At 53.6% G+C, this 116,847-nt stretch overlaps 28 protein-coding genes across 28 annotated transcripts in view; 17 read left to right on the top strand and 11 right to left on the bottom strand.

Annotated features, from left to right (window-relative positions):
* Positions 1-609: 609 nt before the first annotated feature.
* On the top strand, positions 610-4,218 carry REB1 (RNA polymerase I enhancer binding protein; the record flags this gene model as incomplete). The annotated part of the gene is made up of 1 exon (XM_053195801.2): positions 610-4,218. The coding sequence occupies one exon, from the start codon at positions 610-612 to the stop codon at positions 4,216-4,218; it is 3,609 nt and encodes a 1,202-aa protein (XP_053046836.2).
* Positions 4,219-10,672: 6,454 nt separating this feature from the next.
* Positions 10,673-12,432, top strand: HXT5_3 (hexose transporter hxt5; the record flags this gene model as incomplete). The annotated part of the gene is made up of 3 exons (XM_053195802.1): positions 10,673-10,845; positions 10,950-12,119; positions 12,174-12,432. 3 exons carry the CDS (start codon positions 10,673-10,675, stop codon positions 12,430-12,432), a joined length of 1,602 nt encoding a protein of 533 aa, XP_053046837.1.
* Positions 12,433-13,147: 715 nt separating this feature from the next.
* On the bottom strand, positions 13,148-14,468 carry N0V96_010902 (uncharacterized protein; the record flags this gene model as incomplete). Its single annotated transcript, XM_053195803.1, has 3 exons — positions 13,148-13,446; positions 13,616-13,850; positions 13,944-14,468. 3 exons carry the CDS (start codon positions 14,466-14,468, stop codon positions 13,148-13,150), a joined length of 1,059 nt encoding a protein of 352 aa, XP_053046838.1.
* Positions 14,469-16,397: 1,929 nt separating this feature from the next.
* On the bottom strand, positions 16,398-20,011 carry N0V96_010901 (uncharacterized protein; the record flags this gene model as incomplete). Its single annotated transcript, XM_065759098.1, has 3 exons — positions 16,398-16,711; positions 16,765-17,733; positions 19,120-20,011. The coding sequence occupies 3 exons, from the start codon at positions 20,009-20,011 to the stop codon at positions 16,398-16,400; spliced, it is 2,175 nt and encodes a 724-aa protein (XP_065612196.1).
* Positions 20,012-23,104: 3,093 nt separating this feature from the next.
* On the top strand, positions 23,105-24,627 carry N0V96_010900 (uncharacterized protein; the record flags this gene model as incomplete). Its single annotated transcript, XM_053195806.2, has 2 exons — positions 23,105-24,118; positions 24,202-24,627. 2 exons carry the CDS (start codon positions 23,105-23,107, stop codon positions 24,625-24,627), a joined length of 1,440 nt encoding a protein of 479 aa, XP_053046841.2.
* A 4,099-nt stretch (positions 24,628-28,726) lies between these two features.
* Positions 28,727-30,580, bottom strand: N0V96_010899 (uncharacterized protein; the record flags this gene model as incomplete). Its single annotated transcript, XM_065759097.1, has 4 exons — positions 28,727-28,942; positions 29,008-29,867; positions 29,923-30,009; positions 30,064-30,580. The coding sequence occupies 4 exons, from the start codon at positions 30,578-30,580 to the stop codon at positions 28,727-28,729; spliced, it is 1,680 nt and encodes a 559-aa protein (XP_065612195.1).
* A 12,962-nt stretch (positions 30,581-43,542) lies between these two features.
* Positions 43,543-45,273, bottom strand: N0V96_010898 (uncharacterized protein; the record flags this gene model as incomplete). The annotated part of the gene is made up of 1 exon (XM_053195808.2): positions 43,543-45,273. The coding sequence occupies one exon, from the start codon at positions 45,271-45,273 to the stop codon at positions 43,543-43,545; it is 1,731 nt and encodes a 576-aa protein (XP_053046843.2).
* Positions 45,274-46,131: 858 nt separating this feature from the next.
* N0V96_010897 (uncharacterized protein) lies at positions 46,132-50,228 on the bottom strand (the record flags this gene model as incomplete). Its single annotated transcript, XM_053195809.2, has 2 exons — positions 46,132-48,387; positions 48,438-50,228. The coding sequence occupies 2 exons, from the start codon at positions 50,226-50,228 to the stop codon at positions 46,132-46,134; spliced, it is 4,047 nt and encodes a 1,348-aa protein (XP_053046844.1).
* A 2,359-nt stretch (positions 50,229-52,587) lies between these two features.
* N0V96_010896 (uncharacterized protein) lies at positions 52,588-53,544 on the bottom strand (the record flags this gene model as incomplete). Its single annotated transcript, XM_053195810.1, has 1 exon — positions 52,588-53,544. One exon carries the CDS (start codon positions 53,542-53,544, stop codon positions 52,588-52,590), a length of 957 nt encoding a protein of 318 aa, XP_053046845.1.
* A 4,364-nt stretch (positions 53,545-57,908) lies between these two features.
* Positions 57,909-61,335, top strand: ENA2_2 (P-type ATPase; the record flags this gene model as incomplete). Its single annotated transcript, XM_053195811.2, has 4 exons — positions 57,909-58,163; positions 58,218-58,483; positions 58,543-60,226; positions 60,280-61,335. The coding sequence occupies 4 exons, from the start codon at positions 57,909-57,911 to the stop codon at positions 61,333-61,335; spliced, it is 3,261 nt and encodes a 1,086-aa protein (XP_053046846.2).
* A 502-nt stretch (positions 61,336-61,837) lies between these two features.
* Positions 61,838-63,417, top strand: N0V96_010894 (uncharacterized protein; the record flags this gene model as incomplete). Its single annotated transcript, XM_065759096.1, is given in 2 exon segments — positions 61,838-61,845; positions 61,857-63,417. The coding sequence occupies 2 exon segments, from the start codon at positions 61,838-61,840 to the stop codon at positions 63,415-63,417; spliced, it is 1,569 nt and encodes a 522-aa protein (XP_065612194.1).
* A 445-nt stretch (positions 63,418-63,862) lies between these two features.
* N0V96_010893 (uncharacterized protein) lies at positions 63,863-64,490 on the top strand (the record flags this gene model as incomplete). Its single annotated transcript, XM_053195813.2, has 3 exons — positions 63,863-63,867; positions 63,984-63,990; positions 64,122-64,490. The coding sequence occupies 3 exons, from the start codon at positions 63,863-63,865 to the stop codon at positions 64,488-64,490; spliced, it is 381 nt and encodes a 126-aa protein (XP_053046848.2).
* A 321-nt stretch (positions 64,491-64,811) lies between these two features.
* N0V96_010892 (uncharacterized protein) lies at positions 64,812-65,999 on the bottom strand (the record flags this gene model as incomplete). Its single annotated transcript, XM_053195814.1, has 2 exons — positions 64,812-65,702; positions 65,826-65,999. 2 exons carry the CDS (start codon positions 65,997-65,999, stop codon positions 64,812-64,814), a joined length of 1,065 nt encoding a protein of 354 aa, XP_053046849.1.
* Positions 66,000-67,840: 1,841 nt separating this feature from the next.
* Positions 67,841-68,691, top strand: N0V96_010891 (uncharacterized protein; the record flags this gene model as incomplete). The annotated part of the gene is made up of 2 exons (XM_053195815.1): positions 67,841-68,210; positions 68,282-68,691. The coding sequence occupies 2 exons, from the start codon at positions 67,841-67,843 to the stop codon at positions 68,689-68,691; spliced, it is 780 nt and encodes a 259-aa protein (XP_053046850.1).
* Positions 68,692-68,808: 117 nt separating this feature from the next.
* On the bottom strand, positions 68,809-69,729 carry N0V96_010890 (uncharacterized protein; the record flags this gene model as incomplete). The annotated part of the gene is made up of 1 exon (XM_053195816.1): positions 68,809-69,729. The coding sequence occupies one exon, from the start codon at positions 69,727-69,729 to the stop codon at positions 68,809-68,811; it is 921 nt and encodes a 306-aa protein (XP_053046851.1).
* Positions 69,730-70,245: 516 nt separating this feature from the next.
* Positions 70,246-72,519, top strand: N0V96_010889 (uncharacterized protein; the record flags this gene model as incomplete). The annotated part of the gene is made up of 3 exons (XM_065759095.1): positions 70,246-70,840; positions 70,869-71,598; positions 71,742-72,519. The coding sequence occupies 3 exons, from the start codon at positions 70,246-70,248 to the stop codon at positions 72,517-72,519; spliced, it is 2,103 nt and encodes a 700-aa protein (XP_065612193.1).
* A 3,415-nt stretch (positions 72,520-75,934) lies between these two features.
* N0V96_010888 (uncharacterized protein) lies at positions 75,935-77,721 on the top strand (the record flags this gene model as incomplete). Its single annotated transcript, XM_065759094.1, has 2 exons — positions 75,935-76,052; positions 76,118-77,721. 2 exons carry the CDS (start codon positions 75,935-75,937, stop codon positions 77,719-77,721), a joined length of 1,722 nt encoding a protein of 573 aa, XP_065612192.1.
* Positions 77,722-81,806: 4,085 nt separating this feature from the next.
* N0V96_010887 (uncharacterized protein) lies at positions 81,807-83,911 on the top strand (the record flags this gene model as incomplete). The annotated part of the gene is made up of 2 exons (XM_053195820.1): positions 81,807-82,716; positions 82,809-83,911. The coding sequence occupies 2 exons, from the start codon at positions 81,807-81,809 to the stop codon at positions 83,909-83,911; spliced, it is 2,013 nt and encodes a 670-aa protein (XP_053046855.1).
* Positions 83,912-86,708: 2,797 nt separating this feature from the next.
* Positions 86,709-87,893, top strand: CAR1 (Arginase, catabolizes arginine to ornithine and urea; the record flags this gene model as incomplete). Its single annotated transcript, XM_053195821.1, has 3 exons — positions 86,709-86,798; positions 86,886-87,469; positions 87,581-87,893. The coding sequence occupies 3 exons, from the start codon at positions 86,709-86,711 to the stop codon at positions 87,891-87,893; spliced, it is 987 nt and encodes a 328-aa protein (XP_053046856.1).
* Positions 87,894-89,346: 1,453 nt separating this feature from the next.
* Positions 89,347-90,219, top strand: N0V96_010885 (uncharacterized protein; the record flags this gene model as incomplete). The annotated part of the gene is made up of 3 exons (XM_053195822.1): positions 89,347-89,537; positions 89,724-89,998; positions 90,122-90,219. The coding sequence occupies 3 exons, from the start codon at positions 89,347-89,349 to the stop codon at positions 90,217-90,219; spliced, it is 564 nt and encodes a 187-aa protein (XP_053046857.1).
* Positions 90,220-92,065: 1,846 nt separating this feature from the next.
* On the top strand, positions 92,066-92,340 carry N0V96_010884 (uncharacterized protein; the record flags this gene model as incomplete). The annotated part of the gene is made up of 2 exons (XM_053195823.2): positions 92,066-92,153; positions 92,210-92,340. The coding sequence occupies 2 exons, from the start codon at positions 92,066-92,068 to the stop codon at positions 92,338-92,340; spliced, it is 219 nt and encodes a 72-aa protein (XP_053046858.1).
* Positions 92,341-93,858: 1,518 nt separating this feature from the next.
* Positions 93,859-98,447, top strand: N0V96_010883 (uncharacterized protein; the record flags this gene model as incomplete). The annotated part of the gene is made up of 2 exons (XM_053195824.2): positions 93,859-97,224; positions 97,275-98,447. The coding sequence occupies 2 exons, from the start codon at positions 93,859-93,861 to the stop codon at positions 98,445-98,447; spliced, it is 4,539 nt and encodes a 1,512-aa protein (XP_053046859.2).
* A 1,192-nt stretch (positions 98,448-99,639) lies between these two features.
* Positions 99,640-101,178, top strand: N0V96_010882 (uncharacterized protein; the record flags this gene model as incomplete). The annotated part of the gene is made up of 2 exons (XM_065759093.1): positions 99,640-100,018; positions 100,124-101,178. 2 exons carry the CDS (start codon positions 99,640-99,642, stop codon positions 101,176-101,178), a joined length of 1,434 nt encoding a protein of 477 aa, XP_065612191.1.
* Positions 101,179-101,322: 144 nt separating this feature from the next.
* On the bottom strand, positions 101,323-102,142 carry N0V96_010881 (uncharacterized protein; the record flags this gene model as incomplete). The annotated part of the gene is made up of 2 exons (XM_053195826.1): positions 101,323-101,775; positions 101,942-102,142. 2 exons carry the CDS (start codon positions 102,140-102,142, stop codon positions 101,323-101,325), a joined length of 654 nt encoding a protein of 217 aa, XP_053046861.1.
* Positions 102,143-102,813: 671 nt separating this feature from the next.
* Positions 102,814-103,350, bottom strand: N0V96_010880 (uncharacterized protein; the record flags this gene model as incomplete). The annotated part of the gene is made up of 1 exon (XM_053195827.1): positions 102,814-103,350. The coding sequence occupies one exon, from the start codon at positions 103,348-103,350 to the stop codon at positions 102,814-102,816; it is 537 nt and encodes a 178-aa protein (XP_053046862.1).
* A 1,809-nt stretch (positions 103,351-105,159) lies between these two features.
* N0V96_010879 (uncharacterized protein) lies at positions 105,160-107,025 on the bottom strand (the record flags this gene model as incomplete). The annotated part of the gene is made up of 3 exons (XM_065759092.1): positions 105,160-106,835; positions 106,922-106,936; positions 106,998-107,025. 3 exons carry the CDS (start codon positions 107,023-107,025, stop codon positions 105,160-105,162), a joined length of 1,719 nt encoding a protein of 572 aa, XP_065612190.1.
* Positions 107,026-109,324: 2,299 nt separating this feature from the next.
* Positions 109,325-112,744, top strand: N0V96_010878 (uncharacterized protein; the record flags this gene model as incomplete). The annotated part of the gene is made up of 6 exons (XM_053195829.2): positions 109,325-109,406; positions 109,466-109,704; positions 109,761-109,953; positions 110,011-112,076; positions 112,129-112,374; positions 112,436-112,744. 6 exons carry the CDS (start codon positions 109,325-109,327, stop codon positions 112,742-112,744), a joined length of 3,135 nt encoding a protein of 1,044 aa, XP_053046864.2.
* A 2,301-nt stretch (positions 112,745-115,045) lies between these two features.
* The window catches only part of N0V96_010877 (uncharacterized protein), a gene marked incomplete at both ends in the record, with an annotated part of 2,442 nt that continues 640 nt past the window's right edge, over positions 115,046-116,847 (top strand). The window contains one exon of the mRNA XM_053195830.2: positions 115,046-116,847. This exon is cut by the window's right edge and continues 640 nt beyond it. Coding sequence (XP_053046865.2) covers positions 115,046-116,847 — 1,802 coding nt within the window.

Here is a 116,847-nt window from a genome sequence, read left to right as displayed (position 1 = left end):
ATCGAGGGCCGACAGCGAGTCGAATTCCTAGCAGTGATTTGGCTTCGCAGGCGTAGCTTGCCATAAAAGAAATGACATGTGTAAATCGTTATGCTTCTTCGGTGTGCGGGCCGTATGTAACTCCAGTCTTTGTATTCGAAGACAATGGAATGGAAGCTGAGAAAGCCGCGGGGTTGAAATCTGCAACTGCGCCAATCCGTAATACCCTTGATCGGTGATGATGCAACCTTGAGTAGGTACGATAAGTACCCAAGGTACCGACCCAAAGATACGACTGGAAGGTAAGGTAGGTACCAAAGGCGGAAGAGATGGGGGGAGGCCCAAGCTTCCGATCAGTGGACCGTGTTCCTTCCTTCATCGCCATCCTACCGCAATTGTGGGCCCCACCTTCCACCCGCGTTTTTTTTTAACTTCGTCAACGGCACCTCGTACGCGACCTTATCTTGGCCGCGGAAGGCACCAACCTGGAAGGAGCAAGCACCTTCTCATAGAGGGAAGCTCCCCAGCGCACTTTCCTTGCGACGACCCTTCTCGGCACCTCCCGCCAGTCGTCCTTTCCCAATTGTTCTGCGTCCCCGCGCCGCCGGTCGCTCTGGTGGAAATTTCACCATGTTCAACTCCATCTCGAGAATCTTCAACCGATACACGCCCACCAAGAACTCCTCACCTGGACCTACCAGACCAACCCGCGACGACAGCGAAGATCGGATATTTCCTTCAACTGCGCCGGCCGAGTACCCTGACGGAATTGACGATAGACTGTTGGGTAAAATGGCGGACGAGGACGAGATCGGTCTCGACACATTTAACGACTACGTCGACCCATTTTCCTCCATGGTCCCTTTCTCGACCCAGGCGAACGATGGAGAAGGTGCTGCGGATCCCGCGTATCCTTCCGACGAGGACCATAGCGTGAAGAAACGAAAGTCCAAGAAGTCCAAGAAGGACAGAAAGGATCGCAGCAAGAAGGGCAAGAGCAAGGAAACAGACCCAGAACACTCGGATGCAGGCCCCTCATCTTCCATCTTCAGTGGCCAAATTGGACCTTCTAGCGACGCAATTGTGGCCGACGACGATATTCTTTCTTCGCCTCAGCTGAAGAAAAAGCGCAAGCGCGAACCGGATGATCCCAGTGCGCTGGGCGCGTCGCACTCGTCGGATCGGAAAAAGAGGAAGAAGAAGAAGAAGAAGAAGACGCGTCGTTCTCTCGAAGATGTCGACATGGAGGACGCTGAGCCCGAGGATGTTGTGCCTGAGTCGTCCGAGGACACCAGCATCGCCCAACCTATCGTTCACAGCCCTGCCTCCGAGGCCGATCCCCTCGAGATCAAGTACGAGTCACAGCAGTCGCAACTCCTCGGCGTCCCCAGGCCGTTCTTCACACAACCTTCCGGCACACCTGTGTTGCCGAGTCCAGATGATAACGAGTCCGACGATGGCCAGAATGGACCGGCGTCTTCACCCAGTGTTGCAGCGCAGAGGCGCAGGAGCATGTCACGGGGATCTCAGATTTCCCTCTTGAGACAGAGTCTTGCCAAAGAGGCTGCAGCTCAACCGCACGATACGGCAAAGGCGGTGGAGTCCACGGACGACGCAATGGAGGAGGACGTGGCGACTGCTTCAGAGGAGGAGGATTCGGTAGATGCCGCTCAACGAACCTCACCAATCGTCGAACAACCTGAAGATGACATATTCGATCGTGACAGCGTTGATAGCGACCAAGACGTGGATATGGACGAAACTGCGAACCGGGCCTCTTCGCCAGGACCACCCGTAGAGGATGATGATGACGCACAGTCTGGTCACGGGTCCTTGGCCGATGGCCTCCCCCCATCATCTCAAGCCCCGAGAGACAGCCCGGCTAGTACACGCAGCGAAGACATGGAGGAGGAGGTCGTCCCAACCCCTCAGCTGCCAATCAAAACTTTCCACGATGCACTCCGAGGCTCAGCTAAGAAGCTCACCACTTATTCCAAGAAGGATGCAGCTGCCGAGAAGCCCGCCACGACGCCTCGAGCTACTCGACGTCGCAATGGCCAACCAGACGAAGATCAGCCCTTTGATGTTGGCAACTTGCCTAGTTCGGCTCAGAAGTCCACCCGCTCCACGGCATCCAAGAAGCAGCGTTCAAAGCCGGACTTTTTCGAAAAGTCAACATCAGTCCAAGAGACACCGGAGTATCTCGAGGTGGAAGGAAGTGCGGCTCGTGAGATCCAGGAGGACGGCGAGGATCAGGAGCCGGAAACTGAAGAGGTCCCAGTCAAGAAGTCAGCATCGACTAAGGCTGCAAAGCCTCAGATGAAGCTCAAGAAGCCGAAACAGACAGCCGCCTCTCGCGCACCCGCAACCGCCACACCCAAGCCCGCAAAGGCGAAAACGCCAAAGAAGGCTCCACAGCCCAAGGGAGCACCTCAGGGACCACCCGAGTTCATCACCGGCCAATTCTCCCATGAAGAGATGCGCAAGCTCAGAGAAGTTGTCGAGAAGTATCGGGAGGAGAACGACCTGTCACAAGAGGAGATGAACAATCTTATCCAGATGAAGCAGCGCACAAAGCTGTCTAAAACGGCTATCCCATATGACAGCGAGAAATTCCTCGACCTGTGGAATTACATTTGTGCCGCTCTTCCTGACCGGCGCCGCCAAAAAACTATCGATGTTGCTCGCCAGAACTTCCACAACTTCAAAGCCCGCGGAGGAGGATGGACTGCCAAGGAGGATGTTAAGCTAGCGATGCTGTACGCCAAACATGGCAATTGCTGGATCAAGATTGCGGAAGAGCTGGGTCGCCATGAGAAGGATGTTCGCGACCGCTACCGGAACTATGTCATTTGTGGCCGCACAGAAGGCCGCAACTATTGGACCGAAGAGGAAGAAAAAGAATTGGTCCAGCACGTCATCACCTTGCTTAGACGGACGGACCGGTCACCTTCGAAGATTCAACAGCCTTACGAACCCATGATCAACTGGCAGACGGTCAGTGAGCTGATGGGCCGCAAGCGGACTCGCCTGCAATGTATGAGAAAGTTCAAGACCCTCAACGTGGAACTTACCCCCAGCGAAGTTCTGAGGTCTTCGCGTCCCGCTTCAAAGGTCACCTGGACATTGGAGAAGGCCCGCAAACAGATCCAAGAAATGCCTCCCGAAGATAAGCACAAAATGGTCCGGGCCATTTTGGCAGGAGGCGCCGGTCGCGATCGATTGATTCAGTGGACAAAGCTCGCCGACTTGGAGTTCCGCAGGAAGTGGCCTAAGAAGACTCTCCATTTGTTATGGTATCGTCTAAGGCAGCGTGTCCCGGATCAAAAGGAAAAGTCAGTTAGAGACTGCGCCCGTTGGCTGCTGGAGGACGCCAAGTCGAGCGCCCCCCGGGGTGCCAAAATTCTCGGCGGAGGGGATACCAACTATGATACCGAGACCGAGATGGCTGTTGTTGATCCTCCAAAGAGAACTAGTCGTCGAAAGAGCCAGAAGAATGAGCCACGCAGTGCTGAACTTGTGGTTGATAGCGACGACGCTTCCGACGATGAGAACAACAACAAAGACGATGACGACGACGACGTCTCTGAAGCCGATGAGGAAGACGAAACCCGGCTGACAGAAGGTGATTCTCCGTCTACACGGCAGTCATCAGCCCAATCGAATGGACTCATGGCCGATTCTATATCGAATGCTCTCTCTGCGTCTCCATCTCTCCAACCTGCCGGCATTTCCAGACTTCTCCCCGTCGAGGCGGAAGACGCCAGACCCAGCCCGGCTAAGAAGCGCGTCAGGCTTTCTGGGGGTACTTCATCTAGACAACGTTCTATGGAGAATGATGGCAGCTCACCAGAGCCAGTCGCCTCACAATATGCGGCCGAGAAGATTCCCGACCGCCTCAAAGAAAAGAGAGAAAAGGCCAAGAGGCGCATCTCCTCCGGGATCAGACTTCGAACAGCGGCATCACTGCAACCGGAGTCAGTGCAGAACAGTGATGTTGATGAAGACATGCCACCGATTCGCGTCCCGCCCTCGACAGCACCCGCATCTGTTAAGAGCAGAAAAGCGGACAGGCGGGTTGGCGACTGGGCGAGGAAGACAGGAGGCCCCGAGCCGCCAGGCTTGCCGGCACCAGTCAGCGACGAAAACGACGAAGACATGTCACCGGCTCCCGCCCCGCCCTCGACCGCACCCGCGGGGTCTAAGGGTCGGAAGAGAGCAAAGAGACTAAGGGACTGAACCACCCAGCGGACAGCTTGGGCCGTGATTTCACGCTGTGATGGATGTGGAAATCAGACTGTAGTACATTTTTCACAGCTTCTCAAGTCACGGGAGTAGTGTGATGATGTGGTGTGCGTGATGATACCCCGCGAGGCTGAGGTACGATCTGGACTTGAGAGTACGTTATTGATGGCCAAGTTTTAGTGGCTAAGGTGCCGCCGAGAATACTATCAGGGGCGGTCAAGATTCTGGACCACAAGCACTGGCAGCATGGGCAAAGCAGGTCTAGATCAGGTCACACAGCACTTGTTACAAGGGTTTGTTTTGGAAGTGGATATTGATAGTTCACGGATGGGAATCGTACATAGCTTGGTAGCTACAAAGCCCATCATTACCGAATGGTTCAAGATAAGTTGTGCTAAAGCATCTGTTTTCCTCAGTTGTCAAATTCCCACGTTCCATTGTACTTTGCGGAATCGTCAGTTGAGTTGTTTACCGTGAGGAATCTACGTCATTGGTCATGACTCGTCGTTGGTGGCCAGTCGAACCACTCAAACGATAACGAGGTTTGAATTTTTTTTTTTTTTTTCTTTTTTTTTCACCATGTTTTCTTGGGCCTAGGAGGAATGTCGTCATAGGCCGACTACCTACTTACTCATGAATCAGCTACCGTATCCGTAGGCTGTCGGTCTGGGCGGCCATCAGCAGAAATCCAGCTTTATCTCCGACCATCACGGATCTGCCCACTTTTGTGTCGGTGCCGCTGACGCCGCCACCGTAGGGCTGTGACGTTCCGTGGCGAGAGACGATGTGTGTGTACTCTATCCACCTTGTTATCGTGACAGCGTCAGGCTTTCCTGGGAAGCAACGGTCGATAAGGTGATGAAGGGGGGAGGGATGGATAATCGGTTCTGGCCCGAGAACGGGGGAACCCAGCGGGATGGGAACAGAACCTTGTCCCCATGTACGGAGTACGTGCGTGTCAACTGAAGAATGACAAAATGCGATGCGTGCTTTTGCAGGTTCGATGTACACGTGTACTGGAGAACCCGATGAAGATTGATGACAAAGTCGTGTTCCTCTGCGTATTCAAAGAGCGAGTCCCGGGGCACTGGGAGAACAAGTGTGACAACGCGACGTCATCCGGGGGGGGAGGCGATGCATAGAATTTCTAGAATGATTCAACGTGTGTGAATCTTCCGACATCTGGGGAAAGAAGAATGGGGGGGTTCCAGAAGACAGCACAGCATGCGTTTCTGTACCGCGGCCATTCCGTGCTGGGTCTATCCTTTTTTTTTTCCCGCCCTCGCGCGTTGTCGGATGTCATTGTCACGATGGCTTCACACTCCGGAGCAAGTTCCGCGCGACGCGCGCGCGGGCGGAATTTTCTCCAAGTGAAAAAGTGTGGCGTCATTGTTCCGTCGCGGAGCAAATCGGCGCTCGAAGGGTGTCTGCAAACGGTGAGGTGGCCCATCGGATCGGTGTTGAATTTTGGCCGAGTCAGTAGTGTACAACCTAAAGCACCTTGACCTGGAAGTCAGGCAGATCAGCAAACGCCGAGAGATTGGAGAAACATCTGAAGGCGATCGTCCCGGGCGTTTCGGAGAGGCGGGAACTTTGAGAAAGAAGGGACGACTTGTCACGGATGGGATTTCCCAAGCCATAGGAGGTTTGGCAAGAGGGAGCAGCAGTGGTATTAGTATCGGCGATCGGCGATAGCAGCATCAAGCATCGCGATTGTCATTGAACCACCCAAATCCGGGGAAATCCGCGTGTAAGAACAGTCTCGTTCGCAATAGGTAGACGGTAATCTATCAGGGGCAAGAGGTACGAAATACTTGAGAGGCTGAGAGCGGAAAGCACAAAACGGGAAAGACGAGCTTCCAACCTTCACTTTCACCTTCAGCAACCTAACAGTGTAAGAACCTGCAAAAGTTGAACGTCGAGCTCACGGAAAACATCCGATCAGACCACCGGATGAAAAGAGGGGGTTCCCTCAGGGACCGACCGCAGCGGCGTGGCCGCACTTCGGGCCCTTATGGTAGTTTTACGGGTCCCCGCCGCGATGGAAGCACACGGCACAGTGCACACGGTACACCCCCCCCCCTTGAGCGGATCCGCATTCAAGGCGTACGGCCGAGGTGAGGCGAGAATTTGCGCGCGCACTGGACCACATTTTGTCAGAAAAGATCCGAGTTAGTGCCTTGAGATCCAATTTGAGCCACAGTCTTTCCTAGGTTGTATATCATTTACGTGGCAACGTGGTGAAGTTTGAGCCTGAAGGTAGTTTGTGTGAGCCACAGTCCTTCAGGTGAGGTGGCTTGACCTTTACCACGGGTGATTGAGCCTCGAGATGCTTCACGATAGATTCGTCGTCCATCGTGAGCTTCACCTCTAGTGATAACCCATTTGCTCTCTTGATGTTGACCATGCCTCTCTCAAATTTCTGTAAAAATCCCCCTCTTTCGCTCCTCATGCCCACTTCTCACTCAATCTTGAAGCAAATTTTCATGGTCTCGTGTTGTTGCGAGTTCCTCACTTGTCGGCCCTTTTCCTCTCGCGTGTGAAAGAGACGAAAAGACTCTTACCACAGTACTCCATCATGCTCCCCCTTTTCCCTCATTCTGGGCCTCTGGGCCTCTGAGAGTTTCCACATATCATCAATGCCCAGGCCGTCTACGCAGTAGGTAACGGTTGGCATTTGGCCGACAGCACATTTCGTCGCTGTTTCGCATAGCTTCGTAGCTTGCTCAGGATGGGGCTCAATAGCAATACTCGGCATGCTCTCGCGGTAATCGTGGAGTCGTGGCCGAGTCTCGGTGCTTTTCTGGTTCCCTCATGTCTCTCGTTAGAACGTAGACTCCACGACTCCCCATCGTGGACCAGACCAAGGGGATGCCGGCCGGTGGACGGGTCCGTTGTGGTTCTAGGTGGATTGTATAATGATCTGGCTCAAGGGACGAGACTTGGCGAGCCGTGAGCCGCATCCATAGCCCTCAATAGCTTCTACAGGTCTCACCCTTCTCACGTATTTTACTGGAGTCACGAATATCTCTCGCTCTAACCCTCCCCTCTCGTACTCCGAGACTCTGTCCCCGTTGGACGTTGACCAACAGTGGCGCCAACGGTATGCATACCTAGTAGACGGTCAGCGGTTATCAGGAACCGGGCGCGCTAAAGGGCAACAGAAGCAAGCCACTGCGTACCTTAGGGACAGATACGGATACAAGGTGTTAAGCCGTATCTGCGAGCTAAGGCAGCCTAGTAGGGGCGTGTCGCGGCGGCATCTGCTTGCCGGGCCGAAGAGGACCAACAGGGTTCAGGGGATGGGGGTCCCGTCAGCGGACAGGGAAGGAGATAACATTTTTTTTTCTACGCAGTACGCAGTAATGAGATGCCAGATGGAAAACAAGAAGAACAGGAGGGCAGGGGTGCAGGGGTCACTCTCTCTAATCGGACCTTGCGTGGGCCAAGATGCCATGCGATGCCATGCGGCTGCGTTGTGGTTCTTTGCGGTCTTTGCAGCCCTTTGTGGTGACGGGTTTTTATTCTCGTGCTCTGGCATGACCGTGGTGCATATGTCGGTCCGGGGAATGAGGCTCTGACCGGACGATGTGATGCGTAGCGCGGAGTGTTTTCTTGATGAAATGATACGATGGTATAGTCAAAGTGTGCATGTCGTGGTAAATCCAGGTTGTTGATGCATTGATACCTACGGAGTATGCGCGGTGCGACTATTCAGAAACCACAAAATCCATGATATTCCCAGAATCCCAGTGACAGGCCATGGCATGCCAGATGGCAGATGCCGCCCGTGCGGTGGAGATCTTCCTTACACAGAGTACGTACCCGGGAAGGAAGATGCGGCGACGGCACGGTACTTGGGCCCCAAATGTGGATGCCCTCTTTTTTTTTTTTTTTTTTAGTGGTTCTCTGCCTTTTTTTTTTTTTTCTCTCTGTCCATGTTCCGTTGCCTTCATTACTCTGCATCTCCCTGTTTACCACGTCGGTTTCTTTCCGCATCTACGTATACGTGGACGAACAGCTGCATCGTCTGATGTTATGATGTGAGAGTGTGGTTCCAGGGCCCCAGCGATCTTTTCTCGAAGAAACGGAACAGTTCAATCAGGGGGCAGGGAACCTGACTCTCTCTCTCCTGTGCTTGTTGTGTATGACAAACCTGCGTGTTAAGTTTTGAGTTTGTCAGTCCATCAGTCAGCCGTGCAGCATTTCCTGTTAGCGATGCTAGCAATGCTACAGTGTACACACCTAGGCCAAGCAAGGCCAGCCGCCAAGCCGTCGTCACTGTCATTCAATCAATCATACTCCCGTCCCTCCATGGCATGGCGCATACCTAGATGATCAAGGTTAGGTGCCTTTTCACAATTCCGTGGTGCGGTGGCACGGTGGCACGGTGGTATGGTGGCAGCATACGGGACGGGACCTGCATCGGTGCATCCTGACCCTGAGCCTGACGTCAATCGGAGGCTTCGGGATCTCCACCAACAACGAAGCACACCCACGCTGGACCATAACCTGGAAGGTAACGACAGTCAGGCGGATCATCTCGTGCTAGACAGATTCCAGCAGCACGCCAAGGATAAAGGGTCCGATTAGTGTAATTGTGGCCCGTCCAATTTGGGCCTTGACTGCTTTCTGAATTTGTCGCCCTGCCTCTGCCTGCAAGCCTGCAAGTCTGCAAGTAGTGTACAGATCCTGGACAGGGAATCCAGATCCATTCGGCGGGTTCCAGCTATCACCTCGAATAATTGTGGTGACCCTGCCGCATACGCCGTCGTCTCGGCCTCTTTTCTGAAAGTCTGGTCTGTAGTCCCTGTCACCTTGAAGACCACCATTTTGTGTACTGCTCAGTGCTCGCTCACACCGGGGAGCCTCATCTTTAGACCGACTCCTCTTAGTGGCCGAGCATTGGACCGAATAATTGCAATGAGACTCGACGTCAATCATCAGCTCATGGGACACACCCCTTCCCTTGCCTTGCCTTCCCTTGTGTCCTCTCCAGTTCTCTTTCGCCGACGCCGCACCGTACTCAGTACACCGTGCACACCAGATCCAGTTCCTTGACGGTGTCGGGTGCTTGACGGTGCCACGGTGGTTTGCTTGAACCTCAGCTGCATCGGCCGGAGGTACTCGGCGCAATGTACCACCAACGTCACTCGTGAGGCTCGCGACACGGCGAGAGCTATGGCCATCCGGTCCATCAGCGGCGGTCCCACCGTCCCAAGAGGTTCCTCCCAGGCCCTCTCACTACGACCACAACCTTCAATTTTCAAAGTCACCCTGGTCCGACATGTCACCACGGTCACGGTATTCTCTTTCGCGACTCTCCGCCCACAAGACAACTGGGCCAGAACCACCACGTCTTTCTTCACCCGGTCTTCACCCGCCATTCTCCCACAGTCCAGCCCACACACGTACGTTGCTGCCCGCACTTTTCTTGGTTCGCCCACGGGCCCCGACTTGTCCGTTTGATGCATCTTGTTGTGGACTGTGGGAGGGAGTGTGGGAGTGTGGGTTAAGGTAATCTGCACCCAGCATTGTGGGTATCGTTTTCTTCCTTTCCTTTCGTTTTGATTTATCGTTGTTTAGCAAGCAAACCAAGATGCCCACCCCGGCTGCCCTGCTTGGTCAGAGACGTGATCATGAGGCATGAAAAGCACCTTTCCATCAGTCAAAGTGTGGAAACGCATGCGGAGGCATACGGGGATATACGGGGAGTGAATGGGTTCCAATGGGTGAGAACGGGGTGAGCATCTGCTCATTCCTTCCCTTCTTCGTGCCTTCCGTCGTGCTTTCCGCCATGCCATGCCAAGCAAGGTAAGGTACCTCACCTACCGTGCTTCCTTCCATACCTTGATCAAGTACCGAAATAAGGTAAGCACATGGTAAAGTAAGTAGCTTAGGTAGGAAGTAAAGTGAGGAAGGTACGAACCGGAAAGTAGGTACGTCCCAACCCGGAGCCGTGGTCGCGAGACCCAGTCCCCGGGCAGTCCCCAGTCCCGTCGTACCTTCCCAGTCAACCCAGACTACTCCGTACCTTATGGAACTGTGGAAGGACCTGCTCGTCTCCTGACCTCTTTCCTCTAATACAAAAAGAATCCATTCCTTCCCCCATCGTCTACTCTTGGCCCCCTTTCCTCCTTCCCATCCCACACTTCTCCAGACTAATCAGAGTTTTATCTCAACTACCTTGTCCTCTCCACACCTCAACCGCTCAAGGCAGGTATAATACCTTCCTTCCTTCCTCCCTCCCTCCCTCCTTCTTCTTGAAGCAAACACTCAACAACAACATCAACAACACCAACAACCTCGTTCTCACCCTCGACATCGTCACCCTCGAAACCAACAGACTTATTCCTCCCACCTCTACATCCTCCCCTGGATCGAGAACACCAAACCCACCCCCACATATCCATCCCCATATCGACGCGCATCGTCAGCATCGCCCATCATGCAGTTCCCCAAGCTCGGTGGCAAGGGCGTAGAGCATAAGGACCGGACGGAAGCCGATGCTCCCACCCCGGATTCCAGCTCCGATATCACGGCTGAGCAAAAGATTACCTTCGCCGCTGCTTTCCTCGGTCTCGTTGCCAGTATCGGTGGTTTCATGTTCGGTTATGTCAGGTATGTCTTACTTCCCCGAAAGCACCTCTCCGCCCCGCCCTCCCCCATCTGAGACCTACATGTCTCGCCGGCCGTTCCGTTTGCTGACCCTTTGTTCCTCACAGTGGTCAGATTTCCGGTTTCTTCCTGATGGAAGACTTCATGCAGCGCTTCGGTGAGCCCCAGGATGGCACCTACGTCTTCAGCGCCGCTCGCCAGGGTACCATTGTCGGTCTCTTGTGTATCGGCTGTCTCGTCGGTGCTCTCACTGCCGGCAAGCTCGCCGACACTCTCGGCCGTCGCATGACCATCTCGCTCTTTGCCTTCTTCTCCTGCATTGGTATCGTCATCGAGATCTCTTCCACCACCAAGTGGTACCAGTTCGCCATCGGCCGCCTCGTTAACGGCGTCGGTATCGGTGCCCTCTCCGTCGTCGTTCCCATGTACCAGTCCGAGTCCTGTCCCGCCATCATCCGCGGTGTCATTGTCTCCACCTACCAGCTCTTCATCACTCTCGGTATCTGGCTCGCCGAGATTGTCAACTTCGCGACCCACAACAAGGCCGGCTCTGCCTCGTGGCGTATCCCCAACGGTCTCGGCTTCGCCTGGGCCCTCATTCTCGGTGCCGGTATCCTCCTCCTTCCCGAGTCCCCCCGTTACGCCTTCCGCCAGGGTCGCGAGGACGAGGCTCGCCGCAACATTGCCAAGCTTGCCGGAGTCGAGCCCAACGCCGCTTCCGTTAACCTCCAGATCGATGAGATCCGCGCCAAGGTCGCCGAGGAGTCTGCTGGCGCCGACACCAGCATCTGGGAGATCTTCACTGGCCCCCGCATGTTCTACCGTACCATTCTCGGAATCGTGCTTCAGGCCGGTCAGCAGCTCACTGGCGCCAACTTCTTCTTCTACTTCGGAACCACCGTTTTCTCCGCTACCGGTCTCAGCGACAGCTACGTCACTCAGCTCATTCTCGGATCTGTCAACGTCGCTTGCACCTTTGGCGGTCTGGTTGTCGTCAAGAAGTCCGGTCGCCGTATTGCTCTCATCGTCGGTGCTCTGTGGATGATGATGTGCTTCTTCGTCTACGCCTTTGTCGGTCACTTCGCCCTCGACACCGTCACCCCCTCCAACACCCCCCAGGCCGGCGCCGTCCTCGTTGCCTTCTCTTGCCTGTTCATCGCCGGTTTCGCCACGACCTGGGGCCCTCTCGTCTGGGCTGTCGTCGCTGAGTTGTACCCTGCCCGTTACCGTGCTCCCGCCATGGCTCTTGCCACCGCCTCCAACTGGCTCTGGAACTTGTATGTACCCCCTGACTTTGAACTTCACAAAACATCCAACTAACTCCTACTCAGCCTCATGTCCTTCTTCACCCGCTACATCACCGATGCGATTGACTACCTCTACGGTCTCGTCTTCGCTGGCTGCTGTGCTGCCCTGGCTGTCATTGTCTTCCTCTTTGTCATCGAGTCCAAGGACCGCACCCTCGAGGAGATTGACACCATGTACGTCCAGCACGTCAACCCCATCACCTCTGCGAAGTGGCGCGGCGAGGCGCACAAGCACCACCACGAGTCCGCCAGTGAGGAGGAGAAGGTCAATGCCACTGCCTAAGCGCATTGATTGCTTTGGTGTTTAAAATGTCTTGTGCATTGGAAACACCGCAAACATACACATATTGCATTCTGTTCCCCCTTAGCTCCCTGGGCCAGAGAGACAAGACCTGTAACATTCAAAATTCATTGCGACGGCGTTGGGTGGCATATTGTATTCTTAAGAGAATTCGTTCATGAGGAATGAGAATTATTTAATTGATCAAACATTCAAAAGATTCTGGTGCACAAGTAATCCATATCTGTCCATTACTGATCTAGCCTGTAAGACAATTCATTCACTCGGTTGAATGATGATGAGAAGGGATGCATATCAGAGAAATGGAATTCAGTTGTCCTTGTACATTTATTAAAAAGTGTGACCGACATGTCAAGAAGTTGTTTATGCATTGAACTTATGTCTCTTTGGCTTGCCCTCTTCTAGGTCTAAAGGACGAGGGCTGGGAGCCAATGTATGTCTGTCTCCTTTCCGTGTCGCCGGCCTTCACCAATGATTACCAGATGACATGATGCCATTGAAACTAGTTCAAGTTGGTTCAACAGTTGAGAGGAAGGCTGAGCGTAATGGAGCGCAGCTCCACGACGCCTCACACGTAATTGACAAGTCAGATCTCGTCTTGTATATAAGGTTCAAAAAAAAAAGGGGGTAATCATATGCGATGCCAAAGCCAGAGTTGCAAATCCAATCCTCATCCCTTTCTGTTATTGGGATCTCCTCACTTGCGCAACTTGGCAACAATGGCGTTGTACGCAGGCTTGGGGCTCCAGTTCTCGTCAAACAGCAGGGGCTTAGCGGTGGCCATCCACGACTGCTTGTCGCTGACGCCCCAGACGGTGACGCCCTTGCACTTGGGCACGTTGAGGCAGGCGCCGACGACGGTGGCGTAGTCGTTGGGGGGCGCACCGGGGATGTCGAGCTCGGTGATGGCGATCTCGGAGGCGCGGGAGCGGGCGAGGGCTTCGAGGGCGGCTTGGATGTTACCCGACATGTTTGCTGCCAGGTGGGCTTGGGAGCCTGTGTTGCGGTGGTGTTAGTCATCCCTTGTTTTATATCTTGATGAGTTGGTACCACCCCCCGTCTCTCATGGATGAATCCCTCTCCATCTTCGGGCATCTTCATCTACTTCTCCATGGGGCTGAAGGGGGTAGAGATAACAACGAGGACGAAAAAGAGGTAAACTCACCAATACCGTCAATGGGAATGCCCTGGCCGATCCACTGGTTCACCTTGTTCACCATGGCCGTGACCTTGCCCCAGCCGGCGTTGTCGAGGTTGTAGTCGTTGATGTACAGCTTCGCCGCGGGATCCGCGAGGCGCGCGGCGCGGAAGGCGACGCCGATGTAGGCTTCGCCGAGGACGTTGGAGAATGCTGTGCTGCGTATCGTGCCGTTATCGTTGAAGGCTTCGTTTACGACGTCCTTTGCATTGTCAGTATACGGTGATATTTCATGGCGAGATGATATGTAAAACGGTGAAGAACCGTTTCAAGGTAAACTGAGAAAAAAACATACCCACGACCTGATCTTGCCCTTGTACTTCCCCACAATCGTCTTGACGTGCGTCTCAATCACCTTGGTCATGGTCGCCTTATCCTTGATAGCAGACACCCACGCCGGCAAAGCCTGATGCCAGAGCAAGGTATGGCCTCTAATGCTCTTTCCATTCTTTTGCGCAAAGTTGACGAGAAAATCCGAGTTGGTGAAATCAAAGTTGCCCCTCGTGGGCTCGGTGGCGTCCCACTTCATCGAGTACTCGGGCGTCACCTGGCCGAAATTCTGCTGGATGACGGCGGCGGTCTTGCCCTGCTGCATGATGCCATTGTCGCCCGAGACGCCAATGTAGAGCTTGCCTTTGGCCTTGAAGAGCTTGTCGATGCTGGTGGGGGATTGGCGGGTGAGGAGGTGGGCGGCGGCGTGGTGGGAGGAGTGTGCCGTGCTGCCTCGGGCGTGGTGAGAGTGAGAGCCCGTGTTGTCGTCGGTGGTGGGGAGGCCGAGGACGGCGAGGGGGGCTAGGAGGAGGGGGAGGGAGAACTTCATTGTGTTCTTCTTTTTTGATGGTGGTGGTGGTGGATTTTTGTATTGTTGCCTTATCCAAACTGGCGCAGTTTTTGTGTGTGTATTTCTACAATGAATGTCTATGGGTTAGTTACGATCTAGAATGAGTGTCTGGAAAAGGAATGAATGACTGAATGAATCAGAAGAAGTAAACACTTTGAAGGAGAAAAGCATTCAAGCAATGCGCCCAAGCATGTGTGTGACACGCTCCGCCATGGGGAGATGTGCCCAACTTATCAGTTTCCGTCCGGCACGGAGGCTCGCAGTCCGGGCCTCCCGTTTCTCGCTCTCCCCCTTGGCAAACATTGGCGCATCTCCAATCGCCCGTGCGGCGGTGGGAAATTTCGCATCAAAGAAGTTTGTTTTTGGAGACTTTTCAATTTGGGGGGTTCGCATTCGCCGCAAGTCAGGTTAAATGGGGGGGTCAGCAAAGGAGGAAGAAACTGCCGTCGGGCATTCAACGTAAGCTCCGGTGCAGAGAAAACAACATGTGTGTACGGATACTACGTGCTGCGTGCTGCGTAATTTGAGCCGCCACTCTATTGTCTCGGTTTGCGCGCGCATTCCAAAGAACAAAAAAGAGGCGCGAAGCTGCAAACCCCCCACCCCCTTCGCGAAAACCCTCCTGTGCCTGGTGTCGACGATTAAGTGGTTTTACTATAATAGCCTTTGCCGTGTTGAAAATAGCCTTTAATTGCAATGGCAGATCCCCAGTTCTTTGGGATGGTCCAATCATACTAGCCACAGGGAGCTTCCCTGCCTCTTTTTCCTCTCTCTCTCGGTCTCTCCAAATCCTCCCACCGGTCCCCGGATAATAGCGAAATGGCCATATGGAGGTAGGTAGCATTTTCACGGAGACTGCGCGCTGGGGTTCAAATTTAGCACAGAAGGGGACTGGACAAACAACTAGTGATGGTTCCGTTCCCGTTCCGGCGACCCGGGTCTGCAAACCACCGGAACCAACATTCCATCAGCCTCTCTGCCGCTTGTTTGGTGCCACAGAGTGCAACAACAAAAAACGAAAACAATGTGACTGAATGGAATTCAAACAATCTCGGGGACATAGCTATATATACTCTAGCCGCGCAGCAAATGTGTTCCAGCCGCGTCGACTATGCGTCGTCCATTGCGTCGTCTGTCCACGCAACGTCGGTGGTAGTGAGAAAAGGAGTTAAGCAGCGTCGGGGGCCACGTGGATGGCCAATTAATTGCCTCTTTCTTTTCAACCCCTTCTTCCATTTTGCGACTACGAGACGTTGGCAACATTCAAGACAGGTACAAAGGAATCAACGGTTCAATAGGTATGATTGGCATCCGTACACGCCCTAAGACGTTACAGCAGCCAAGGACCCCTCAGGGGTTCCGTCAGGGGATTCTCCACCTGCCGGGCCGGACATAGGGATCGGGAGGATCCATCCCCATAACCTGGACGCCGGGCCCGGATGACATAATTGCCAGCCGAGACCCGTGGACTGCTCCAACAGCTGACCCAAAATGGCTTGCCTCATCCCCATCATCAAGCATGATGAAGTCGGCCCATTACCTGTACTTTCTTGCGCAACCCCTAATGCTGCATCCCAACAAGCGTTTTGTTCTTTTTGTTTCCTTCATTCTTTTGCTGTCGGTATCGCAAGAGACTCTATTCTCCTGCACTTATTCAGTTGAGAAGTGGACAACGGTAGGGGAAAATGGAGGACGCCGAGTAACACATTGATGATTTCTGCCCCGTGTCAAGCCGCATTTCTCCTAGTGAGAACTGCACTTGTCAAACCATTATACATATAATCCCCAGTTCCCAGGCCATCATCTCTCGTCATGGTTGTACAAATACATATCACACAGCTTAGTCTGTGAACATCCCTTTCAGACCCTGCTCTCTCTTAATACTCACACTCACCCCATACCAGACACTTAGTTCTCGCCGTCCTTGCGGTTTCTCTTGAACAAGTTGCTCAAGAACTTCCGCTTCGAGCCCGATGTGGCTTTGTCCCTAGTCGACGAGGACGCGGAAGAAGCAGCACTGTCCTCACTAAGGAAAGTTCTCATTCCCACGGCATCGTCACTGTCAGTCGAACGACTCGAAATCGTGTCTCTTCTGCCGTTCTTGAGCTCGGCCATTGATGCCATCTTACCCAAGAACCGGGAAGGAGCGTTGGCCGGTCTTTGAGCATAAGCCGAGGTTGTCGGCTGAACGACGCGCTGCTGGCGCTGGTCGACCAATGGTGCTACGGACTGCTGTCAGTACAAAGTTGGACGTTGAGGCTGTGGAAAAACTTACTGGGACGAGGAGACATGGTCGCCATGGACGCAGCTGGACGAACTGTGCGGTCTCTCTTGATGGAAAAGTCGGCTCGAGTGACATAAGGGTCAAACGTCGTATCGAAAGCAGATGGCGAAGTGGTGTCGATCGGCTTCAAGACCGGAATGGGCGGCGGCGGGCGGGCGGGAACGTAAGATCTGGCAGGCCCAGGACCAAAATCCACATCGATGAAGCCAGAATCAGGAGCCTCAGTCTTCGGCTTGGGCTTTGGCGTCTGGGGCTTCGGAATCGAAGGAAGCGGCTTGTTGGGCGCCGGAAGAGGAGGCGCATTGAAAGGAATCGACTTCATCGACTGGACTTGGCGAGGGCGACGAGTAGGCGTATCAATGTCGACTTCCTTCTTTGGTGTCAGCGCGCGATGAGCCATGGCAGCGGAGCGAGGCGACAAAACTTCTTCCATCTCGCGGTTCAACTCGTTTCCGATATCTGTGATGAGTCTCGAAGTTGAACGAGCGACAGTTCCAGTGCTGGCAGCGGAAGCTGCGCGGTCGGCAGTTGACGCCGTAGGGGCTGGACTGGGGCTCTTCATCGTGCTGAGCCTCAGCGGCTTCGGGTATGCCTGAGATGCCGAGATTTGAGGCAGGCTCGGGACAGCCCTGCGTCTTCTGACGTGAAGAGATGGAAGCTCAGAATTGCGAGAAGACTCGATGGCCTCGGTGACAGGGTCTTTTTGTGCCGGCTCTGGTCGTTTGGGAAGGCGCTTCTGGCGGTAGTACGCGGCAGTATCGGCAGAGGTAACCGAGGAAGGAATGCGAGGGGAAGATGATTGGTTTCTGGCGACAGAGCTCCGGGAGGGCGGTAGAGAATCCTGAGCCCGCATGCTGGAGATTCTTGAGGAAGCCTCCGGAGCCGAAGTCTCAGTGGCCACATGACGTGCATACTTGCTGCTGGCCTTGGCATAATCGGTGTCCAGGCTGCCCGGAGTGCCTTGGATGGGAAGACGAAAAGAGGCGGATGTCGACACAGATGTGGCTGTACTCACATGAGATGCAGTCGAGTAGCGGTCGTGTCGGTCTCCGGCAGATCCAGTTGCTTGCGATGAAAAGTTGCTGATGGTACTGGATGGAGCTTCAGAGTATCTGTGATCAGCAGTGTCATGGTTTTCCTCATGAGCGACATAAGACTGGGCATTCTCTGAACTTGGAACGTATGAGATAGCTTCGAGACTGGGTGAGCGTCGTGAAGCTCTTTCCTGAGAGTGAGCGACATGGGAAGGAAGGTTCTCTGGTTGGCGCGGGGTCAAACCCTCTCCATTCTCAAGCTCACTGGTCGTAGGCGCCAGCAACATCAAGTCCGTAGAAGAAGGGCGACATCCAGTCAAAGGATGGTGAAATGCTATGACAGCACTATCCTGTGAGTAAATGGAAGATGTGTCTGCAATGTCAGCTGCATCATCTGAGATGCTTTGGTGAAATGTCTCATCTTCAACCATTGGTGTCAGAGCGTCGTCCAAAGTCTGTTGAGGCTCCTGTCTCCGCGTGACCACTGGCGCAAAGACCTCAGTCTGTGCAGATGCCGGAGAATTGCTCAAAGGAGACACGTTTCCATCAAAAGGCATTTCATGCAAATGCTCAAAACTGAGAGGCGATACATTGTTTTCGTCCCTGTAACCCGTGGCTGTCAGTGTAAACTGCTGGCGATATCTTTCATAAGAAGTTGCAGAACCATAGCAAGGTGGAGACACTTCCGAAATTCCAGTTTGCAGACGACGTGCAGATAAACTTCTTTCAACACTAGTTGTGGACAACGACATCGGTGCAGTGGTTCTCCGAAAAGAGGCATCGGGCGGAGCGACTTCATTCGATGCAGCGTGCGTAATGTTGCTGGCCCGACAATGATTCTCAATGGGCAGCTGTTCAGTCTTGCAAGGACGAGGAAGGGTAGCCGTGAGCGCATCTGTCGGCTGAGCTTCACTGGAAGCTCTGTGGGATTCAAAACGCAGAGTCGGTGCAGTGTTAGAGGCTCTGTCCAGAGGAGATGCTTGAATCATTCCGGGGCGGGAGAAGGGCTTCGTCTCACTGGTGGTATCAAGGCAGACACCAACAAAGCAATCTTTATCTTCTTCAGCCATGGGGGTGGAAGGGTCTTCGAGAAGCAACCTTGTTGACTGCACGAGACTCTCATATCTGGCCATTGCAGGATGATTGAGGGAGAATCCATCACTAGATGAACGATACTTGTGGTCTGAGCCGATGAAAGAGTATGAGTTGCTGTGGAAGTGAGCAGGCATGAGTGGAGTAGAAGGGCCAAGGTCCAAAGGAAGAGGAACGAAGGAGCTTCTTTTGCCAACATCTTTGTTGTTGGATGACCGACCCATCTTGGAAAACTTGCAGTGTTCGCCATTGTCCGGCAAGAAGTTTCTTTGAAGGCCTGCGGGAAGTTGCGGGAGCAAGAGAAACTCCTTGAAGTGTTCTGTCCAAGCCCAGACAGTACCAGGCTTGAGGATTGTGCAGTCGACTCCTTCTCTCTCTGCTTTAGCCTTGGCAATATAATACTGCCGAGTGTACTCCATGGGAGCCAGACGAGGAGGAGCATGTCGGAACTCAGGAGGGGCCTCGTTCTGCCCAAAGTAGATGGTAGGGTGTTGAGGCTGAAGTAGATACAGAGGGACACTCGTCGAAAGGGATGGAGAGATCAGGTTTGATGGGCTTCGTAAAGACGATGCGTAGAGCGAATCACGCTCACCTCCCGAAGCATTTCTGCCACGTCGAGCCACCGCCTGGCTGAAGTCGGATCCAACCCGTCTCATTTCCTCGGGAGCGATGGGATTGGAGATCTGGGATCTTGAGATTCCTGCGCTTCGCTTGCTGCGTAACTTGGTAGCACTGGGAACAGGTCGAGTGGGTGTCTTTGGGCGCAGAGAGCTGCTCGATCGGGTCGTACGGAGAAAGCTCCGAGGCGCTGTGTCGCTTGGGGTTCCGGGGGGTAGGCCGAACTGGTCCAGGAGTTCATTGAGTGTTGGGAGCTCGGGGACATCCTTCTCTGCATCAGATGTGGCAATGAAGTTTGCGAAAGACTTGACTTTGTGAAGAATGTTCGAAGGAGTTCTTGGTCGCTCCAATTGGGCGGAAGGCTTAGCGGGCTGTCTCATCTCCTTTGAAAGCACCAATGCCTTGTCCATATCCTCCTCGTCTTCGGGGTCACTTTCCCAAGTGTAGATGGGAGTGCCATTCTCGACCTTGGCTGGCAGAATGAGACCATACATGGCAAGCTGGTGTTTCTCCCATCCCTTTTCCAGCTTGATATAATGGGCCAGTGGGTGTTCTTCAAAGTCAGTCTTGGACAATTCTTCGGAGTATCCCAAGACAGGAGGCTCATCCAAGTCGCAAGCCCATTCGCGGCCATTGGTCTTCGCGCCCGTGATCTCGCGGCCTGGGCATCCCACTAGAAGAGGAGTGGGAAGAGGCGGAGGCGGAGCTGGGTCCGGAGTAGGCACTGGGGAGTTGCGCTCGATTTTGGATAGGGGGGCTTCCAAGGCTAGCTGGTGTGTAGTGTTGAGCGAAGTATTGGTTCGGTTCCGTCGAAAAAGCCTCGATAGCGGAGTGGATCGATCAACTCCATCTGTGCTCGGAGTTGATGGACGTGGCTGTGACTGAGCAGATTGAGGAATCTGGCGAGTGGTGTTCGAAGTGTGCGCAAGTGAGTGAACGGAATCTGATCGAAAACGCGAAAGCTGCGAGCTCTTGCTTTTCTTTGGTTTTGGGGCCATTGTCGTGCTGAAGGCTGTAACACAGCTAGCAAACAGACGAGCCTCGGGTATGTTGATGGATGAATTGGACAGAAGCGGTGAAGCAAGTCCGAAAGCTGATGCAATGAAGCCGATAGAGGATAATGTGATCCAAGCAGGATTCTCGTTGTCCAAGCTCCCAAAACTTTGGTCGAGCAGAGAAGATCTGCACCAATATCGGTCAGTATTCTCGAATAAGGTATGTGAAAAGACGGAGCTTTGGTGGCATACTCTCTCAGTCTCAACAACGATAAAAGCTGCCTACACAAAGCCTCCCAATGTGGCTAATCGCAGAGTAGTTTTGAAGCTGGTAGAAGAACAATATCTGATGCGAGAAGTGGAGGAGCAAGAGACGAGGCTGTTGGTGTACAAGAGAATGAATGGGAGAAACGAGGAGCGTGAGGTTTGCGGTAGTTGGAGAAGCCAGAATGGAAATAATTTTGTGGGATGGCAAAGTCAACAGTGAAGCGCGTGATGGGCAGGCGCGTCGGGCAAAGGGGGAAAGTGAGAGGGAAGGGACAATGGTGAAGTCAAGGCACAGGCTCACATCAGGCATCGATGATGCTCGGTGAGAGAACTCGTTTTGTGGACGACGGCAACGTGAGAGCTGAGGTGGATTGGCCTGTAGGAAGACAAGCCTGCTCACATGAACATACCTACAGAACAATACAACATGTACGCTTCGAGATCCCGAAGCATAACGTCCGCCTCAAGTCTGACACAGTACCCATCCTGACTTCAGCCGGTAATTTTTTGGTATACGCTTTGAAGCTTTTCCTTTCATGATAGACATCATCATCACATGAAAATGGTGTAGGATTACCAAGGAACCTTCGCATTCGACGTGGAAATTCATTAGTCAATAAGTAACTAATGAAACTAGCGGAAGAGAAAACAAGAGAGAAAAACTAAATAGTCGCTCAGTTTATTCGACTTTTGGCAATCTAACAACATTAGTCATGTGCCTGGTGGATGAACGAATGGTGATATTGGTACTCGTAAAATCCATTGTCATGCAAGCATCTATCCGTACATCGGTCGAGGGGTGGAATATAGGATGGAGAGAAAGGTATGGTGTAACATCTTGATTTCATCAAAGGACTGGTGAGAGATTAAGGAAATCTGGAGACAACCTAGATACGGCTCTGTGAAAACAGTTAGTTGACGTTTTGCCTTAACAGACAGTTATTTGATGAAGCTTCGCCAATAGGTAGCTTACGTTGTCGTCGTGATGCTTGGCTCCACAGCTACCTGAATTCGGAACCTGATATTAATATGGCGCTGCATGAATAAGAGTGACAGGATGGGTATGCTTACCTAAGATGTATTTGGGGAAGCATCAGCCACAACTGCGAATGTTGCAATCACGTGATCCTAGTCGGCGCCACAATTAGGTTCGTCCCTCAGCTGGGCAGGGGCCAATGCCAAGGAAAGAAGGTCAAGAACCATGCCAAGAAAGGCCAAAGATGTAGCAGGAGCTCTCGGAGTCCTCTCCTTTCGTAGCACCGACGTGTTGTGTTTCCTGTTTTTCCCCTGTGGCTTGACCGACACTGACTTTTTGTCTTGTCTTTTCTTCCTTTCTTTAATTTCCCTGTTGTCTGTTCCATAAACAATCTAAAATCTCGCACTCTCCGCTGTGCCCTGCTTAATTCTCTACACCACATTTGCTGCCCGTCAGAACCGGCCGGCCCTCTCCCCCCTCCACTCCGACGAGACGCTTTCTCACTCGACGAGGCCGTCTTCTCAGCGACCCGTCGCCATCGGATTCGAGCCGCAGCAGGCCCTGCAGATGCTCATCACATAGTATAGCGATGGCTTTGGCGAGCAAGGGTGGGCAGCGTATGCTGTCGCACTTGCGCCCCCCTCCGACCCGGTGGGTTGGAACGCGTGGCTGCCGCCGCGGTCCTTGGGGTCCGCTGTCAGCACCGGCAAGGACGGCACCGGCATTGGCACCACCAACTTCATCGGCGGTCAAGATCAAGACAGCCGCCGCCTACTTCTCCACACACCCGCCAGCAAGATCCGGTGAGTTGGTGCGCGTACGTTCTCATTTCTTCGTGTGTACCTCTCCAAGTTCCCTCATTCTTTCTTGTCGTCGGTGCACTGTTCCATTGTCTCCCGTGGCAACTTCATCTGCTTCCTTCGTGCGAGGTTGGCGAGATGGATATGATGCGGCACCTGCAAGAGGCCAAATAGGGTACGGCTGCGCGAGGCTGGGCGCCAGAAATCCGCCTTCTCTGGATGCTTTGGACAGGGATGCCACGTCTTTGTGTAGCCGAGAACCCGATCCTGCAAGCCAAGGTGCTGCAGATCAGATCTCGACTGGTTTCCACAGCGAATCAGGCTGCGAATCGGTTGCTGTCACATCTTGCTTGTGAACGACTGTCACCTATGCACTTTCTAGCAGAACGGACCTTGCGTTTCCAGCAAATGAAGAGGAATCTCAATTGAGAGATCATCCTATCATTGCAACATGAGCTGACTTCCAACCTAGATCTACCACAATCAAACTCAAAATCCGAACCTGTTGCCCCAAGAGCCCACGATGGCGGTGATAGTCTTCCCAAGAAGATGCTCGAGTCCGCCGCGACATCTTTTGCCTCCATTCTCGTGCTTGCTGTTGGCTTCGCAGTGGCAGGCTACGCTTACCACAAGACGTATAAGCGCATCGTCCTGAAGAAGATGACCCGCGCCTTCACGCCGGGCGACCCCGTTCTTGAACTCGCCGCTATTGGAAAGGAAGTGCCGCAAACCTCCGCCGAGGCCGATGATCGGTGGGTGCAGCGGCCAGAGCAGGCACGCGTCGACAGAATCATCGACGGATCAGAGGCTGGGCACTATTTCTTGCTCATGGGCGAGAAGGGAACTGGCAAGAGCAGCATGCTGATCGAGGCCATGCGCAAGATTGACGGTGAAGGTGTGGCCATGTTTGAGGCCCACGCAGATTTAGAGATTGTGCGCATACGCCTCGGCAAGGCCCTCGACTTTGAGTTCCATGAGGATTATATTGGCGGTTACTTCAGCGAACGCGGTCCTCGCGATACGACGGCTTTGTTGGACATCGAACGTGCCCTCAACAAGCTCGAAAAGGTGGCTCTGGTCAACCGTGAAACGCGAAAGAAGCCCCTGGTGGTCATCATTAACCAAATGCACCTGATTCGCGACGACGACGATGGCAAGGACTTGATCGAACTTCTCCAGCAACGTGCCGAACAGTGGGCGGCGTCTAACCTCGTGACCATGGTCTTCAACACGGATGACTACTGGGTATACGAGCGATTCAAGCAACTAGCTACGCGTATGGAGATCATGTCGGTGCGCGACCTACCCAAACGCCAAGCTATCGCAGCTCTTGCAAAGTATCGCATAAAGTACTTCAATGAGAAGCTGAGCCCGACGAAACTTGAGGAGGTATATGACCTCGTGGGCGGCCGACTGTCGTTCTTGAACCGTGTTGCAAAGAGCAGGGACATGATTGCTACATGCAAATCCATCTGCGAGGTTGAGAAGACATGGTTTCTCAACCAGTGCTGGATTCTCGGCGCCGAGATGGACGACGACGTGATGGACCAGCAGAAGTGGGCTGTACGTAACAAGCCCCCTTGACACATTATCGCAAGCTGGCGTGGGAACTCTAGTGAACAATCTGAACTGACAACATATGATAGGCCGGCGCCATGGTCCTCGCCCAAGCCCTCGTAGATGAGGAAGAAGACATGGAGCTGTACGACGACGAAAAGGGCCACGTATTGCCCAAGTTCCCGATGCACAAGGCGCAGCAAATCATGACGCGCGCCGACTTCATTCGCAACATGGACCGGCTCAACCTGTTTAGTATCTCAGCCAACGCTGAGGTCCGCGCCTCATCTGTGCCGATGCACCGCGCGTTCCAGGAGATTTGCGCCGAGAAGGGCTTCAGGGATCATCTGGAGGCTACGATCCAGCGTATCGGTGACATTGAGTCGCTCGGCCGCACGCGCGAGCTTGTTGCCAAGGATCTGGTCCTCGGTGGCAAATATCAAATTGTTCGCGACGGCAAGAACGGTGTCACTGTCAAGCTGATTGAGGGTGAAGATCGAGGCATGTATGTCTGAGTCGAAGTCTGATTTGGGCAGATCGCCAAGAATCCGATGGCGACACGGAGTCCACCAACGAGGTTGCCAGATCCAAGAGCCGAGCTACCTTGCGAGACGAGACCGAGTGACTTCGATGGGACAGTGTGATGCGAGCTTAGATCTGATTGTCCCATCCCACGGTCCACCATGACCTATCAACTCCTGGGACGACCCTCAGATCGGACAAAGATCTAGCGTTGATCGATTATGCGACGGGGTTGATGGACTCGGCCGATATGGGATGAAGCCTGAAGAGACGAACAGGATGACACCGGCTTGCCAGATACGTGTCATCCATCGAATGGAGTAGCAGAGAGTTGGATGTGTGGCTCATCCAGATACGACATGCGCGTCCATAGGCACAATAATGCGTGGCTGGGAATGCGACGACGCCAACCTGTAAGATAGAGCACGTTTGCGGACAGATCCTGGGCTCGTTGGCTCGGAGAGAACTAAGGAGAGCGACATTGCGACATGTTGCGCCAGTCCCATGTACGATGATGGCCGATTGCACTGTAGATTACAGCAGCTCGAAAGATTTCTTTTGTATCCCATGACTTTTGTAGCTATCAATGTAAACTTACCCTTGCTGAACTGCACATTCAAACTCTGCTATTCCGTGGATACCAATCGTTCGTTCGTTACCATCGTGGCTCGGCACCTCGGGGCCCTGCACGCAGTAGTGTGCACCGCTGCTCCAGCTCAATCTCGCGACAAAGTACTTTATGTAGCAATGAACAGCCCATCAGATAACGCCGCTTGGAGTGGAGACCCTCCCCCCCCTCCCCCCATGTTCGACGACATCACGACTTTGATGGTTTGACCAGGCCTGTCCCTTGTCAAATCTCAAGACGCAGTTACCAGGCGGCCAGAGTCGTCACTGGGCGCGAGTACCTACCGCATCTCGTTGGTCTATAGTGTTTCTGCATGTCTCGGATTCGAGACGTCGGGATAGTACCCTCAGACTCTGCAAGTGTAAGGTAGAAAAGAAAAGAAAATGGGTTAAGGTAGACGAGGCGATGCGGAGGAAAAAGATGGAAAAAAGCAAAAACGCAAAAACCCTTGAAGATGAGAGCACGTACCAACCAACTAACCACAACCACCACCAACACCAACACCAACCACCACCCCCGCCGCCATTCTCTCCCGCAGCGCGCCGCCGACCTTCCCGAAGCGCCGTCCCGGAGGATTCCCTTCAAACACCGGCCGACGGTTCTGTGCGACGCGAACGGTGGCACGGTAGATTGCTTCAACGTTGTGTCGACAGCGACACACCCGGCCTGGCCTTCTGTAGCATTGTCTGCCCTCTCGTGCTTTTCCTTGAATGCTCCCACCAGATCCATCCTCCTCCTTCTCCTCCGACGGGCCCCCTCTTCCTCAAGGACGCTCCTGGGGGCCCTGAAGGGGGGGGGGGAGCAAAATGAAATACGGAGAGCCTCTCCGCTTTCCCAACGGTCGCACCACTTTCTTTTATGTCTCCAGCGGACCACCATGAACAATACCACAAATCATCCGATATCCGAACGGAGACACGGTGCAGCAGAAGGTGAGGATGAACCACACAAGTGAACACACCACGGCAGCCTTTCCCGCCCGAGCATCCGACGTACACGAAATGTGTGTCCTCCTCACGCATTTTGCCCATTCGGAGCACAAAAACTGGCCGGGCTGCCTGGGTAGCAGTGGGTAAGGTAGGTCAAGGCTCAACCGTAAGAAGCAGCGGCCGAAATCAATCTAGTATACAAAAACGAACAAAGGCAATCAATGATATCTTGCATAGTACTAAATAAACCCCCCGTCCATGCCTCAGACGTACAGATACATCGCACCCAGATAGATACCCCTGGACCCAAGAACAAACGGGAATTAGTGTAAGGGCCCCCAAATCTCTCCAACGTGACAACGCTCCTCTAGGCTCTCCAAGCCCCCCTGGCCTGGTCCCGTAGATTGCGCGCCATCTCGTCCCCCCCGTCGGCTCGCTCGTAGCTCCAACTGCACCGTGTCAGTGATGGCCATCGACAGTGGAAGGGGGGAAGAATACCTATTTGAGGAAGAGAGCTTGGAGGCCTGCCGCCCACCTGGAGGATGAGGGGTCTCTGCAAGCTGCCGCGAGGTAAGCTCCTCACCCTGGAGTCCCGCGACTGAGAGACCGAAACTGAGACTGAAGGCGAGAGTACTCCGCAAGAAGGACAAAAGGTTGAGACTTTCTTGGTCCTCAGTTGTGCAGCAGCAGCTCCATTTCCCTGCAGCATCTCACAGCGACTCCAACTATCCCATATCCAGACGTGGTCGCGCACACCCCCGGGCCATCCCCACTACACTACGCCTCGACCCTGACCCTGAACCAGACCCCGACACCCCGGTCCCTCTCGTCCATGATCCATTCCCATCGACCGGCGGCTCCCATCCAACGGGAGAACAATGTCCGTTCTCGGAATCGCTGGAGAGAGAGAGAGAGAGATGGGCCAGGCAGTGGCCGAAATGGTTCCAGATGTGATGATCAGCGTCAGTTGTATCTAAAGTCCCTCTTACTGAGTAGTTCTAGTTATCATGAAGGTAGTTTGAAAAGTAGAAAGTACATGTACCCAACTGCAGAGCAAAGGAATGGGGCCTGGGGTGAGTGGGTGGGATAATTCGGCTCTCACGGCCGTGTCGGCAAATAGGGATCTTCACTGCACAACTCATCGTTTTTGTCCGAACATGCACCCACGGCCACGCTTCGGATGCGAATGTCGGATCATTAAAAGTCGTCCGAGGGGGGCGCCGCTGCAGCACATCACCCCATCCTATGCATCTAGTCAACGTAATACTGTACCTCTGTGTATCGTGAGGGTGGTAACGGGCACAGAGGCGAAATACGAGGCGAGAGGCAATCTGCAAAAGAGTGAGGAGAGGCGCAACCAGCGCAGATTGTATTGTGTTGCGACCATAATCCTCCAATGCCATGATACTGGCTTATGTAGTACTTGCATGCATCGCTTCCGACTTTCACCAGAGCCAAATTCTGGGGGAAGCGGTTCACCGAGCACAACAGATGTTGCGATAAATTTCAAATCGGAACAGAGTCCGAGCCGCCCAGATCCAGACACTTCCTTGTCCGTCCCATTAACCCAAAAAGCCAATACGAAACCACAAGAGAGAAGAAGAAAATATGAAAACGACTGCCAGCCGACCCTCCAGAGTACAAAGTGAAAAAAAGAGAGAAACAAAAAGGAGAAAAACAAACGCCGCCGTGCGGAGAGCAGGGAAAAAAAAGAAAGGATCAACGCGATGACAAGCTGGCAATCTCTCGACTGCCATCCCGTCTTGTTGTCTAGGATGCCAATGTTCACCAATCGCTCCCCCTCCCGTTGCCCATCCCAATCCCATGGCGTCGTGCGAAACCGGAATGCAAGTGGCCCCTGTACATGATGTCGCCCCCATGACATGCTTCACCCAGTAACTCCGCCCACAGTAGTGCCGACCCGAGGAGGAGAAGAGAAGATGTGTGTGTGTGTGTGTGTGTGTGTGTGTGTGTGAGAGAGAGAGAGAGAGAGAGAGAGAGAGAGAGAAAAGTAGCGAGAAGAATACAACGCGCGGGTATACCGGGATGAAGGCAATAAAGAAGACAGTGAGAAGAGCGTCTGACGAGTACAAGAACAGCGCGGATGGATTGGCGCCATCCGCCGTGAACTGTTTAGTTCAGGTGCATAAGAAATCAAGTCCGAGGCGTCTAGCAACACCCTGCCAGTCCCAGACAGATATCCATTCACCACACTCCATGAGGTGCCAGACTTCTTCGAGGACCTCGAGGACTCTATCGCAGTTGCGAAGACCAGTGTAGCCCCGGACCGACCGGATGATGCCTCGAAGTCGCTCTTGCTGCGTAGGATCGAAGCACGTAGTACCAATGACCAGACTTGGCATGAGCAAAAGGGTGAGGGCTGGGTCTGATGGCTTGAAGCCTTCCATGATCGATAGAGACTCGTCCACCGCAGCAGTAATGCGATTATCATGCTGCTGCGGGCGGCGAACCGGTGGTGGAGAGGCCGGGCGTTGTTCATCAATCACAGCGCAGCTAGAGGACCCGGCATCCGATTCATGCATCGAGCTCGTCCTGGACGGTCCTCGAGAGTTTGGCTCCCGTTTGAGCTGCATCGAAGAGGGGAACCCGGAACCCATGCTGGGTCTCAGGCCGGGAGACGAGGCGCAGCTCGTCGCTGTAGACGGTCTTGAAATTTGCGAATGCCGACGGGAGGAAGACGACGAGGTTGAGGTGGCAATAGATGTCGCTATGGAGTAGACTGAAGGCCGTCTTTCCGGAGAGGTAGGGGGGTAGATTGTGCGGAAGAGATGCAGGAACATCATGTGTTTGTATACCAGCCCGACTCTGTGACGGCTATCGCCTGGTGGCCAAAGAGGCATCCATTGCTCGATTGCCTCTTGAATCTCCTGCGCTCGATATAGAACGTGATACGTTACAACAGTCTCAGCGCGTCTGTAAATGTTATCCCGGATGACGTTTCGGATGGTGGTTATTTGGCAGAGGTGTTGAAACAGGCCATCAGCAACACCCAGAAGACGAGGCGAGTCCAACGGAACCAAAGGGCTCCAATCTTCGGAAGCCAAGCGTGGGCGGTTGGGTGCGGGATGCCAAAGGAGTTCGTCTGCGTAGATGTGGTACTGGAAGAATTCGGTGATGAAGGCCAGGAAAACGGGATCCTCTGGAGGGCTCTCTTGGATCAATTGCTTGTACCCGCTCAGATGAACACGATGCGCTCCATGAGGTTCACCTTCAATCAGCGTGGTGACGAGGAGGCAGAGGATTTGGGCGTAGCGAGCCGATAAAATCGTTTCGCGATCGTCAATGTCCTCCTCCGCCGAACGGTTCATGTCGGCGTACAGAGTCTTCATCGCCTGTTCCTCGTGGTACGCTGACCGGGCTTGAAGCGCCTCCAGGGTGGTTGTCGGATTTTTCTCGAGTAACTTGGCGCCGTACGGTGTATCAAAGTCAATGTGCTTGCTACTCATGGCCAGGATCGAGTGCATCACGCCTTGGTGAAGGTTTGCCAAGGGAAGAATAATGTCCTTGAAGGCATTCTTGGCTTCTCCCTCGACAGTCAGAACGTTGCTGAGGTGGACGCCGTAGTGTCTCCAGAATATCTTGTCCTCGATCGTGTCGACGCCGTTGAAAAGAGGTTGCATGGTGAAAACGAGCGACTCCTCATCCCCAACGTGATCTTCATCCGGGTTAGACCACCACCATAATTGCCGGGTTCATAAGCGAGCACTCACCAATGGTTGCCTTTTCTTTGCCGCTTCTCCAAAGCTTCTTCTCATGATAGCCCTCGCAGACGACAGCATTCTTCTCGCAATTCATACCTGCTTGCATGTTAGAGAGAAAGTACCAGGCAGTCACGCGGGAGTGGCACTGACATCTCGGCTTCGCCTCGTCACATTTCTTCTTCCGTCTCCGGCAGGTAATGCACCCCGTCTTGGATCGACCCTTGGTCACCTTACTTTGGTTGATAATGGATGCCACAGGATGCTTGCGGGGTCTTCCTCGGGGTCGCTTCTGCTTCAGTGTGGCTGATACGAGGGTAGTTTCTGTTTGCGCTAATGGAGCCTCCTTGACATCTCCCAGCCTTAGATCGTCGTCGTCCATGGGTTCAATTTTGGGTATGATGGCGAAGGTGTCGTCCGATTCCTGTTCCCATACAATGTCGTTGTCAGCATCGTCTCCATCGCACGTATCGGCTTGGCCAGTGCTCCAGGAATCGGTGCAGGACGAGGATGCGGAGTGTACCATTGTCGGGTCGCCGGACGGCTCTAAATGGGGAATATCCATGGCGGCGCTGACGGGAGACAGCTGCCCGGAGAGAGAGTGAGGGATGCTGGCCGAGGCCATCCAGGCCGCTGCCGTTTGGGAGGTTGGTTGGTGTGGAAGCAGCATTTCGTCTTGCATGTTGTCGTCTGAAGAGTTACTGTGGTTGTCCGACCACGAGAGGTCCCCTTCGTCCGAAACCATTGAGAGAGAAGTAGAATTCATGGCTCGTCACTAGCGAGACCATGCCAACACAAAATATTCAAAACCGGTGAGATTCTGGTGGCCAGCTATTCGAGCGATTCGTCGGAGGTGATGCGGTGGCGAGAGGATAGGATCTAGACAGCCTGGGTTGCCGATCAATCGTCGAGTCTGGTGAAAGCTATGAAATGTCGACAGGTGTGAGGTCGAGCGGGGAGGAAAGGAAAGGTCGGCAGTCAAATGATATCTCCCTCGAGGACGAGTGACCAATGTCGAGATGGATGAGACAGGGAAGCGGGCAAGAGTCTTCTGAAGATCAAGACCGTTGCGGTCCGCTCAGGAAGAAGGGAAAGGCTGATCACTGGGAAAGCCGACGTGGAATGGAGGGGCTGAGATGGGGTGGAGAGATGATCGCTGGGTCTTATTTGGGAACCAGCTTGTCGTCGAGACGAAGTGGGAAAGGAAAGAGGGTCGTTGGACGACAGGATATGGGGCCAGCCGCTTCGAGGGGCGGGATATGCATATACATATCTGCAGATAGCTGCGCTGCCTAGTGGGTGGGAAGTCGGGACGGCGACAGGGTCTAGAGGTGAATGAGGGAAGACATGCAGAGAATCGATGTTTCTCCCATACGAACTAAGGTCCCCTAGCACATTGGGTAGCTCCCCTCAAGCAAGGTGCGAGAATGAATGGGATGGGGGGTATGTACTTCGAACGGATACCTCATACGGAGTATGGGAAACAAGACTGACTGCCTGCCTGCCAGTGGCCTCCGTACGAATACATAGTACTCCGTACCCATCCATCCCATCCCCACACGATGGATGGGTGAACATGGGCGAACACGGGCGGATAAGGACGGTGTGGGATGTGAGGTGAGCAGTGAAGTGGTGGTGAGGTCTCGCGTCGCACCGACTTGTGCCAAGACGACAGCCGGGGGTCTTGATGCTCTCTGCTGCCAGCTTCCTTGCTCCTCCGCCCCCAGGGCAGTCCCTATCTGTGCCGTCAGTGCCGTAAGGAAGGCCATGCTAATTAAAGAGCCCGGTGGTCACCGTATAACGACGAGGGTACTGGGTACGGAGTCCTATGTATGTATCCGTATGTAGAAAAGACACGAACCGAATCGCTGCCAGCTTGGCTCTCGTTGACGGTGGATGACAAGTGAATTTCGGGGCATCCTTGGCAGTAGCTCTCTCCTCTACCTATGATGCAGTGGTGCAGTGCTAATTATACCGGCCGACGTTTTCTGTCGTCAAGAAGCAGAGGGGAGAGAGTACGCGTGAACAGACGACGTAAGACAGAGAGGCGAGGAGATTGAACGAGAGAGAGAGACTGACAGAAAATGGGTGCCTTTCTCAGAGACTCTCTCTCACTCTCTCTCTCTCTCTCTCTTTCTCGCCAACATCCTGTCCGCTCCCACATCTCGCCGGGCCCCTCCTGACTCCTCCATCAGCCCTGGTCGTTGCTAGCGCAATATGGCCGACCACCCTTGCCAGTGACAGCAAGGTACCCTCAAGTACTGCAAGTCGCTACCCGCACGACACCACCCCACGATGGTGTCAAGGGCTGTGATTCGCCGTCGTAGATTTTCTTTTGGCATTGACCAGAAGCTGGCTTGGCCAGAAAGCTGGACTGTGCGCCGACTCCCTGAGTACTTGGGCTCAAGTCATGCGCGGCTATGTTGTATCGCGGAGACTCCACCTTGACTGCTTGAGACGAAGTGAGCAGGAAAAGCATCCATTCCTACACTAACAAGAGTGAAAAATGAGAGACGACAGACCGTTGGTTTCGCCTGCGGACTGGTCATTATTGACCATGACGAGACCAAGAGGGGACCGGCGACCGACAGTCGATCTTTAATTCGCACGACTCGTGAGTTGACGAGTATGGGCCAGCTAAGTGGCCGATTTTTGGAAATCATAATGGATCTATCCGTATTGCTCCTGCGCCCTGAACGGATTCCGCTGGTGGAACGAAGACGAAGACATGGCAATCGGCCAACAACCGCGATGAAAGTGAAGAAAACTGACCGGGACGATGCGAGACAACCCTGACAAGGAGGGTGCATCATTGCCTAGGATCGCGTCGCGTTGTGTCAAGAAGAGTGGGGAGAAGGAGAGGAACTCGGAGATGGACATCGGGGGGTGTTCCAGCAGAGAATGCTCAAGAGTCAAGACTATTAGGTACTGTGTAAGAGGCTAAGAGTAATGAGGCCACCTTCAACCTTGTCCTATGGTAAGCCGTGTGTATTAGTCGTGCAGGAGTCAGGACCCAAAGAGACGAGAGTCCAGGGAAAAGATGGGATCACGGTGGTTTGCTCCATTTCGGGCACAAAGCGAATTGAGCCAGCGTTGGTCGGTACTTGTCCATGGGCGTTGGGGCAGCGAAACGTAGGAGACGTCTCTGTACCATGATATCATGGTGGACTGTGAGACCGATGGTCATGCTTCTGAGGCCTGTCACTGCATATGCAGGCGGCTCAATTTGGAAAGACGACGGGCTCTGGTCAGAGTCAACTGTCAAGGTGAAGAGACGGGGCGGAGTAGTCTATCGTCGGTTGGCAAATCAGCAAAGAGCTGGTGAGCGATGTGCGGCGTGACTGGCCGGTGCTGTGCGCGGAGCCATTTGTGGGTGGGGGTGGGACCGTGGAACCTTGGGTGAGTGGCATCCATGGTATGGTGTGTCGGAGTCTGTGAGGATCATGATGGATGGCATGGAGTCTGGAGATCCAGTCAGGGTCACAGACATGAAGAGTCTGTGGTCCTGTCGGCCGAAATCGCGCGCCGTGAAGGAAGGCAAGGCGAGCCGCAAAGAGCCGGGGACCACAGCGCCATCTTGACAGCCATGTCATGTACCTCGATCCATCGCGTGGTCGTGAGCCAACCACGGCAAGGTCTAAGGTATAATGTAGTCCAGACAGGGCGTCGAAAGCGCCTCAGCTTCAGAGCTCAGCTCTGGTATGTGAAGCCTTTGGGCAGAGACAAGCCGGCGCCCAAAGAGGACGGGCGTTGGACCAGGGTCGCCGTGGGGTTTGGAGCTGCTTGGAAAACCAATGATGAGCCATGAAAGCTTACGATGCATGACGATGTATCGGTATGGCAATGTGAAGGAGAAGCGTACGGAGTGTCCATAATCCAGATGTATGTAGGTATGGCTGGCTGAGATGTGGGAGCCGGGGGGGAGAGGTTCGCCTCAGATTGAAACCTGTCGGGAGCGGCAGAAGTCTCGTTGCGTTGTTCTGGTTGGTGCCATGGCGCCCTGTCACTGCCTGCAAGCTGCAATGCAGATGCGGCGCGCTGGGCCGGGCTGCGTGGGAGGCGGACTCTGGTTTACAGGCTGGGGCTTCAACATGGTCAGGCTGGTGCAGCTTTGATGCTGCCGTAGTCTTTTCTTTGCTTTTCTTTTTCCTAGTCTTTTGCGTTTGTCGTCGTCGTCGTCGTCGTCGTCTTGAACGTGGCTGTTCGTCGGCAACGAGACTGGGGTTTGGGTTCAGGTTCAGGATATGGGTACCTTGTGGGAGGGCTTGCCGGGGTGGATATGCTGCGTATTGTCTTGGGTATATTCGTGAGCATCGAGTGGTGACAAGAGACATGGTATTGGTGAGCAGTCTTGGCCGGCGTCTCGCCTAGTTGGTGGTCTATTGCCGGTGGAAAAGGATGGAGAACTTAGAAGGTCGGCACCTCATCGAATGGCCGCGGACCGTCAGGGTTTGGAGGTACGGAGGCACTGGGGCACGCCGCACGGAGGCTGGAGTCTATCCGTATGAAATATGTGTACGGACTTCGTAGAGCGTGAGAGCCTGGATATTGAAACAAGCGGGAAGATGTCGACATATCGGTGGAAACTGGAAGTATCCGTAGACTCCATGTTTAATTAGGGCGACGATCTAGGGCGATGTTAGCCTATTACTTTCACTGTTAGTGGCTCCCCCAGTGCGTTCAAACTTCAGAGTCCAATCTTGCAGGGCCAGGCATGTAGTGGACACGACCCTGACAATGGATGGGGGGTGTGCATGCCCTGGAGGCTGGAGCACCTATCCATACGTCTCTCAGAGACCTCGTCTGCAGATGGTGCAAGTGCCCGTGGGGTGCCGAGTAGGAGTTAGGGATTGCAGCATGGTTTGGTGTTGATGCTACGAATGCTTCGGAATGAAAAGGGTCAATGGAAGTTAAAGTCAGTTGGACTGCCAAGGTTACCTCAACTGCATTTTCTCGGACAATTGCAAAGACACCTCAATCGAAAGTCAGCCTGAGGTTTGCCTGTGTTCTCTGCATGAGGTGAGGCGAGGTCAACCCAGACCTTCCCAGGCCACAAAGTACCTTACCTCTACCACTTGCCTCAGATCACTGAAGGGTTCCATTGTATGAAGTGCATACAATGTTGTAAGGAAGGTACGGGGCAAGGCAGGAAGGGACGATATCTGGTGCACCTCCTCCGTAAGGTACCTTACTCTGCACTCCGTAAGGCATCCGTACCTTGCCTTCGCGCCTTCCACTACTTTCATTGAGGTTAAAGTAAGAAAGAGAAGAGGTCTTCGGCATTCCGTGCGTCCCTTCCTCTTCCCGTCTGCCATCCTGCCATCACTGGTTACCGGGCCCCTCTATTCGTCGTCGTTTCCCGGTCGTCTGTGCACTGAGGTGGGCGGTCCATGAAGCAGACATGGCTGTGCCTTCCCGTGTTCCCACTCCTCAGTCAGTGTCTTCCATTCCATCCTCCAAGCTCAATCTTGACCTTACCTTCCGGCCTCCTAACGGAAATCAGGTACAACGTTTTATCTACACATTCGAGGCAACAGCTCCCTCCCAAGGCGGGCCAAGCACCTTTGAAAGGTACCTTAGGTACTATAGGTAGGTAGGAACATTCTTGCGAGCTTGCCAAGTGGCGTTACGTAAGGCACATAAATTCACCCTCGTGACCCTGACCTCTTAACCTCCTCCAATAATGCAAGTATCCGTAAGGTAATATGGGACGGCAACAGGTACCTACCTAATTACCTTACACGGGAGGTACGTGGATCTGCCTCACCGGAGAAAACTCCGCGTTTTGTGCTGGACACTCCGAGCTCTCATGACCGGACGAGAAGACGACATTACGGTTCTGTACCCCAGCCCCATCCATCGGCGGTTGACCGAGACTTCCATTGGTGCAAGACTCTACGCATACCCAGAATGAAGACCTACAGAGACCTCGTGTCTATGTTAACCCGAGTCTGCACACATCGAGGCCACAGCACGACACTCACACTCTCGTCAAACTCTCCCCACGGTGCCCACCAACGTCAAATGCGAGAATCATACTCCGTATACCCGTCTCAAACTCAAACAGAGAGGCCACATGGGTATCGCTTCTCCAAGGTTTGACCTTCTCTCATGTCCGTCACGGCCCTATTGCTAATGGAGTGTTAGCGACCATCTGCCGGTGCAACGCGAGCCTGCCCCCACGCCCGGCACATGGAACAGGGGACTTGGACCCCCCGGAGCCTTTGTCTTTCGTATTGGCCATGATCGGACAAGTCGGAATCCCATACGACGACGACTCTGGAGTCTGGACCGATGATCTATACCAAAGCACAGATGTTCGTACTAAGGTAGACTCGACTCTGCTCTGTCGTCCGCTTATCGTGTAGCTAATACTCCGTAGCTGGGAACGTGGTTCACCTGCCTACCCAGACACAGCAAAGCGAGCCATGCGAATCGACAAACTCTGCCCATTGCTGCTCCAGAGTCCATCATGTCCCTAGCGATAGAGCACAATAACACGTAAACAACCACTGAATTACTTCGACGACTAGCTTCAGGAGGGCCGCGACATTCCAAGCCGACGATGCTCATGCCCTGGCTGTCTCGCATCCGCTATCGATCAACTAAATATCCGTGCTAGGGTAGGGCAGCACAAGGTTTGAAGCCATTGGTGCATCTCAATCCTACCCACATACCCTGTTTGACGACTCAGGCCTTGTGGTTGCATCTCATCGCAATGCATCCCTTCGCTCTATTCCTCGGGGCCTGCGTCGGAAAAATCTCTAACAAAGTTGGCCGCTCTGCTATGCCATGGTTCTTGGCCATTGAGAGGGCCACATGGCTCAATAAAACCAGCATCACCTGTGCCTCCGTTACCTTTGGAAGAGCAGGCTGGCCAAACACCCCTCTTGTCGTCGTCGTCGTCATGGTCGCCGCAATCAAGACTCCGACGACTTATTTGCACGCGTATCAAGTCGCGACACTACTCTCAGCAACCAGACGAATCGAGTAGTCCTGCCATCCTCGACAAGACGAGTGGCTAAGACATGCGTACGAATACAGTATGCACTTACACACAGTCTTAGCTCCGGCTAAACTCGCTCAAGGAGGTCAACTTGGTCTTTCTCCCGGCCGGTCATACTGGGTAATCTGATAGAGGCATGTCTCGGATTGCCTAACTCGGTACTCCAGAGCCATGGGGTCCCTGGTTGGCCGAGGCTGACCCAGGCGACCCCCAGGCCAACCCAGTCAACAGTCTATTGTCTCGCCACTGGCGCGGCCCATGTCCTTTCCGAGCAAGACTTTCATAGGATGCTCGCAACGATACTGGACCTAGTTACGCTGCGACCCTTTGCTGCTTAACCAACCCCAGTTTATCGTCACATATCACATACATGCGAGTACGACAACCTCCGTGCCGTGCGGACGAGACCAAGTCAGCCTAACGGCATCAACGGCGCTGGTCCTGGGAACTGGCAGAGGGCAGCCGATCACTATCCGAACATCGCCGACTTTCTTTCATTACTTCAACGTTGCGAGACTCTGCGACAACCGACCCCGTTTAACTTGAGACGACAATAGGGGAGCAAGTAAAGCGACGATGATAAAGGCGGAGAAGGGTGCCGCCCGAGCGCAAGGCTTGGCCCGTTGTCGGATCTGGCTACCTCCCGTCGCCTTTTTGACTTTCGAGACGGTGCGTGCCGTCGACGGCTGGTCTCCACCGACATTGGATCATCATCAGTGCGCAATCGATGCCAGTCGACCTTCTCTACCCGCTTGTCCACCACCACCACCACCACCACCTTCGGGGCCTCGAGTCACCACCTTACCTGCTATGTCAGTGTGGATGGACACATGTATCCGTACGCTGGGTATGGAGTATCGATCATGGTTACTGGTTGCTCAAGGAATCTCGATACTGTGATCTCCCCCCTCTCCAGTGGTACCTGAGCAACGGTACGGATAATTCAAGGCCTTCCTGCAGGGCCTATGTGGGCGCAGATGATGCGGCGACTCGGCGAGGGGTTATTTATTTTGCAGCTAATCCACCCACATAGTTACCTGCCTGCCTGTCATTTACGTCTCCATGCTCTATGGCCAGTCTGTTTTACACTTACACGAGGCCCTTCGGCCTATGTACACGCTGCGAAAATGGCTGCACAAACCTCAAGGACTCCTCTCTGATAATCGGCTCTCATTCCTACCATGGCCGGCCTGGGCGAAGAACTCACCTCTCGACTTCTCCTACACAGTACTCTGTCTTCGACGGGGCACTACTTTAAGTCACGTCGACCCTAGATCCATGGACAACAGCACCATTCCTTGCCCATGCCTGTCGAAATGGGGGGGAGAGAAGTCGATCTAGCTAAAATTGTCAGTAGCGGGGGAAAGGAACACTGGAAAAGATACATGGCAGTACATTTTACCACACCCTCCAAGAGCCAGCCGCAACCCTCCACTCATTGGTGCGCATTCGACTCGTTTTGCGATTCACCTTCCTTGCCCTTGGCGGCTGTGGTAATGGGACTAAGGCTGTGGGGGGGGGGCTTGTTGCTTCTGTGTCCTTGATGTCCGGCAGGCATCTTGCTCTGGTTCGTCCGCTGGCCCTTCGTGCGTCTCCATCCTCAACCGAAAGGGGTCCTCGTTGGAGAGCAACCTGAGACCATCCATGCCGCTGCAGAGAGATGTCCGCTGCAGACTCGGGGATTTTCGCAAGGGGGCCAACAAGTGGATGATTCATCAGAGACAGAGAGAGAGTCCTTGACGATTGCCTCACTTGCCCCCGTCGAGTTCCAGCTTGTCGCTACTCAAGCCTGAAGCGATTGCTAGATCATTTGATCGGGCATATCACCTCTGAATATCAACTGAAGACGATACAATGCAGGCTGATGCTGGCAGCAGTGACAGGACCAAGTCAAAAAGTTGCGGGAGATTGACCACGGCCCCACGCTCGAAGCGTTTTGCGGCCAACAAGCTAGATGCCTGCGTGCCAGCATGTCCATGTCTCCGGACCTCTCATGCACCGCGTCAGCTAAGCTGTTTTGCTGCTCGTCATCAACCCTTTCCCGCGCATCCAGTGCCCGTACGGATACCTCCTACGGATACTGATGGCTTGCGTGCTTGCGCAGTGGTTCATTTTACCCACACGACTGGGGGCGATGCGCTTGCGGGAGCGAAAGGGATCTCAAGACGGCCAGTGCCTCAAAGTTCGGATGCGACATCACACCGCCAGATCGCGCGCACCACGTTCCTGGGCAAGCGTTCCGTCGGGGCGACAGATGCCAATCTAGCGGCAAGACCGTCCGATCTATCTTGTTAGGGCTCGCGAGCTGCCGTTAAGACCGAGATTGAAACCAACCTCGAGCCAGGCCCAAACACACAGAGTAGCAAACTTCTGTTTGGCGCGAACCAGCCTTCTTCTCCGGCTGGCGCTAAATGACATTCTACAGGCAGCAAAACCGCACATTCGCATCCCGACCGTCTAAGCAAGGCTCAAGCTCTTGCATGATCATCGCTGAGTAAACAGCCATCCCTGGACATTGGAATCTTGTTTCCTCTTACGTCCCACTCAGCCAGCATCCAGACCGCGTCAGAGGCGATTCACAGTCGCAAGGCGCAAGAAGGCAGGGATAGCTCTGAAGTCAGCTGGCCCCCCACAGAATGCAATCGATTGCCTGCTGGCCAACCACCTCCATCAACGCTCGACTGCTCGCATTCCAGTGTTCGACCTACACCGCACAGCCTTGTTAGATCGACGACTAGTGCCCTTTCTTCGGACATAAAGAAATAAGACGCAGGGCTCCTCGTTTGTCTAGAACTGAAAGGTGTTTCTGACGGCCGACATCTTTTACAGGACTGACCCAGCGGGAAAAGGCGGTGTCCAACGTCCAAGTAGCCTAGACCCGGAAACCCAAACACGTCGACTCATTGTAGGGAAGATGCCGATTCCAGCTCTTCGGGGAAGGGGAGTTCCTTGCATTTGACAGCGCCTCGACCACGTTTACCCCGCCAAAGCTCACCAACTGTCATGACATGAACCTCCAACTACGCTTCGAACCACCGTACTCTGGGCCGCAACACGGTTCTCCGCCATTGTTTTGCCATTGAAACGTTCAAAGAAGTGCGGTGAGGGCCTCATATTTGTTTCTCCAGAGTTCCACCTTTGGGCAGAGACAGGCAAGCCCGAGCACGCCTCTTCGCCACTAACCTTGTCTAGGTCAGATCTAGCTCGTTCACGAGGGTGGTGCCTACGCAGACTAGTCATCCGTAAGTTTCCAGGCGCCTAAATCTGGTTCGGAACCTGGCCTCACCGCATCGCTGCCCGTCATCATTACCAGTCTATTTGTCTCTAGCGACATGCAGAAACATTCTTCAAGAGGAGTGGTTGGAAGTCCTCGTTTCCGAAGTGGATTTCTGCCCAGATATCTCACCTCGCCCCGTCTGAATCTCGCAGCATACGGAGATCTCCCGCAGTCTACAGGATCTAATCGGAATGACCGACATCTCGGTACCCACCAGCTTCTCGCTTCTCAAATCTTTGGTCGACTGACCTCACAGGACGATGAGCGATGCCTGATACCAATGTATTGAATGAAACCACCCAGTGCCACCCCTGCAGATGAACCAATTCTTCAGCGCGCCATTCCAGGCGTTCCATTCATCATGTCACTTTCCACTAGCAGTGTCTCTCCCATTAGCGGGACGAAACTAATTAACGGATCACGGACGATCAAGTAGTGACGGAGAGCCAGAGGCACAATCCATTGGCTTTGCTAGACAACCACACGATCAAGCAGATGCCAGCCCATGATCAAGCGCTCTCTCCCCCTCCAGGTTCCCGGTTTTACAGGCTGCGAGCTAATCCGAGGTCCGACATGTGAGACCCAAAGACTGGTGATCACTGGGGGTTATCTGTCCAGAACAGTGTATGGATATCTTTCTTATCTTTGCCTAAACATAGAGGTGTGCTTGCTCAAGGATGTAGGTGTCGCTTGCTCTTTAGAGTCAATCAGGGGGCAGTGCAGGACCAGCGCCTTTTCGAGTGCTTTGAGACAAATGGTTCATCAGAGTTCAATGGTTCGAGCTGAAGCAGCTCAATTTTTTGGCGCCTGATACGCGGTTCAGATGATTCGGCAAGCTCTTCAAATTTTGTTTCCCCTTTGGGAGAGGCGAATTTTGGTGATTTGATATCTCAAGTATGCATCCATGATCCTCGTTCTCGTGTAAGACCCGTAACGTTACTTGGGGTTCCGGGCATGCCTCGTTGCAGGCGCCAAAAAAAAAAACTCGAGACAGTAATCTGAAAGGTTGTCTTTGCTCGGATCTTGCCAAGTGTGGGTTTTGGATGCACAGACAAAAGTATCCAAAGTGTGGACTCAGCGTGCTACTTTCTTTTCGCGCAAAGAGTACTTCCGTAGGGCAATCCTTTTTTTTCTCTCGACTTTTCTGGATGCATGATGGCTCGGAGCAGCGTCTTAACATATTCCCATTCCTCAAGCTATGCGGCTATGCCCAGACTCCGGCTGCTGTTCATTCGACAAAGGCGTAAAGCTTCTGTTGAGTATCAAATCCTTTGCCGTTCTTTGTTGGTCCAAGGTAAGAAGGGAGAGAGGATGTGTCACAGGAGCCAGGAGTATGTGAGTGATATGTTACTTCCACCACATGATGCAAAATCAACGGCCCGAGAGTATTCGCGTAGTACTGCAACATCTTTTCCTCGTGATTTCCGATCTGCACTGCTGTCATCGGCATAAGGTCAAAGGCTTGAATGTTGGGCTTCAGTCGTATTGTACTAGCTGTTGGTATTCTCAAAAAGGGCAACTCCAAACGCTCCAAAATTTGTAAAGACTTTTTTGAGCATTCTGTCTTGAATCACAGTACTGCTGGTTTGATAGAGTTCTGCTTGGCTTTTCCTTTTTGATATAGACCCCAATATCCTGGACTACATAATTGGAAGCTTGTGCAAAGACACCCTGTAGACAGAGGCCACAAGAACTCGACTTGTATCACACTACCATGTACAGAGGAATCTTAGCGGTATGATGAATAGGGTGGCGTTTAATCCCTTGACGAATTTCAAGCCGCTTCTTGTCTCCCCGAGTGCAATTTGCATTTTATCTTAGGGATATTGTCAATTGTGACGTTACATGCCCCAACGCATGTAATAAACACCAGGTTGATAGGATCTTCTTTTCGAGATCTCCCTGGAAATACTATGCCGTCCTACACACAGGCAGGAGTATGTAGAGCTCCTAGAGAATTCGTCAGTCTTTTGTGCGAATAGCTTCTATTCACTTTTTGGTGAACCAAAGGGACGAGACCCACGGGTGACGGAGGTATGCGAGCCCAAAGGCTAAGGCTCGAGATCCTGAAGCTGTACCTGATGCAAGTAACAATTTTCGACTCACATTGTAAGCGAGTATCTTGCAAAGATATACCATCTAGCGGTGCAATCTGGGTACCCATCGCGTGTATAGGTCACTTTAGTCTTGTGTTTGCCACGTAAGAGTCCCGAAATTGCGGACTGATCTAATTTGTATGACGGACACTCGTACTCAGAAGAAGAGTGAGTTTTTCGATTATGAAATGAATGAAGCCGATGGTAAATCGACGGGCTTTGCGAGCGAGTTTTCAGCTGCCCCAAACAGAACTACGTGATTTTGAATTAAATGTCCATGGTTTCTGCTGTGGCGTTTCTAGTTTTTGTACAATTCATACACATTGATAGGGGCTGAGACCGGAGCTGGCACTCTGAATAGTGAAATTATATAGGATTAATCCATGCCAGAGTGAATCTTGCGTCTTGATGCTGTATTGAGCATGTGGCACGAGTTCCATCGTGAAAGTAGAAATGGACCTCACGCAATCATGTCAAACATCCCACGAATCATGATTTCTTCCAGATATTATGGGAACGCTCAATGGTATTGTCGTCTTCTCGTCGGTATTTCAGAGTTGAAGCTCTGCCAAAACTTCATGAAGTGAACGAGTGTCAAGAGTGACTTGTTCTGGCCATTCAATATAGGTATGTGAAAATACTGGAGGCATGCAAGAGATGGAGAAAAAAACCTGAAGATAAAGGTCGGCTCGAACTAGCGACCTCTCAATTTCGAGATTCAGATAGGTGAGGGAGGTCAAGGGGGTGATGAGGAATGAGGACGGATCCTGAAAGTTGCATCGCTCCATCACCAGGATTACTAGTAATTACGATGTTCAAAAAGGGAAGCTGCCCGCTATGGCATCACTTTGGTACTGCTTGCCACTCAAGGCTGCCCATCTCAGCACTCTAAGGATAGAGTGTTAAAGGCACAATCATACCGTTCGGCCGTCGTCTACAACGGACGATGCTTCCTTGGAGGAACAAGCGCACTCCTGGGCCCTATAAGGGGTTCTCACCGCCCCATCGAACGCACATTCCCTCTGGAATCCAATGAGCCCATGATCATCGATTGGTATTTGTTAATGCACCTCGTCACAGCAAAGAAAATGCCATGAGTGGAGCGCGTGAGGCATACTGTGATGTTATTGACAATTTCATATTCTTCATATATCTTTCAACAATTAGATATCTTACGCCTATTGTGACTACAATTCTCGTACCAGATTCACCTTTGTCATTCCTCCCATTCAAATATAGGTATACAACAAGGCTCAAGCGAACTCGGCCTCATCAATATTTCTCAAAAAGATGGTGTACCACTTGACGAGGTTAACGTGGCCCTTGACGCTCGTCTTCTCATCAACGGTGTGAACACCCGCCCACTCGTCGCTCTCGGGATCATATCCGGGAAGGAAACGGAAGATGTGCTGCGTCAGGTCCCAGTAGTACCGGGTATCCGTGTTGCCCGTCATGATACCCGGCGAGACAACAATCTCCTCACCGTACAAGGCACGCGTGGTGCCCGACAGAATCCCGTACGGCGTCACGCCCTCCACCGACGTCGGCGTCACGGGCGCGGGCTCGAGCACTTTATCGTTGCTCTTGAGCGTGATGCTCGACGGCGTCTCGGCCTCGTCGTCGAAGGCGTGGAGGGTGAGGTTATACTTCTCTGCAACGGGGCGCACGACGGCGGCGAGCTTCTCCTGCACGCTGGCCGTCTTGTCGCCGACGTTGACGCGGTGGTTGACGACGGCACGGACACGCTCCGGGAGGGCGTTGATCTTGACGCCGCCGTCGATGATGTCCGTCGCCACGGAGGTGGTGAAGAGGTACTTGACCTGCGGCCCAGCCTTGGCGGCCTCCTTCGCCAGGCGGTCCGTCTTCTTCTTGCACATCTGCTTGCTGGTGTCGGCGGGGAGCAGCCTGCGCAGGTTGTCGGGGAACTCTGGCGCGTACGAGGCGCCGCACTGGAGCTTCTCGAGGTATGGGTTTCCGGAGATGAGCTCGGGGGCGTAGAGGTTTGCCTCGATGTGCGTGATGAGCTCGGACAGGATGCCGATGCCGGTGTGCTCGGGCGGGATGGAGCTGTGGCCGCCGGGGGTGCGGACGATGACCTCGACGTCGACATAGCCCTTCTCGGCCGTGCCGGGGATGGCAAACGTCTGGCCCCACTGGGAGTCGAAACCGGATCCCTCGTCGACGATGATAGCGGCGCCGTCCTTGCCGTAGCGCTCCAGTAGGAACGGTGCGAGGTGTCCCGCGCCGCGCTCGCCGGAAACCTCCTCGTCGAAGCCAAAGGACAGGACTACGGTGCGCTTGGGGGAGAAGCCGGCGTCGATCAGCAGCTCGACGGACTCAAGGATGCCAATGAGGGAGTTCTTGCAGTCCATGGCGCCGCGGCCCCATACGTAGGTCCCATCGTAGGCACCGCTCCAGGGCGGGTGCGTCCAGCTGTCAATGGTGGTGGGCGCCACGGGAACGGTGTCCTGGTGGGCCATGAGGACGGTAGGCTTGAGGCTGTCATCGGAGCCCTGCCATGTGTAGAGCAGGCCGTGGGTGTTTACGCGCTCGAGGCGGAGGGTGTCGTGGACCTTGGGGAAGGTCTTTGCGAGGTAGGCCGAGAAGGGGAGAAGCTTGTCCCAACGGTCGTCGGCGCCGACCGGGCCGTAGTTGTCAAAGGACTCTGTGGGGATCTGAACGGCACCCGAGAGGCGGGCGACCGTCTCATTGCGGAACTTGGGGCTGTCGAGGTATGAGTCCAGCTGGGTGAGGCCAGACGAGTTCTGGGTCGGGAAGAGAGGGTCGACCTGGCGGCAGGCGTTGGCGGCGGGGGAAGCGTTGCGGTGGTGACCGATGAACGGAATGGCCGAGGCGGACGGCTTGTGAAGGTAGGCGAGGAGGAGGGCGGCGGGGATGAGGGACCACCACGCGGTCCGGCGGCGGCGTGGCTCCGGAGCTGTGAGCTCGGGCGCCGGGTGCGCGAGGGGGAGTTTCTCTGACATGACGACTATCAATGGCACTCAATTGAGACAATGCTATGTGATGTGCCAATCCTGTCTGCTGCTCGCTTGTGTGCAGAACTTTAGGGGCGTTGGATGTGAGTAGTTGACGCGAGTGAGTGAGTGAGTGAGTGAGAGTTGAGAGTGAAGATGAGAGTGAGGTCGAGAATGAAGAGGTGAAGTCATGGAAGAGGACGCGACGGCGTTCATCGGTGGTGTGCTACCCCACGAGTATGACAAATGAGACGAATGAGTGCACGACGTGTCAATCGATGGTCTCCCCCCGATTTCCCCGCCGTTTCATCCGAAATGGCACTCAAAAGCACCTCGAATGCTCCGATCCTTCGGCGCCGTTATCGCAACTGGTCATGGACGGCATGACGGTGCGGATACCTCAACTTGGGTTGATAACGATATCGGGATTCCTGCCCACCCATCTCCAACTTATCGAATCTTCAACTCCTCATGCGGGGCTCAAAAGCGTTGTGCAGCTTCCGGATTGGGACCTCATCGGCTTCAATCGGCTGGCTTCACACACCACCCGGCCGGGATGTTGCTGACCGGGCAGTGGGATCGCCTTCCTTGCAGCTTCTCCTCGGCTATTTGATAAAGCTGAAGCTTGAGCTCTGCTCGGCTCTTTGGCTGAATTCAGGATAGCTTCCATTCGGAGCGACCCCCTGTATCGGAGCTTTATCATTCGAATTGGGATCTTATGTGGGACTCGACCGTTGAATTAAACCTCACCAAATTGTACGGCATCACGGTTAAGGATAGAGTAACGGTATCACCTAGCCGAAGGTAATATTCTTCAGCAAATTCATCATTATAGACGTAAAGACTGGTGGTATCTATGCAATCCGCTCATTTGCCCTTCTTCAGCCCCTCCATTCGCGTCCGCGCAGCTCTCAAAAGAGCCCACGCAACCAGCCGATACACAATCACACACCCAGCCAATGCCGCAATATTGACATTCGGATCCACGTTGAACTTGTACAATTCGAGCACATCCTCGCCCGTCTCCACCGGACACCGTCCATCCGGTAGCCTCTGCCCATCCTCGCACGTGAACGTGACAGACGTTAAGCTGTATGGCGCCAGGGCCCGGGTTCCGTATCTGATGGGCGAGAGGTAGTTGAAGATCTTGAACAGCTCGGGCATATCGATGGATAGAACACCTGCCATCGTGTTGGCAACAGATAAGATCACCGACGTAAGGTTCACGGCGAATCCCGTGTGGTTGAAGAGCGTATTGAACATGATGCCCACCGATTCGCCGCACGAGACGACGCCAAAGCACGAAAACACGCACACGAAGTACATCGTCACCGTCCGCGGGAACCCCACCGCCAAATCCGCAAGCACGCCAAAGATGAGGCAGCTGATAATCTCAAAGGGGAACTCGAGCACAGAGTACGCCGCCAAAAACGCCTCGACGCTGTACACCCCGTCGTCGTCCTCGCGGTAAAACACGTCGCGCTCGGCAGGGTAGACGGCGACGTTTTGTAGCATACCCACAAAGTAAAAGGCGCCAATCTCCTGCACGAAGCCCATGCGGTTTTGCACGGAGTAGTAGTCGTTCTTGAGCGGCGAGAAGAAGAGCGCGAGGACGATGCCCAGGCCCACAACCTGCATGATGCGGGCGAGGAGCAGCGGCGGTTGGCGGCGGAAGTTGATGAGGCCGCGGTGGACGAGGAGGGGAAAGGCCACGAGGAAGGAGGCACGTTTGCGGACGAGAGCGCCTAGCTCGGCTGGAGTCGCGAGATTTGCCTTGTTGAAGGCCAAGGCTTTTCGAGAGTGTCCACCATTGGCCGGCCCAGTTGAGGTGCGCGTGATTGCTTCATGTTCATGGCCCTCGTTGATGCTGGGCAGCTCTCCCGTCGTCTTGACTACAGGCATCCTTGCATGTCTCTGCCATGCGCCGATCAGAGCCTCGACTTTTTCCCTGCTCTCGGCCTCTCTTGTCTCTTGTTGGAGATTGATCGTGACGAGGTCCAGCGCAAAGTCAGCCGGGTTGGTGTGAGCAGGACAGGTGAATCCCTGACGCTCAAAATAGGGCAGCATCTCCGTCGCCGATCCGGCATACGCAGGCGACCCTCCACGGGCAAGTAGCAAGACGTTTCCAAAGTGCTTGAACAAGTCAGACCGCGCCTGGTGAATCGTCAGAATCAGCGTCCGGCCCTCGTTAGCGAGACCTTGCAGGACCTCCATTATGGAGCTGGCCGTGAAGGCGTCCAGCCCACTCGTCGGCTCATCCAGTAGTAGCACGAGTGGGTCGCTGAGAAGCTGTACAGCAATGGTAACCCGTCGTTTTTCACCTCCCGAAATGCCCTTGACCAGCTCATTGCCCACGAGGTTATCTGCGCAGTCCTTAAGACCCATCTTCAGCAACACCTCCTCTGCGCGCTTGGATTTCTCGTCGCTGCTCATGTGGGCTGGTAGGCGTAGCCCGGCAGAGAACCGGAGCGTCTCTCGTACCGTGAGAGACGGCAGGAGGGCGTCGTCGTCCTGGCATACGTATGAACACACCGAGCGGATGACCGAGTTAGACGGTAGTGCGTTGTTGAAGGTGAGCTTTCCCGACAGCCTATAGCGTGTGCTAAGGCTGCTGGGAAGTCGCAAAGACATGGCATTGAGAAGAGATGTCTTGCCACTTCCCGAAGGGCCCATGATGACGTTCAGCTTCCCTGCCTCGAACGTCGTACTCACAGGATTAAGAATTGTCTTGGTTGGGAGCTTTTTGCCCGAAGCTACTCTTTTGTCCAAGGCCAGAGCAAAGTCCTCCAGTCCTACGTCGATGGTGCGGACTTCGGAGATGGAGTGGGTCTTCATCTTTTCCTTGCCGGCTGATAGATCAGTGTCTGACACTCTAGCACGAGCAATGGTCATCTCTTGCTTGATATACTGTAGTCCGATGGCGGATAAGATGCAGAACAAGACGACGAATGCAACGAGCACGACAATGGGCCTCCATATCCAATTCCGCGGAAACCCGAGAGACTCCATGATGAATCGGCCCGTGTACTGCACGCATTCTGGGTTCGAGGCCCCGCCCTCCAATGGGCAATCGTAAAATGAACCCTCGAACTCGTTGCCACAATAGGCGCCAAAGGAATAGAACTGGGCAACATTAGTATGGCCATGCCGAAAGCTCTTCTGTTTGGACTTACCGAATATGTGATCCATTTAAGCCACCGCACGTACACCGGAATCGAGTTCGCTTGGATGAACATGCCGCAAGCCATGCTTTGCAGGGTAAACACCATATTGGCAATCAGACTCGCACCGGGAAAGTTTCTCGACGCCGTGACGCATGTGATTGCGCAAGTCACAGCGATATAGTGATTCAGCACCGTGATGGCGAAGAAGATGAAGAACTGGCTGGCATCTCGCTCAAAGCCGCCCATGAAGTAGAAGATGATGGAGAATAGGAACGGCACGGGCAGATCTTCAGTGAAGAGCCGCGCCAAGCGGCGAGAGAAGAGGAACGGGATCGCATCAACGCACGATTCGCTATGCTCGCGATCGTAGGTTGGGATGTCGACGGTGAGTCGGTAGACCTCGAACATGAGAGTCAGGTATCCCTGAAGGCCTGCAGCAGTGTAGAGCGCGCCTTGGCGGGAGCGGATACCCGAGAGGTCTCTGGGTAGGTTGTAGAAGATGTAACCCGTTACGAGGGCCATGAGGATCGCTTCCGTCGTTGATGCCAGCATTCCCATTGGGTCACGATACGTGACTTTGAATGTTCTATTGGTCAGGACTCGTAGTTGTCTGGTGTAAGATGCGTGCTTGCTGGTCTTTGAGGTTGGACTTTTCCCCCTTGATGTGCTCTCAATCGCCTTGTCTGTTGGAGCAAAAATCGTTTTACTCTCGTGAATCCATGCTTGCTTCAACTGACTGACCCGTTCCGTTGTCTCCTGCTCCAGTTCTGGCGTGCGATTGTCTATGGCAGCGATGTCGATGACATATTCGGCAGGGTTCACAAAAGGGGGCAGCTTGAAACCTAGACCCTCGAAGAATGGTACGCAGTTCTTTGCGGGGCCCGAGAATACCGGACTCCCCTTGGTGAGAATGATGAGGTTGTCGAAGAGATCCCAGATTTCCGACCGAGGTTGATGGATAGTGGTGATAATGTTTCGCCCCTTGGTAGCCAGCTTCTTCAGCGTGCGCATCAGTTGAAAAGCACTCGTCGCATCTAAGCCAGTTGTCGGTTCATCGAGAAAGAGGACCGACGGGTTGGCTAGCAATTGAACTCCGATGCTGACTCTCCGCTTCTCGCCTCCAGAGCATCCACGGTGCTGTCTATCTCCTATCCTCGTGTTGGAGCATTCTTTAAGACCGAGTTCCAGGATGACCTCTTCCACGATGCGTGCTCGCTCTTTGGCAGTTGTCGGAGGCGGTAACCTCAGATCGGCAGAGTACTGCAGCGTCTCGCGCACAGTCAGCGAGGGCAGGAGAATATCCTGCTGCATGACATATGCGTGCCGCGCGTTGTGAATGCCCTCACTGCCATTGAAGGTGATATGACCACTTTGGGCGAGTCGCGCACTGATCATGCGTTCCGATAGCGTATTTAGTAGCGTTGTCTTACCGGAACCGCTACCGCCAATGATGGCTGTCAGTGTGCCCGGTTGCAGGGAAGCGTTAACGTGGTAAATCAGATTTTTGGAGCTTGGTTCAGGGTTGAATTTTGACTTTGCCAGCTCGGGGTAGGTTGCAGGGTCCCACCACGAAGGCGAGGTGTCGACAGTGACGGCTAAATCGCGTATCTGGACATCAACTGCTTCGACTTCGTCGAGGGAGATGTGACCGGCGCCAGAGAGCGAGAAGCGCGCCGCGTCAGGTTCCTCCGGGACATGTGGATGAGCCGATTTCTCCATGGAGCTTTGGCGGTCGAACTTGTCCATCTCCACCACGATTGCTCCGTCCTCGTTGGATAGCGGATTCGATGTCGAAGACATGGTTGTGGGCGATTCAACCGTGACGAGTAAGACGATGCGTAACAAACGGCGACCGCGAGCGCATGCCGGTTGGCGCTGGCTGCGAAAGCAGAAATCCGCTTTTGATTTCTTGGGCCTTGCTAGAGTCTCACTCTTGCAAATGTAACCAAGTCGAGAGCTGTGACCTGTGCAGAGACGCTCCAATGACGTTTCCTCCAAAGATCGACGGGGCTGATATTAGAGGGACTAGGTTGCCCGGCGGGATCTAGAAATCAAGCCGCGAGGCGTTGAGAGGAATGGTCTCGGGCGGGAAGTCGGACAAGACAAAAGCCAAACGAAGAAGAAACGCCATCAGATGGGGTGAAGATGACAGACGCCACGGAGGAAATGGAGAGGATGACATGGACTTTTTCTTAGACGAGCGGTTCAGTGGACGTTGGGTCAAGTGCATACATCCGCATGAGTGGCATGCAACCTCAAGCCGAGGGGTCCAAGGATCGCGCGTGCAGGACAACACCCATGCGGCCATGTCCATGCCCCCCTCCGTAGCGTAGCTTGAGCGTTCTGTCTTTGACATTCTGGCTAAGCGACCTTGGCCGGCGAAGCGAGGGCGGATACTCACGCAAGCGAGCCCAGGATGTGTGTTACCGCAGCTGCACGTTTTCACTAAACACTCCCCCACAACCCTCCCACATTTCCCTCCCCCACCAGCCCCCAACTTCGAAGAGGTCAGTCAGGCTGGCAGTTGTGTATGAATTCTCTGCACGCTAGCAGCTGTTCCTTCTCTTGTGATTTCGTGCTTGTGCTTTGAAACTTGGAAAAGCTCAGCAAGTTGTTGTGAAATGAATCAGTTTGATGGTCTGGAGGCTCTGATGTGAAGGGTACGTACTCCTTGGCCGAGGTAACTCGAGGTCATCGACTTAAACGAGGTCGGTTCTGGCTCTGATCGACCCATATGCCAATGCTTGCGGGTATGCGATATGGGTGATTGCCAGGCTTTCAAGCAACTTGTTGCAAGTGCTTCGTATTGACTTGCCAATCGCCTGAACGCGCCAAGTGGGCGCAGGAACGAGCAAAAAGACCTGTTGAGCTGGAGCAAAATTTTGGTCTTTGGTTGGTAGCATTCGTAATTGAGTGTTTAGCGACATTTGATGGTGGAGGCGGATAGCAATGGCGCTAGCATGGATGGCGGGCGAGGCGAGCAAGGGTATCCGTACGGATGGATCCAATACCGGTACGCATCACCTCGTAGAGTCGTAGCAGGCATCCTCTCGCCCTCTGTGCCTCTTCACTTCTCAGCTCCTAATCTCACATAATACTAACCCCTGTTGTTGATGCTTACGCCCTGCATCCAGATAACCCAAAAGGCATTGCAAGTGGCCTACTTGAGCGACTTCAACTTTAGGGAAGTGCGAAAATCCCGTTGGCAATGACAATTGTGGGGGTCGAACCATAGGCCGTTCACGTGGAATTGCTCTTATAAACTTGGATTGTCATTTCGAAGTAAGTAAAGTGTCAATTTCGGGACGTGGGAGAGGGCCACGATGTCATATGCTCGTCAGCCTTAAAGGCGGCAAATCACAGTCCCTATTGGTTCTTGGACTTCGCTGCGTAGCTCGCCCTATTTCTTGACACCGCTGCCGTAGGCTGAGTATGATTTAAGAGGCAATAGATTTTGTTTCTGCTTATAGGTAACAATGAGTTCGACGCCCTGGTATGGTGAGTGACTTAACTTTCCACCCTTACCCGATGGCTAAAGTTTGTTGATGCAAGCTGAAAATGAGGTTAGGCTTTGGAGAATAGTATGCCCTCAAAATAGATAATTAAAGTATATCAGTGACATGGCCGAGGTAAGTGATCGATCAGCGTAGAGGCTTTAGAGGTATTCATAAGTTGGTTTATCACTCGTGGTCACATGTGTCCTAGGGGCGGGCTCTCCTTCCAGCCATCAAGGATGAAGGACGTGCAATGTTGTTCAAAAAATCGTGCAACTGTTTCTACTATTTGCATGTGGCCAACACATCCACAGGCCTAGATCATAAGGACTCATCATCAAACTACTGTAATCAAAACGTGGTTTGCTACCGCTGCAATTGCTCGAGTTGAGTGTTAATTTGGACTAGCTTTGTTGAACTTGCGTACTACTGATTTATCCACAAGTCACAAAATTGTTCAGATGTCAAGTTCACAGGGGCTCTCTAAATATTAGCTCAAACAAGAACTGCGGTCCGGGGCTACAGGAAGCAGGAAACTTGAACATTCAAACGTCACTTTAAGGCAACACAAAGACACCAGAGGGCACATGAAATGATAAGGCTACTGATTTGACATCAAGAGATCCTCAGTGAGAGGAGCTTAAACTGCCGAAAGGTAATCTCAATCAGTAGATAACTGGCCAGTCCGACTCCCACCGAATAAGGTTGATGCCCAACAGAGCAGCATTGGCGCTGTTGTAGTAATGGTACACAAACACATCAGCGTCCGCGTCCGTAAACACAGACGGGTGACCGGGTCCGTAGATGGAGCCATGAGTAGCCATCACCTCAGTACCGCCACCGTTCAACATGCTCACACCGTTGCGATCAGTAAACGGGCCCGTCACGCTGGTAGACCGACCGACCATGGTGCGGTACGTGCTCGAGGCGCCCTTGCAGCAGAAGTCGAACGAAACCCAGAGGTAGTAGTAACTCCCGCGACGTGTGATGAAGGGTGCCTCAATGGCACCGTCGTTGACGGTGCGGCGGGCGAGGGAGACGAGGTTCGTGCCGGAGCGCTTGCCGGTGCTGGGGTTGATTGAGATCATCTTGATGCCCGTCCAGAAGGATCCAAAGGACAACCACCAGTTGCCGCTGGCGTCGACGATGAGGTTGGGGTCGATGGCGTTGTAGTCGACGGAGCTCGAGGATTCAATGACCAGGCCCTGGTTCGTCCACGAGCCGGAGGCACCGGTGGAGCTCGTGGCGAGGAAGATGGCGGACTTTTGGGAGCCAAAGGTGGACGCCGAGTAGTACATGTAGTACTGCCCGTTGCGGTAGGAGATGTCTGGGGCCCAGAGGTTGGTGTCTCCGCCCGTGTAGGCGGTTGTCCACGAAGCGCCGTTGGGGAAGGCGGCGCCGGCGTCACGCCAGACGGTGCGGTCGGTGGACGTCTTGAGAGCGATGTTGGTTCCCGTGTGGGCCATGAGGTATGTGCCGCTCGACGTCTTGAGGACGGACGGGTCATGGACGTTGACGCTGCCGGAGACGGCACCCGGATTCGGGTACGCTGCGGAGACGTTCGGGATGGCTGATAGGATGGTTAGAAGGCCACCGAGCAGGCCCTTCCATGTTGGCGCCATTGTGAGTCGCGAATCTCTTGTCGAGTCTCTTAGCTGGTACAGTTGCTGGGGAGGTGGAACACCGGTTGCCAAGACGAATCTCCAAAGGTAGAAGAGGCCGACTCCGTAGGTTGCCAGTTCCAACAGAGATGAGGTCAAGCCGCACCTGAGCCTTATTTATCTTTCAATTCGAAGAGCCCAAACGAGGTCATCTTGGCTACCTGGGCTGTCTCTCTGCCCTGCCTAGGCATGTTACCTTGAATCCCGGGTTCGGCAGACGGAGCTTTGATAGGTGCAAACTACTTGGAAAATTTCCCATTGGTCCTCTTATAGACTGAAGCATGGGTGTCTGCCGGTAGTTGGTAAGATACGTGGATTTAGTCAACTTCTTATTTTCCGTGTGTTCTCACGTTGCCAAGGAGCCCCATCCATTGGACTCCAAGCGCACCACGGAATAATCTCCAACCCCCGCGGAGACTTTGGTCCCGTGATTGTTCTTGGTGTACTTGGGGTCTTACCCCAAGAAGAAGAAAACCAACGCGTGGGGCGATGGCTGATGGTACGAAGCAAACCGTGTTTATGAATCAAATGTTTACGAATTCTCGTGCCGTACTCAAAATTGTCTGTCACTCTTACACGCCTGTCTACTCGAAACTCTCCCTGCGTAGCTGTTCATTTAAAGGGCTACTGCAGGCCCGTATGTTGCAGCTCATATCTGATAACGCCAGTTCTGATCGCGTGCAAGAGGAGTCAACGGTATCACATTACCGTGCTGTCTGAAGGACATGCTGGTATCGTAGCGATACTCGTAGCTCATGCACGCAGTCAAACATGGACACACGCGCTCAAATGACATAGTCTTGAACAAATTGATGCAGCATGTCGAGTCACAAATTCCTAAAACCGAATATTCACCAAAAGCGGCGAGCGCACTCCCGAATTTGAATTTGTGCTTTCCGCATCAAACATCTCCCTCCTTCCGGTATTCGCTGACATATTCGAATTGTGAATCAGCCTCAGGTACCGAAGCATTCTGAACAATGTTGTGCATGTCAGATTGGATGTACCATGTGTAAAAGCGAAAAGTAGGAAAGCAGGCAATAGTTTGTTTGCGCTACAGCCGCAAAGAAAGTGGCGACAGCATGACCCAACGAGCAACATCATAACATGCGCGCATCCTGATATTGAACACCATCATCTCATAGGAACGGACGAACGGCATTCTGCGCTAAGCGTTTATTTTCAATTTGCTGACGCTTTCACGCTTGATCAAAGGTGTATCTCATTTTAGTAGCATATAGCATTGCTTGAAGTATTCCAAAGCATATCAATACCAAAATGAAGAAGTCATCTGGATAGTACTAGCACGGAGAAAGAGTTCAATTCCGTTTGTCGCCTGGATCTCGAATGATCGGATGACTACGGCGCTGTTGAACGTTTACCTACATCACTCCACGTATAAGCCGTGGAACAGACTATCAACACACGTTCTCGGTTCTTACGCACTCCCGACTGTTCAAGAATCTGCATGAAGCCCATGCACTCCTCCCAGAGATTACAGCTGGAATTGACAAGTAACTAGATCATTTCAACTAGATCGTGTTTGTTTGGTTAAGATGTCAGAAGATAGCCTCTTTCGTCGCTAACTCCCTCATTTCCAAAGCGGCTCAGAGTTCGGAACACACAGAAACCAAGGAAGTGGTGCAATGATGTCTTCTACTGCTCCTAGACGTGTAATGAACACTCCAGTCTCCCGTATCAATATAACTGCCGAAAATAGAAGTTGTATGTTCTAAAGCATGTTGTTACTAGATCCATTTCTCGAAAAAGTAAAACGGACTTCTTGTAACCCAGATAGAGTTTCAATCAACAAGATGACTTGGAGGACGTGGCCAATGACCGGACCCTCTCAGCTTCTCTTTCGTTTCACAAGGACCCTGAAGCAGTCACTCATCAACGCTTTTGAGAGGAGCAGCACTCTTGCCAGCAATACTTCGTTACGAAAGTCCCCGTCAAAGGTGGGGTTGAATCAAGTCTCTACAGCAGAAAGCATAAGGGGGGAGGTGGATTTTGCAGTGAGGTATTCACTCGATGCTGACGGTGAACCTTGCATCGATGATATCAATTCGCCGAGAAACCCAGGGCCTTTCTTGCCTTGTGGTTTACCCTTGGGCAGCCGTTGCGCGAAAGTATTTCGAGATTTCTTGGGGTCGAGATTGCCTACCTAACCTGAGTAAGTAATCTGATCAGTGGAGAGACTCATTGCTACCTCTAGTAAGTATTAGTAAGGTAAGGAAAGGTATGCTCAAAAGCACGCAGCCCAGTTTCAATGATATCTCCGGAGCGCGTCACGGAGGGGCCGTGCCAATGACTTTGGCAGACGGACCCACATCTCCGGACGCGCGGGGGCATCAGTCGGGCATCACTGGACGCAGAAGGTGATCACACGAGCTTGATACCTAGTTGGGACACTGGAAGAAATGGTAGTCTTATGTCGTGCATCACTGAGGCTGTGAAGGTCTTCAGTTACCACCTCGTTTCCTCGCTTTGACTGGGATGGTGCAGCAGGTCTGGGTCGCCAAGTCGGAATGACTCGGGCTCATTTGCTAGTGGAGGATGGGCGGTCTGTCTGTGAAACTCTCGGGGTTGGCTTGGAAGAATCTTGGCTGTCCCCAACGTTACGATAAGGGGGATTTCATTCTGTCTCGGGTGTGCCGTAATGATGGTTTATAAGTTGCCTGCCAGGTAAGGAACCAAAGATAGATGGATACTTGTAGTCTTGTGCGACGAGGAGGGTCCATGCTGAAGCTGTGCGACGGGGAGGAAGATGGCTGGATGCGTTGATGAAGTGAACTTGGCTGGGCGGCAATGTCCACTTAGAATCGGTGGCTGGCGCACATGTCCTGGTAGCCAAGACTCCCAAGAGCCCCAGATTGTGGAACTGTGGAGGAATTCTGGGTATGGTGATGAACGTTGATAGTGTGAAATATCCGCCGCGGACACGACGTCGGTGGTATTCCGGGGAGAAGGCCGTTGAAACTTAATTCCATTGTGATTCCAAAGCGAACCAGTTGCATGGAATGGAAGGCTTCCAGAACCGTAAATATCCGTAGTAATAATTAGTCTGTACTCTGTATTCGTAGAGTTAGACCGATGCTGCCCAGGCCCGTGGAGGGGTTTCCAAGATGCGCCACCGGCGCCATCGCCGTCATCGCCGGCTGCGCCCCAACCACGACGGGGGGCGAAGGAGAGACGGAGGGAAGGCGCCCCACAGTCGTTGCTTTCCGTGGTGTACCTTCCCCCGGGGGTCGCACCTGCCCCTCCCCCACGCCCGCCCGCCTCCGCTCCTTTCCGGCGTGTCTCTTATTCTTTCCTCCCTTCGCACCGTCACCAGCACCTGCCCATTTGATACCCCGCATATGTTCAATGTCCCAAGTTCCCGCCGTGCTTTCCCTACAAATTCGAGCGGACTCGGCATCTGACGTAATCGTTCCAATTGTGCACTTTCCCATGTCTGAATGCGTGCGACTTTCCCCTGCCAGCAAAGACCACCAAAAAAAAACATAACACAAATATCCGGTATATCCCCAGATAATGCTGCACACAGCACGAAGGGCCCGCCTCCGCCAAGGTCAGCCAAGATGGCCAAGCGTGTTCTAATGCTTGATGGATGGATACACTCGCCGACTTCTGCACCAGTAAGGAAATTTTTGCAGAAACAAATCCTGTCGCCGTCGCCTTCTCGGCATTTCCAGTACGAACACCTATCCAAGGTACTTACTCCGTACTACTCAAGGTAGGTAGGTACCTTGCAGTGCTTGCCTTACATCCATGTTCTGTCCGCGTACTCTGCCCCTCTTCACTCTTTCCTTGTTGTTCCTCAACTGCCACGATACCGGTACCGTTCTTGCCGTTACCGCAATCAATGGATTCCAATTGTTCTTGGCGATACCGCCTTTCGCCTTCCCTCCTGCCCTCAAAAAGCAGACCGATGCCTCTCTCCCCGCCTGTGTCTCTTCGTGCCTCTTTCTCACCAACAACGAACGCTGCAAGCCATCCAATGACACCTCAATTGACAACCTGCCTCTGTGTTGCCACCTTGACCAGTCCTTGCTGAATTCGCTGCACCATCCAGACATCTGCTTGACGCTGTATCGCACCTTGTCCGACTCACAAACATCTTTCACACTGATTAATTGTGTCAACAAGACTACACGTCATTGCCAGTTTGTTCAACCGATCCCATCTCGAAACCCCCTCCCAATATCAACCCCCTTGTCTTTCTGTCACTCTCAACGGCAAGAGTTACATTCTCTCTTGCATCAACTTTGAACCTTTCCCATCACCTATTTTGAGCCTCCACACTCTGTTCCCCTTTGCCTGGCATGGGGAATCAAAAGGCCGCAAAGCCCGATGAGAATCACGTCTCGGGTCAATCCAACAAACCGCTCTCTCACCCAGCCCACGCCTTATCATACCAGCAGCTGGCCGAGGAGCTCCGTGCCAACACCCTCAATGGTCTCTCAGCCCAAGATGCAAAGGCCCGTCTCGACGAATTCGGCCATAATGATCTTGGCGAAGCCGAGGGCGTTCAGCCCATCAAGATCATCATCGCCCAGATTGCCAATGCCATGACCATGGTCAGTTGCTTTCCCACCTTCTCTCGATCCCGCCCTTTGCTGACCCGTGTCTAGGTCCTGATTCTTGCCATGGCCGTTAGTTTCGGTATTGGCTCGTACATCGAGGGCGGCGTCATTACGTTCGTCATCCTACTCAACGTCATTGTCGGTTTCTTCCAGGAGTACTCCGCCGAGAAGACAATGGACTCCCTCCGTTCCCTCAGTTCTCCCACTGCCAACATCGTTCGTGACGGCGAATCCATGGTTGTCCCTTCGGGCGAAATCGTCCCTGGTGACCTCGTTGAACTCAAGACGGGAGATACGATCCCCGCAGATGTCAGGTATCCTATGCCATCAACAACAACGTCAAGACCAAGCAGAGCAACTGATGATGCTACAGGCTGATCGAGGCGGTCAACTTCGAGACCGACGAGGCTCTGTTGACCGGCGAATCCCTCCCCGTGCGAAAGAACGAAGACGCAACTTTCCCCGACAACACCGGCCCTGGAGATCGTCTCAACGTCGCCTACAGTTCGTCCAATGTCACCAAGGGTCGTGCCAAGGGTATTGTCTTCGCCACAGGCGTTTACACCGAAATTGGAGCTATTGCGTCTGCCCTTCGTAAGAAGGATTCCAAGGTCCGCGAGGTCAAGCGCAAGCCCAATGGCAAAGCAAAGCCTCACCGATACCTTGAGGCCTATACCCTGACTTTGACCGATGCTATTGGACGTTTCCTTGGTGTCAATGTTGGCACCCCCTTGCAACAGAAACTCTCCAAGCTCGCCATGCTCTTGTTCGGCATCGCCATCGTCTGTGCCATTATCGTTCTCGGTGCCAACAAGTTCGAGGCTAGTCAGGAGGTCATCATCTACGCAGTTGCCACCGGTCTATCCATGATCCCAGCCAGTCTCGTTGTTGTACTCACCATCACTATGGCGGCCGGAACCAAGCGCATGGTGAAGCGCAATGTCATTGTGCGCAATCTCAAGTCTCTCGAGGCTCTTGGCGCAGTTACGGACATTTGCTCCGACAAGACCGGCACCCTGACGCAGGGCAAAATGCTGGCCCGTGGTGCTTGGTTGCCTGCCATGGGAACGTACACCGTCGAAAATACATCGTCACCAATGGACCCCACCACTGGTGATGTTCGCTACGACGAGCGGTCTCCTAGACACCTCAACTTCAAAAAGGGAGGTGATGCTTGTGGCACCATCATGAAGACCGACCAGCTGTTGCAAAACAGCAAGTCGACTCTCTCTGCGTTCCTCTACGTGGCGTCCCTGGCCAATCTCGCCACCATCAACAAGAAAGATGATCAATGGCATGCCCGCGGCGATCCCACCGAAATCGCCATCCAGGTCTTTGCTTCTCGGTTCGACATGAATCGCCTCAAGTTTGTCAGTGGCAGTGACACCCCCGAATGGAGCGAGATTGCCGAGCTTCCATTCGACTCTGATGTCAAACGCATGTCCGTCATCATGAAGAACAACGCCACGAACGAGTACTTCGCCTACACCAAGGGTGCGGTCGAGAGAGTGATTCAGATTTGCACAAAGTACGCCCCCAGAGATGATGGCGTATTGGTAGATATCACCCCTGAGTTCCGCGAGGAGATCCTTCGCAACATGGAGGCATTGGCAGGACTCGGGTTGCGCGTCCTAGCACTTGCCAGCAAGCCTTATGAGGGCACACCCAACAAGGGCGATGAAGTTGAGCGTGCTTCAGTCGAGTGCGACCTAGTCTTCCGCGGTCTCGTGGGACTGTACGATCCTCCTCGCCCGGAATCCGCTCCTGCTGTTCGTCAGTGCCATGAGGCTGGCATTTCGGTCCACATGCTCACCGGTGATCACCCTGAGACTGCAAAGGCCATTGCCATTGAGGTTGGCATCTTGCCCACTCGCATGGAGCGTGTCGCAAGGAACGTTGCAGACGCCATGGTCATGACGGCTTCGTCGTTCGATGCATTGAGTGATGACGAGGTTGACAAGCTCCCCGTCCTGCCGCTCGTCATTGCGAGATGCGCCCCTAGCACCAAAGTCCGAATGATTGAGGCTCTTCACCGCCGCAAGAAGTTCTGCGCCATGGTAAGTCGATATCCCTTTGCCCTAGTTGTGTAATGGTATTCTAACTCAGATAGACCGGTGACGGCGTCAACGATTCCCCATCCCTCCGCCGTGCCGATGTTGGTATTGCCATGGGTCAGTCAGGTTCAGACGTCGCCAAGGATGCATCCGATATCGTCTTGACTGACGACAACTTTGCCTCCATTGTCGCCGCTATCGAAGAGGGCCGTCGTATCTTTGACAACATTCAAAAGTTCGTGTTGCACGTCCTTGCTGAGAACATTGCCCAAGCTGGAACATTGCTTGTTGGTCTCACTTTCAAGGATGCACGCGGGCTGTCGGTCTTCCCGCTTGCCCCGGTTGAAATCGTCTGGATCATCATGGCCACCTCTGGTATGCCCGATATGGGACTTGGCTTTGAGCGTGCCGTCCCAGACATTATGCGTCGCCCGCCCCAGTCTCTCAAGACGGGCATTTTCACCATGGAGTTCCTCATCGACATGGTCTTTTACGGCCTCTGGATCACCGCTCTTTGCCTCTCAAGCTTCTCGTTGGTTGTCTATGGTTTCGGTACTGGTGATCTAGGAGAGAGTTGCAACGAAAAGTACAATGACTCTTGCGACACGGTCTTCCGCGCCCGAGCTACAACCTTTGCCTGCCTCACATGGTTTGCCTTGTTCTTGGCCTGGGAGATGGTTGATATGCGTCGGTCCTTCTTCCGCATGCAACCGGGTTCCAAGAAGTATTTTACTCAGTGGATGATTGACGTCTGGCGGAACAGATTCCTTTTCTGGGCCATCATTATCGGCTTCATTACTCTATTTCCCCTGCTGTATATCCCCGTCATCAACACGGTCGTATTCAAGCACAAGGGCATCACGTGGGAATGGGGCATTGTGTTTATTGCTGCAGGACTTTTCTTTGCTGGTGTTGAGTCCTGGAAATGGGGCAAGCGCGTCTTCTTTAGGATCCGCAACAGCAAGAAGCTCGGTGTCGCCTGGAAAGACATGGACATTGAACAGAGAGTATTTGGGGAGTACCTCGGCTCCAGCGATGATGATCACCGTACCGAAATTGGCGACGATGACATTGACCTGGAGAAGGAGAGAGCGGCCTCGGAGAAGAAGTAAGCGAGAGATGACCACCATATTGTCAGCTTATGGGGACAAGTGAGTGCGTACTTTGGAGCGGGTGAGCGAGACTAGTGCGCGTGTTGTAGGTGATGATACCTTTGTGATATAGTAACGAATCAAAGTCATCTACAAAATTGTTATTGCACCTCTCGGAAGTGTGTCTCAGTCACTGCTGCAAGTCATCAGGCACCGATTTAAGCCCCTGTTACCATTACCAAACCCGAGCCTGCTCGGGCGAGACTATTCCCATTCCTTACGCAGATCAGCCCCGTATGTGGCCACAATACCATGCCAAGACTACTGGATTCCCGAGGGTCGGAATCCTTCAGTGTGCAAACGAAGTAGTTCCTGTGGTGCGGTGCCACGAAAGGATTGGCCGCTCCGCTGAAGCTGACAACTTTTACATCATTGACTTGAAGGACTGGCATCAAGGCAGGTACGTTTGAGCTGTAACTGAATAAAAAGCGATGCATTCCCCTGGATTCCATGACTGACAACAATGAAATTGTTCTTTTCAGCCCATGCGTCTGGGAATCTGCAAAGATGCGCTTCACGGTACTCATTTCGCATATCCTCTCCGCGCTCTTCGTAGTGCAATCCCCAACACCAGCCCTCGCCATCCTAACGACCCGTCAGTCCGGAAGCTTGACCTTCCTACCCGACGACCCCGTCTTCACATTCTCATATTCCACAACAGACGCTGACGCGAAGAACTGGATCGGCATCTACCGCGCCTCGGGCGGCGGACCCGAGAACCAGACATTCGTGGAGCCGTCGCTGGTCTGGGGGTATGCGCCTGAGTCGAATGGGACGCTCAAGATTGAGAACGTAGGGTCGGGGTTGGTCCCTGGCGACTACCGCGCCTACTTCCTCGCCAGAGACGGGTATGCGTGGCTTGCGCCGCCGGTGGACGTGAGGGTACCGTATGCCTCTGGGCCGGTTGGATTCTTCGTTGACGAAGTTACTCTGAGGAACGCGCGTGTCGGGGATGGGTACGAGGCGCGTGTTGATGGGTTGAGGAGCGGTGGCGGGAGCGCAGCCGTGAGCTTCCGTAAAGTCGGGGGGAGCGAATGGGTCAAGGTATCGGAGGCGGGCGTCCTATTTGGTACGCCTGACGTCGCGGGCCTCGCTCAAGTCACGGTCGAAGCGGTTACAGCAGCAGCAGAGGATGGACCGTCTGCGCGGCTGAACGTCACCATCCCCGTCCGCCCCGTCGGCGCACCGCTCGTGGACGAGGTATCCGTCATGTCGTTTAACCTCTGGCACGGCGGGACGCAGGTATCCGATTACCACGCCAAACAAGTGCGGTTCCTGGCGTCCAGCGGCGCGGATATTGTCGGCGTGCAGGAGAGCACGGGGGGACATGCTACGCGGCTGGGGGATGCATTGGGGTGGTTTTCGTGGCAGGGCGGCGATGTTGGGTTCGTGAGCAAGTATCCGCTCAAGAACGCCGCCGCGCACGAGGGCGGGACGTATGCTGCGTCCGTGAGGGTTGTGCTGGATGGTGAAGGGGAGGAGGTTGTGTTGTGGAATGTTCACTTGGGGTATGACCCGTACGGACCCTATGATTTCTGCTTCGACAACATGACGGTGGAGGAGGTGCTGGCGCGGGAGACGGAGTCCAAGAGGACGCCGCAGATCGAGTCTGTCGTCCGGGCCATGGCGGGACAGTTGGCGGACGCGGAGACGGTGCCGGTGGTGTTGGTGGGTGATTTCAACGCGCCTTCGCATCTGGATTGGGTTGATGCCACGAGCGGGATGCACTGCGGACAAGGAAATGTGCCGTGGCCTACTTCTGTGGTGCCGACGGAGGCCGGTTTGATTGATTCGTATCGGGTTGTGTGGCCGGACCCGGGGGCGAGGCCGGGGGTTACGTGGTCGCCCATCTTTCTGGAGAATGAAGGGCGGCCGGAGCCGATGGATAGAATTGATTTTGTGTATTTCCGGGGCGGGAAGCTAGAGGTTGTCGGGTCGGAGGAGGTTGTGGTGGGGGAGCCGGCGCCAGAGCCGGGGCATGGGGGGAATGAGTGGACTTCGGATCATGCTGCTGTTGTGACGAGGTTCAAGGTGAAGGGTTAGTTGCATATATGGCAATTTGCTTCGTATTAGATATTATATCTTGAAGTCAAATCTGTGTGTTGCGTAGGTGTACATGACTGAGCACATGATAGTTTCTATGGCAGTCGGTTGACCATCATGTCGGAGTCTTGGTAGCTACTCAGTTCCTCATCTTCACCCCAGATCGCGATGGACCTTATTTGCTAGTATTTTCTTGTGACCTCTGGATAATAACATGTGCGTACAGATAAGAAGAACCCAATAAATGCAATAAACTCTGTGCGCCCACTCCTTGGTCAAATCATGGAGATTTTGCTGTGATAATGAGATACGCGATGCTTAGGTAAGGCAGGCACCCTTGGATCAATTCATTAGTTGAATTATGCAGTGGAATTGTGCATACTGACTAAGCAAAGTGGGATGCATTGCGATGACGTCGGTGTGCCCAGGTGGTTTGTGCGGAGCAATGATGTAAGTGCCCAGTGAGGTGGAAGGAGCACCGAGGAGGGAAGGAGGCCCGGTGGTCGACATCAGGCCACTCACCAGACACTTACGGCAGGCACTTTGACGTTTGAACTTGTTTCCAGATTTATGGTATCAGGGAACTATCGGGAAGGTGCACCTGCTGGTAAGGTTAGGTACACGGTACTTACATAACCACCTCCCGTCTTCTCGAACTTGGACAGCCGGAACTTCCATCTTCTTATTCCTCCAACTCACCACAGATCAGCTCTGAAAAGAAGACAGAAAACCACAATCAGACACCCAAAACTCGAAACGAATCGAGTCCCGAGAAGCGAGAACCAAGATTAAAAACAACCAAGATGCCCTTCTCCTTCACATCCTCCATCTCCTTCTCCTCCTCAATCAGCCACAACGGCAAGACGGAGGAGAAGCGCTGGGCCCGCAAGACGGAGCGGAGCCCCTCGGGCACCACTGTCCGGACCGCCTCCTACAAGACGGGCGAACCTGTCTACCTCGAGCGCCGCGAGTACGATTCTGCGGGACGAGCCCTGCCAGAGGGACGCGGTGTCAAGAGCGATGGGCCGGAAAAGATTGATCGTCGCATCGAGGACGTTTCTGAGCGGGAGTGATTGTGTGGTAGGGAGTTGGATCGCAATGGAATCATCAACATAATGGGCATGGAGTTTGGGGTTTGGTTTGGGTGGTCATCGGTTCACGAGCGATGGAGTCATTCCTTGTTCTTATGAAGAAGTGTCTTACAAGTGCACTTGGTGTGGTGACTGCAGGTGTAGTTTTTTGCCCTGAATAGCATCAACCATCTTGGATTGACCGTCGTACTACAACAGCAGAGAAGAAACTTGACAAATTTTTACTTCACAAGCATCAAACAAACATGGTGGTCATAACTGCATTACACTACGCTCTCTCGCGCACTCTACTTCGAGGCAACCTCAAATCTTGATGACAACCTTGCCAAAGTGCTTCTGGTCCCACTGGTACTGGTACGCCTCCTTGACTTCCTCGAAGCCGAAAATCTTCTGGTCGACAACAGGCTTGATCTTGTTGGCGTCGATCGCCTGGTTCATTTCCTCAAACTGCTGCTTCGAGCCCACAAACAACCCGCGGATCGTGCAAATGTTGGCCAGCGCATCCAGCAGCGTAGGCTGCTCCCCCTCGGGCTTGTCCCCGTGCGACAAGAACCCGATAATGGAAATCACGCCCTCCAACTTAACCGCCTTGAGCGACTGCGCAACCGTACCCGGTCCACCGACTTCGATGATATGGTCGACGCCCACGCTCTCCGGCGTCAGCGACTTGGCCACCTCGCCCCAGTTGGGCGTCTCCTTGTAGTTGATGACGTGGTGCGCGCCGAGCTTCTTGAGCTGCTCGCCCTTTGCCGCCGACGACGTCGTCGCGATGACCGTTGCCCCCGCCGCGACGGCGAACTGGATCGCCGAGAGGCTCACGCCGCCGGTACCCTGCGTCAGCACGTAGTCGCCCGGCTTGAGCGCCTTGGACTGCAGGCCGTACAGCGCGTTCCACGCCGTCAGCGGTGCGCAGGGCAGCGTGGCGGCCTCGACGGACGAGAGCGTCTTGGGCGACTTTACGACGCCGTGCTCGGGGAAGACGGCGTACTGGCGGAGAGTGCCGTCCAGGGCGCCGCCGAGGCCGGATTTGACGGCGAGCGGGGTGATGGGGTTGGATTGGTGGTGCTGGTTGAAGAGCGTGGCGATGTTGTCGCCCTCCTTGACCTGCGTGACCTTGGGGCCGACGGAGACGACCCGGCCGGCGCCGTCAGAGGCCGGGACGCGGGGGAAGCTGACGGGGAAAGGGTAGAGCCCCTAGGTGCGAAGGAGCGGCGTTAGCGGGGTGGTGGCGGGTCGGAGGTTTGGGTAGTTCGGGGCGGCGTTTCTCGGTCGACCGGAGGAAACCTCGGGCAGCGAGCGGGCACAAGGGAAACTTACCTTGGGGATAGCCAGGTCACGGAAGTTTAGGGAGACGGCCTCGATTTGCACGAGGACATCGTAGTCGCCCAGCTGCGGGAGGGGCACATCCTTCTTCAGCTCGAGGGTGTCCCAGTTGCTGCTGTCCTTGCCGATGCCGGTGATGGACCAGGCGTTGGTTGATGTTGGTGCCATGATGAGTGTTTGTGGTGTGTGTATGTGTGATGATTAGTCTGGGGCGGTATCATCCGAACAATCTTTTAGATTCTTCAGCAACAGATGCCAGGGTCTTGCTTCGGTCTTTATGTATCGGTCCCCTAGAAAAAAGATTTCAAAGCAATCGTGGGGTTTTCGAAGCTCCGAAGCTTCGAAGAGCGTCGACATGACGCAATGTCCACTTATACCGTCATATCGGGTCCGGCAATGCGACCTTCTTTTGAACTCGATTCCACTGACTCGAACGTCTTGAACCGTAGACACCCCAGCTTAGAGCTTTTACACCCCTGCCCGTGTCCATTGACTTTCCGCCGCCATTCCGCTTTCTGCCCGGAGCCGCTCGGCATTCACGCCAATTGCCAGATGCATGCCAGTATCCCGGTGGCAGTTTGCCAGTTGGCACAGTGGCATACGGAGTACAGTAGGGGTCACCGTGGCGGCCATTTGATCTATCCCCCGATGGCCAACCCACCAAAATGGCATTCAAAGTGTCATTCGAACCCGTCCATCAGACCATGGATGCGTTGGACAGCGTCGTGTTGTTTCTCCAGCGCCCATTGATTTGCAAGGCCGCCGCTCTCGATAACTAGAACTGGCTAGGTCTGTGTCCACTTGTATCCATTTTCTAGAACATTTCAGGTCTTCTAGCTTACTAATTCGATAGTAAATCATGAGGTTGTCACTGAGAAAGTGGGAAAGTCAGGAGAGGGTAGCAGCATGGGTTGGGGAGGAATGAAACAGCAGGTTCGACAGATGCACAAACAACTTGTTGCGAATAGCTTCACACTGCTTACTAGTCATGCTTATCAAGCACTGTTTAGATCTACCAAAACACCCCTCCCTTTCATCCTACGACAGGCGGGAGGATGCAGATTGACACGATACATGGTTTTCTGCCGCCTTCACCGCCATGAGGTCGCCCCTCGCAAATGTCCGCTTGAGCCGGATTCTGCCCAGTTGCTATCAAGCTGAACCATGCCGTACTTGAGTGCGTTTCCTACGTGCTCCTACTTCGTGCACATTATAGCGGGTCGAATGCGAGGAAACCTACTCACCCGAGGCGCTTGGTCAACATGATTCGAAATGAGCACAGCCGGGATCCTTCCAGCGACAGTCGTCTCCCCACCGATGAACAGATTTGTTTCCCGGTGTTATTCCCATGCAGAAAGTCTAGAACCCGCAGCTGACGCCGCTCCACAATTAAGCTGAGAACAAATGAACCCCTTCAAGGTCCACCATGGCGCAGTCCGATGTCTTCGGGTTCGCGGGCTGAGATTGAGACTGTTCGGGATGGCGAGGATGTTTAGTAGCTGAACTCACTTCGTAGTGTGCTGTGCAAGAGTTACGGATAGGACTATTCCACTTAACATGAAGCTGCGTCTTCTCTAGTGAGACTGTGAGTCTAGTCCCTGTGAACTGCTGTTCCGCCTTTTGATGGGCCCCGGGTTCGTGTAATTATTTCCCGTACGGGCCGGGGTGCTGCAATCGACGGGCGGTTTCAGATTGACCAAGTGCAATGTGATCCGGTATTTACAACCGCTTTATGGTCTGCTTTCTCTGCTTAATTAGTTGCCCCTGCTTTCTCCACGAAATCTCATCAAAACTTCTCGGCAGGGGGGAATGAGACAAGACTCCGTGTTGTCACTCAGAACAAATGTATGTACCGGGTAGATAATAGTAACTTATACTCCGTGTAGCCCAAATGTAATTCTATTCCAATCTTCATTCCAACTTCCACTGTCATCCTTTTTCGCACCACTGGCGGGTTGCTTTACACGGTCTTTACAGCTTCTCAATTCCAGCAAATCCAACCAGCAACGATGCATTTCTCTCGCTACCTGGCCCCGGCCGTCTTCGCGTCCGCCGCGGTCGCCGAAAAGACCTTTTGCGGTGCCCCCAACGACTATGAAGTCCTCATGGGCACCCCGTGGATCGTCTACTCGATGAACTACGCCTACCAGGCCATCAAGGGATCGGCCTGCACCGGCTACTACGGCACTTCAGGATCTGGCGATGCGCAACGAATCCAATGGAGCAGCATCTGGGACATTGATCCTACCTACCAAAAGGACGTCGTCAAGGGATACTCCTTCATCGGCCTGACCCAAAACCTCGAGACCAAGCTCAGCGACATTCAGAGCATCCCCAGCACCTACAGCTGGACTGTCTCCAACTCTTCGGCCTACAAGGGTAAGTTTGGTTTTTACCTTGCATCACGCTCAACCCGGTGGTGCTCGCATGTGCTAATCCAAGTACCAAAGGCAACGTCGTCTACGACTTCATGACCTCCGACACCAAAGGCGACAGCACGTCCAGCAACGCCCAGGAGCTCATGCTCTGGCTCCGCTGGGAAGGCGGACAGGTGCCCATTGGCTGGGCCGAGGGCCCAACGGCCACAATCGACGGGCTCTTTGGCAAGGACGGATGGAAGCTGTACCAGGGCAAGAACACCGATACCGGCATCACCGTGTCTTCGCTGCTTGCTCCCACTCAGTACGGCGACCTGGAGAAGGGCTCCTTCGAGGGAGACATCAAGGACTGGCTCCTTGCGCTCTCCAAGCAGGGCGTCTTTTCCGAGAGCACCTACGTCAATGTGGGAAATGCCGGACAAGAGCCGTACTGGGGCACCGTCACGTTCAACAACACGCTCGGCTTGAACATCAACCTTTGAGGTGAACGAAAGCCAGAGGGTATCTGCGTGAGACAACTACCGGCTTCGCTTCTTGTACAAATTCATCTACATTGTTCATAAATGCTTATAGCCATCTCGTACATGTTACTCCACTGTTTATGACCTCAAAAAGATGGTGCCACTCATGACCTTTGTGGCCGTTCCTCCAAGATGCAGCGTCTCCAGCTTTCGTGCACCATCCGTGCCCCGTCCAAGCTTCGCGTCAACGTAAATGTTGCTTCTTCGACCCATCTCGACTCCCTGCGTGATATCGAAGCTGAGGGAATCTTCAGACAGCTCGTACAAGCTCAGGTAGCTCGAGAGAGCGCAGGCAGCGCTACCCGTGGCAGGATCCTCCAGATCAGGTTCGATCAAACGGGTTCTGATCTTGTACACAACACGTCCATCGACTGTCTCGGCACCAAGTCGCACAAAGTAGTATCGCGAAATGAACGTCTCGCGCCAACCCTCGTCCAGAAGCTCCTGCTGCCGAAACTCCATGGGCCCCATCTTTGCCGACGCCAACGATGCCAGCGAGGGCAGCTCAACGAGGGCAAACGTCATGCCGTTCACAATGCTAAAGACGGGCGCTTCGGCCTCTGCAGCGGCAAGTTCTGTCGTCGCATTGCTGTAGGGCCCAGGCCCGAGGTCCTTCAGCCGCTTCTGGTGAAGATGGGTGTTGTGCGGGATGGCGGCCCGTACGGACTCGGCCCCGGTTTCTTCGATCTCAATGGGCCCGGCCTTTGCAATCAGCTTCTTGACGCCGCGGGACTTGAGAAAGATGGCCGTGCCGACGGTGGGGTGACCTGCAAAGGGAAGCTCCGCGGTCGGCGTGAAAATATCGAAGCGGCGCTCCGTAGATGCGGGGTCGTCGACTTCGTGCACAAAGGTCGTCTCCGAGTAGTTGAACTCTCTGGCAATGGCTTGCTTCTGCTCCTGCGTCAGGGTTGTTGAGGCCGGGATTGTGACAATGGCTAGAGGGTTGCCCTCAAAGGGCTTGTCCGTGAAGACGTCGACGGTGGTGTAGGGGAGCTCCATCGATCTGTCGTTGAAGGGCGGACGGCTAAGATGGTAGACACAAATGAAGTATGCCAACAGGGCTCGAACGACAGATAGAATGGGCCCACGTTCATACGGGCTGTCTAAATAGTGAATCTGGTGAGCGATATATGAGTCACTTGCTGGATTCTAAGGCCTGGTTGAGACGGAATTGGTTTATTAAGCAGCAATTGCGAATTCATCGGTAAACACTTATTCGGCGTAGCCCGCGCCTTATGCGCCCTTCGCCGACAGACGTCCCCACTCCTCGGCCCCTCATCCTGGCGATTCACGGAGTCCACATTCGCGCTTCAACAATGATTCCAACACCTCCTCGAGTTCGAGTATGGCCATGTAGTGATGGTGGACTGTCTGTGTTGCGACCATATACATCTGACAAGCGCTAATATACAAAATGTAGCATAAGGAACTACAAGTTTCCTCCATAATTCTCACCATTTTCCACGTCAGTTCAAGTAAAGTTGGAGCATCAATACAGGATCTTAGTACTCAACCATGACGACCACACGCAGAAGCGTATATATCAATCATGAGACGGGACCCATCAAACCTGCCTCCGATACATCTCTCGCACAGGCATTCCACCAGCAGCTACCCGCCTTCGCCAGAACCCCTCTTATTTCACTCGAGGATATCGCCCAGGAACTAGGCGTGAGAGCCGTCTACATCAAAGACGAGAGCAACAGACTAGGACTACCGTCCTTCAAGATTCTGGGTGCATCATGGGGAACTTACCGCGCCATCACAACTGAGCTGCACTTGCCCGCCGACACACACCTCAACGATGTCGCAAAGGCCGCCCAGACAAACAACCTCTCTCTCTATGCAGCTACGGAGGGAAACCATGGTAGAGCCGTTGCGGCCATGGCCAGAATTCTAGGCATTCCTGCGCAAATCTACGTTCCGAGCAGTGTTGATAGTGAGGCAGTCACCAACATCGCTTCCGAGGGCGCCAAAGTCATCGTGAGCAATTCCCACTATGACGACGCTGTCTTGGAGGCTTGGCAAGCGTCAAAGTCAGTCAAGGGCGGTCTTCTGATCCAGGACAATGCCTTCGCGGGGTACGAGCAGATTCCTGCTTGGGATCGTCGTGGGCTACTCTACTCTCATTCGCGAAGCCGAGCAGCAGGTGGCCGACTACGGGCTGAAGCCGACATTGATGGTGACCCCAGTCGGCGTTGGATCTCTGGCGCATGCCGTTGTGTCTCACTGCAAGTCTGAGGAACGACACTGTGCAGTCCTATCAGTCGAGCCCGATACCGCTCCATGTCTCTGGACGAGCCTGACGGCCGGTAAGCCAGTGACGGTTCATACCTCGAGAACCATCATGGAAGGGCTCAACTGCGGTACTGTCTCTCTGACGGCGTTTGATGATCTGTGTGTAGGCATCGATGCCAGTGCCACAGTCTCGGACTTTGAAGCTCATGAGGCCGTGAAGTATCTCCAGATGAAGGGGGTGAAGAGCGGGCCGTGTGGTGGTGCTACTGTCGCAGCGTTCCGACGGCTTGCCCAAGTGAGCCCACGGCCAACCTATCTTTCCAAAGACGCCGTAGTGGTATTACTGAACACAGAGGGTCCACGAAACTACAAGATCCCCTTGGACGTGTCCACGGATGACCCCGTCACGTTGACGCAGATCCTCACGTCCATCGACTCTTCCAACCCCGACCTATCCAAGGCTTCAGGTGCCGGCGAGGGCGAGATTGCCCACTACGTTTCTGCGTGGTTGCAACATCGCAACTTTGAAGCGCACTGGCTGGAAGAGAGGCGAGGCCGACCTTCCGTGGTCGGCGTGCTCCGTGGATCAGGAGGGGGAAATCAATCATGCTCAACGGGCATGTTGACACCGTCAGCCTGTCGAGTTACTCGCCCAACTTGGATCCTTTGAGCGGGGAACTCAAGTCGGACGGCGGAGGACGAATCTATGGTCGTGGGAGCGCGGACATGAAGGCAGGGCTAGCAGCTGCCATGGCGTCAATGGCCCGGTGCAGCTCTAAATCGAGCCCTCCCCTACGAGGTGATGTGATTCTCGCCGCAGTCGCCGACGAGGAGAACTTCTCCATAGGCACAGAAGAGGTCATCAAGGCCGGATGGAGGGCCGACGCCGCCATCATACCGGAACCAACCAACCAGGAGATGGCGATCGCTCATAAGGGATTCATTTGGGTTGAAATCGACATACTCGGCGTCGCGGCCCATGGATCTAAGCCTGAGGATGGTGTAGATGCCATTCTACTCGCTGGTGCCGTGCAGACGGCACTCCTTGAGTACTCAAAGTCACTTCCCTCCGATCCTCGGCTGGGAAAGGCATCTTTGCATGCCGGTCTCATTCAGGGCGGCGAGGAGCCTTCCAGCTATCCGGAACGCTGCACTTTGACAGTTGAGTTTCGGACCGTTCCAGCACAGACTAAGAAGAGTATTCTTGAGGATATTGAGAGCATCTTATCCAGCATCGCCAAGTCCAATCCGGATTTCAAATATGCTGCTCCTCGAATGACCTTCTCACGGCCCTCGCTTGGGCAAAGCCCGGACGATGAGTTCATCAAGACCTTCGTCTCTGCTACCTCGAAGTGTCTAGGTAAGGCGCAAGAACCTGTTGCATGTTCCTTTTGGTGCGACGCTGCATTGTTGAACGCGATTAGTATCTCATCGGTTGTCTATGGCCCCAAAAGTTTTGGGATCCACGGCAAGGAGGAATGGGTGAGCGTGTCGAGCATTCGGGAAGTGGCATCAGTGATGGAGACTGTGATTCGAGACTTTTGCGCTTAGACACCGGCTCTGGACTACAGATAGGTCAAATGTCGACAAATGAAGGCGAAATGGGTACAATTGCGTGTGCTATCCGAGTCTATTGCTCAATGGCTCTTGGATATCTCGATCAACAAGCATTTCCTTGTCACCTCAGGGCTCTCGCTAGCTCAATTCCCTCGTAGCTTTCAGAGTTTCTCAATGTGTGTCTCTGTGTCCCCTGCGTAATCTCATCCATTGCGTTGTATCCAATCTCAGTCTCGCGAGCTCTCATGGCGGAGTTGGGAGTCGTCGATGGCCCCATGGCAAGCAAAACATTCCGGTTCGTCTCTTCTTCTATCTTCCTTCCCTCCTCTAGAGTGTTCATGCCAATCTCTGTTGGGAAGGCACTCTGTCCATCCGACTTCAAGTATCCATTTCTCTCATCCGATCTCGTCGTTGCATACATCTCCGTGAAAAGTACTCGTAGAACGGGGATAGATGACGCAACGATTGTGACGTTGATCTCGGCTTGTCCCCATATAAAGAGCAGAGAAAGGCGATCTGTAAAATAATTAGAGAGAACCAAACACCAGGACAATATCTTGATGCTCACAGGGTATATCTGCGCCTTCGGCAATAGTCACTATCTTGATGACCTTGATGACCCCGACTAACCCTGCAATGACCCCGAGGCTCATAGCTACAGCAACACCGATCTTTTCATGGCGCTTCAGGGCTAGTTTCCATATCATCGGCCATGGGAGCAAAGACAAGATGAAGTCAACCAGTGCTGAGTATGCTGAATCATAAGTTAACTTGCTGTTTAAAAAAAATTCAGCTCAGTCAATCCGGTGCTCACCATTCGATACCATGTGCATAATGACCGAATCCTCCACTCGCCAGCAGGATCCAGGTAAAACAGCTTCATAAGAGTCCGACGGTCTGTCGCAGGCCGCTTTCCATGCGACAACAGCGCTAGTTGCCAAGACTGCGTTCATGGATAAGATCAGGAACCAAATGAAAACCTTAAGTTTCCCAGACGCAATGCGCAACATCGTGACTGCAAAGGACGTTTTGCTGAGGGCCAAGGCGACCTTGTTCATGACGACGTTGACAGACGACAGAGTGAAGATATGGGCTGAGAAATCTAGCGACTTTCCAAACCCGAGTCTCATAAGCTCTGTGGTGAGAGACGTCGAGACTAGCAGGAATATCTTCAGAGTTCAATCGTCAGCAATGAAAGCTCTTCCAACGGTCCAACAAAGCCCCTTACCCAAGACGCCACCAAGAGATAGTCATCTGTCCACAAGCCGCGGGATCTGATCTTCTTGCAGTAGACACGACAGAACAGAAAAACCGTCGATACCGAAATCATGGCCCATATCGAAGCGACGACCCTAGGCGCGGGGTCTTTTGAAACGTCAATCACGAATGGCGCCGTAGAAGAGACGTTTCGATTTGAAAGGCCTGCAAGAATCTTCGAGCTCATTGTGCGGAGATACGTGAGGATGCTGGAGAAAACAAAGAAGGCAGACCGGAAACTTTTCACGCCAATGGTTTTCGCGGTTGGGGCTCATCTTAGATTAAAAAGGCAGATTTTCCGCTTCCGATGAAGATGTGAAGTCTTTTCGGGAAAAAGAAACAGCTTCCCTTCCACTACCCCATCACACGTCAGGGCCGAAGCTCAAAAATAAAGAATACAGAAGACGCCATCCGGCAACATGTTTTGAGGCAACCGAGCGAACTCTTGGATCATGTTCGCGTAGGGGGCCAGGCCTCGGTGAATCAATGCAAGGATGCCACTCACATTAAAAAAGAAATACTATCCCAAACTCTGGGATAACAATCCTCGGTCGCCCCGCACGATGTGAGTGATCATTGGCCACCACAGTTATTTGAGTGACCAAGCCTCCCGACGGGGACTAGTCGATACTAGGGAAGCTGCGTGCATCACAAGCTTGACATCGAGTGTTTGATGCCATCTCGTCTCGGACTTCGAAGTGAAACCAGGTCTCGAGAAAACTAGAAGAAAATGACAGAAATTCCATCAAAGAGAGACCGTACTGGAGATGCTAGTCATCAATCATAAACGCGCTGGGATAGATTGTTGAGCGAGCTAACAAAGCTTTTCATCGGGCACTTCAGCCGAGATGCCATCATTGATTCCTGTTCTGTTAACTCGCTAATTGGTGATGAGATTCCCAGCGAGATCACGATATCGTAGAGATCCCGTAAGATTATCTGTTACTGTTGCCTTGCACTTATCAGCGTGATGAAGACGTCTTTTGGAGGGTTGCATGTCGCACCATCGAATCCTTGACGCATCTTTGGCAATGCGCTCAGGCAATTCAAGATCGCCCATATGGTTAACGAATCATCAGGACAAATAGCTTCCTTATACTTGCCGGGTAAGATCTTAGACTCGCATCTCATAGAAAGCCCCCCGGAAGCTCCGTCCCGGCACGTCGGTCTAGAATCTCGCTCTCCGCTGATGCCTTGCATCATGCTAGCTGCATGGCTAGTCTCAAGCTAGTCTTTTCTGGCCCTTCAGCTCTGACACACTATTCGCTGGCTCTTTGGAAGTTTTTGCAGGACTCGCAAAAGGAAGTTTTCGAGAATTGACCAACCACTCTGATCAGTGACCCTTGCAAGTCGCACACAGAGTTAGACACACCATGCTCGTTGGTCCGTAAAAAGTAGAGAAACGTCGAGAACGAGGAAGCCCAGTTGCTGGTCAATTGCCGCAATGTTCTCTCCGTCGTAGCAAAGCTTTTCACGTGATAAGTTGTGGACGAATTGTCACAGAATGGATGTTGTAGATTAAGAACTGGTCAATCGTCATGAGGTTGGTACCAAGTTTTTCTTTCGAGGCTTACTCAAGTACCGTGTTCTCTGGCGAAGTTGAGGGGTAAGCGAGGTCGACTCTGATCTTCTTGCAGTAAAGCGACTTGAGCGAAGCTACGGTTGTTGCTTGCATAGTACTAGGAAGAATATCTCAATTGATTGCAAGCTGGCTTGCAAATATGCTGTCTCTAGATGAGATACAGCTTCGTTAAGTTAGGACATTTCATGCGTTCAGATCTTTCGTCCGAAAGTGCGGAACCGAAGGACTTGGAGTCTCGGCCCCACTACGGAGTTGAGTGGGGTGTATTCTTTATCGATAAGCCAGGCGGGACCGAAGCTGGCGGTAATCGTCGGCAGAATATTAGCTGTCTGAATTGACTCTCGAGTTTCTCTAGAATCTCCCAAATGCACGTCTCGAACCACGAATTTTCAATAGTATACCCAAATGCTACTTTGCTTACGTCGCACGTGGGCACGATGTCCTCCCTCAAAGTGTCTAGTGCAGACACCCGGTAGACGTACTGCCGCAACCAAAACCACGATCGCCCAATCCGTTCTGAAGGAGACAACCCCGACGGCGTCAAGGTTAGCGGAAACGGGACTTTGGTCGATGCCATCACGGTCCAAGAAAGCGGAAAAGGGCAGTCCTGATGCAAAAAAAGTCAAGGCGAAGAAAAAGGCAAAGGGCGACAAGTCGCGGGTCAATGTCGTAGACGAAAAGCTGTGCGGTGCGTTCATAATGTCCGTACCCAGTCGCATTACAGACCAAGACGCTAATTGGGGCTGCCACCAGACGATATCCTCAAATACATAGGTCCTACACTCGAAAGACATGTTGGCTGCGACTTGGTTGACATCAATCCGGGCGCTGGCGTCTGGAGTCGCAAGCTCTCAGAGGTCCTCCAGCCGCGCACCCATATCCTCATGGAACCCGACGAGGATGTTTACCGACCCTTCCTTGAGCCTCTGCTCGAGAATCCAAATACACAAATGATACCACAATCCGGAATCCTTTGGAACGAACTGAACGAGGTGCTCGGCCACATCCAGAACCAGGTCCCTCAGCCAAGGGGCCCCGACATCGAGCCTACGCGCAACGACACCCTCCTCGTGACGGCGAACCTCTCCTTCTTCCCCAAGAAACGTTATCGAAACTTTGATAGCGTCGCCGCGATGGTGCTCTTTCAGCTCATTAGTAGTATCCGCACCGGCACACTTTTCCAAAAATACGGCCTCGTGCGCATGCTGGTGTGGGCCAACAACGACGATCAGCGCTCGTTCCTGGCAAGGAACATTCAAGGGCGGCGCAAGTCGGCGATTGAGGCCGAGTTTGCGTGCGAGTGGCTCGGCGTAGTGGCCGGCACGGAGGCGCATTCGAATTCGGACTCCAAGAGAGACGTCTGGCACGTTCGCGATCGATGGATCGATATCGACAGCACAAGGGACGCACTAGAAAGGATGAAAAAGAATGGGCTGGAGATGCCAGAGGGACGAAAGTTGGAGTCTACAGCGCAGGCCGAACGAGGAGCTATCGGCCCTGAGCGCCACGCAGGCGTACAAACGCCGCATCTCAGCCGGCCCTACATAGCGGAGCTGAAGCAACTCGAAGACGAGTTGGCGGCCGGCACCATGGACACGTCGAATACATCAAAGTCTTTCAAGCGCCTCAAATTCCTGCGGCACACACTAAAAACACAAGAGGAAGACGCCGAGAGCAACACGGCCCTCTTAGCGGAGATGTACGAGCTCAGCCGACTGCGTGCGACCAAGGCTGTCCCAGACGCGGAACTGAGCGAGCGCGAACAGGCGTGGGAGGCCAAGGTCTCGTCGATGGGGAAGAACTTCCTCATTGACTTCCGCGTCATCCGGGACAACTTGCACATCTTCCGGCAAGACCCGCCGGTGATGCTTTGGGACAGGCGACCCTACGAGCCGCTCGCCGTCAACCCCGACGAGTTCTTCCCCAACGTCGAGTGTTGTCTATTGGACATACAGCCCAAGGCGATGTATCCGCTCCTCCGACAGTCCGGTCCGGGCACCTCGCGAGCGGGCGACATGTTTGAACTGTTCCGGAGTTCCATGCTGGCTCAGGGCTTGGAGCCCGTCAGCAAGTCTTTGGAGCGCATCTGGCCCGGGGCGGCGGAGGGCATCTTGCCGCACTGTCCCAGCCTGCGGGACCCGGACCAGGGCGGACTGACTGGAACGGGGCACGCGGAGCTCTGTTCTAGAGTCCTGAGCGAGAAGCAGTGGATGGAGCTGATGGAGGCCTTCATGGCGTGGCCGTTCCGGCCAACGTACGAGGAGATGATTGGGCGATTGGCGGACGACATTGAGCCCGCCGACGATGATCACAACGCCGGCGGCAGCAGTATGTCGACGGATGCGGCATTGGCGTAAGAGGCTCCATGAGAGAAAGCAGGCATAGAAAGCAGGCATAGAAAGCAGGCATAGAAAGCAGGCACATCGTGCTGCCATGGCCTATGGTATCGGCTGGGGCCGCGGGCAGCACTCAAGATTCACTAAACATGTATAACTAGTAGACCCCTCTGTATCCTGTATCGTGTATATCGTAGGCTGCCTCCATCTGGTATATTAGTGTACTATCATAATGTATGAAAATTCACAAGAAAGAAACGCGGAGGTGATACGGAGTATCCTGATAGGTTGTGTCCCGATCACACATTGACGGTAGATGGACATAACAAGGCCAACCACGCTCATTTCCAGTCCTTGCCACGTGGAATCGAATAAAGACGAGAATATTCGGCTCTTAGATAGTTTCATTACCGCGTGGCCCAAATTTGGCCTGGAGTGTCGGGTTGCATTCGCTCCATGTCACGACCAAGATTGAAACGACCTTCGTCCGCAGTCATCGCCTGGAAACGGTATATTTGAAGCACATTGCATATCTGCCTTGATGCATCTAGAAACGGCCGAAGCATGCAAAATCAACCGTGCAGGTCAATGTCAGGGGTCCAGGGTCGGGAAGCACCCAGAACACCGCTCGGGAAGAAGTGCAAGGGATGCATGGTGAGCCGCGATGAGGCAGGGTGGGGGGTGCGTAAGCCGCGTCGCGGGTGAAGAGCGGTTGAGGGCCAGATAGATGGACAATGACGACACTGGACAGCACTGGACGGGGATGAGCTTGTTCGAGCTTTTGAACAGTGAAAACAGAACTCTGAGGCTTCTCATAGCGTTGTCTGAGACTGGGAAACAGCGAGAAGATGGTTTGATGAAGGCTTGCGCAAATATATGGGGAATCGTGTGCCATCTCTGCCAGAGTGTGATTGCAATGTGTGGGACGAGCAGATTCTTCAAAAGTTCAAGAGGCTATGCTCTCAGTTTCCTGATTATGTCTTATTACGAGTATACGCGTCCGCCGTACATGCCACTCTTTGTTGGTTTACTTTTGGTTCATGATTCGCGGATAGACAGATGATCGACATGGGATGAAAGTGGTCACTGGTAGCACTGTAGCACATACAACCCGACACGCGTGCCTTTCCAACGTTGCAGACCCATCCCACGTGGGGTTTCGAGGGGATGGGGAATAGCCGCACTCGGTTTCTCATCACCTCATACAACAGTGAGATGACAAAGACACTTCAAGGACGGATGTTCAGGTGATGAACCAATTACTGAAGAATCAGAACTGGGGATGAAAGGTGGAGTCTTGTCCCTTTGTTACATCTCAATTGGGGTGGGACAAGTCCCGTTCTCATCTCTCATCTCTCATCTCCCATTGCCATCCGTCCATGACTCCATCCAACGGCGCCCTCTCCTAATGTTGTCAATAGCCACAGCCACAGCTGAGGGCCCGCCTACGTAATGACGTGAGGTGGTGTACATGTGATTATGTACCATCTCGAGAGTCGACGGATACTCATTCAGAGATGTATGAGCAGACTGCAGATACGTGTCCTCAATATATGTCCAGCGTCCAGACTCATAGGCATTCGCATTAAAGACAGATTCGTTAGGACAATGCATTGGAGAAGAGACATACTACGTATAACACAGTCGTGACGGTGTATGTGAGGGCCGATGCGCTCAGGGGTTGAGTCGCACGGCAGGACTGCATTCTGTGTACATGCTGGATCGTCGGCCCCCCTGCCTGTCAGTCTTAGCGCTAGAAGAATCGCTAGCTCAGGAGCTTAGCACCAATACCGAGCGCCGGGCAGCACGTTGCCCCTTGGACTAGCAGAGGTGGCGCGCGCGCCGAAGCTGGGAGAGGTCTCGTGGCTTCAGATACAGACACACTTGTTCTCGATTGAGATGAGACATGCTGTAGTTTTGACTTGGCGTTGATGGCGAGAGGCCACCATCTATCTCGGTACCTTAGCCCTTACGCAGTACTCCGTACAAATAGCGCGACTCTCCTTCCCGCAACCCCTTACCCCTGGGCCCTGGCGACTGACTGACGGTTCTTTGTCTGAATGTTTCATGTTTTCTCTGGAATGCATAGCAACGGTTTTTGCTGTGCTTCTTCAAGCGTCCAGAGACCGCCCGACATAGTCTTTGTGTAAAATACAGAAACTGGATGCGACGTTGAAGAGGACTTCAAGGTGATTGCTGTCTTCAAGAAATCTGTACCTGAGGTAGTCTACCAGTACTTTGCGGTAGGTACGTATCTAGTAGTCGTGATCAGCAAGTGAAAGTATTCCATACTTAGTTGGTCATGCACCAAGGTAGATTCGAATATGTAGCTATTTATGAGGGTGAACTAGACCCCTATTTATTGTTCACCAATTATGTGGTCGTGACACACATAACGGTACCTGGATGGCGGCCCCTTTTCGCCGTTTTCACTTCCACTAAGGACAAGGCTAAGGCTAAGGTAAGGAAGGTACCTCGGAATCCCGTCATGTCAGTAGTAATAGGTAAGGTAGTTTGTTTCTTCTCTACTCGCCAGCACCCGTCGTTGAGACAACTGCCTACCAGGTCAGAACTTCTGCTACTAACTGAGGTGTTATTTAACCTCTGAAACTGTCCATTAGGAGAAAGCAAGTCAACTGCCGACGAACCGAAAGACTAAAGTGGCTCAATTTGAATCCGCTACCTGCCACGAAACCAAGTAAGGTACCAAAGACCACGGCTCCGGAGTCTGGACTGCAGCGAGACACAGGACCGAGTGAAAGCAAGCCCATTCAAGAAAAAGAAATGAAAAGATAATAGAACCAAACCACGCATACATTACCTTCACTCCGTCCAGAGTGTCATCTGTCCAACCTTGGGATCTCCCATGCTTACTTGAAACTTGTCTGGGCGTCACCTTCTTCCAAGTTCCCCCACCCGCACAGCCCACGGTCCACAATCCCGCAGCCCAAGCGCTCGGCAGCATCTACGCAGTAGAATCCACAGCATCACCATACTCATCATCAGCAGCATCAACATTCGGACCTGCGTCAAGCATCTGCAGCCCCCGTTCGAGCGCATACCTACCGCCCCCAGCGGAATCTTCTAATTCTCTCCCGACAACCATCAGCTTCTCCAGCCAGCTTCCTCCGATTGACCTGGATCCCTCCTCTTTCCCGTCCTACCGTATTCCGACCGTCTCAATCCATCCCATCCCGTCCCATCCGACCTCACGGATATCCACACCTCCAATTGCGCAGTCCACATTGGCACATACGCAGAACGGATACTCCGTAACACCGCCCACCCATCCACCTGCCTCAGACATCATAGGTAGCTGCTACCTTGCCCCGTACCTCAGATCAGCATCTCCACGTTCGCCCATCTCACTTTGAGGTTTGCTGTCACTGCGCCTTCCCATCTGCCGTACTCTGCGTACTCTGCGTACTCCCGCATCCCTATCCGAACAAACAACCGCTGTCCCCGTATCTTGGTCCAGTCTGCCGACGAATACAGCACCGACTTCCAGTCATCATCCGTTGGTACTGGAGTCCCCACAAACCAGTCCTGTGCGCGAAGCCGCCTCTTCCCTGTTCCGACTTCCAATCTCGACCTTCTCGACCTTCTCGACCTTCAATCCCCCTTCGATGGCACTGTTCTAACCAGCGACCCGTCTTCCCCCTTCAGCAGTTCTTCTTTTGCTTCTTCTTTCGTCATTCCTTACCTTTCTTCTTTCTCCAACCAATCCCGTTTGACTCGGTCGGCTTTCTCCATCTTTGTAATATCTCTTGTTCGAACTGTCTGTCGAGCTTCGCACCGTTAGGCCCTTTGCATCCCCGTCCACCATCTCGAATCGTGTCTCGCGATTCCGACTGCAGGACCCGACCGGCCGACAATCAAGCTCCTGCTCTCTCCGCGTCGAGTACTCCTCTCTCCTGCTCTCGATCGCGGTCTTGCACAGCTGCTCGACAGTTGAACTGGGCTGGCTGAGCCGGCCGCCAGGCCTCCTTCATCCGATATTCGAACCACCCTTCCACTCGAGTCCATCAACTACCCCCCCGAGGACCGACTTGCGACGATATCCTATCTCTCTACTCCTTCCCTCGACTCCGCGACCAACATACACCATGGTGAAGCTCATTCCACCATCATTTCCGCCCCGGCGGCCTTCGAGCTTCCTCCGCTACGCCGCCGCCGTCATCTTTTTTGTGGCTCTCTTCTATTACTTCGACCCGCGATACCCAAGAGAACCTCTGACACAGCTTCAACCAGAGAAGCCAAAGCAGCCCCCGCAAATACCAGACCCAGTGGCTCCAGCAAAGGTTGACGATGCCGGAAAGCCGACCGCTCAAGCCGAGACGACACCGATACCTCCGAAAGCCGATCAAGCATCGTCGGCAGCTAAACCTCCATCATCAGCAGATACCAAGGTCGAAGGCGGTATCGATCCGTCAAAAGGGCATCCCATAGATTCCCTGATCAAAGAGGCCGACGAAACGTTTGATAAGTTGTTGGAGAAGGAAACCAAGACGCTGCCCGCCGCGGCCAAGGCCTATCGCGAGCGACGTGGTCGCCACCCTCCGCCGGGCTTTGACGCGTGGTTCCAATTTGCCCAGGACCGCAAGGCTGTCATTGTGGAGGACTTTTTCGACCAGATCTACCATGATCTTAAACCGTTCTGGGGCCTCGAGCCATCGCGCATCCGAAAAGAGGCGGCCGAATGGGAGATGGTGATCAAGGTGCGCAAGGGACGAGCCACCCGTGTGAGCGACTGGTTCTGGACTATCCACTGGACAAACATGCTCAAGACGATCGAGCACCTGTTACCTGACATGGACATTGCCCTGAATCCGATGGACGAGCCGCGCATGGTGGTGCCTTTTGAGGATATGGAGCAGCATTTAAGAGACGCCGCCCTGACGGAAGGAATGCCCGAGCCGAAAAAGGTCATGAACACATTCCAGGCCCTGCCTAGCAACAAAAAGGAGCTCGACCGCAACGTCAAGGTCAAGAGCAAGCACTGGGACAAAGTTACGAGTATGTGTGCCCTGCCAACTTCTCGTCTACCGTAGCACCTACTCTTGATGGGACAAACTACACTACACCCTAATACTGACATTCGCCTGCAGAACAGTACTGGCTCATTGCCCGCCGTGGTTGCCCTCCTGACAGCCCTGCCCGACTGGCAAAGACGCAAAGAACCTTTAACCATGCCCCCGCCGTCTCGACAAAGTATGCCAAGCCCCATATGCGCGACGGTTTTGTCTCCAACTACACTCTCTCGACCCATATCTGTCACCAACCCGACCTGCAAGGCCTCAATGGCATCTTCATCGAGCCCCTCAGTACAGCAGCCACGCCTGTGCTGTTCCCAATGTTTGGCGGTTCCAAGCTGGCTGTCAACAACGAGATCCTCCTTCCTGCGGCCATGTACTGGACAGAGGAAGAAAGGTTCAGTGGCGGTGGGTACCACGGGGGTCGTTGGAACAAGAAGAAGGACGCGGTGCTTTGGCGCGGCGTCGCAACGGGTGGGCGCAACCGCGTGGATAACTGGCAAGGGTTCCAGCGCCACCGGTTCGTGGCCATGAACAACGCTACTAAGGTTACGGGCGCCGAAGACGGCACGATGGACCCAATCAACTTTTCTCTGCCTGATAAGATGTACAACATTGCAGCGCAGGCGGTGGGTGGGCTGGGCGACTGGATCAAGTCGTGGGCCAATGTCGGGTTCACGGATCTCATGTGTGAGCCCGAGGGCAAGGCAGGAACGTGCAACTACACGAGCCCCTACTTCAATATCACTGAGGGCGTAATGCTCTCCGAGATGTACGACAACAAGTATCTTCCCGACGTGGACGGCAACAGCTTTTCGGGTCGGTACCTCGCATTCCTCGGCAGCACGAGTCTCCCCATCAAGTCGACGCTTTGGCGGGAATGGCACGACAGCCGCCTCGTGGCATGGAAGCATTTTGTGCCGATGGACACGCGGTATAATGAATATTACGGCATCATGGAATACTTTATGGGATACGGTGACGAGAGGCCGGGCCATGACGCCGAGGCGGAGAAGATTGCCATGGCGGGGAAGGCGTGGGCCGAGAAGGCGCTGCGCAAGGAAGACATGCAGATATACACTCTGCGGCTGCTTCTCGAGTACGCGCGCGTCACGGACGAAAGGAGAGAGAGGATGGGCTGGGTGCATGATTTGCTGGCGGAGCAGACATCCAGTTGAGAGCGATTGGAGGCAGAAAGGATCGTTGTTCTTTGTCGCATGGATACCACACTGCGGGATATGGGAACTCAAAAAGGGCATGGCGTTATTTTGACTCTATTACAGTGTTTTAGTCCGTCTTCTCGGGGAGTTTTTGGTGTAACTCGCAAGGGCTCAACTTGCCAGCTTTATTTTTGGGTGTTCAGAGAACCGTCTACGAATCCTACTGGGATTCTCTCGGACGGAAGAATGAGGAAGCATGAGATCAACATCATTCTAGGCATATCATAGGGCTTGTATGCTGTGCATAGCGACTAGTACCTATCACTACCATGTTTAGCGGCGCATCAAAGTGCCATGTGCAAGTGAATGTGAGGGTGGTATTGGATGTTGTGAAAGTGTCGGGTGTAGGTTCCGACCAAAGATCTACATGACATGAAAGAGGGATGGCTCGGTCATCGGAAGGCAATCCCGCAGACCGAAGACGACGACGTCTGCCGTGCGTTTCCGTACGTAGGCGAGCCGAGCGAGGTAAGGTACCTTGGGCATAGAGTAAAAATATCTTGAATCTTATCCTATTCTTTTCCCCCAGTCCCCGGCAGCTCAAGCAACGGGTCCGTGTACAGCAGCTTGAAGTCATTTGATCACTTTCACCAGACACACGTGGTGAGGATTGGAGACGCGGCTACGAGTCATAACCAAGTCCAATCCGCCTATTGTATTCGTTTGGGGGCAGACGATTACGCGATGATAAGGCAATTTCGAGACGAGAGAATGCGCCTCTTTTACGTAAAGCCAGGGAGCGTCCTTGCTTCGAGGCCTTCGGCAGGTGAGGGGTATAATCGGGAGAAAGAGAGACAACGGAGACGAGCAGATGAGAGTTCTTGTGCTACCAACCCCAAGCGCGGGAGCTAGCGGGTGACGGTGTCAACGTGCTTGGCTTGTTGATAGTTGAACCCATTTTTAGTCTCCAGAAGGAATCTATATCTGGGAATTGTGGACGGGGTTCGTTGAACTGGCCGGCGGGCGGGCTAGACCCCGGGTAATGGACGATGGAAGGACGTCATGCGGCCACCCCTGGGAACTGATTGATAACAAGAAATGTGAAAAAAGACAAGGTAGTCAAATGGGGGACGAGAATCTGAGGTGAGAACAAGTTGAGGGATGCCGGCCCGGGTACGAGTCGCAGAGGCTTTCAGTGTGAGATGAGAATCGAGATGCAGCAGCGGTGCGGGTCCGTGATGGGCAGGGCCCTGCTGTCCTGGAGGGTGACTCGTGGGAGGGGAGGAGGGCCTCAAACCGCAGTAGCAGAACTGTGACCTCGGATCTAGCACACATTGTACGTAATTGAGTGTACTCCGGATGTATCAGAGGTACAACACTTGACGGTCAGATAAGAGGAATGTCTGATAAGAGACAATACCAATCGATAAGGCAAGAAAGGTGCGAACCTCGGAAAATCGACACCTGGCTCTCTTTTAGTAGTACTGAAGTCACCCACCTTACCTCGACTTGAGTAAAGGTAGGTAAAGTGCAAGAAAGTCAGATAGGAGAAAAGAGAACATAATCGGGAAAATGGTTGCAGTACCTTCGATTGCGATGCCTTGGAAAGGATGGTGGTGGTGGTGGTCCGCATCACCCCCTCTTTCTCAACAAAAAAAGAGCAGAAAGTAATGAGAAAAAAAACTCTTTTTCTTTTCTCTGTCTCTCCCGTATTCCGAAAAGGCCGAGCTTCCGTCCGTGTTTTCTTGGTTGTGGTGTCGGGTGTGAGATTGTCATGCGCCTTCGCGTCGCCCTGCCATTAGGGAATATCACCAAGTCCCGGAGGCGGTGTTTGTAGTGAAGTGGACAGCGGACGTGGGCGACGGGCCTCTTTAAATAATGCCTCGCGCGTTTTTCCGCCGGGTCACCTGCCGTTAAGTGGCACACCTCCGGGCGCGCCAGACCCCTAAGTGCAGGTGCTCCAGCGGTGGTCCAGCGGGCCCCAGCGATATGCGGCGGGGGTCTGCCTCTTGCGGTCCTCTGGTTCCCTTCCCTTGCGGCGCTACGCCCGCCGACCGTGGGCCCCATAAGTGTCCGGGGCTCCACTGATGTTCCCCTAAGTGCAGGTCTACCCGTGGTGGGGATGTTCGGGGGTGGACCGTCCAACTTCGTGGAGGGCCCAAGGGAGGTTCAGGGGTCCGCAGCCTGGAACACGCTGGTGTCATTGCCGTCGCCGTCGCCGTCGCCGTCGCCGGGTCTTCAGGACGAGGTGTCTTGCATTCCTTCCATTCCTCAACTTTCCATTGTGTCCGGTAGCGTCACTGCCTTCGACACCACCCGTCCGTCCCACCTTCTAATTGTCTCTTTTTCCACAATCCACCCCGTCCCCGTCCTCGCTCTCGTCCTCGTTCCCCCCTTGGCTAGGAATGCGCGCGAATGCTTCCTTTCCCATCAGCCCTAGGCGCGCTAGCCATCCCATGACTGAGGCGGCCATGGTCATGGATGATGGCTGTACCTAGGGTAAGGTAGGGCACTTCGTGGCCCGGAGCACTTGGAGTCGCCGGTGACGGAAAGGCTTTAAACATACCTTACCTTGATTGCCCGTCTCCTGCTGATTCAAGACTCTATACATATAATACTCCCCAGCTTCTGCCCTCCTCTTTACCTCTTCTCCTTCTCTTCCTCCTCTTCTTCTTCACCCTAATTTCTCACCTTGATCACCCTCACATATCTTGTCTGAACCATTGTCGGCGCCACCATCGTCAACTCTCATCTACCACCAGACTACCCCCACCACCCGCAACAACAAAGTTCGCACCCGCGGCGCATCGCAACCATGGTCCAGAACACGTCAATGGTCACGTCCAAGTTCCTCAGCAACCCCGAGGACCTCGGCGTTGTTGCTGTTGGTTTCTCTGGCGGACAGGTAAGCATCGCCAACCTTCTCTACCCCACGCTTGGCCCGCCCCTCCAAGGCAATAGAGCAAGTAAACCTGACCCCTCGCTTCTACAGTGCAAGAAAGGCGTCGACGCCGCTCCCAAAGCCCTCATTGAGTCAGGCCTGCTCACCCAGCTCCGTGACGAGCTGGGCTACAAGCTCCACGGCGACGATGAGGTGCACCTCTACACCGACCTCGTACCCGCAGACGACCCTCCCTTCCGCAACATGAAGAACCCCAAGGCCGTGTCCTCCGTCACGGAGCGCATCGCCGATCAGGTCTACCAGCAATCGCGCCTCGGCCGCCTGACCCTGACCCTCGGCGGCGACCACAGCATTGCCATTGGCACAATTGCCGGCTCCGCAAAGGCTACCCGTGAGAGACTCGGCCGCGAGATTGCCGTCATCTGGGTCGATGCGCACGCCGACATCAACACCCCCGAGACGAGCGACAGCGGCAACGTCCACGGCATGCCCGTGGCTTTTGTCACTGGCTTGGCCAAGGAGTCTAGACCCGAGTACTTTGGCTGGCTCAAAGATGAGCACATGCTGAGCATCAAGAAGCTGGTGTATATTGGTCTGCGTGACGTGGATGCCGGCGAGAAGAGGATTCTGCGGGAGAATGGCATCAAGGCTTTCAGCATGTTTGACATTGACAGGTGGGTCACCCTCTCTCCCCTTGCACTTTTTTTCCGTTTGCAAAGACCGGTCCCGTATGGTATGGCCATGATAGACTTCTGACCGTTGTAACTGACATCGGCTTTCTATAGATATGGCATCGGACGCGTCATGGAGATGGCGCTGGCGCACATTGGCAACGATACCCCGATTCACTTGTCATTCGACGTTGACGCTTTGGACCCCATGTGGGCGCCGTCGACAGGTACGCCGGTCCGCGGCGGTCTTACGTTGAGAGAAGGTGACTACATCTGCGAGTGTGTGCACGAGACTGGCAGCCTTGTCGCGCTGGACCTGGTCGAGGTGAACCCGTCACTTGCGGCCGAGCAGGAGGGCGCGGCGTCTGAGACAGTAAGGGCTGGCTGCTCGCTTGTGCGTTGCGCCCTGGGAGAGTCATTGCTCTGAGTTGTTGGCTTGAGCGTGGGTAGGACAGAAAAGAAATGATACGAGGATGAAAGGTTTCTTCGACTTCTAGGAGAAGCTTGGTTGCAGATGGAGAACGGCGAGGAATGCCTATCGATGGTTGCAGGAACACAGGGAAGATTAACCGGAACACGAAGGCAGAGTGAATTTGGCGCGTAGCGCGATAGAAGACGGAACAAGTAGCTGGAGAAACTTGTTCCGGTTCAGACGCGGAGTTGAGGTAAACAGATACCAATGACTAGATTTTGAGCCCATGTTTTGATGTCATAATTGATGCTAGAAAGCATATAAGTTGGTAAGGCCAACAGCGATCCGCACATAGCTTTTGGCCAACGCTTGTAGCATGCAGGGCGTCCCCGTGGTTCGATTCCAAGGTCTCAACGGCAACACAGAGTTCAATTGGGTATAAAGACGTATGAAGAGACTGAAGTCGTGAGGCGGTTCAGGTGCATTCGTAGGTACCAGAGTCTTTTGAGCCTCGGAAACCGGGGCCATGGGTGGCTGGCAGAGCAGGTCCAATGCGGGCTCGGAGGACCCCACTTTCCTGCTCACCGACGGGATGTGTCGGCACCTAGCTAGCTTACCTAAGGCAAAGGAAGAGACGGAATCGGGATGCCTTCCATTCGCCCAGCCATCGCCATTTCCAAATAGAAGGAGAGATCAATTAAAGTACAAGGTACTTTAACTAAGGTAAGGTCCCTATTCCCTATTCGTAGATGAGAAAAGGAAGCTGGCTTGCCCAGTTACACTTTTCGAATCTACGATATACATATCATAGAAAACTTCTCGAATTGCGGCACCTTCCCCCCATCTTACCACAAGGTAACTACGGCGCAAATACGACATACTTTTTGGTTTGACGTGGCACCCTCCAAAACAGCCGCCGCACCAACGCCAGGGCAACCCACACCATCCATTCGATCCGTCGCAACCACGCATACCTTGCCTAGGGTACTGTACAGGAGTCAGGCCGAGTTCTACCTGATTGCGAGGCGCTCAAAAGACTGTTTCTGCTACCGTCCCTGCCCCTCTAATAAGACGAACTCTTTGGCACCCGACGAGACGAACCGAGCCCACTTTAGATTCCCGCTCGACGTAGAACAATCGACGCGATTGCCGCACGCGCATCGGCGATAGCATCCTGCCCAGCCTTGCCGAGCGACCATAACCCAGACCTTCGGTACCCAACGCTGCCCCATTGCGCCGTTCTTACGTTGCCATCGTCCCCGTCGCCCATCTCAGACAATTACGGAATCCACCTGGGGACCGAGAGCATCAAGCACGATCGATCGATTAAATACCGACAGTAAAGACACCTCCCGGCGCTCCCTTCCGAATCTCAGCAACAGGCGCAGCACCTAGGCGACGCGATCGAACCCAGCCATCACCAGCCCATCATCAATAAACCGAGCAGCGAGCAGCAAATATAGGCACAATGGTGGCGTCGACACTGACGGGCAGCTCCCTCTACGAGAGGCGCGTTGTCGAGCGCGTCCACCGCTACCAATGGCCCGGCATTCAGCTCAACCTCTGGATCCTCGTCATGCTCGTGGCCGCCTGCCTCATCATCGGCGTTTTTGCGTCCTTTATCGAGACGCAGCAGCAGCTGCTACTGCCCATACCCTGGTGCGTTGTTCACAGTGCCAACTCCACCTCGTCCTCGCATCTCGTCATCTTGTAGTATGCGCCTGGCCAGATGGCATATCAAGCTTGAAAGGATACGCGAAAAAGACGAGGGTTTCCGGCCATCAGATGAACTCCTCGAGACGAAGTCAATGCTAACATGATGAACCATCTTTCTCCCGCGCGCAGGTACTTTCCCTACTACATCACCGTCGCATGCCTCGTAATACTCTTCATCGGCCTCCTCCTCTGGCTAGTCTTCCAGCGTCGTCTCCTCCCGGCTATTGTCATGATCGGCGCCTTCATTCTCTTCATACTATGGTTTGTCGGCCTTGTTGTCGTGAGCATCCAGCTCTGGGGCCCTGACGGGTCGGTGTCTAGCACGTGCAATCTCGCCGTGTTTAACCGGAGCCCGACGGGGCAGAGTCTGGATACCCTCGCGTGGCTGGAACAGAGGAGTATATGTGCGTTCTCTCTCTCCTTTTCCCGTCCTCGCTTTTTCCTTGTTGTCATGTCTATTCCCTTTCTAGGTTTCGAAGTAAAGTTTTGTGATCGGATGAATGCTAATGCGCGAGATCGTGATGTAGGCCAGGCGTGGCAGGCGGTGTTTTCGTTTGCGCTTGTCGGTGCCATCTTCCTGCTTTGGATCATGGTCATGGCCTACCAAGTGTTTGCCAGCTCGTGATAAACTCAGGCTAACGCACGATTGTCCCGGGAAGCGTTATTACTCGTGTGGTCATATTGCCGCGTAGTTTCGATGATGAAGACTCGAGCCGCACTCGGGCCGCAACGTACATACTTTGACTGTGTTCCATTGCGTGAGGAATATTGTCGACAATTCTCGATTATTTTTTCCGGAATACTTCTTTTTCGTCATAACCCGACACGACTCGATATAAGGTATTTACGGAAACACAAACGATATCCAGCTTCGACAGGTCTGTCAGCCGGCATGAACATATTATCCTTTGACCAACTAGAGACGAATTTACGAGTATGATCTGATGGATTTAATGGTCAGAGTCGCCGTTGGAGAGGAGTTTGTCGTTCTCTTGCTTGCTTTCGGGCAATTGCACATATAGGCGTTTGGTGATTTTGGAAGGAGGTTTCGCACGAGCTATTGTTTTATGGTTGGACTACATGATTGCGTAACAAAGGCATACGAAGATGAGCGAAACGAATGCTACAGAACAATGATGAGTTGGCAATTCTGGACAGTCAAATAATGTGAAGAACAGTAAAATCTGCATTGCATTGTAACCAGACTGCACTTCTCATTCATGGCGTGGCCCGCTCCCAGACTGGATTTGACGCATTTCACGATTTACACCCTTGGAGTGATCTTGTATGGTATACATGTCTCACGTCTGCATTCGTCAACGGAAGTTAAGTAGTCAGGTACATACCTACCTGCATGTAGTTCGGTCGCCGTAGTCCGAGACCAGCATTGTTTACGATCAACTGCATTTCGTCACTGGGATCGCCGTCACATGATGATTATGTTGCGAGAAGAACGTGGGTAGGCAGTTTGCATAGGTACCTACCCTTGTACCTTTGACGGGAGCGGCTCTGGGCTTGTCGGTGATTCGAGGCCCAGGCCCCCAGGTTAATCTGATATGACGTAGCCAGCTGGCGGGGAGACAGATGTGGTACACACACACACACATACACGGCCACATAGAGGCTCAGATTGAATTGTGAGACCTTTTGCGCGCAACTAACTCGAGTGCTCCAAGTAAGTGCGTGCGTTGGTTTGCCGTTCAGCCGGGTAGGTAGGTAGGTACCTTGGGAATGTCAGCCGGGTAAGGGTGCCTTAGCTCGAGAGATAGACTCGATTTTCAGCCTGCCAAGCATCTTGGACTGGCATTTTTTCGGGGAATAACGAGCCAAAATGACAGGAATGGCCAGCGGGTGAGGACCCTGAACTTGAGCTTGCTTGGCCTTCCGACTTGGTGAACATGATGGGGGGGAAGACGATTACAGAATTACAGATAGACAAGCCTCAGAATCCGGCCTCTCTCGAATGACGGGAGTGCACGAGGTCGCGGTACCTTACAGTCTTACCTTTGGAACTGCCGGCGAATGACGTAGGTAGACACTTAGCTATCTTACTTTATTTAGATAGGTCAGAAATGGGAGTTGGAACTGGGAATCTGCTCTGCCAACTTGGGGGGGCGAGGGCATGGATTAGGTCATTGGACCCACGGGGACGCGGGTGAGAACTGGGAATGTCTGACGCTAATGGGGGAAAGCGGGGGAGGGGTCCTTCCTCTATCAGGTACCTACCTACCTCACCTCATGCCGCTCTGGTTGCCTCCCAAGCTTGAAGGTAAAGAACAGGATGGGAAAGGTTCCGTTGGCTGGCCTAATGGAAGGAGACTAGATGTATAAAGTGCCCAAGCATTCCTCTCACTCGTTCCCACATCGAATCACTTTCATACTCACCAACAAGTCATTCATACAAACACCGTTCTTCAACGACCACCACTCTGCAACCAATTTCCACCTATACATAAACCACAACCATCAACATGGACAAGCTCAAGAACCTCGCCTCCGGAAGCTCCGGCAACACTGCCGCTGCCCCAGGCCAGCAGAAGCAGGATCCCGTCGATAAGAGTAAGTCTGAAATTATGACTTTCATTCTAGTTCGAATGTTTCTAACACTCTCGTAGTCTTTGACGCGGGATCCAAGAAGGCCGGTCACGACTTCTCCCCCAGCACGGACGAGAAGATTACCGATGCTGGTCGCGGAATCTACGAAAAGGTGACCGGAAAGAAGGTCAACTCCAAGATTTCCAACTAAATGTATAACATATGTTTTGGTCACGACTCCTTCACGACAATTGGGACAATTGGCGGCCATGATATCGCACTTCCCATATAGCTTTTAATGAATTACCTTACTACCACGCCTTTACTCGTTATGCGAGACAGTGTAAATTAAGTTGCCTTCGTGAAATATGCAGTTGTCCGCATCAGCCGCAAGCTAGATGAATATGCGGCAGTGAGCTCGGTAGTGGACGTGCCGCTTCTTCGTATTAAATGGAAATAACATGTGCCACCTTCATCCCTTGGCGATAGCTTAGTTGCAACGGAAGCGGCGGAGAGCAGGAGTTATCTGAATTCAATTAAATCGACCGATATGGTATAAGTTTTCGCAAGTCGTAGCTGCACCGAAGTAAAATCGCCCAAGTCCAGGTTGTATCTTGGCGGAGGGGAACGATCACAGCAGCGACATGACCAGATGACCTGGACATGTTGTGACTGGAAACAGCCATTGGTGACATTTGGAGGTGATCTGGACCTTCTCGTCGCCTTAGGTAAGCATTTGCTATCGTCCTTACGTAAGGCACGCAGCGGGCAGTCGTGGCGGGATGAGATGGAAGCCATGGCACCTCAGTGCGGGCTCCGTAGGGAACCTAAGGTAGGGGGCCTGGACGGGAGCATTCCCGGTACCCGACCCCCAATTGAGGAGGACCGGGGCTGAAATCAGCTGGTAGGTGCCCTCCATGCTGATAAGGTACCTCCCTAAGCACCTAAGGTGCGGGCCTACCTACCAACCAGGTTGCCTCATGTTTTTGTTTGTATTCATTTTCGCGGATCAACAGTCCGTCCTGCACTCGTTTTCTTAGCATCGCCTTTGGAAGTGCATGCCCAGCTTCGATTGCGAAGCGCCTCTGGGATTTTGTATCTTCCCGGCGTGCATCTACCTTAAGTCCAGCTCACAAAATCTTGCAGCATCAACCGATACGTAATATTTCTGCAACCCGTCGTGTTTACGAGGTAAGCACGTAGAGTCGAAATTTTTGCTGGTGCCTCCTTGTTGGTGGTTGCGGTACCTTGGGGAAAAGGGTGGAAGGAACACGACCAAATACCTAGGTACGTGCTTTCCTTCATGATAAGGTAAGGTACATCGACGTCCTGCATGCGCGTGCGCGTCCGCATCCAATCCTCGACGCCCATCTCCTGCCAACGCACATGTTCTGTGCGACACGTTGACTTCGCCATTGTTGCTGTCGCTCCATCCCGATGCCACCCCAGACTCACGACTGACAAGGAGGGGGAAACTCTGACACTTCTTAGCTCAATCAGTTTCTGTCACCTCCAGCTCGTCACCTACTTCTCTCATACCTCACCGATCATTGATCACCAGCGCATCGTCTCCTTCGAAACGCCTTTTCAGCGCCCACCATCCCCCGGCTCGAGCCCCTCCCGAAACCGCCAATCATTCCCTCGACGACCAACGACGGGCGAGACAAAGAAAAAACCACGTCCCCAACCAGCCGAATGCATCCCCCCAATCGCCTAGCCAATTCCCACCATGGAACGTGATGAGACCCGGCCCTCGAGCCGCCCTAATCATCACGACGACTCCCGTCCCACTACTGCCCGCCGGGTTGACGACGACGGTGATGATGACACATCGCGGCTCAATCATTCAGGAAGCGCTTCCGTTGACGAATCGCAAAACACGCCGACCAAACTCTCTCCTGACGAACAACCTCACAACCACGAACTAGGCCGCAGTACCCCATCCGGCTCCCGTATCAACATTGAACCGCAAAACGAATCTATGCTCCCTCCACCGCGACCCCAGACCTCCGCCGTACCGGACACCAGCTTTGTTGAGGGCCCTACCTTTGACGACTCCTACCATGGCGATTCTTTGGCTGAGTCTGCTGTTCGCGCACATCTCCAGGACGTTGAATCAAGCTTCGTCTCTCGTGTATCCCCGATCCCCACAATAACCCACGAGGGCACCGACGACACTTACCTCTTCGATGGCGCGGCCGCTTCTTCGAGATCCCCTGCCCCAGCCAGACAGCCCCCTGCGAGTCCCAGCCCCAGTCCAAGGCCGAGATTCGATGCGACCCCTGAGGAAGACTTGGCCATCCACAACCTGCCCGAACTGCGACCGCAAGACTCGGCCTCTGCCGACGTCTCCAATACAACTTCTGCCCTGGAAAATATGTCTTCCTCACCCGCCGCCGCCGCCGCCGCACGAACAATTTCCAGGGCCCTTTCCAGCGCCAGCAATCGGACCGACAAGCAAACGGGGGAAGCCGCTCCGGCTGACGACACGGAGGATGAACAGTCTCTATCTCGTGCAGAATCTGCTGCCGAATCTGTGTCGACAACCCTCCGAAGCAAGCGCTCCGACGGCAGCCTTCAAGGGGGCTCTGTAGATGCCGGTAGTACACCTGGCCATTCCCTCCGCTACGGCACGCGACCAAAGTATCTGCGTAGCCGGGGCGCCAGCCAGCGATCCTCCGTCTCCTCTTTCATCACCAACCCCGATACCCACGATGAACTTGAGAGCGAAGGCACTGCGAATCTTGGCGCGGATTTCGCCCTACAATCTGGAGGTGCAGCCGGCACGCTGAGCCTACCCCGCAGTCTTAGCAGCATCCTGTCGCGCTCCGTGAGCATCGGCAGCATGGCCTCGGGCTTGGACGAGCCCGAATCGCTACCTAGTCAACTTGAGACACTTGAAGAGGACGACAACCGGTTCTCGCCGCGCCGATCAGCCCGAAACGAAGATCTTCTGGCCACCCCGAAACCTTCCAAGGAGAATTTAACTGCGCCCACCGATACTGTCATCGCCCGGCATGTTAGGAATGTGCAGGTCCCTGAGTCGTTGGCCATGGAGTACAGGACCAAGAGCGGCTTTGTGACGCCCCGCAAGCCCTCAGACATGCCGCTTGGCGCCTCCACGAGGTCGGGTAAGAACCTGACACTCAAGGAGCAGAGCAGCACTATTGAGCGTCTGTCCAAGGAGAACTTTGACCTGAAGCTGAAGGTCATGTTCCTCAGCGATCGCCTTGACAAGCTATCCGAAGAGGGTGTTAAGGAGATGATCTCGGAAAACGTGGAACTCAAGACGAGCCTCGCCGTCATCCAGCGTGATAACAAGGCCTTGCGAAGGCGGGTCAAGGAGTTGGAGAAGCAGCTGAAAGACGATCAGGATCGCCCCGGAACAGCAAAGAGTGGCGGATCGTCAAACGACAGCTCCTCTAACTTGGATGCTCAGGAACGCGAGGAGGAGTTGACATACTTGCGAGAGCGCGTCGAAGAATACATCACTGAGATTGAGAGGCTTCGGAACGATAATATGTCAAAGGAGGCAGAAAAGCGTAAGCTCAGTGAGGTGGTCAGGTCGCTAGGCGAGAGGACCAGCGGCAATCTCGGCAGTCAGGAAGAGGCCGACGTATGGAAGGACCTTCTCGAGCAGGAGACGGCTCGACGCGAGCAGTCTGACGAGGACAACCGTAAGCTGCGTGACGAGATCTTCCGCATGAAACAGGAAGCCAGTGGCGGCCACGGTGGCATGCACCACACCACCAACATCTACAACATCACCAAGAAGCACAGACAAGTCTCTCCAAGTCGCCCTGTGTCCGGTCTATCCGGTGATCTTGAAACGAATGGTGGCTTTAGTGCGGCAAGTACGTTGGTGGATGAACTCAGGAGAGAAAGTGAGCAACTACGACACGAAAACGCCGAGTTGAGGCGCGAGGTTGGAGCGCAAACATCCATGCTCACGTCGAGGAACCGTGAAAAGGAGCGGTTATACCAGGAGATTGAGGATCTGAAGATGGCGCAGCGGCGAGGAGGACCAGCACCATCCACGGTGGACTCCCTCCTTGAGCGTTCAGCATCTCGCGCCGGCGCCCACCACCGGTCGATGTCAAGAGTCAGCGCCAGTAGGACGCAAATGACAGAGATTGATGAGCTGGAGCGCGAGGAGTTGGAGAACAAACTCGCCGAAACGCGCGACAAGATCAGCGAGATCAAATTACAGAACCAAGAGCTCCAACGGGAGCTCGAGGGATGCATGGCAGACTTTGAGACAGCAGTCGAAGGTAAGAGCCAAGCTGAGGAAATCGCCGTCACACTCCAGGAAGATCTTGACAACGCCATGAACGACCTCGTGGCTTTGCAGGCCGAGAGGGATGAAGCACTCAGGGAGCAGGCGGATATGGAGACGGAATTCGAATCGCTGCGGAAAGAAGCCCAGGAGGAAATCGATGCATTGGAGGGCGAGGCCGACCAACGAAACGACGAGATACAAAGGCTGCAGTTTGAGCTCAATGACCGCACAGAAAACTTCGATGCCTTGCAGGAGGAAATGCGCAAGATGAGCGAAGCGCTACTGGGATTGGAGGACGAACAAGCAGCCAAGCTTGGCAGGATCAAGCAACTAGAGCAAGAACTCGCAGAAGCCAACAAGGAGTCAGAAGAGCTCGAATCCAAGCTGCTCGAGTCCAACGACAAGGCTCAGCGGCTCAGCGTACAACAAGAATCCAGCCAGGGCGAGATTGCTTTCTTGCGCGAAGAGCAGGAAGGCGACAAGATCCGCATCGGCGACCTCGAGGCAGCTCTCGCTAATACCGAGCAGAGCTTGCGCGACGAGCGCGACAGGATCAAGGAGCTGGAGCAGCGTCTTGTTACCGAGCGCCGCCAACACGAGATGGTCTCCAATCAGGAGAAGGAAGAGGTAACGCAGTTTGTCAATGAGCTCAATCGTGAGATGTCGGCTGCCAAAGACGAAGCCCGGAGGTTGCGTAAGAGTCTCACCTCACGCGAAGTTGAGGCAACTGAATGGAAGGAGCGGCTCATGGAGTTGGAGAACAATCTCAGAGAGGCACTGGGCGATCTTAACGGGACACGATCCAGCCTTCTCAAGGTAAGCTAGCCAACAAACCCCAGCAGAGACGCATGCACTAACAAACACAGTCGATTGCAAAGCTTCAGCGCGAGTTGGAGAACACCGTTCGCGAGCTGGACACCACCAAGGCCTCGCTCGTTGAAAAGGATCGTATCATTAAGCAGCGCGACGCCTTGCTTGAGTCTCACGGCCTGGAGTCTCGCAAACTTGGGGGAGAGCTCGAAAAGGAGAGACAGGCGCATCGGACGACGAAAAACCAGTTTGAGACATTTCAGAAGACACACTTGCACGTGTCGAGAACTGTCAGCACACAGGACCTACGCATCTCGGAGCTTGAATCCTCGCGGACCCAAGACAAGAAGAAGATTTCGCATCTCGAGGCAACGTTCCGAGATCAGCTCACTGAGCGCAACAACTTGCTGCTTGTGCTGTGGACCCGACTTTCGGCCCTTTGTGGCACTGACTGGGCGCACGACAACAGTCTCATCAATGGGCGCGCGCTGCCTTCCCTGGAGGCTGTGGCGACTATGCTGCCTGGTTTCAGTAAGAACTTGCTGGGCGCTATCAAGATGATCGAGACCATGGTGGGCGGGTTCTCGTCTCGCGTCAAGGGCGTGGAACGAGACTTGTGGCGCGAGTATCAGAGCCTCGAGAACAACCTCGAGATCCGGTCTAAGAAACTAGAGCGGCTGGAGACGATTGTACGCAACAGCATAGCATCCGGATCCCTCGGGTCCTATGAGCAGGCCAGAATGGAGCGCCTCGAGGACGCCTATCGCCAACTCAAGGTTGAGAATGCGACGCTACGAACCGCTCAGGACGTCAGGAGTCGGGCTGCCTATTCAGCAACCAACGATCCCAGCGCGGTTATCACTGAGCCCGGCAGCGGAAGCCCGTCGCCGTCCATTCCCACGGGTCCTCGAGAGCGAGAGAGGAAGCCTCGCAAGAGCGAGAGAACATCGACAATGACACGCAGCGTTTCCAGCCATACGGTGACAACGCCTGGGTCAACTAATCACAACCCATTTGAAGCCACGTTGGCTGAGAGAGACCCCGCAGACAACCGCTGGATATTTAAGCTTCGCGACCTGGAGAACAAGCTAAAGGCTGAGCGCGAAGGCCGCTCACAGGACCGTAATGCGGCAAGACAGCGGCTGGGCGGACTCGAGACAGAAAACCGTGATTTACGGACGGAGGTGAATCGCATACGCAGAGCCAACGGACAGTTGGGGGACAGCTGAAAGAATAGAGTTGGCTGAGATTGCGTTGCGGAGGTTTCATTTGTATTCGCTCAACCTCTTGTACCAACAGCAGAGCCGGAATGTGTGGGCCAACGTCTCTTTTGTTTTCGTTGTTTTTGTATTTCCATTCTTCTCAGCATTTGTAATTTCAGCGACGAACGGCCTTTGCTGGGGATCTGGAGGAGTTTTGCGGACAGGCCGCCTTTTGGGTACAACAGTCTAATACCAAAGCCTCTCTGTCTGGCGTTGTTTGTCAGCCTTGCCTCCCAGGAACAACACGGCATTACATAACACCTCTCTTGTGCTTCGATGAGTAGTTTAAAGGGGTCAATGTTTGGCCTTCGTTTTTTCAACCTAGTGTACCTATAGACATGGTATTTGGCTTCTTGCGTGTGGCGGGACTGCGGCTTCGGACTTTCCGTTCCCGTGGGGCTCTCCCGACTCTGTCCCGCACTGTCCCGCACTGTCTGCGGGGTTCCCTCCGCCGTCACTTTCGCGCGAGTCTGGCCACCCATCTTAGCTCAAGCAGTCGTCCCGTAATTGACGAATGCCTACTGGCTGCGATTTCGAACTCTCTCACGCGCAGAGAGCACAACGGGACGATGCATGTCATTATGCACCACAAGACCGACTGGAGCGGGGCAGAGCGGGGCTCCGCAATGATCTTGCTCGTTATGGATGTCCGCCATGAACGTGGGGGATCCGGGGTGTGATCTTCGGGTGGGAACGTAAGCAAGATACTCGGTCTTTCTCTCTAGGTTCCTCGGACTGGTCTTGCGGCATTGCCAACTTTAGAAGGCCGACCACGTCGAGGGCGATGTCACGAAGTGGGTGTTGGCATTGGGCCTTCTCCTATGGTATAAGAGGCCAATCGGACCTGCTTTTGTGGATGATTCTCGAATGCATCATCATCGGCGAGGTTGACGGGGTCAATATTCGACGAATAGCATATTTGGCCATGTTGTAAAATGAGAGTACTTCCCGTTTTCCATTATTTTACTTCCTCTCTCAAGCTGGACAAATTCATTACGTGAGACTCTCTACCAAGACCCTATTTCGAGACTCGTCTTGAAGAAGGCACTACATCCACATCATCAACAGACCACCAAAAATGTTCCGTCTTCACAGCCTGTCTCGGGGTCGGTCACACGCCCTTCTCCGCATCCCATCATCACAATGCCGAACTGTCATGATGGGCGCCGCAGCGCCAAAAAAGGAAGGCGACATCTCCTCCGTCTTCGTCTCTCTATCGGGCACCGCCCATGAAGCACTGCCGGACCGTTTCCGTGTGCTCAAGGAGGACCTCATCGCGGGTCACGAGGACGCCGTCGTTGCGTCCTGGCCCCGGCTTCTGCATGCTTTGCGGGAGGAAAACCAAGTCATCCGGGAAAAGGGACCCGCCATCATCCCGAGCGTTGAGTTCAAGGACTTGGAGGGCGATATTGAGAGGTTGAAGGGCGATATTCGCAAGCGTGGCGCCGCTGTCGTTCGTGGTGTCGTTGATGAGAAGGAGGCTAGAGGATACAAAGAGGAGGTTGAGGAATATGTCAGGAAGAACCCGTCCACAAAAGGTAAGCTATCTACGATATGCATACAGCTATTACCTCTCTTCTCCTTCACCTCTCATTTACTTTTCTGCAAATGAACCCGGAACTGACTAACTCTTCATAAAAAAGCTTTCCCTGCAGACAATCCCCAAGTCTACGAGCTCTACTGGTCTCACCCGCAACTTAAAGCCCGCTCGCATCCCAATATGCTCAAAGTTCAGTCGACCCTCATGGGCTCCCTCTGGAACAAGTCCCCCTCGGCCGCCATCTCTCTGCAGCCTCTAACCTACGCCGACCGCCTTCGCATCCGCCAGCCCGGTGACGCAACGTTCGCCCTCGGCCCACACATTGACGGCGGATCCGTGGAGAGATGGGAACGCGAAGGGTATGGCAAGGCCGGGACCTACGATGCCGTCTTCCGAGGCGAGTGGGAGAATTACGACCCGTGGGACGTCAGCGCTCGCGTCGAGGCCGTCCAAGACTTGTACAACGGTGCCGGTGCATGCAGCATGTTTCGCATGTTCCAGGGCTGGCTGAGCCTGAGCTCGTGTGGGCCGAGGGAGGGGACCTTGTTAGTGAACCCGCTAGTACAGCTCTCGACCGCCTACTTTCTCCTCCGACCGTACTTCCAACCACGCAAGGAACTCTCTGCGAGTGGCAGCGGGGGCATCGCGGGAGGAGGGGAAGAGTTCTTGCGAGAGGAGAACTGGGCGTTTACGGGCGGCGAGGCGATGAGTAGCGAGCTACAAGGAGCGACGCCGGGACACGGACAGGAGCTCAGTGAGGCATTGCACCCGCATCTGGAGCTTGACGGCACAATGGTTCATATTCCGCGCATCAAGCCTGGCGACTTTGTCGTTTGGCACGCGGACCAGATCCACGCCGTCGACAAGGTCCACCAGGGACAGGGCGACTCGAGTGTTATGTACATCCCTGTGTGTCCGGCGACGGATCTGAATGTCGGGTACTTGGCGAGGCAGAGGGAGGCGTTTCTTGAAGGGCTGCCAGGGCCGGATTTCCCCGGCGGAAAGGGGGAAAGCGAGCACGTTGGGAGGCCTGGAGAGGACGCCATCCAGGGGGTGGAGGCGAGGCGGGCGATGGGATTAGAAAAGTTGGTATGCGCTGGAGATGGCCATGGAGAGAGGGATCTGATCCACAGGGCGAACAAAGTCCTGGGGGTTTGAAAACCTAACGAAAAGGGGTATCTGATTTGGTGGAGGTCCTGGCTGAAGTATAAAGCTAATGAGAAGAAGTGAGCATATATGTTTGGCCTATCACTTGAATCGCCGCACACAAAATCATGTTTAATGTCTTTTCTCTGGACCTACCTATATGTCGTTCTTCTTCTTGCTCAGTACGAAACCATAGTAGTCAAACGCACTCTCCCCGCCAGAGAGGACATCCATGTCCATGTCCCAAAGATTGTCAGCATTTAGCAGCGGCCGCATGAAGTGAGGCTGTCTGTAGGTGATGTACAGAAACACCCCGTCGTCCTTGAGGGCACGGTGGACCTCGCCGAGGTACTTGGCCGTGTTCTCACGAACGTCGTCTGGAGGCGACCACGGACTCCCGTGGATCATGGCGTCGAGGGTACCCTTATCAAAAGCGACGTCGACAGAGGCAGTCGGCGCGGCATCGGGCATATCGCGAACGTCGGCCCATTTCCACTCTATGCTAGCGACGTCGGCGTGTCGTTGTCTCATGAGGTCGACGACGACAGTGGAGAAGTCTAGGCAGAGCTGGTTCTCGTAACCGCGTGCCGAGAGGTCGGCGGGGATGGTCTATGGTGGAAATGGTGAGTGGTGGATTTGGGCCAGAGGTCAGACGTGTGTGAGTGATGAGTGATAAAGATGAAGCAAAGGTGGCAGCCAGGGTGAAAAGTGAGGAAGTGACAAACAAGGCGAGAAGATAAAGTGAATTTGGAGGCGATGGGCACATGGTACATACACTATCCCCGGATCCGAGGTGCATTATACGTGGGGAGGTGTCGGGGCGATGCTGGGAAAAGAGATGCTTCTCAAAGAACGGCTCGAGGGCTTTGAATGTGCGGAACCATTCGTGGGTCGGATGCGAGCCATCCGACTTGGTATAACGCTGATTCCAAAACTCGGGGGTGGCCAGAGCCTCAGCCTCGCTTAGTTCTGCCATACCTACGGTGCCAGGTGTTACGGAAATCCGAAAGATGATGAGGTTGTGTCACAGCAATCGGTGATGTGAGTTGACGGCGGTGGAGGACACATATACAAGGTGTCGGAACGAGATGAGATGGCAGGTATATGAAAGAGAGTGAGGGTGTCAGTGAGAGTGAGAGTGAGAGAGACTGGCGGTATAAGTGAGGCCTGGGTAAGGTGAAAAAAGACACCAGATGAGTGAGCGAGAAGATGAGAGCCGGTCGCGTCGTGGAGGGGTCGAAAAAGATTGCAGCCCCGCGACGAGACGAGCGATGGTGGGGGCGGGGCACTGGCAAGCTCGGATTGGGAATTCCAATTGGTCAATGGACACATTACCTAATCAACACACATGTCCTTCGCCATGGAATTGAGGGGCTCATTCAATCCATTGTATCAAAGGTCGATTGATGCAGCTCAAGGTCATCAAAGTCATCAGATAATGATTACCCATGTGACGTATCAAAGTGTCAAGAATAGTCATTAAGCTCGTTCAATTCATCAACTTTTTGTATATCCATGACCTGCCCGATTCCAGAGTCCTTTGCACGCCATCTCGTGACAATTCAACATGTTTCTCTCGCTTCATCTATCGCTGGATCCTCCTGACGTCCAGCGCTTCAAACTCATCGAGTGGGACACCATTGCGCCTTACTGTTGCTGTGTGATAGGAGCCGCAAAGGGGGTGAGGTAGTCGCTCTTGCCGATCTGAACGCCCTTGGCGCGGAGGATGCCGTAGGCCGTGGAAATGTGGAAGAAGAAGTTGGGCATTCCGTAGGCGACGAGGTAGTCGCGAGCCTTGATCTGCACCTCGCCCTTGCCGAATCCGAGTCCAAGGGGCACGAGGGCATCGGTGCGAGCCTCGAATGTCTTGGGGTCGGCGGCCTTGACAACGGTAATGGTGTGCTCGACGCGCTGGCGCAGGTCGTCGAGGCTGGCAAACTCCCTGCCCAGGGCCTCGGGCTCGGTGCCCTGGACGCGGGCGACAATCTTGATGGCGCAGTCGGCCGCGACAAAGAACTGGAAGCTGAAGGGCAGCATGTCATCCGCCAACTTCCAGTCGAGAATCTCCTTGGAGTCAATAGACTTTTCCTTGGCGTACTCCTCGGCTTTGGTGATGATGTTCAGGAGCGAGTTGAGACCCGCAAGGAGGAGGGGGACGGACGCGTCGTACAGAGTGTAGGCCATGTTTGCGGTTGTTGGTGGGGTGAATGTTGATGTTGACGATTGATGGGAAGGGTTGTTGTTGTGGTGCTTCAAGAGGCTTGCAAGAATGTTGTTGGGTCGGTGAGGGCCTAGAAGCTTTATATGTCCTCTGCCGCCATTCACTTGACAGCAGAAAGCAGTCCCACGAAAGAGCGGTGGAAGCAGGAAGCGTTTGGAGCTGATCCAAAGCCCCTGACCTGGTGCAGGTAGCTGGTGATCGGGCGTTTCTGTCCAGTTCGACGAGCGGGTCTGCTTGACTAATGCGCCGGGGCGGGTTGGAGTGTTGTAGTACTGGGGAACGCAACACAGCAACCGTCATGCTCACATACCGATCTCACTCTGCAGCCCTCGTATAATGCTCTTGAAACTCTGGCCCATTTGCGGCCCCTTTCGTTATGCGTGAGCACTCGCGCGGCCCATGCCGGGGCTGCTTCTTGGTCTCCCACTTGGTAGGTAAAGTTAGCCGATGACCAGGCCCCCCATCGTGAGTGGTGAACAGCTTACAAGGCCGGTCTCTGTACGGATACCCAGGCCGAGGGTTGCCAGCTTGCTTCGGAACTCGGGTCAGAGAAATGCCATAGCGAACAGAGCAGGATGGGCGGCGGGGCCCAGAAACGGAGCCCCCGCTGACAAATGCCTCTTCCTCGTCTCACTCGTTCAGGCTTCCCTCACCCACCCTCTGCAGTACGAACCCCGAGTCGCGGCAGCGGGCTGCGGGGACCGGGTAGGAGAGCCAGTCCTTGTGCATGTGCCTCGGGGCTAGTTGCATCCGAGCTGTTGCAGATCCTTAGTCTTAGTGGCACTGAGAGTCGATGCTTAGAAATCCAAACGGCTGCAGTCTGCTAGGACAGAATCCATCAAGGTGAAAGGATTCTAGTCGACTAGATATGTTCAGCAAAGGAATGAATAAACCGATATAGAGGTACACTTCAAGACATGGGACATACAAATACTTCACGAGCCTCAGATGGCAGATCTAATGTTATATGAGACAAGAACCAATCGGGACTGGGATGCAGACAGCGGCCCCAGAAGCTTAAATGGACGAAGACACCTCGCACTCTGCAAATAAGGAGATGGATTGGACATTCGTCATGAAGCTATGCTATGGCGTGCTTATCAAAAAGAAGCACTCAAGACTTGTAAAGCCAGCACAAAAACCATGTGCATTTGTGTGTATGTGAGTGTGCCTGTGTGGAGCAACGGGAACTCTAAAGGGAGCCTATTCCCGGCAGCAACATGACAACCTTGGACCAGCAGTCAGATCCAAGTTCAGCAGGAGACAGACGGCCGGTTGCTAAGCAGAATAACGTTGAACACATTTCGAACCCGACCGAGTCGGCTTGCCTTGCTTGCTAATCAGTGTCGAAAAGGTCTCGCGCAAGCATTCCAAGCGGGCTAACTCTACCCCGCCACGTCCGGCCCGGCCCGGCCCAAACGAAGCCAGGAACACAAACCAAAAGGTGTGCTGTGTTTTTCTCCGCAATCCTGCCAAATCGTTACGACAAGTTTTGCAAAGAAAAGATCAGTCATCTAGTTCACTTCATTATCTCTCTATCACGCCTCAGTTCGCCCCTCGCCAGGGCTTGAGGCACTTCGCCGATGTGCTCAACGCCCTGAGGTCGAGCACCTTAGTCGATCTCATTGCAACAAGGTCGCTCTTGGACTGAATGATATTGCCAATCAAGACTATGGGGCGCTACAAGCATTGATTCATCGTATATTTCCCTCTTTCTTTTTCTTCTCTTTTGGAGATCCCAGCTTTAACCTTGACATACATAACTACAATTTTCAGTGATGCTTTTGCTCAGTCTCCCACTCCCGTTCCCAAATTTCGTCAATAATATCGCCGCTGCCTTTGACGCACTTCCAGTGCCCCATTCCGTACTCCTTCGGCGCAACTCGACAACCTCTGCCACCTCCACCCACAATCAAGTTGCCAGGTCTATACTTCTCATCGCGCTCCATTCGTCGTATCACGCTTCCATGGATTCTGACTTTGTCGGGAACATCCCGGACTTCTCCCCTCGGAAGTGGCCATCTGATGGGTTTCCAACTGCCGTCTGGCCTAAGGTCGAGTCTTCTGAAGGGGAGATACTCCATCACTCGCCACATAAAGACGCTGGCACGATGCATGCCACACCTGAAGTCAAGCGAGTCGTGTATCTTGGCTTCGTGGGCCGTCTGCATCATCACGTTGAACGGCAAGGCTGTGCAGGTGTGCGTTAATGTGTCCGAGTTTGTCGCGTTTTCTGTAGCGGAAGCGGTGGGCGATGCGGGCTGGAAGTCGATAGTGGGGGAAGGCGCATCGACATGAATCTCCGGGACTGCGATCGCCTCGTTCGGCATGGGAGATGACGATTGTCTTGCAGTTCGCGTGTCTGCTCCGGCTACTGATTCAACACAACCCAGGTACTCGAGCTGATCGAGATCAAATGTCAATCCTGCTCGCATGGCTTCTCTCACCATCCACACAAGGGGTATGTGACTGGCATTCTTTTGGCCAGGAACGGCGTCCCATCCTCCGCCTATATCGCCATGCCCTCCGGAGAACCACACCTCATCGACATCCTGGTCGGCCTCGTCGTCATCCGAGTCGTAGGTGAGGTCTTCCATGGGTGGCTTGGAGTTGATGGACGAGGCATCGTGATCCGTATACGCGTTGCCTGTCCGTTCGGTTGCCCGAGATCTGGACCTGGAACGACTACGGAAAGGAGCCGGATGGTCTGCATCTTCCTCTTGTAGGTGTACTCGGCGCCTACCACGGTCTTCTTTCGCCACGGCATCGTCAGGTGCAAGTGTTGATCGCCGACCTGGACGATACTTTTCTTGGAACTCCTGCACTTTTTCGTTCAGGGGGTGGTGGTGTTCTATTAACCGCTTGGCTGCATTTCTTCTCCGAGACCTCTTGGGCTCTTGGTAAATGAGATCCTGGCGAAATTTCGCGCGTCGTTCATCAATACTGACAGCATGCCTGATGACTTTAGCAGAGCTTCGCGCAGTGTACGGAAACTTGCTGCGCTGCATCCATGCCGTTTCGAAGCGCGGCACGCTGTTCACGGTGTCGAACAATCCCAAAAAGCGGATTCGTCTTATCGGTCGCGAGAATGTTTCCCTGAAGCCTTTGAGAAACTGATACATCTTCTCTCTGTCTTCTTTGCCCTCCGGTGTTGAGTTTGTTCTTCTGCATTGCCATTGGGAAAATGAGCTCCACGCGAAGGCGACCATTTCCTCGTTGCCATGGGCAAGAAGACCGACAAAGTCCAACATCTCAGCCAGGAACCTAGCAACATAAGCACCTCGAGAGAAGCCAAACATATAAATATCGTCTCCCGGTGAGTAGTATCTCATCAAGAATCTGTATCCGCCTACAACGTGCTGGTCAAATGACGAGCCGACTGCAGAGTCCTTGGCCATCTGGTACCAGGACTTGCATTTGGCTCTGACACCACTATGCGTTAAATTTTCTGAAACAACATATGTCCCTATGCCGGCTGTAGGAATGCATATTCTCAGTCACATGAAGTACAAATACAAAGGTGGCAGCACTCACGCTGATAGTAGTGGTCTATGACCGGTGTCAGCCTTGTTATCCCGAAACGATTGTACGAATAATGCTAAAATCTCACATTGATCATCCGCATTGCTGTCGAGCATGCGGAAAATTTTGAGAATATTGCTGTCGCTGTCATCTCCACGAAACTTGTTACCGGTACCGTCGAAACATAGGATCAACTTTCTACGGCCACCGCCGTGCGGGCCTCCTCTACAAGTTCCGCTGGCACATTGGTCACTCGTGTTTGGTTGATGTCGACTGTTCCTCGAGGGATCGCGCAAGTAAGCCTGCATTTTGAGATAGGGAAAGGAAAAAAACGCAAGATCAAGGGAGGCTATGTCCAAAACGTATCGAGAGTCTAATGTTTCTGGTAGGTGTTGGATCAAAGTTGTCCTTAGTGTTGGCGAATATCAGATGTCATATACAATCATCTTTGCCACAGAAGACTTGGCACGACGACTAAGATTGAGACATTTTGCAGCCCGTCACGTATTGATGGAACGGTGTTGTTCACCCAGGAAATCTGTCTGTTTCTGACTAAGGGCCATCGTGAAGTTCAAACAGATGATTCGGACTTGATCTGCGTCACCAAGCCGAACTTGGAACTCTGTTTCACTCACACTGCTAGACAGCATACCGAATTAGTAGACGGGTATGGCATGTTAGAAGCCCTACTTTTGTCAAAATTTCTCAACCTCGCAAGTCGGCGAATCAGCAAGAAAATTCAACTGACCAGATCCGGCATCGGTTGCAGTCTCCAAGGGTCACCCAGCTTCCGCCTCATGAGACCAGCTTGAGACAGGTCTAACACTCGTGCTCAAAAGAGAAAAGATAATATCAAAGTACGGCAAGCTCGGACAAGCACTCCAGGCGTGCCAAAGGGGGGGTTCTTGGAGCAGAGGGAGACATAGCCGATTTCCATATATGGATAGGAAGGGAGAAATGTTTCGAGCTTGGCAATCCTCGAGATATGACACCAGAAACGGAAAGTAAGATCACGAATTGCGCCCTTGTTTCGGACATGGTTATTCCGAGACCTGCTTATACGCCCCGTTGCTCAATTGCACATGCCTACGTGCTGCCCAATCCCTGAGGAAACATGTGGGTATGCGGTAAGGCGCGAGACATGAGTGCGCCAAGTCTCACAAACTGCTCTGGCATCCCGTGTAAGACAGTCAAGACAGTCCATTTAAGTAGGTAACGTATCTAAGGATAGGATCGACTCGATATTGATGACGCATAACAACTATTGCCTGATCTGCAAGTAAGTGAGTTCTGAGACAAGGCCGATCGTTCGTAAATCTCTTTTTAAGTTCAGTTTCCCACCATTATTTTGCGCCAAGGAACTCAAGATAACATCCCTAGTAGGTAGCCAGCACGCCACTAACATACCGATCCGTCCAACGATGCTCCCTCGAAGGAGCAACCGGCTGCAATGCTTGCATGCCAGCATAATTCGAAATCACAATGCCTGTAGTACAGCATATACGAACACCATGCATGTCTGGTTGAGCACACGTGAAACGATCTCAAGTGACATGTAAATTGGAGTGGCTCAGGCAGCTACTACAAAGCATCCAAACACCGGTATCTTCCTGAAATGAGAAATAGAGGTCGGACCCGGATCATCGTGAACGTTGTACAACATCACACCCGATAAGTTTCCCCACCCCGCTTTCGTTGAAGGATTGCCCACGTAGCGGCACAGCGGTTCCCGAAGGCGCGTCTCACGATACTAAACTAGTGTATCGGAAGATGCCGTAAGGGAATGGGCAGCAGCCAGGTCAATCACTTTCTCTAACGCTGATTGCACCCTGGTATTCTAGTATTAAAGTCTGACGAACGGAGCTTTTGCGGACGGTTGCAGCTGCTTATTTCACTGATCTACCGTAGGTGTAACGCTACCAACCCGGGGCCGCTCAAGTGGAACATAGTCTTAGACATTATCTGAGACTGTTCGACATAATCGCAGGGTATCTATTACACCTGGTATTTGTGCTCATAATTCATTCTTACCCAGCAAGGTGCTGAGAAAGTAACAATGCCAATTGGCTCGAGCATCCAGTATGAGATGGCAGTGTGAGCAGTCGCACTCTGCATGGTAGAGATGTAAGGTATAATAATTGGGTGTGGTTTCCTTGGTTCCCTTACGGAAAGATTTTCTCGATTGTGGTTGCCTCTCCTCAACAATTGCTCTTCACAAGCTGCCGCAAAATGAAGACTTATAGGAACGGAAGTAATTCAAGTGCAGGCGCCGATACATACAAGCCCTCCACTACTGATACCAGCATGAAGAATCCTCACCCTACCCCAAGTCGAGCAGACCCTAAGTATGGTTCCCATGATGTCAAGAAAAAAGGGTTCTCGGATATACGCCGGGCGTCCAAGCGACCATTGCCCATGCAGAACGGCGACGGGACCTACCCCTCAGAACTTGCTCGGCCTACCATGGTCCAGAATCTGAAGGCCCTACAGGCCGCAGGTGTGTGAAGAGTCTTGCCATCGACGTAAAGTTTGACCAGATACTGACGGCGAGAGAAGATCTCAAGACACTCGTTCAGATCATCAAATCCAAGATCAAGAGGGAGAAGATTCAAGATGACAAGACTATGATCATGGAACGGACGATTCAGATTGTTGCCAAGCTCCCACACAACTCTCGCCTACGAGAGCAACTGACAAACACTTTCATTGAGGAGCTCTGGGGGTCACTTGACCATCCTCCGATGCTTTACATGGGCGACGAATACAAATACCGTCAGGCTGATGGATCTTACAATGTTAGTCGACTGGCACTGAACTCCTATTCACACAATCTAACGGGGAAAATCCATAGAATCCAATGCTCCCCAGACTAGGAGCTGCCGGAGGACCATATGCCAGATCTGTCAAGCCTCGTATCGTCACCCTGGGCGCTATGCCGGACCCGGGCTTGATCTTCGATGCCGTGATGGGGCGCACGAGCTACAAGAAACACCCCAACAACGTTTCGAGTATTCTTTGGTATTGGGCAACCATTATTATTCATGGTTAGTAGACTTTCCTTGTGAAGACTCTGAGGACGCAAGTGTTCTGACGAATGGTAGACCTCTTCTGGACGGACTTCAAAGACATGACGAAGTCCAAAACGTCTGCGTATCTTGATCTCTCGCCATTGTATGGAAGCAACCAGGAGATGCAAAATTCAATCAGAACCTTCAAAGATGGCAAGCTCAAGGCCGATAGTTTCGCTGACAAGCGTCTGATCGGAATGCCACCCGGAGTCTGTGTCCTCTTGATCATGTTCAACCGATTCCATAACCATGTGGCGGAGAATTTGGCTGCTATCAACGAGGGAGGAAGATTCACACCGCCAAGCAAAGATCTCAACGAGGAGAAGACAGCTGCGGCTCTGAAGAAGTACGACGAAGACTTGTTCCAGACTGCGAGACTTGTGACATCTGGCCTCTATATCAACATCACATTGGTCGACTACGTACGAAACATTGTCAATCTCAACCGTACCAACACGACTTGGACACTCGACCCCCGACAGGAGGCTGGCATCGATGCCGGCACACCCGATGGGGCGGAGGCAGGTACTGGAAACGTCAACTCCGCTGAGTTCAACCTTTGCTACCGATGGCATTCGTGTATCTCAGACAAGGATGACAAGTGGATCCAGAAGTTCTACGGCAAGCTCCTAGGCAACAAGGGCCAGATGTCCCCCCAGGAAATGGCCTGCGTTTTTGGGCAGTTCGAGAAGTCTATCCCAGATGACCCTGGCATGCGTACTTTTGCGGAGTACGAAAGGGACGAGGATGGAAAGTTCGACGATGACGACCTTGTAGACTGCATCAGCTCTGCGATTGAAGACTGTGCTGGAGCGTTTGGAGCTCGAAACGTCCCCCAGGTTATGCGGCCTGTCGAGATCATGGGCATCTTACAAGGACGCAAGTGGAATGTCGCTGGTCTGAACGAGTTCCGCAAGCACTTTGGCCTCAAACCCCATGAACGTTTTGAAGACATCAACTCGGACCCCGCTGTCGCGGATCAACTAAGGAACCTCTACCAACACCCAGACTACGTTGAACTGTACCCTGGCCTCGTGGCTGAGGAGGCAAAGACACCCCTGACACCTGGTGTTGGCATTGCCCCCACATACACCATCTCTCGTGTCGTTCTCTCAGACGCTGTCTGTCTGGTTCGCGGCGACAGGTACTACACCACGGATTACAACCCCCGACACCTGACTCAATGGGGTTACAAGGAGGTCGAATATGACTTGAACGTCAACCATGGGTGTGTTTTCTATAAGCTGTTCCTCAAAGCTTTCCCCGACCATTTCAAGGGCAATTCTGTTTATGCCCATTATCCCATGGTCATTCCGCCGGAAAACCACCAAATTCTCACGGACCTGGGAAGAGTCAATCAGTTTGATTTTGAACGCCCCAAACCCATTCCAACAAGAACCAACATCACATCCTTTGGGGGTGTCAAGTACGTCTTGGACAGCCAAAGTCGGTTCAAAGTGACGTGGGATGAGGGGCTGTCCTTCTTGATGGGCAAGGGCGGAAGCCGCTTCATGCTTTCCGGAGACACTGACTTCCACACGGGCCAGAAGAAGTGCATGAGTGCTCAACTCTACCAAGACGACTGGAGTTCTCATGTCAAGAAGTTTTATGCCGAGATTACGGAACAACTACTTCGCGAGAAGTCATACAAGCTTGCTGGTCAAACACACGTTGACATCATTCGGGACGTAGGCAACATCGCTCACGTTCATTTCGCCGCCAGAGTGTTCAATCTCCCTCTGAAGACACACAAGAATCCCAAAGGCGTCTTCACTGAACAGGAGATGTACCAGATCTTGGCAGTCATCTTTGTCTGCATCTTCTTTGACATCGACCCAGCCAAGTCTTTTCCTCTTCGCCAAGCCGCGAAGGAGGCAGCGCAGTCGCTGGGCAAGCTTATCGAGACGAACGTCAAGATCACTACGAAGACTGGACTTCGTGGGATCTTCACTGGCTCAGCAGACAAGCAAGACCCTCTCGCATTGTACGGAACCAACATGATCAAAGGTCTCGATAAGGCCGGTCTGAGCACTTACGATATCGCTTGGAGCCAGATTCTGCCTACATCGGGAGCGATGGTGCCAAATCAGGCTCAAGTTGTATGTGATCCATTCGTGAACTCTTCATGCTACTGTGCTAATCCATACCTAGTTCGCTCAAGCGGTTGATTACTATCTCTCACCTCCAGGGTCGAAACACCTCGATCAAATCCATGCCGTTGCAAAGGCACCCTCTACTAAGGAGTCTGATGCTGTGTTGCTTGGCTACGCCATGGAGGGCATTCGACTTGCTGGCACGTTCGGTTCTTACCGTGAGGCGGTCCAAGACGATGTCATTGTGGAGGATGGTGGTCGAGAAGTGCCTGTGAGAAGGGGAGATAAGATATTTGTCAGTTTTGTGAGTATTCGTACCGCCCATCCCGACTTTTGTGACTTCTCCTGACCGCCATGACTTGCAGGTATCCGCCGCGAAGGATGCGAACCACTTCCCTCATCCAGAGGAGGTTAACCCGCGGAGGCCTATCGATTCATACATCCATTACGGCCTTGGCCCGCACTCTTGCCTGGGGCGCGACGCAAGCCAGGTTGCTCTTACAGAGATGTTCAGAGCGCTCTTCCGGAGGACAAATGTCAGGCGCGTGCCGGGGCCCCAGGGACTATTAAAGAAAGTGCCAAGGCCTGGTGGTTTCTTTGTGTACTTGAAGGAGGATTGGGGTCAGATTTGGCCGTTCCCAGTTACCATGAAGGTGATGTGGGACGATGAATGAGTTGCGTCGTCTACGGATACTCTACCGGTACTATAGATCTGCGTCCCATGATATGACTCGGCGACGGATAGCTTGCCGACCGTGGAGAATGGAATAGAATTTTCCAATCGGGCTTCTGTCTACACGAATCAGTCAGCAACATTGAATTTTTGTTGAATGGAATGAATTTCCCATTGCTGTGAAAAAATCGGGCTGCTTCAGCTGAGGCCGACCCTTCTCGGAGAGTATCCGTGGACCAGCGTCACAAGTATCGGCATCTCCACCTGGCACCCCTGCATAGCCCTGGGAATTGAAAGGGGATTGGCGAAGGCCAGTTATTAATGGCATTCTCTGTTTCGCCAGCACGGAAGAATAGTATGGAATCGCCAGTGGGCACATCATCCCTTGACAGTGCAGTCGCAGTGAGCAGGCGGTAAGACACATATTTTGGCAGGCTTATCAGGGTTATCATTGGAATTAGGCGTATCTTAGGTAGTAGAGAGTCTCGTTGTCTTATCCGTGAACAAGTATCCCTACGCATGCGACTACGGAAGGGAGGAGAGCGACTGCCAACGCCGAGACAATTGCCGCGCGGTTTTGAACTACTCGTGAATTTTTATTGAGGCTTCAGAATGTCCTGAATTCTAATTCGGCACCGAACCTGTCGGTGATATCGGTGGTGTTCTTGCTATGTCTAGTGAGGAGGTGCAGTCCTATTGTCTTTCGTTGTTCGTGCGGAAAGAGAGAGAACATCAAGACTTTGCATGGAAGCCAAGACTTTAGATCTGCTGGGGCCAGATTGGATCATTGGGCCAGGTAGCTGGAAATCCCAGTTTCTGGATATATCCGTTCGTGGCACCCAGCAGATCCGCCTGGGAGGGTCAGCAGTGAGGGGCCGACGCATGCAGCACGTAGCATCGGAAATTAAGGAGACACAAAGGCGGTGGCCCCAGCGCGCCTGGCGGTTGACAGGTTTAACAGTCTTGGAACAACTTGACAGCCGGCGGCTTTGCAAATGAGCGGCCCGCGCTGTTGGGCTGAGCTGGTCAAATCATGCGCGCGGCCCATGGCATCCACTCCTACGAAGACAAGTCCATTTCCAACCATTTTCCCGGTCTCTCCCTTGAAATGTGTCGGTGCTTCTCTGTGAGGGGAAGAATCAAGACCAAAAGAGCGACAGTGAGACTACGAGAGAATCCTTGATTTGGGCAGCGGGATGCCGGAGGTGGGTAAGTGTTTTCCCCCCATATCCCCCTTTCTTCTATCATCTCTTTGTAACAGCCGCAGTCCAATTGGATAAGAGGAGTCGAGGACAGCTTTTGGATCATTCTTGGACCTCGGACGATGGAACCCCCACTCGCGGCCCTGACGTTGGCCAGTGATGTTTGGTTGCGTTTATTAACTTCGGACGGCGTTCGCTTTTTTTCTGTTTCGCATAGCCAAGCAACCCTGTCGTTTTAATATATCTGGGGTACAGCAACCAACCGCGATATCCACTCGAGCGCGTGGACCATCGAAGACCTTACGGATGGAAGAGGACGAGAAAAGAATTAGACTGGAAAAAGTCTAGACACCCCTAGCCAGGTGAGGGTCAGCCTCGCAGACCCACGTTCTTCCCAGGGGGCCATGTGTTGCAAGCGCATCGCCCAACCTGTCATATCGTAGAAGGCACTTAATCCCGGGCCGTAGCACCGGCACTGCTTGCCTAGCTCGGCCGGGTCTGGATCGTGCTCCGGGATGGCCCTCCGAGCGGACGTCACCCGACGGACCTCGCTCTTCTATCCGAATGACTCGTTTTACCATTGAACATTCCCCTATTCGCTCAAGGGCGTCAATGGCGGTGGCTCATCTTTCCATCGTCAGGCGATGATACCAACCTACATCACTATATCCACGCTGCCGGGTCCCGACAATTCCCACAATCTTGGCCGGATCAGTGCGGATCTACTCCGTACAACATCAGATGCATTTTGCTGACCCCCTCCGAATGGGGCTGGAAACTGGGGGTAGCCATGGTACTTCGCAGCCGTCTGTCCCGATTTGGGTCTTGCATAGCCATGGGTTCTTGCTGTAGGCAAGACATATAATGGTTGTCACACCTCCTCTGACAACGTCTACCTCCTTTTGGCCCTTCTCTCCAACAACTTCACTTCTGTTCCCATTTGCGCTGGTTGCTCTTCCACTTTCTTTTGCCCATCTGCGACGGGTGTACACTCTCTTTGACACTCCCGTGTTCCATTCATTTCCCACCAGACGCATTTTCCGCAAACTCACGTCAGATTCACACATTCACTTCTAGGCCAAACCCCACAATCATTCACCATGTTCAAGTCCCTACTTACCACGGGACTCTTGGCTGCGGCTGCCGTAGCCCAGCAGACAACCTCATATGTCGACTCCGCAACTGGCATCACCTTCCAGAGATACACCGAAACCTCTGGATTCTCGTTCGGTGTTGCCCTGCCTTCGACTGTTGGCAAGGACTTTATCGGCCAGATCTCTGCTCCCATCACCGCGGGATGGGCTTCTGTCTCTCTGGGCGGTCCCATGGCCAACAAGCTCCTTGTCGTTGCGTGGCCCAATGGAGAATCTATCCAGACTTCCATCCGCAAGGCGTCAGGATACTCGAACCCCGACGTTGTGACCGACTCCGGCATCACTCTTAAGCCTATTGAGTCTGGCACCTCCGTCAACGCCACTGCCTTCACTTACACCTTTGTCTGTGAGGGATGCATCACCGGTGACACAACCACCTTCACCGGCACCTCTGATACCACCACCTTTGGCTGGGCTTACTCGACCACCGCCCTCTCTGACACCACCAGCGCTTCCGTCGCTCTCAACTACCACGGTGCTGGATTTGGTCTTTTCGGCGCAAACCTCGCCTCTGCCAAGTCCGCCGATTACGCGACTTGGGCGGCAAAGGCTTCCGATGCCGTCTCCACTCCCGGCACTGGCAACGGAACTTCCCCGTCCGTCCCCGCCAACATCACCACTACGATTTCCAACACTACTTACGATTACATCGTCGCTGGTGGCGGTGCAGCTGGTCTCATTGTTGCCGAGCGCTTGGCCGAGTCCGGAAAGAGCGTCCTTCTTCTTGAGCGTGGAGGAGCTTCTTTGGCGTCCAGCGGTGGCAAGGCTACTGTCGACTGGAACAGCACTGTCACCCAGTACGATGTCCCTGCCATGGGCTACTACCTCTCGACCGCCAAGGAGACCAGCGAGTACTGCACGGACACCGCTTCCCAGGCTGGCTGCATTCTCGGCGGCTCTACCATGGTCAACGCCATGATGTGGGTCAAGCCTCCCGCGCATGACTTCGACGACAAGTGGCCCACGGGCTGGAAGTGGAGCAGCGTTGAGGAGTCTGCCAACAAGCTCTACGAGCGGACCCCGGGAACCATTCTCGCCAGCAAGGACGGAAAGCGTTACGACCAGGGCGCCTACGATGTCATGTCCCAGTGGCTGGCCGGCAACGGCTTCAGCGAGGTTGACGCTCTCGCCGAGCCCGACAAGAAGCAGGCAGTTTTCACTCACCCTCCTTGGTTGATCGAGAACGGTATGCGCGGCGGTCCCGTCCGTGACTACCTGCCCCTCGCCCAGGCTTTGCCCAACTTCAAGCTGCAGCTTAACGCCAAGGTCATCCGTGCTATCCGCAACGGTACCACCATCTCTGGTGTCGAGATTGAGACCGCTACCAACGTTCGCCAGATCATCAACCTGAAGTCCGGTGGCGCCGCCATCCTGGCTGCTGGTGCTCTCTCTTCCCCTCGTATCCTGTTCAACAGCGGTATCGGCCCTAAGGAGCAGATCCAGACTGTTCAGAACGGAACCGCTCAGGTCACTCTCCCTGCTGAGGCCCAATGGATCGACCTCCCCGTCGGTCAGAACCTCAAGGACCACCCTATCTTCACCGTCAACTTCAAGACCAAGTCCACTCTCAACTCCCTGGCCAGCACTGCCTTCACCGCCCCTAGCCAGACCGATGTCGACCAGTTCGCCCAGGGATCCGGACTTCTCAGCCAGGCTGGACAGCGCCTGAACTTCTGGACCAGTGTTGAGGGCTCTGATGGTGGCAAGAGATACGTCCAGGGCACTGTTAACTCTCCTGCCAACGACAC

The sequence above is a fragment of the Colletotrichum fioriniae genome (genome assembly GCF_027942845.1).
Source record: "Colletotrichum fioriniae strain IMI 355084 chromosome Unknown scaffold_16, whole genome shotgun sequence".
Lineage (NCBI taxonomy): Eukaryota > Fungi > Ascomycota > Sordariomycetes > Glomerellales > Glomerellaceae > Colletotrichum > Colletotrichum fioriniae.
The sequence above is the reverse complement of the archived record's forward strand: the minus strand, read 5'-3'. Positions and strand labels throughout refer to the sequence as shown.